The sequence below is a fragment of the Cryptomeria japonica genome, chromosome 1 (genome assembly GCF_030272615.1).
Source record: "Cryptomeria japonica chromosome 1, Sugi_1.0, whole genome shotgun sequence".
NCBI classification, from domain to species: domain Eukaryota; kingdom Viridiplantae; phylum Streptophyta; class Pinopsida; order Cupressales; family Cupressaceae; genus Cryptomeria; species Cryptomeria japonica.
In genome coordinates, this window is record NC_081405.1 from 250,736,684 (window position 1) to 250,880,862 (window position 144,179).

Consider the following 144,179-nt stretch of genomic DNA (forward strand, 5'->3'; position numbering starts at 1 on the left):
ATCAAAATGGTTGTTTAATTGTTTGAATTTGTGCATTTTATCTTTTATTAATTTATCTTAGATCATTTTCCTATGCTTCTAGATGATGTCACTGAGTGATTTAGAGTGGTTGGGATGACTCATGGTCCTCTCTTTATTTTGTTTTCTATTTGCAGAATGTTTCATAATATTCTAGGGCATGTATGTCTCCGGTGTCTGTGTTGGCACGTTCACGTTGTGGCTTTCTCACATACCTTGACCTTTGACATACATAATGTCTGAGGATGGTTGAACCATTCCTTGTCTGTGATGTGTTTGTTTTACACAAAGGGATTGCATTATCTCCCTAGCCTTTGTTGCCATGGTGTGTTGCATCCATTTTTCCATTTCAAATAAAGGCTCTCATGTACATTGCGCATTTATGAAAGAAATATTTATTCATCTTTTTTTCATCTAATTTCCGCTTCCTACTAATATTTCTTCCATTGATATTTGTAGTCATCTTGGTCTAGTCGTGGCATTATTTTCAATAAATTGGCCTATTTTCTAAATTTTTCGCCCAATTTCTCCAGGGGGCACCCTTGTAGCCCACCATAGTTGGGGAAATGTTTTATGTGATTTTTCCTTATTATTCTTTGAAACAATGCTCATAATCGCATTGTCTCAAAGAGGGAAAAAATGTAGGCATCTAAAAATGATGAACGCTTGTGGTGCCATACTTTAGCATGTGTTACCATCTTTTAGGGTTTTCGTGCTTACTAACATTTCTTCTATGTTACACATTTGATCTTTATCATCTGTTAACATTGTGTCATTCTTCTAAATTCTTTTTCTATTAGATTCTATTTAGTTGTTTCAATTTAGGTCTTCTTGATGTCAATCTCAATTGTTGTTTCATGATCATGATTAACTTTAATGTTAATCAAACATCTTTTATCATTTTCAATCATTATCAATTTCTATCAATCTTGATCGATTCCTATCAATTATCAATTATCATTTATCATTATCAATATTTGTCAATTTTTGTCAATCCTTGTCAGTTTTGATCGATTTGTCATCGGTCCCTATCATTATCAATTTGGTTAATTTTCGGTCGTTATTAATCATTTTTTTGATCATGTCCATTATCATTGTTGTTAATCATGTCAATCCTATCATGGCATCATTTAACATAATTCATTTTTTCATTCTACTTTGGGTTTAATAATTCTTTAATTATTTCTCCCTTTTATCCCTTTTCCTATCTAGAGTTTAATAATTTCTCAATTATTTATCCCTTTATCTTAACTAATTTGTTTTAGGATTTATGAATTAGTTCATTATCCTAATTCCCTTTCTCCTATTTTGCAATTAAATATTATTTATTTAGTTGCCTAATTATGAGATTTGTGGGAGAAATTAATAAATAAATATTTATTAATTTATTCCCCACTTATCCTCCTCTTTTTTAGCTTCTCTCCTCTTTTTTAGCTCCCCTCCTCTTTTCTAGCTTTCCACTTTCCTCATTTTTGAATGAGAATTTTCCTTCCACAATTCACTCATTTTGTCATAAAATGGCATAGCTATTTGTCATAAATTCAACATAGAAATTTGTCATAATCATTTTTCTCATGCTAATTTGGTCCTCTCATCAATTTCTTTATAAATTGAACCTATTCCTTCATCATTTTGAACAATAATTTGAGTACCCTTATGCTATCAATTTCATCTCAATTTTCTATCCAATTTCTTTCAATACACTTGTATTTTGTAGGTGAGATCTACATGCATGCATTTGAAGGAGAAATAATTCCAATGGAGGTCAATGAAGGAGATTTTTGCAATATTGGTTTGATTTTATTTTGAATCTTGTCTTTCATTCCTTTGTTGAGTGTATTAGGATTTGATTTCATAAGCTTGTTAAGTTTTGTGGTTGCCTAATCTAATGCTTTTGATTATTTTGCCCCAAATTCCTAGTTACACATATATTACAATATTTGTTTTAGGGCTCACTTCTAATGGAAGCTCATTACTCTTAAAATACTTACAATTTGAGGTTCACTATTTGAACGAAAGAGACAAGGGTCTTCCTTAGGAGATTCACTATCTCTGAGAAAGATACATGATATTATGAGTTACAATCATGAATAGTCCTTCAACATCGCTACGTCCAACAATCTCCTTAAAATTTAGTTGCTCTTGACTCATTGCCTCAAGTAACCATTTGGCAATTTAGCTCTAGTACTTTCACCATGCACTCCTTTTGCTTCACATTTTTATGTTAAATATTATGCACATCTCTACTCACCTTTTAATTGATTTGTTCTTCTATATATACCATCTGCAAGACCTCAAAACATCAACTAGGTCAACTAGAATAGGGGACAAGGAATGATCCCACAAGTTGACCATAAACAAAAATTATAGAGAAAGAGGTTCAATCTATGAGACAGAGAGGACCTAAAACATATTATTACATATTCCAATGTAGTCCCAAACTTCACACACATTGGCAAACATCCTAGCACATCAACAATAGAGTAAAGTGTAGACAAAAGCAATGTAGCACATAACCAGTCGACCCAAAAAATATTTTCCAAAATAAATTACTCAATGCCAATCCCCAAACAACATAGTAGGACCCAGAACAACTCAACACAAACTCCAATGCTACTGTAGATGCCGAAAATCATAGCACAAGAAAAAGAACAAGCCATGTCATCTAGATAATTAAATTACCCCGACAACCAATTCTAGACAAAATGCAACACCAAAGAGTTCAACCAAAATCATGCAAACAACATATGGACATTCATAGTCTATCTTCCAATAAATTTAGATGCACCTTTCATACTATCAAACCAAGATAGGTTAGCAAAACCAAACTGATTTATAGTTTCTCAATACCAGAATGCCATGAAATACAATTATGAAATAAGACACCAATAATCATACTTTTAAAATACGTCATCACTTGAAATATGAATTGAGACACTACACAAACATTATAATCATGTTATCCAAGCCACAACAAAAAAAACGTCAATGCACAACATTCTTCATCCACCAATCCTAACAAACCACCAAACTGCCAACTTACTATGTTTACCAAAAATGACAGTGCAACAATAGAGACCTGAAAAGATAGGAGTGAAACATCCATAGAGCATAAAAATTATATCCAAAACCACAAGACATAGATTCAAATTGCTAGTAGAAGCCAAGAAGGAAAACTTAGAGGGGGGGGGGTGAACAAGTCTTCACCGAAATATAAAACCTTAAGCACAATAATAGATCTAACAAACTGCAATGATAAATAGATAAGCAAATTAACAACACACCACACAAAACCAAGATTTTTGATGTGGAAAACTCGGTTAAGGGAAAAAAAACGGTGGGAACCTACCCATAGTAAGATGATACTCTGTAGTAGTATGTGAAAATATTACAATGGGGAATGCACATGGATTCGGGCACACTACCTAGAACTCACTTCTCAAAAGATATTTTCTTGAAAGGCTACAACCCTTAGGGAAGTCTCACTGGCTTACAATAAGATTCAGACTACAATCCGAAAGAAGTGAACTTAAAGAACAACTTCTCCAAATGTCTGATTACAGTTCAACATAGATGTCTGCCTTGCAACACCAATCTCACCTCAAACTCAACATTGAATGATAAATCACTTGTTCACACATAAATATCTCTTTGATAATGCAGACTCAACATCAACACACAAACTACATGAATAACTCACCTATATATACAAATCATCAACCTTGATAACAAGACCGACTAAACCCTCAACCCTCAACTCACAATTAAAAAATTACATCACACTATACAAGGATCGACCATCAGACCAATATAATGATTTAGATATAATAACATGGACCTAATTCAAATTCCCAAAAGATCAACTCCACCAGAAATCACGCCAAGATCAACCACAACATGCTACACCACCAGTTATACTGCATAACATGAAAATCAATACCGGTTGATGAAAACCACCAAAAAATCGCACAACGATCAATGAGGATTGCCAAAACAAATGGGACACAACTAGGAAACACTGGAAAGCATGTTAGAATCATTTGGAATAGTTGCACCAACACCATTTTTCAAATCTTCACCTGTCAATGTCTAGAAGCTCAAGAACACAACCAATCAACAACTATCACAAAGAAAGATAACTTGTGAAGAATCAAATAATGAACCATCTGAAATGAAGATACACAAGACCAACCAAAACAATATCCTAAACTCACAGCACCAGATCTGATCACACTGGAATATACTAGAGGGAATATCAACCTGTACAAAATAGTGATCAACAAAACCAAACTACAAAACCGGATCAAAAAATCTTCCCAATCACATTGGAATAAATCATAGGAATATGTTGACATCAATGATAAAAACATATCATAGCAACGACAATGATCAACCATATCCAACAATCTCCAACAATCTCCCCCTTTGGCATTGATGGCAACTTATGAATGTGAAAAACAGTCAATGCAAAGAAAGAAGATATCACCAGCAAACTCCCCCTAAAATCAAGATAGATAAAGTAGTTTTTCACATGACTTTTATCCCCCTTTGATAGCAATGCAAAAGATCTCCAAATAGATAACCAAAAATAAATATAAATCTCTCTCCCCGAAACACAGACTTCTATAGAAGAGGAGCAACACCAACTCATCAATCTAGATAGAAGATAAAGCTCTTAAATCCACCAGATCAATGCAACTCAATGCATCTAGTTCTCATTAGGAGTAGTGGATACCCCTAGCTTGTCTCTCAAATAGAAAAATATATCTGTAGGAAAAGGCTTAGTGAAAATATCAGCTATTTGTTCCTTTGTAGATACATACCCCAACTTCACCTTTTCTTCACCAACTTGCTCTCTCAAGTAACGATATTTGATTGATATATTGTTAGTCTTTGAATGTTGCACCAGATTCTTTGACATGTTGATAGCACTGGAATTATCACAGTATATGACAATAGGCTCATCATGAATAACTCTAATATCTTTCAACATTTGCTTCATCCAAACTACCTGAGTGCAATTACTAGCAACAACAATGTACTCAACTTCAGCAGTAGTTGAGGATACTGAATCTTTTTTCTTGCTAGCCCATGACACCAACTTCTTTCCCAAAAAGAATGCTCCACCGGTAGTGCTCTTCCAGACATCTACATCACCAAACCAATTAGCATCATTGTAGGCACACAACATGAAATCATCATTCCTTGGGTACCATAAACCATAATCCATAGTTCCCTTTAGATATCTGAATATCCTGTTAACAATAGTGATATCTCCTTTGAATCAACTTGATATCTAACAGCCATACACACAACATGCATAATGTCAGGTCTAGTCTGAGTAAGATATAGCAGTCCACCAACCATAGATTTGTACAAAATCTGATTAGCTTTTGGACATTCATCATTTTTAGACAATTTGCAACCAGTCACCATAGGAGTTACAACCGGTTTGGAGTCATCTAACCCAAACTTATTCAACAATTCCTTCACATAGTTTGAGATATAAATATACATTTTCTTGTCTATGCAATCTGCAAACCTAAGAAGAATTTCATCTCACCAATCATAGACATCTCAAATTCTTTCTGCATATCACCGACAAACTTGATGCTCAAGTTATCATCACCACCAAAGATAATATCATTAACAAAGACTTCAATAATCAGGATATTATCATTTTCAATCTTGAAATATAGATTATTGTTAGCAACACCTTTAGTAAATCCCAATTTCAACAAGTATTTATCTAATCTAGCATACCAGGCTCTATTGGGACTCATTCAATTTGAGTAATTTGAGAGGCCCATTTCAAAATTTTGCTATTTCATTTTCAGAAAGGCACCTAATGTCATTTAGGTGGGCTAGTTAGAGAGAGGGTAAAATGGAGCCAATCGATTTTCAAAGGGTAAGGCTTGGGAAATGTGTCCCACACCTTTCATTTAGCCTATGAAGTGTTTTGCAACTTTCAAAATTCAGTTTGGATTAGTTTATCAAGTACCCATTTCAAGGGGTGAGCTGAAAGTGCATCATAGGTGCAAATGCAGATTTTATTGAGTAGCCTACTTTGATCTCCCATATCTTTTGCCCAGATGATTGTCATGTAGAAATTCAAGGTGCACTTAATTCTATGCATAAAATTGAGTCCACATGTCAAATCTCAAGTCTCTAGCAATCCATTTTCTCAATTTAGCAAGCTCAATCCGTTTGCAGTTTATGGTTTGCACAAGTCCCTGTTTCAGGAGCTAGTCAAAGCCTCACTCTGCACATTTGTAAAAGATGCCCCGGTGAATGTCATGTCAGAATGTTTATTCCAAGCTATTGTTGATATAAAAGAAAAGCTATGTTTCAAATGTGAAGCTCTTGACAATCTGTTTGATCATTTTGAAAAGGGTTTCTTGAGCCACCTTATTCAGTGTTCGGTATTTTGATTGCTACATCAGTTAAAATGGCTATTTTCATGAGCGCACTATTTGTACCCAGTTAGCTTCCCAGTCGAACTGAGCATTCTAAGTCTTGATCTGTACTTCAAGGTAATTATGCCCCAGATTTGAGGGTCTACAGAGATCATTTGATATTTTTAAGAAAGGCATCATGAGTTCCCTACACATTGACTTTATCAGGTTTGCAGTGTTGACAAAGCCAGTTGGTCATCTTTGACCATTAATATTTCTCCACTCGGGATTCATCTTGAGAAACCACTTAGCAGAGTTCATTTTTTTATATTAGAGTACACGCCTATCAGTTTGCAAGGTCCAGAAAGGTGTTTTGACCAGTTTGCAAATTACATCTTTGCGATTAAATGCGAAAATGTGACGCAAGCGCCTGAAAGTTGCAAAACTTCGTTTAATGATCAGAAAAATATGCTGATCAATTCTAGAGGTATTTTTAAGGTTCGTGAGGCATTTCTAAGGTCAGTTACATGAAAAAGATTTTTTTTTAGTCGGACCCACTTTGGGGCCCGACCTGGCTCATGCTTGTGCATTGATTTTATTGGCGACTTGGTTCACTGGGAGAATTTCAGAATATTTAAATATGGATTGTGATCATGAGACATGTCATAAGAGTTCAAGATGCTAATAGAACTCTAGGAAATTTCAAATTGGCGAGTTTAATGCTAAATCCTCCTTCAGTGACAAAGAAGAGACATTAAAAAAAATGCACCTGGCAAGTGGAGTTTTTGGGAGAGGGTTTTAAAACTTTCAAAATGCAGTTGGTAGCCATAATGCCAATAGACTTTACCCAAATCTCCTCCTTTCTATAGTTTTTGGAAGGGCATTAGAAACTACCAAAGCAATGAAACTTTCAGCAAATGTGAAAATGAAAAGCCAATTAAACTTTCAGCAAATGAAGGTAACAACAAATGCAACCATTTTCCATCCTCCTTGTGGCACGTGGTGTTGAAAGAGGGCAATAAAAATTTCAAATGCAAGCTGCAGGTGTATCCCAACCAAAATTTCCTCCCTAAACATGGTGTTTAATAGGGCATAATTAAGCTTTCAAACAAAATGAAATGCCCAGAACATGGCATTAAATGGAAGCATTTAAAAATAACTTTCTGCAAATGAAATGAGCAGCTGCAGACCTTGCTTCCTCCCCCTTTGTGTGGTATTTGGGCTGAAGAGACATTAAAACTTTTAGCAGATGCAATTAGCAGGTGCAGAACCTCCTTCCTCCCATGTGTGAGCAACACCATAGTTAATTTCAAGCAAATACATTTGGCAAGTAAAAAATTTCAAAGCAAATCCTCTCCTGCGTGAATGTTGAAAAGGTAATAGAAACTTTCAAACTAATGCAGATTAGCAAGTGTAAGGTGAGCTTCCCCCATGAGGTAAATACTCAGAAACTTTCAGTCAAATGCAACACCATTGAAATTTTCAAGCAAATGCAAAAAATGTATTATCCCACATTGGCTGGGTGAGCAGATATTTTGATATTTAAATACAAAAACACACTTAACTATAATGTCAAAGCTTAAAGGCTTTTGATGGAAGGTGCCGACTGGGTGCCTAGTGGACCCCACGCGTGTGTGCACAAGCCCCGAGGTGGTGATGAGACAGTTGGCGACCAGGTGGACCCCATGTATGCATGGTTCCCAAGGTAGGCAGATTTTGTGAAAAATGGATGGATTAAAGATCATGCAAGTTGAGGAGATCAGACGATGGTCGCTATGTCGCAAGGCGGAGATGTTCGCCAGTTAAGCTCTGTAGATCAGCGACCAAGCATGTGCATAAAATGGCGGATTAACAAGTGAGCAAGTTCAACATAGATCAATGGTGGTCGCCATGTCGCAAGGCAGAGATGCTCACCGGTTAAGCATCACGACGTAGCGACTGATGATGTGGCAGTTCAGCTGGCGGGTTTCGATGAGGTGTCATTGAGGTGGCGATGAGTAGGCGATCCAGGTGGTGATGACGTGGCCAACAAGTGGTGGATGGATGAGGTGTCATCCTAGGTGGCGATAAGTGGACCTTGCTGATGAATCACAAGATGCCATGTGGCAGGGCATTAGATGAAAAATCAGGCGAAAAATCAAATTTAAATGCATAGTTGAGACTATAGTGTAAAATTGAAAAATTTAAATGATGGTGCACATATTCAAGATTAATTCGCTCAGGGGGTATTTTTTACCCGAAATGACAAGTATTATATATCATCGGAAAGCTCTCAGAATAAGGAATCCAGTCATGTAGTTAGTTTCAACAAAAAATGAGATATTTTGAGAGAAGGTTCCATGGGAAGAAGAGGAGATTATTTTGCAATTAGGGAAAAGGGGACACTTGGCATGTTCTGATGCATTCTGGTATTTGCCCCCCTCCTTCATATTCTCAATTCTTCTCAATTGTAAGGGTTCGATATTTTTTGGAGAAAGGCTCCATAATCTTGGTTTCCAGTTCCGAGTTCTTCCAAATTTGTAGTGTAATGTCTTCTTTCAGTAATGGAGTTTAATTCTTGTTGTAGGTGTTTCTAGTTGCAGGTTCTTATGTATGTAAGGCATGCATAAATTCACACAAAAAATTGTCTCTGAGATATATATTTATTTGTTTCAAATTAAATCCTTAAGGAGGGTTGAAATTTGTTATCTCAAGGAGATTGTTGTGATTATTTGCAGGGATTCTTCAAGGAAGAATTTAAATTCTGTAATAAATCATGAATAATAGAATGTATTTTCAAGATTTGATGATTTTGTGAATGAGTTGAGTAATGCATTTTTGTAAGGCATTAATGCAGGGATATTTAATGATGAAGGTGGATTTGCAGTAGAAGTTTTCATTTACAGTTTGATGTATGACTCTGCTGCCCTTGGATAAGACATTGGTCTTGCAATTCTGGGGATTCTTAGAGATCTTAAAATATAAAATCAGAATATCTTTCTTTGTTTTCTATTCTGTGGAAATGTTCCACCTATCTCATGCTTCAACTTAATTGAGATGTCAATGTAGATCTAGCCCATCTACAGTAACCTCCTAGTTGTTAAGCCTTATGAGATCTATCTGCTTTTATTGATGCTGTCATATGTGGGTAAATGAGTCTGATTCAATGCACCAAAGGGTGTCCCCCCTAGGTCTAGCAGAACTTGAAGTACAGGAGGATCAATTAGGGTCCTATGTTATGTTGTCTGAGTCCTAAAGTATTCCATTGTTTGAAACTGGCTATATCATAGAATCAATTGGAGGTAAACTTGGGTTAACCAGTTTTGGTGAACAACAGGCTCTAGGAGCTTGTTTCAATGCATAAAGAGATTTCTTCAACTTCCATACCATGTATCCATCATCTAACAGTGAAAATCCATTAGGTTGTTCAATGTAAACTTCATCCTCTAGATCACCATTCAAAAAGGCTGATTTGACATCTATCTGATATACCTTGAAATCTTTATAACCAACATAAGTAAGAAACGATCTAACAGCTTCAAGTATAGAAACCAAAGAAAAAGTCTCCTCATAATCAATTCCTTCTTGCTATGAGTATCCTTTGTAAACTCATCTAGCTTTATTTCTGACAACTTCAGTAGCTTCATTTAGCTTATTTTTGAATACCCATTTAGTACCAATAACATTCTTATCCTTAGGTCTAGGCACAAGTTCCCAAGTATTATTCTTTTCAATCTGATCTATTTTTTCTTCCATATCCCTCATCCAATTTTCATCTTTACAAGCTTCAACAACATCTTTAGGTTCAACTTTAGAGATCAAACATACTTATTCTAGTCTCTACTAGATCATTCTTCTTAGGCTCTTCAGACTGAACAAGAGCCAAAACATCATGTTGACCATGATCACAACTATATGCTCTAATCTCCTTCCCAAGGTTCTCCTCCACCCTCACATTTTCACTCTCAAATATCTTTCTCAGTCTCTTATTATAGCACTGGTAGGATTTTCTCTTAGTTGAATGCCCCAAGAAGATACCTTTATCACTTCTAGCATCAAAATTTCCTATATCCTCATCTCTCTTGATATAACATTTGCTACCAAATACTCTAAAATATCTTACAATAAGAACATGACCAAACCAAAGCTAATAGAGGGTCTTACTAGTATCACCTTTGATGTGAACTCTATTGAATGTGTAAACAACAGTGCTAATAGCTTCTCTCCAGTAGATATTCAAAACATTCCCTTCAATTAGCATAGTCCTTACAGCATCCAAAACAGTTCTATTCTTCCTCTCAACAACACCATTTTGCTAAGGGGTTCTAGGAGAAAATAATTGTCTTCTAATTCTATGCATCTCACATAATGAGTTGAACTCATCAAAATAAAATTCTCCACCTCTATAAGGTCTCAAACATTTTGCCTTCAATCCAGACTCAGTTTACACCTTTTCTTTGAATATATTGAATTTGTCCAATGCTTTTGATTTCTCCTTCCAAAACACAACCCACATCATCCTGGAATAATAATTAATTAACAACATAAAATATCTATCACCCTGCACACTTCTAACATTTGTAGGTTTACATAGGCCAGTATGCACAAGATCTCTAGCAGTCCATCAAATGTATATTATTTTGTCTTGAAATAAGTTCTTGTTTGCTTGCCCAACTGACATTCCTTACACACTAGATTAGCAGACTTAGAAATCTTAGGAAGATCTTTAACAACTTGTGTAGAACAGATCTTAATCATTGAATCAAAGTTTACATGACACATTCTCTTGTGCCACAACCAACTCTCATCTATCTTAGCAATCAAACAACTTTTCTCACTAGCATTCAAATGTAAAATGTTACCTTCAGTCTTAGTCCCAGATGAAATCTCTATACTAGAGGCATTCAAGATCTTGTTGTTGGCAATTTGGAGGAATTTATTATGTGTTGCATTGATATTTTTTCATTGATGTCAACACTAGCTGTTTTGGCTACTTTACCGGCATCCTTCTGGGCCCGGTAGGTTATTTGGTTTTTTGGTTTGATTTGATCCGACATTATCCGATATGCTCTAGTATGTTTGGGTTATGGTATTGGCTTATTCATGGTACTAAAATTCATGTTCATTCAGTTGGTTTTGATCTGGTGATCAGATGCTATCCTGTTTTGCCAGTAAGCCTCGTTTGTAGTTCCAGCGAGGGTTTCACCGACAAGCTTTATTGAATATTTTTGATGATATGCATAACTAGTGCTGGTGTGGCTTCTAGTGGATATTCATGATATTGATGGTGACCATGTTCAATACTTGGTGGATTGGGATAATTTCTTTAGCGCGTGTCGACCTAAATGGGTCCTAGTTTATCTAGGCTATGGACCGACTTAATGTAATGTGTGGATTGGACCTCTCGATGTGTTTTCAGGATGTCTTATGAGTTGGATATTATTTGTTTGGTCTTAGGCCAACATTTTTTGTAATTATGTAATTGGTTTATTGTCTAGTGGCTGACCTTATTGTTTATGGTCAAGGGTTTGTATATATATGATGTAAGATCTCATTGTAGATCATCATAGGAAAGGGATATAGATATGTATTGAGACAAATATTGTAATAATCATTCAGGCAGAGGATTTGGTTGATCATTGGAGATCAAGTTGGGTTTATGTAAGAGGATTTAGTTCCTCCAGTATTGAGCTTAATCAAAACTGTATTCAGGCATAGGAGATGCTATCTTTGTAGTTCATTCATTCTTTCGGATGTAGTCTGGATTTCTATGTAGTCAGTGAGACTCCTTTTGTGATGAGAAGTGTGCTCTAGGCTGTTGGACTTCCTGCAAGTGCAGGCCCCTCAATTTTAATTCACATACTTATTGCAAAAGTATTATCTGACTGTGGGTAGGCTTCCCATTATTGCAAAAGTATTATCTGACTGTGGGTAGGCTTCCCACTGTGTTTTTTCCCTTTACCGAGTTTTCCATGTACAAATCTTGGTGTCATGTGGATAGTATTTATTCTCTGATTGTTGTTTATGCTTAATTGGTTTATTTTCTATTTCGGTAATTGGTTTAAGCATTCCGGTATTAATGTTTTGGGTTCTGGTATTAAAGTTTTAATTTCTTAATGTTCTAGTAATCTGAGACAATTGATTCACCCCCCTCACTCAGTTGTCTTTCGGTCATTTGAACTGTTCAACACATCAGAGATTTGGTCCTCTCTGCAAAAGCTTAACCGCTTGAGGAAGATCCTACGATGACTAATAGTTCAAGTTCATCTAGTTCATCTGGAGCTATCTTTGAAAGAGATATTCCTAGGCTTGATGGAACAAATTAAATAGTATGGAAGATTCAGATTGAGACTCATCTGAGATGTCTTGGCAAGGATATTTGGGAAATCACAGAGAATGGTGTTACACCTTATAATTCGTCGTATGGCAACCCTCCTTTGGAAAACTTGGATAAGGAGCTTGAGAATAATTGTAGAGCAAGAGAAGCCCTCTTGTGTGCACTTTCTGATCAACAAATAATGGGATTAGCTAACAAATCATCTGCAAAGGCTATATGGGATAAGTTGGAGAATCTTAATGAAGGTGACCCTACTATGAAGATTTCTAAACTTGATGGTTACCGAGTGAGATATGAAAACTTGAAGATGAAAGAAGATGAAAGGAGAACTGCATTCATGGAAAGGGTAAATGAGATTGTTATGTGAATTCAATGTTGTGGTGGAACTATGAGTGAAGATGAAATAGTTTCTAAAGTTATGAGAGGTTTATCACCAGCTTACAAGATGAAGGCTACTGCTGTTAATGAATTGAGAACAATGGCTAATACTTCTATCAACAAAGATACCTTGGTTGGGAAATTATCTTCTTTTGAGCTTGAAGAATTCGGACCTTCTGGAGCAGTGAAGTCTGAACCTGCTTTTCACGCATCTGCATCATCAACCAACAAACAAGATTGGAAAGCTTTATATGCAAAGGAATCAAATTATATGAAGAGAGAAGATGAATAATTTGAGCAACTTGAAGACTTATTTTCTAGAAGAGTACCTAAAGGACTGGTAGGAAGTAAGTATGAAGGAAAAGCACCTTTTAAATTTTTTGCATATAATAAGATAGGTCATTTTGCATCTAGATGTCCTAAAAGGAATTCAGGATTTGAAGAGAGACATAGAAGATCTTTTAAGCCTAACTCTGGATATCAGAACAAGTATAAGTACAGGAAAAACAAAGATAAATCACGCTACATAGCGAATGAGGAAGGTGTGATTGATTCTGATGATGAGTTGGCACAAGACTTTGCTAGTGGTTCTGACAATGGAAAGGAATGGGTGTTCTTGGCTATCAAAGAAGATGTTCTGGCACTAGAAGATAATGTACCTAAAGATAAGGCAGTTGCTGCTAAAATTGAAGAAAAGATGAATGGGTAATTGACAGTGGATGTTCACATCATATGACTCGAGATAAAATGAAGTTTCTATCTTTGCAAGAATTTGATGGCGGTCTGGTTAGATTTGGAGATGACAAGGCATGTATGATCAAGGGAAAAATAACTATATCATTGGATGGTAAGAACAATACTGATAATATTTATTATATTGAAGGTTTGAAGCATAATATTTTGAGTATAGGACAATTGGTGGATAAGGGATTTCAATTATAGTTAAAGGATGGAAAATGAAAAATCATTAATAGATCTAGTTTGGAGATTGCAACCGGTACACAAACAAAAGGTAATATATTTTATTTGAATTTCGATGAGAAGGCATGTTTGATTGCACAAATTGGTGAGAGTTGGCTATGACATAAAAGGCTATGTCATGTGAATTTTGATTGCATTGTTAAGATCAGTTCAACTAAGGCAGTTAGAGATATACCTAAGATTACAAAGCCTTATAATCTGGTATGTAAAGAATGTCAAATGGGAAAATAGGTCAGAACCTCTTTTAGGAGTATACAAGAAAAATCTAATGATGTATTGATCTTATTCATACTGATTTGTGTGGCCTTGCTAGTTAAAATTTTTCAAGGTGAGATATTTTATGTTAATCATTGATGATTATTCTAGAATGATGTGGGTTAATTTTTTAAGGGAGAAATCTAAGGCTTTTGAGAAGTTTAAAATCTTTAACGCTAAAGTGGAAACCGAGACAGGATTGAAGATTGAATGTTTGAGGTAAGATCATGGTGGAGAATTCACATCCAATGAATTTAATAACTTTTGTGAGAGGCATGGTATTAGGAGACCATTTTTTGCTCCCTCAACACCTCAACAAAATGGAGTTGTGGAAAGGAAAAACATAACAATCTTGGATGTTGCTAGAATAATGATGATGTAAGCTAGTCTACCTTATAATTGCTGGAGAGAAGTAGTGAGCACAACAATCTATACATTCAACATAGTACATATGAAAGGAGAAACTGGTAAGACACCTTATGAATTATGGTTTGGCTATACACTTATAGTTAAGTATTTTAGAATCTTTGGTAGTAAATGTTATATCAGGAGAGATGATATCATTGGCAAATTTGATCCTAGATGTGGTGAAGGCATATTTCTTGGTTATTCTAATGAAAGCAAAGCATATAGATGTTATAACAAGGGATTGCAGAGAATTGTTGAGAGTGCTAATGTCAAGGTGGATGAGCTGAATAGAAGTCAAATCGAAGTTTATGAGCAAGAATCGAAAATGGAAATAATCATAACTGAACCGATAACATGTTTATCGGAACATAATGTTGAACCAATTACTCTGGTAGTATCAGAAAATTCAACAGTAACTGAAGAACCAAGAAGAGGAATAGCGAGTCATTAAGAAGATCGGATCATTGGGGATAAGAACAATGGAGTAATGACAAGAAGGAGATTGGCAACTAATGATGTATGTTTAATTTCTCAAGATGAACCGGTATCAGTAATTGAAGCATGTAAAGATGAATATTGGTTGAAAGCTATGGAAGAAGAATTAGATTAGATAGAGAAGAATAACACATGGACTTTAGTTGCCTAGCCTAAAAATAAGAATATTATTGGAACTAAATGGGTTTTTAGGAATAAATTGAATGAAGATGGTCAAGTTGTAAGGAATAAAGCTAGATTGGTTTGTAAAGGATATTCTTAAAAGGAAGGAATTGATTATGGTGAAACTTTTGTACCTGTAGCTAGGATTGAAGCTGTAAGATTATTTCTTGCCTATGCTGCACATAAAAACTACAAGGTTTATTAGATGGATGTTAAGTGTACATTTTTGAATGGGGATCTTGATGAGAAAGTTTATATTGAGAAATCTAATGGTTTTTCACTTTCAGATGATAAAACATGGTTTGTAGGTTAAGGAAATATTTATATGGATTGAAACAGGCACCTAGAGCTTGGTATGTAAGGTTAGATAAATATCTTTTGACACTTGGTTTTACTAAAGGTAATGCTGACAATAATCTATATTATAAGGTCACTGATGATGATATACTGATTATTGAAACATTTATTGATGACATTATTTTTGGAGGTGAATATAAGTTGTGCATGAAATTTTCTAAGAATATGGAGAAATAATTTGAAATGTCTATGATTGGGGAAATGAAAATTTTCCTAGGTTTGTAGATTACTCAGACTGATAAAGGTATTTTTATCTATCAAACTAAGTATGCTAGGGAATTGTTGAAGAAATTTGGCATGGAAGACTCTAAACTGATAAGTATTGTAACATGATCATAAATATCATTGAATTCATCAAAGAAACATGGGGTTTTAAAGAATTGGGCATAGTCTTTTTTTTGTATCTCTTTGGCTTTCCGCGTCGCACCTAATTATACAACCTAAACTGCAAGATTGAAAAAATAAAAAATATGGGATGTAGGTGTTCTGTATTTATCTCAAGAACTTAGTTGAAAATTTTAATTTGAAATGATGAAGAAACAGACTGGTGCGGACATACTTTGTTGTATCCTTGAATCTATATTCTAATTTCTGAATATCCCTAGTTAACTAGTTACTCCCAAGTACAATCTCCGTTAATTTCAAGAGAAACAATTCTTCCTCAAAGGGCAAAACCGTGGTTAAAATTCATTTCTTTTTCTTTCTTTTATTAAAAAATTCAAACATTCATTTATTAAAACCTTTCATTCTTGACTGTGCTCACACGTTTCTCTATTCCAGTGAATTTTTGAAGAAACTTGTGTCCTTCACAACTTCGGGCCAAAATAGAGCTTATGTTGTTGATTTGCAATCATTCAAAAATCACTAAATTGATTAAAATTAATTAAGTATATAATTTATAAAAGTTAATTAGACAATGCACACACATGTCTATATTCCACAGACTTTTTGAAGAAACCTTTGTCCTTCAGAACTTCAAACCGAAATTAAGCTTATGTTGTTGATCCATGATCATCCAATGGTCATTAAATTGATTGATTAATTAAAGTTTAAAGTTTCCCATGCGACAAATTGGGAATAAAGCGGCTGGTGTGTTGTCCAAATGGGCTACATATTTTCGAGAGACATGAGAATATCAACTTGAACATTTTAGTAGTATGTCAGTAGATGATGTGGTGGCAGAGAATGATTTTATGGAAACTCTTAGATTTATGTAAGTTTGAAGTGATGGGATTTGGCCAATCTAATTGGTATATAGTGGTGGTGGAGTTAATGTCATATTGAGTGGACAAATTTGAGGGCAAAGTAAGGACAATTCATTTATGATAATGCATTGATGAATTTGTTGGCCTCATATTACCCATTCACCTTTTTATAGCTTGAGTAGAGGCTGATTTGTATTGTTTGAAATGTAAGTAGTGAAAGGTGGTGCTTTTGTAGATAAGTTGGTGTAATGGAGGCGAGTTTTACTTTCCAAACAAAGAACAATGTAGTGCCTTTTGTGGGCAAAGTCACAAACAGATCATTGCAGGGTCGATTTCTTTTCAAGGATGAGATACTAATGGAGGCAGTGAAGCTAATTATGAGAGAGGAAATTTCACATGTGGGTTATTGGTATCAAAAAATATGGAGATTTATTCCCTAATTGCAGTGTGGGGATTAGAATTCGAGGACTCAGTGGATAAGGTGAAGCAGGTGCTATGAGATCTAATTACTGAAGAGTATTTGAATGGGTCATCCCAAGAGTGGGGATTAATGTCTCTGAAGGTTTGAATGTGTTGGTGAATCCCATACCATTTGTACGATGGAAAGAAGATGAATTGAAAGCAAGATTTAGGGCTCTGGCTATACGCGATTGAGAGGCTTTGAAAACCTTTGCAAAGTTGATGCATGTGGAAGAGGTACTACAGGGGGCACACGAGGTGGATAGGGTGGAGGTAGGTTATGATTTGAGGATGAGGAAACATACATTGGACGTGGTGATAGCTCTGTCAAAGTTTGAATATGAGTCTACTCAAAACAACTAAATGCATAATGATATGTTGTGTCTTTGTATTTTGCTAGTCGTCTCGGTTTAAGTCTATGATTTTTTAACTTATTGTATGGATGTATGTTGATTGTCACTAAGCAGAATATGTGCTCGGACTGTTGTTTTCTGCCTTTTGGCATCTGTCATACCGGGGGTCTTTTGGTGTTGGTTTAAGAATTAGATCTAGTAGGTGTTTTTTTTGGATGAACAAGGTGGATATACTATACTTTTTGTAATCTTATTGTTTAAATATTAATAAAATACATGCATACTATGAGCGATATTTTTGCAAAAGCTCAATAATGGTGGGTAGGGTGTTTTCATATGTAGTGGTACTATAGTTGTTCGGTGGATGTTTGGTTTAGTTTTTTGGGTGTTTTTGGGACTTTTCAGGACTCTTTTAGAAATTTTACTTCTTTTGAGATGTTTTTCTCTTTGAATATGAATAAAATAACATATTATTACAAAGAAAAGTAAAAATTCTTTCAATTTTTAAAACAAATGTAAGTGAATTTACAATTATAAATTGATATAACTTGATCGTCCTCAATGGTATTATTTATTTATATTTTATAAATTACTATTAAAATATATAAAATATATTAAATTTCAAATATTACACCACAACACTAGAGAAATATTGTTAAAAATTAAATTTTAAATATTATTATTGTGGAAATGGGGACAAAGCAACAATAAAGTTCAATGTTAATAAGTTAGTTTCAACCATAAAACCAAAACAAAGAACTAAAAACTATTCTAAACATATCAAAAGAGATTTCAAAAAGTATGAAAGAAGTTTAACAAAACAAAAGAAAGGAGAAGAGACTCCCTAAGATGCTTCCATGATTCCTTTTGATGCTTCTCTCTTGTTTCTCCCCTCTCCAAGTCCCAAATGAGTGTAGCTCTCAGCTTTTAGCACTAGACATGGATTCCATATAGAGATTCAAGATGGCTGGATATGATAAACAAATGATATGAAAGTGTAGATAGTGATGCTATGAGAAAGCTCTATGCTAATACCAGTATAGTAACAATACTCTAATGCTTCCTCCTTTGTTTGAGGAGAAGGGTTCTATTTATAGAAGAAATGGGGAAATGAAGGGTTAAGATTGAGCAATCTTAACAAGGGTTAGAATTGAAAGATATTAAATCCATGTGAGACTTTCAACCCAATCCTGTGTTGACAAGTGTCACCATGAGGAGGCTTGAGAGGAGAGATAAGGAGTATTAAATGCTTAAGAGGACATGTTGGTTACCCTGGGGGGTTGCGTTAGGGTTAGGTTAATGGATATTCCTTTTATCCAAGAGATAAATGAATGTGCAAGGGTTAAATGGTTACCTTAGTCAAAGAAATAAATGCTTAGAAGAGACTCGTGAGTCAAAAGGATGGTTAAGTTAGAGGAAAGTCTCTAACCAAAGGTAAAAGGTGAGTTAACCATAAATGGTTATGTAAGAGCCTTTAATGGTTTGGAAGACTTTAGAGGTTAATCATTTGAAGACATAAATCCTTTAATGGTTATTGAAGACTTTGGAGGTTTTTGAGAAGTGACTTCCTTTTATTTAGGAATGTGACAATGATTAGGATAGGATTAGGCTAAATTGGAAGCTATTGGAATAATCTAGAAGGGGTTTTGGCATGCAAGTGAATTTTGTAGGAGAATGCAAGTGGGAGGGATTTTAGGATTTTTAATTACAATAAAATCATTTATTTCAATTAAATGGTGTAATTTGCATTTGGATAGATATTTAAATAAATATTAATTTATTTAAATGTGAATGTGAATTTTAGATTTTATTAAAATAAATTTTATTATTTAAATGAGAAAAAGGGGATAAAGAATTAAATGCTTGAATACTTTGAGGGAAACCATTAAAGGCTTAAGAAGACTCTAGAAAGAAGTCATTAAGTTTGAAGACTTTAAGGGAAGCCATTAAAGGCTTGAGAAGAATCTAGAAGGAAAATTTTAAAGGTTTGAAGACTTTGAGGGAAGCCATTAAAGGTTTCAAGTGGGTGAGGATAAATATGATTTTAAATAAATAATTTATTTATTTAAAATAGTGGTGTGACTTGCATTTGTAGGAAAATGCAAGTGGGTGGAGGATAAAGGTGATTTAAATAAATGTTAATTTATTTAAATATGAGAGATGAGATTTTGGGGGATTTAAATAAATATTAATTAATTTATTTAATTAAGTGGACAGATTTGGGTGTTTACAATTATTATGACTAATAAATAAAAAATTATTAATTAAAAATATAAATATTTAAAATTAGAAATATTATAAATAGATCACCGCACGACTGCGTAGTTAGATCAAGATGATCGTTCACCTTAACTCCATAGCCCCGCCTGCATAGATGGCACATGGGCCTTGCTGACATCAATCTCTTATTAAGTGGACCAATAAGATTTTGCATGCTGAAGGTCAAAGGACACATTGGAAAGGGTTGGCCCAATCTATCCTCCTCGTAAGACATAGTATTGAGCGGTCACCTCTTGTTTATCCGACGACCCAAATCATTGATCATTTGCACAATTAATCAAAGATGCTTGCAAAAACTAACTCCACAACTCTGCCTGCATAGACCCTACCAACATTGATGACATACACTTGAACACTAAATGAATGACATGTGGAAAGCCACATAACATGGCTAGGACTTGGGTCCAACATGTTTGTTTCCTAAGTATGACAATGTTCGACTATCTTTTGTAAGATCAATGGCCAGGATCTTCGAGCTATTGCAGAGTTAGCTAAAATCACTCGATGAAGCTAACTCCAAAGTGTCGAAGGTTTTTATAAACTATGAAAAGTAAAAAATAATAAAATTAAAGACATTAAACTAGTACACATGCTTATAATTTGAATTGACCATTGTAAGCATTTATGCTATAGGGTTTTCTACGCGGGCTATAATTGCATTTGTTACATTAATCATTGCTTTCTTAAATTATTTGTATCTTTCAATTTCATGAGCCTATTAGCCTAATTGATCATATACAGTAACAAAGTTGCAGAGTGGATCATTTTAAGTTTTATTTTGAAACCCTATCTATAACCTATATTGGTTTAATAATGCAGCAGGGAAAAAGGTAATAACAAAACCAAAATTGAAACCCATTTGATACAAAATTACAAATACAATTTCACCAACTTCCAAAATGTAGCAAACCAGACATAAAAAAATTCTAGAAATGATATTATAATGAAAGAGCTTGCATATGATTGGTTAATAGTTGGGTAAGCCCAATACCCATTATATTAAGATAACATTAAAAATAAAGATACAACAATATTTGGTTTGTAGCCGAAAATATATTCCAACTGAATGTCCAGTAGTGACATAAAATATGACACAAGTACTTAACAAAAAAAAATAATAACTCGTAACCCACAATACAAAACCCTCTGAAGTACTCCTATGTTTACAAGTGAGAAAATGACAAGGAAAGATGAATCTACACCGGTAAATCCTACAAGATACAAATCTATGATTGGAGGTCTATTATATTTGACTTAGACTAGGCTTGACATAATGAATGTTGTTTGTATTGCATCAAGATATCAGAGTGATCCTAGAGAAAATCATGAGAGTGCGGTGAAAAGGATTTTTAGATACTTGCAAGGCACATCAGAATATGGTTTGTGGTACCCTAAGGATGATGAATTTACTTTATGTTCATATATAGATGCAAATTGGCCTAGTGATATTGATGATCAAAAAAGTACTTCTGGTGGAGCTTTCTTTCTTGGAAAGAAGTTGGTTTCATGGATCAGAAAGAAGCAGTCATGTACTTATTTATCTACTAGTGAAACTGAGTATTTTTTTGTTGCTACTAACTGTACACAGGTTCAATGGATGAAGCAAATGTTGAAGGATATTAAATTGCATTACATTGGACCGGTAGTTATTCATTGTGATAACTCTATTGCTATAGACATATCAAAGAATCTGGTATTTCACTCTAAGACAAAGAACATATCTATCAAGTATAACTTTTTGAAGGAGGAGGTGGAAGAAAATGAGGTCAGATTGGTTTATGTGAACACTAAAGAGAAAATTGCAGACATTTTCACTAAACCTTTGCCTAAAGAATCATTTGAGTACCTGAGAGACAGGTTAGGGGTTTCTTCCCCTCTAATAGAGAATTGATTGATGCTTTTGGCATTAGTATGATATGCATTATTAGAGATATTATTCATTCCAGACTGATGTGGGGATGCTATTGCTCAGAGGGAGTAGTTAGGCTTTTGATTCAGTGGTTTTTGGTTTTTGCTTTGATATTTTTGCTAGATTCTGGCATTGAAGTCAAAGGGGGAGAGATATATGTGAAAAACATATCTTTACAGACATATCATTCACAGGGGGAGTTTGATCTTTGTTTCAGAATTTCATTGCTATATCTTTGAATGGGAGATTGTTGGCTGTATTCCATTAGGGGAGACTTGTTTGGTATTTTTTGTTACTTAGATGTTTTTCACGTCTAGTGTTGCCATCAATGCCAAAGGGGGAGATTGTTGGCCATTTGGAGCAATTGATTATGTGTTGCATTGATGTTTTGCCATTGATGTCAACACTAGTTGTTTTGGTTGCTTTACTGTTATCTTTCTAGTCCCGGTAGGTTGTTTGGTTTTCTGGTTGGATTTAATCCAACATGATCTGGTATGCTCTGGTATGTTTGGGATATGGTATTGTCTTATTCATGCTACTCAAATTTATGTTCAATTAGTTAGTTTTGATCTGGTGATCAGATGTATCTTGTTTTAACAATCAGAGTAGTTTGTGGTTCTGACGAGGATTTCATCGACAGAGCTTTATTGAAGATTTTTTATGATATGCATAAGTAGTGTTGGTGCGGATTCTAGTGGAGATTCAGGATGCTGATGGTGATCATGTTCGAGACTTGGCGGATTGGGATCATTTATTTAGTGTGTGTGAACCTAAATTGGGTCCCAGTTTATCTAGGTTATGGACTGGCTTAATGTAACGTGTGGATTGGATCTCTTGATGTGTTTCTGGGATGTCTTATGAGCTGGATATTATTTGTTTGGTCTTAGGCCGACATGTCTTGAAATTATGTAATTGCTTTATTATCTGGTGGCCGACCTTATTGTTTATGGTCGAGGGTTTATATATATATGATGTAAGATCTCATTGTAGATCATCATAGGAAAGGGATATGGATATGTAATGAGCGAATATTATAATAATCATTCAGGAAAAGGATTTGGTTGATCATTGGAGATTGATTTGGGTTTATGTAAGAGGATTTAGTCCTTTAGTATTGACCTTAACCAAAATTGTATTCAGGCATAGGAGATGCTATCTTTCCAGTTCATTCATTCTTTCGGATTATATTCTGGATTTCTATGTAGTCAGTGAGACTCCTTTTGTGATGACCAGTATGCTCTAGGTTGTTGGACTTCTTGCAAGTGCAGGCCCCTTAATTGTAATTCACATACTTAGTGTAGAAGTATTATCTGACTATGGGTAGGCTTCCCACCATGGTTTTTCCCTTTACCGGGTTTTCCATGTACAAATCTTGGTGTCATGTGGATGGTATTTATTCCCTGATTGTTATTTATGCTTAATTGGTTTATATGCTATTTTGGTAATTGGTTTAAGCATTCCGATATTAATATTTTGGGTTCCGGTATTAAAATTTTAATTTCTTAATGTTATAGCAATCCGAGACAACTGATTCACCCCCCCCTCTCAATTGTCTTCCGGTTATTTGAACTGTCTAACACTTGTATTTACCATCCTTGAATTGTAGATCATAACCGTTATCAACCATCTGTCCAACACTCAAAAGATTATTCTTTAAACCTTCAACATACATGACATCATCAGTGTTATGCTTACCATGAAAAGAAATAGAACCTCTCCCATGGATTACATAGGCTTTTTCATCTCCAAATCTAACTATTCCACCATCATACCTTTCCATTCTCACAAATTTTCTCTTCTCACTGGTCATTTAATGTGAACAACTACTCTCAATCACCCATTCATCCTTTTCTTCTACCTTAGCAGGGAAAGATTTTTCCTCAACGGAATAATTAGTGGATTCAATAGGTACAAGTCTATCCTCTTTAATGGAAATAAACACAACTTCATCTCCTTCTGATTCATCATTTGTAACACCTTCATCTGTAGCATAATAATATTTCTTCTGGTTCCTAAACTTCTAGTTAGATTTATAAGGCTTATCATACTTCTCATGCTTCTCATATCTATCATTCCTATAATGCTTAACAAACTTATCATTACTGTCATACTTAGCCATTTTCTCTGGGTATCTAGAAGCAAAATGTGTTATCTTATTACAAGAGAAACATTTCAAAAGAAGCTTTCAATAATACTTACCGACACCTTTAGGAAATCTCCAGGCAATAAATGCTTCAAACTCATCAAGCTCTTTTTCTTTCTCTTCAATCTCTTTTCTTTCTCTCTTATATCTAGATATTGTAAAGTTGTCAGGATCATACTTCTTCTTACCAAAAAAAGAAGAAGATTCTCTAAATGTTGTCTTAGAATTTCCATGTGATTCTCCAAACTCACTCAGCTCAAATGCAACAAGCTTTCCAACCAACACATCTCTTGTCATTGTAGTCACACTTCAAATCTCATCAATAGCAGGAACCTTATGTTTATAAGCAAGAGTCAAAGATCTCAGCACCTTGGCAACAATTTCATCTTCCTCAATGCTTCCATTGGAACATCTGATACCTAAGACAAGGTCATTCACCTTAGCCATAAAATAATGTATGTTCTCATTGTTAGGGCCCAGAGACAACTGAGAGGGGGGGGGTGAATCAGTTGTCTAATAAATTTAAACCAAAAACAACTTAATCAACTTTTTGCTTAATACCGGTGAAACAGTCTTATATGCCGGTAGACAATTTTAATAGTTAATTGCAATACCAGTAAGGATTAATGCATGAAATAAAAGGACAAAGTCATTCACAACATATAACACCAATATTTGTACGTGGAAACCCTGTAAGGGGAAACACCATGGTGGGAAACCTTACCCACAATCAGATGATACTACTGCAGATAGTAAGTGTATACAAATGGGGTCTACACATGCAGAAAGGCCAAGCGTGTAGAGCTCACTGCTCATTTAGAAAATAGGAGTCACACTGACTATAATTGGATGGTTAAATCCAATTAAAATGTACTACTCAAAATAGCATCTTCATATGCTGGATTCAGTACCGGTGTAGTTCTGATTGTCTTCACAAAAATTCTCCTTCACCTTCAAATGATGTCTGCATGTATAGCTCTGCTTATTCTCACATATATCTTCACACAATCTTTTTTTGCATTCCACATCTGATCTTACATTTATACCATACCCTAAGACCAATTTTAGTAGGTCGGCTCTAAAGGATAATACAATAAAATCAATTTACAAATCAATTAATACCCGATGCAATAAATGATTCACCATGTCAGCTTAATGCATTTACAACAATAATAAATCATCTTCATAGCATGTCATGCTGATCTGGAAAAGATAAACCTGTCGGTGTAACCTAGACTTATTTGTCGGTAACAACAAATATTTAAATACAAATATGCCAATTAACAAACCTTCAAGACAAAGTGTCCAAATGATGTCTTCAACATAACCATGTATTTTCCATATCATTCCAAGTGCTGGTGATCATTATATCCTGCCAGTGTACTAGATACCGGTGACTGTTCATAAGTCATTTTCTTACCGGTGAATGTTGCTGATTCTCCAAAGTGATAGAGTTGATAAGTGTTTAGTAGGTGTTGACATCAATGAAAAAACCATACCAAAATACAAACAATCTCCCCCTTTGGCATTGATGGTAACACAAGATGGAAAAATCATCAAAGTGCCAAAACAGAAATGCCAAATACCAAAAACCAACAATCTCCCAAAAAGAGATCATAACCAGAAATCAAAATACAGATACAAAGAGTAATAATCTCTCCCTCTGGGAGCAACATGTGTTTTCCTTGTGTTTTTCCATACCAATCTCTCCCCCTTTGACATCAAATGCCAAAGTAAAAAAAATACCAACCAATTCAGTATACCAACTACTCCCCCTGAGAAGTAGCTTCCTCATCAAAGCTGGAGTAAAAGATTTCTCTGTTAATTCTGCTAGTTGATGACAAACATTAACTTCTTGAGTCTCTACCGGTGGGGGTATGACCCCAAGCTAGTCTCTAAGATATTCAAAAGTCTCTTTAGGCAGATGTTTAGTGAAAATATCTGCAATCTGCTCTTTAGTATTCACATAAACCAGTTTTATCTCTTTTGCTTCAACATGTTCCCTTAGAAAATTCGGTTTGATAGAAACATGTTTGGTTTTAGAATGTAATACTGGACTCTTAAATATATCAATTGTTGCAGTGTTATCACAATAGATATTAATAGGTTCCTTGCATTTTACCTTTATGTCCTTCAACATTTGCTTAAGCCATAATACCTGTGTATAGTTAGTTGTTGCTGCAACATATTCTAATTCTGTTGTGGTGTCTGAGGTGCTGATAGCTATCTTCTGATTCCATTTACTTCACAGAATGCATTAAATTCCTTAGATGTAAATTCTCCTCCTTGATCTGATCTGAGACATTTGATTTTCTTATGTTTTTCCATACCAATCTCTCCCCCTTTGACATCAAATGCCAAAGTAAAAAAATACCAACCAATTCAAAAACCAACAATCTCCCAAAAAGAGATCATAACCAGAAATCAAAATACAGATACAGAGAGTAATAATCTCTCCCAAATAACAATCTCTCCCACTGGGAGAAACATGTGTTTTCCTTGTCTCATCATCATCTCTCCCCCTGGTACTTCATAAAAACCCTCATCATCTCCCAACTTCAATGTCTCATTTTTGCCTTTCAAACTCCGCAACTTAGTAACTTTCACCTTCTTATCACCTCCAAATAGAATTTCAAGATTCTCCCAGATCTCATGTGTGGTCTGAAGTCCCATAACATATGTCATTTTTGAATCAGTCAGGGCATTAAGAAATGCTTCCTTTTCTCTAATATTATATTCTTGTTCCTTAACCTCATTAGGAGTAGATGGTCCATTCTGAGGAACAACATAGGGTTTCTTTGTAATCTTCCAATAATCTTCTCCAAGACATTTCAGATGCACCTCCATCCAGATCTTCCATATAGTATAGTTGCTTCCATCAAACCTTGGACTTTTCTTCTTGAAAACAATACCTTGATATGTCATCCCGGATCACCTCAAGTGATGAAGCTTCTAACGAAGGATCTATCTCTGATACCAATTGCTAGAAGCAACCAAGAAGGAAGCCTAAGAGGGGGGTGGGGTGAATCAATCTTCACCGAAATATAAGACTTTAAGTGCAATAATAGATCCAACAAACTGCAGCGATAAATAGATAAGCAAATTAACAACACAACACACAACACCAAGATATTTTATGTGAAAAAATTGGTTAAGGGAAAAACCATGGTGGGAACCTACCCACAGTAAGATGATACTCTGCAGTAGAATGTGAAAATATTACAATGGGGAATGCACATGCATTCAAGCACACTGCTTAGAGCTCTTTGGTCAAATGATATTTTCCATGAAGGCTACAACCCTCAGGGAAGTCTCATTGACTTACGATAAGATTCAGACTGATGAATACTAAGAGGGGGGTGAATTAGTATGCCAAAAAACTTTGCACTTAAACACTTTGCAAGACTAACAGTAAACCGATAAAGCAGTTTAGGAGACAAACTGGTTAACACACATGCAAACCAAATAGCAAATAATGCATTCACCCACAGAAGCACAAACACCATAACACAAGAGATTTTGACGTGGAAATCCAAATGGGAAAAACCATGGTGAGATGGAACTCACAAGTAACTATTTGTAGAATAGGAACCAGACCGGTTAAGGTCTTACAATGTTCTTCACCAGAATAGATCTTGTTAGGAATCTCAATCTCTGTTAGGAGATAAGTTCGATTAAAGACTACCTTGCTAGAGGATTTTAGATCCACAGATGTGAACCACCTTGTTAGAGGATTTACAAAAGGCTTTTGGGCCTACCCGGTTAAGGGCTACAAACTTGTTGAAGATGTGAGTAATAAACAAGTGAGTGATCTAGCAAATAGCACAGATTGCTTGGTTAGATCCTTGATAGCTCGTTCCTAATGCATTCTAGCATTACTTCAGTCTTCTACACATTCATACTCTCTCACTCCTCAACCACCTTAAACCCTAGCAATAATATCAACAATAGCAACAACCTAAAACCCTAGACATGATGTCCTTATAAAGGAATCTGATTTCATGTCGATCCAATAGGATTACTTTACATTTTCCTAGGTTTAATGCATCTAGGCATATTCTGGTAACACGACACAAAAAGCACCGTTAAAGTGTTGGCACCATCAAACAATCGGTGGATGGTAACTCATCACAAAATGCCGATTGGTAACTCATCATAGAGTATTACCAGTTCATACAAAATACTGGTTACTGGTTTGACAAAAATAAAGACTGGTAAAAATGTGTTTTACCGCTTTGATCCTTCATACCGCTTGGGATCCACGAACCACTTGGGGTCGACATGCCGCTTCAGACCGGTAAAATGCCGCTTCAGACCGGTAAACACATTCTGCAAAATACCAATAGTCTAAAGACTATAATACAACATACCGGTTGGAACAAATACCGATTGAGCTTAAGCTCATACATATAAAGGGGATCTCAATGCAAGTGTGTGTCCATCAATGACAATCACAACATAAACATAAAAAATGCCAACAATCTCCCCCTTTGGCATTGATGGCAACACTTAGGGAAATAAAAATTTTGACATCTAAGTGTTTTACAACAAAATCACGCCATTAGCAAAATTGCTCCCCCTAAGCATATACACTATCCCTTTAACAATACAATGTATAACAATTTTTCATATAGAGCATAAACATTGAGATATTCAGAGTATATATCAAAATTTTGATTACCAGATACTTCTCCCAAATAGAATTATTCTCCCCCTTTGCCAACAATGACAAAGTACAACTGAACAACCCTATTTTCATGTGATATTAAAATAATAAAAGTTTATGACAATAAGGAATAATACTTGTCAAAAATAGATTTAAAGTCCTGCAAGAATTGTTTCATCGATAAAGACTAGGACTTAAGTAGGGAGGTGGCTACTTCTTTCTCTGTTTGTATCTGGGAGACCTGTTCTTCCATGGCATCGATTGTGCTCATCTCCTATGTCACTATTAAGGCATCCAGGTTTAGATAGCACTTCTGAAGAATTTGCAATCGTGAAAGTAGAACTAGTTGTAGCTCCTGCAAATCTCTAGACCAGGTGCTGATCTCTTGCTCCATTTTTGCTGACTAGATGTGAAACCGGTGAATGGTTTGCCCATAAGTTGTAAAGGAATCATAAGGTGGCTTGAATGTGCTCATGTAGGACTGCAAGTCTGTTTGAAGCTTTTGCTTCTGAGCTAGCACATCATCATAGAACAAATGGGGTTGGTAGATCTTGCCGAGTAGCAGATTCCCCTCATCTAGAGCGTCCCTTATATCCTTTTGTTCTTTCTTCAGATCAGACCGGAGCTCATTCAACTTCTTCACCAGAGCTATATTAAGATCTTTTTGATGCTCCTTCTTGACATTTGCCTCTGCTACCTCTTCTAAACTCTACACATGATCATCCACTACTGTGCATAGGAGCTTTAGTTTGGCCAGTGATGATTCAATGTTGGGAAGGTTAGTACTGGGTATCAAACTGGTAAGAGTGTTCATAGCTGCTTGAATTACATCTTGCTCCTTCTTCCTCTGTATGTTTTCAATCCATTCTTGGACAACTTTGATGCTCTGCATCAACTCCATTTCACTTGTAGACTGGAGGTCGATAGGACTGGTGAGGTTAGCCGGTTTGGCTTGACTACCGGTTGCCTTCAGAGTCTCCATCTGGATTCTCTTTGCCGCTTCTCTTTCCTTATCCTCTTCTACTTTCTTCTTCTTTGTGTCTCTTCTCTTCTCCTCTTCTTTGTCATCCTCAGCCTTTTTCTTTTCTGCTTCCTTCTTCTTCTCTTGTTCCTTATCTTTCTCTTCCTTTTTCTTCCTCTCTACTTCCTTCTTCTTCTCTTGTTCCTTATCTTCCTCTTCTTTCTTTTTCTTTTCATCTTCTTGTTTCTTTTTCTCTTCTTCATCCTTCTTCTTCTTCTCCTCTTCATCTTTCTTCTTCTTCTCTTCTTCATCCTTTTTCTTCTTCTCTTCTTCATCCCTCTTCTTCTTCTCTTCTTCATCCTTTTTCTTCTTCTCTTCTTCATCCTTTTTCTTCTTCTCTTCTTCACCCTTTTTACACTTCTCTTCTTCATTCTTTTTCCTCTGCTCGGCCTCTTCCTTTGTCACTTCCTATCTGTCCTTGGCTTGCTTATCGACCTGTTTAGCCTGTTGCTCTTGTCCTATTGCCTTAGATGGTGTTTCCTGAGTAACATCCTCTACGTCTAGAGCATCGACATCAATGGTGTCGATCGGTTCAACAACCCAATTTCCTTCATCATCAAATACTTCATCCGGTTTGGATATAATCGGTTCTTTTTCAGCTTGTCGGTTGGCTAGACGCGCTTTGTGATTCTGGACAGTAGTTGCCATATACTGATGAGTGTCTTTTTCAACATCATCAACTCTACCTTCTAACAACTAGAGTCTTCTTCTTCTAGTGAAGAAGAGTCCTTTATTTTGGTCAATAACATCAAATAATTCAAAATTTGACAGGTCAGGAAAGTACTGTGAAAAAATTTCTCCCTAATTTCCTATTCCTTCTCTATGGAAATGTGCCATCTATTATCTAATGACTTATATAAATAATCTGGTGTCTAAGGTTTAATCTCTGAGGGTGACCGGTCATTAACACATAAATACTGAATTATTTCCTTTTCAACTGCTTCCTTTTCATCATCATTAAAGTCATCAAAACACTCAATTAAGTCATGTAGCACTTTTCTCCTAACATTGTTTATTGTTATTTGACAATGTGTCAAAGGTTTATAGGAAGATATATCTATATTTACTGGTGCAGATGATGCCGGTTCATTCTTTGTCTTTCTCTTTGCTTGATGTGTTTTCTTTGGTTTTTCCTCAGACATAGTTTCTTTTGAGTCTGGAGAGGTATTCCTTGTCTTCCTCTTTCTTTTGAGTCTGGAGAGGTATTCCTTGTCTTCCTCTTTCTCTCAAACACTTTAGCTGGTGCCGCTTCAAGTTTCTTTTTGGTTGGTGACTGCTTGGTCACTTTTGGAGTTGCAGTAATAACCAGTGCTGATGCTGCAGGCACTGCCTTTGCCTTCTTCACTATAGGTTCTTTTCCTTTCTTTGCAGAGGGTTCATCGACTGGTGTAATCCTTTCCAAATAGGTTCTGATCCTCTTTGCCTTAGGATCAAGAGGTGAGGCAATAAGGGTAGAGGCATACCCTTCCAGCATATCATACATCACCTCATAGCCCATTGGCTCCACTTCTTCTTGTCTAGGCTCAACAACCTCCATTATGCATTTATCCACTTGGATGGTGAAATATATATCATCTTCATATTTCTTGATGATGTCACTTGATATCCTCATTCTTTGGCTCATTTTCTGTCTGAACTCATCAAAATACTTTTTCAAAACATTAGGGTAACCGGTTCCAATTGCTTGAATGCTTTCCTTGATTTGCTTGGTCACCGGTTGGTCAGCAGACCACTGGACATCTCATACTCCTGGAAAGTAGCCTTGGAAATAGAAGAACAACCCAACTAGTAGTTGTCCAAACTTGAACCTTAGTGCATTATCCTATTTGATCAACTTCAGATTCAATAGGAGTTGTCTCTGCATATCGGTGCACAGGTCAAATGATACATCCTCCTTTATCATCTGGTAAGTGGCATTTACCGCTGTAGCAGATACAAAGTTAATTCTACTGGCACAGAATGTTCGGTAGCCTATCACCATGCAGGCATACTTAACCATATCATCCTTGATAGAATTGACTGTCATGCCTTGTGAGTCGCTCATTGAACCGGTGAACTTGGACATTTCAGTTTTGCTTATCGTCCTTAGGGCTAGCACTTCTCCTATGTTGTAAAAACCAGTGACTACATGAATTTCTTGCGGCGTGATATCATGTGTTCTCTCCAGGTACATCTTGTCACCATGGACTCTGCTCAGAATTATCCTTATATGATCCTCTGTGAAATCCTCCAAGAAGTAAACAACATTGTGGAGCTTCTTCTTCTCCAAAATATTATACTCTGGTTTGATCCTCTTATCCTTTCCACAAAATAAACCTAACTGGGAGTGGATAGCTAGAGACCCTAGGTCTTCAATCTTGCAATCTATGTAGTCAGAAATTCCCTCTTCTACTATCACACCAGCTAGAACTTGTGATAGGGCATTACACTTAGACTTTCGTTGAATAAAACTTGTAGACTCGACAGATGCACTAGAACTGGTATGAGATGCGGAAGCCATGATAGAAATTTTAAGAACTTGAGAAATACCTTTTGAAATATGTGAATTTAGGGCTTGCAGACTCTCCTTCACTTCACACTCCGTCGGTTGCTGAATCGCCGCTTTGTGTTCTCCACTTGACCATTTGCAGTTTGAGTTTGAATCTCCTTCGCGGTTTCTCAATTTCTCAAAATCTCAACTCAAATCGCCTTTTTGTCGCTCTGCACTTTGAAAAACTTTTCTTCACTCGAAAACTGATAGTGAGAAATGATTTGAAAAATGCTTTTAAGCATATTCCTCACCGACTGTCATTAATGCTCCTCCATTAGGGTGTAAACCCTAATTTGCCTTTTTACCATTTTCGGTCTTCTGCCAAATGACAAGTATCACATATCGGTTAAGGTCTTTTACCGGTGTAAACTAGGGGTTCGAAACATTTTTCCATTTGCTCCCCCTAAGCTTTTCTGAAGCTTAGTTTGCCAGTTCCGTGATTTCCACACTAGGTGCAGAAACCGATTCCTCTTGTAACATTGCTAGTTTCTTCTTCCAGTTCTTGTTCATATCCGCTTGAATAGTGTCAATATCAATGTTTCCTTTCAGAGTGATCGATATATCATTAGATATGTTCTTTCTTGATCTACAGAATCTGGCAATGTGACCTGGTTTGTTGCAGTGATAGCAAACCAATCCAGGTGCTCTCCAAGGTCCATTATTCATGTTGCCATTCTTCCTTCTACATGTTGCAGCAGTGTGACCATGACCATGACAGACCATATAGTTTTCTCTCCATCTGGTTGCCGCTTGATGGCCACCGCTTCTTGGTCGATGATTGAAAGCATTAAATCGGTTGTGATTCCGATTCACAAAAGGTTTAGGACCAACTCCTTGGGTCCTCTAAGGATATCTACTAGTGTTGTTCATAACTGACTTGCATTCAAATGCTCTATGCCCAAACTTGTTGCATGCATAACAGTTACCATTGAATTTATAAGATCTAGGCTTATCATTTAGGAAATAAGGAAAATTATTGTAAGCCTTGCTTCTACACACATTGGCAGTATGTCCTTCTTTAAGACAGTTAAAGAAAATAGGTTTAAACTTTTGCTTACCTTTATCCTTTGATGTCGGTTGTTTCTTTGATGCTCCAGCACTTGTACCAGAGGTCTCACCTTCCTCATGACCAGAATAACCAAGTCCATCAGTATTCTTGATAGGTTTGGGAGATTCAAGCTTTTGTTCTAGCTTGACAGTACTTTTGTTGAACTTAGCAAGTATTTCCTTTGACTCAGAGAGTTCTTTGGAAATAGCAGCATTTGTTTCCATCATGTTTTCATTCTCAGAGATGGCAATGTTTAGTTCTCCTTGCATGTCTTCCTTTTCCACTTTGCTCGCATTGAGTTGAGCAGTCAGGGTACTAATCTCTTGCTTCAGCTTGGAGTTTTCATTATCTTTATCTTTGACCAGATCTTCAGCTTTCCTCCGGTTCTCAAGCTCTTGGCACATTCGGATAGTCAGTCCTTCCAATTCTTTTCTCAGGTTGGAATTGGATTCATTCAGCTTTTCTACTTCTTGAATCAGGGCTTCCATGTCCGCTTCATTAGAAGAACTATTTTCAGATAGCTCCATCAACTTTTCAGCATGTTCTCTCCTTTTTGCTTGAGATGCCTTGTATTTGACCATAAGGTCATCATAGGCTTGCTTAGACTGAGTGAGTCGGTGGGTAAGTTGCCTTAATGTGTATTCCCCCATATCTCTTTCCAAGTGGTCAAAATTATAGAAAGGTAGGCTTTGATACCAATTGATGAATACTAAGAGGGGGGGGGGGGTGAATTAGTATGCCAAAAAACTTTACACTTAAACACTTTGCAAGACTAATAGTAAACCGGTAAAGCAGTTTAGCAGACAAACCAGTTAACACACATGCAAATAGCAAATAATGCATTCACCCATAGAAGCACAAACACCATAACACAAGAGATTTTGACGTGGAAACCCAAATGGGAAAAACCATGGTGAGATGGAACTCACAAGTAACTATCTGCAGAATAGGAACCAGATCGGTTAAGGTCAGATTGGTTAAGGTCTTACAATGTTCTTCACTAGAATAGATCCTATTAGGAATCTCAATCTCTGTTAGGAGATAAGTTTGATTAAAGACTACCTTGCTAGAGGATTTTAGATCCACAGATGTGAACCACCTTGTTAGAGGATTTACAAAAGGCTTTTGGGCCTACCTGGTTAAGGGCTACAAACTTGTCGAAGATGTGAGTAATCAACAAGTGAGTGATCTAGCACATAGCATAGATTTCTTGGTTAGATCCTTGATAGCTCGTTCCTAATGCATTCCAACATTACTTCAGTCTTCTACACATTCATACTCTCTCACTCCTCAACCACCTTAAACCCTAGCAACAATATCAACAATAGCAACAACCTAAAACCCTAGACATGATGTCCTTATAAAGGAATCTGATTTCATGTCAGTCCAATAGGATTACATTACATTTTCCTAGGTTCAATGCATCTAGACATATTCTGGTAACACGACATAAAAAGCACTGTTAAAGTGTCGGCACTGTCAAACAATTGGTGGATGGTAACTCATCACAAAATGCCGGTTGGTAACTCATCATAGAGTATTACCGGTTCATACAAAATACCGGTTGCCGGTTTGACAAAAATGAAGGCTGTTAAAAATGTGTTTTTCCGCTTTGATCCTTTGTACTGCTTGGGATCCATGAACCGCTTGGGGTCGACATGCCGCTTTAGACCGGTAAACACATTCTGCAAAATACCAATAGTCTAAAGACTATAATACAACATACCGGTTGGAACAAATACCGGTTGAGCTTAAGCTCATACATATAAAGGGGATCTCAATGCAAGTGTGTGTCCATCAATGACAATCACAACATAAACATCAAAAATGCAAACACAGACTACAATCCAAAAGAAGTGAACTCAAAGAATAGCATCTCCAAATGCCTTATTATAGTTCTAGTTAAGCATAGATGTTTGCCCTGCAACATCAATCTCACCTCAAACTCAACACTGAATGATAAATCATTTATTCACACACAAATCTATCTCTGATAATGTACACTCAACATTGACACACAAACTACATGAATAACTCACCTATATATAAAAATCATCAACCTTGATAACAAGGTCGTCTATACCCTCAACACTCAACTCACAATTACAAAATTACATCACACAATACAAGGATCAACCATCAAACCAATATAATGATTTACATAGCATTAAATGGACCTAATTAAAGTTCCCAAATGATCAACTCCATCAAAAATCATGCCAATATCAATCGCAAGAGGCTACACGACCAGAGATACCGCATAACATAAAAATCAATACTGGTTGATAAAAACCACCAAAAAATCACAGAACAATCAATGCGGATTGCCAAAACAAATAGGACACAATTAGGAAACACTAGCAAGCATGTTAGAATCATTTGGAATAGTTGCACCAACACCATGTTTCAAATCTTCATCTGTGAATGTCTAGAAGCTCAAGAACACAACCAATCAACAACTATCATGAAGAAAGATAACTTGCAGAGCACCAAATCATGAACCATTTGAAATAAAGATACACAAGACCAATAAAAACAATATCCAAAAGTCATAGCACTAGATTTGATCACAATGGAATATACCAGAGGGAATATCAACATCTACAAAATAGTGATCAACAAAACCAAACTACAAAATTAGATCAAAAAATCTTCCCAATCGCATCAGAGTAAATCACAGGAATATGTTGACGTCAATGACAACATATCCTAGCAGAAACAATGATCAACCATATCCAACAATCTCCAACACAAATGTGGAGGAATGTGAAGCATTCTTCTAGACTAAATTCAACACACTTTCTTGCATTTAGACACTTCATCAGATTCAGGAGACTAGAAAACCTTTTAAAATCGTTGGCTCACTTAGGAACATCAATAGAGATACTATAATAACTTGTAGTGTCCCTGAGACCATCAACAACACATCACTTCATCAACATGCTTCTAATCATCATCTTAATACTTATATTCCTCATCTCAATAGTTCTAATCCTCATCTTAATATGATATCGTCATGATAATATCTTTGTTGACCAATAATAAGCTTCATCACTATCACATGTACCAATAAAACATACTAAGTGTAGACATCAAACACCAGGAAGGTGGACATCCACAACCAAGAGCATTTTAACAAACATCCATTTGCATCAATGAAAGACTTGACAACAACCATGAACATCATCATATATATCTACATTTTATATCAATGACCAACACTAAAGTTGAGAGTTGATATCAAGAACAACACCTAATTATCAATGACAACAATTTTCAATAGGCTTGATATTATCGGGAAGATATCTCCCTCTTCTTCTAAAAGACACACCTTTATCATAATAGGTATCAATTACTTTATGAAGTGGGTCAAAGACATTTCATTGAGATATACTATGACTGAAGAAATTTGTTGTTTTCCTATGAAAAATATAATTTATCACTTTGGATTGCCTTCTACCCTTGTTTCCGATAATGGTACTTCATTTAAAAATGAGGAGGTGAAGCAATTTTTTGATGAATTCTACATATAACATCAATTTTCTACATTGTACTATCCTTAATACAATGGTCAAACTGAAGCATCAAATAAGACCATTGACAAAATCCTATGTAAGATAGTTAATAAGCATGGTAAGCATTTATATACTCAATTGACCTACTCACTATGGGCCTATCTCACAAGTGTTCATATAGCTATTAGTACTATGCCTTTTAACCTTGTGCATAGTGATGACACTGTCATACCTCTAAAGTTGGAAGTCCTTTCTCTGTGGGTTTCTCAAAGGGGGTTAAGTGATGATGACACCTATTGTACTCACCATCTTAATCAGCTTGAGTTGATTGATAAGTGTCAAATAAAGGCCCTCTAGGATCTTGAAGCTTATAAAAAATTTTGTCAAAGAATTGCAATCAAAATGTTCTCTCTTGTACTTTCAAAATAGGTGACCTTGCTCTCTATGAGAATCAAAGAAATGTAAAAGCACCACCTGCTTAAAAGAGAGTTAGAGATGGTTCTAGTTCTTACGGTTTGTTTGAGATGGATGGAACACCTTTAAAGAAACCTATAAATGCCATGCACATGGATTGATATTATGCATAGAGTTATCCTACATGTACCATGCACATGATGCTTAATGTTTTGTGTTAATTTTTTTGGTTTGTTATGGCATGGCATTCCTTCATCAACACATTTATCTATTTCATGTGTTATAATGTATACTTATGCATGGTTAATTTATTTAGTTAGAATCTAGACATATATATGTATTATTTCAGGTTATCTAGATTTTACATATTGATTTTACTATCTAATTAAATCAAGAGGCTTCTTACAAGGTAAAAAATGTATTGGTAAACAATTTGATTTTGGAGTAAACGTGATGATCATCTCAATATTGAGGTGGCAACAATGCATTAGAATTTAACCAATTGAGGAAGTGGAAGAGTTTGCAAATAGTAAATAATTCCATTTAGTGTCGTCTTGGGTGTAACTGATGATAAATTCACTATCATATGCATGCCTATTCATGGGGAACTATTTTCCTCACCATTGTATCCCTACTTAAAGAACACTCCACATGCCTAGGAAATATAATTAAGGAGGTTTCATGCTAAGAAAAGTTTAGTATTCAATAATTGCTTATAGATTAGATTGTGTAAGCGAATTTTTTAATATCATTGTTTCGAATCACACTTCATGATTCATCATCAGGATAAACATGAAGACAACAGAGATAAAGTTTAGTATTTTGTAGTTTTTTGCAAGATGCTTGGGCACTCCATTATAATTTTATCATAGATAACAATAGGTTGAGTCCCCATGACCTAATGTAGTCATTTGTGGAGATCGATGTTATTTCTTTCATTTTTCAGTTTCCTATATATGTACAACTAATTCTAATTTCTACAAAGCTAAAGTTTCAGCTTGTTGTATTTCATGGTTTATTATTTTCTTCTATTTTTGTTTTTGTGGCAATTACTATACTGGCATTTTGAATCATCAAAGGTTTTTAAAGATGGTGTTCCTCTGAAGAGAAAAGGTTTTTACCAGTTGATAAAATAGGGAAGCCTAATGGTTCATTCCCTTGCTTCATAGTGGTAGAAAAGGTGATCCAACCTTTGATAGTATTTGTGGAAAATTTTCCTAGCTTACCATAAACACAAACTCCTAAAATAGAAGCAATTTCAGATAATAGTCCAACCCACCAATAAGAACATCAGATTGGTAGAAAATTTTATCTGTTGAGAGTATCCCAAGCCTGAGAACATTAGTTATTTCATGTTTTATTTGACTAGATTTTCTCATTTTTTCTTTTGTTATAATGTATATATAAACATCACAATAATGAACCAATTTTGTCATCTCGATACATGCATTTATAGCTTACAAATTAGGTGGTTTTAGTTCAGCTCAATAGTAATGAAGGTATGCACGAACATGTAAAATTTGTGGTTTTTTCAATTTAGACATTGCAATGTTTATTGGATTGAATAGTATTAATATTGACAATTTGGAGGAATTGATTATATGTTGCATTGATGTTTGTCATTAATGTCAACACTAGCTTGTTTAATTGTCTACTGGGTTTTGGTAGAGTGGTTGGACTTTGGTGATGATCAGGAGATTTGTCTCTAGTATGTCCAAATTGGTGGAATTGGTTTGGTTTGGTCATTCATGTCATTCAGATTCATATCACATTCAGTTGGTTCAGGATTTGATGATCTAGAAGATATCATATGTTCTAGTATTCCTTTTGGTTACCAGTAAGGGTTCTACCGACAGAGCTTTATTGAAGATCTTTTGATGGATTCAATAAGTGGTGTTGGTGCAGCTTCTAGAAGGTTTTTGAGATCCTAAAGGTTATCTTGTTCATGTTCCAGTTGATCGGTGGTGGTGCATTTGGTTTATGGAGACCTATTTTAGGTTCGAACTTAATGCTATTCTATTAGGTTATGGACCAGTTTATGTAACGTGTTGGTGGATGCTCCCGATGCGTTACCGGTTGGATTTATTGTTTGGTTAATGTTATTTTGGTCTTAGGCCGACTTGGATTATCATTGGTATGAGGGTTTATATAATAGGTTTATTGTATTATCTTTTAAGTGGTTGACCTAATTGTTTAGGTCCCGGGTTGGTAAAAATATGATGTAAGATCTCTTTGTAGATCATGGTGTGTGGTCATGGGTTATGAGATTATCTATGTGCAAATAAAGTTATTATCATATGCAGAAGTTTTGGTCAATCATAGGTGATCGAATTGGGTTTGTTTAAGAGATTTAAGACCTCTGACATTGAGCTTAACCAGAATTGTACTTATGCATAGGAAATGTTATTCTTGTAGTTCACTCTTATTTTTTGGATTGTACTCCGAAGATATTTTGTAGTCAGTGAGGCTCCTTTGTGATGAGCAGTGCGCTGTAGTCTATTGGCCTTCCTGCATGTGCAGGCCCCTTATTGTAATCACATACTTATTGTAGAAGTATCATCTGATTGTGGATAGGCTTCCCACCATGGTTTTTCCATTTATTGGGTTTTCCACGTACAAATCTTGGTGTTATGTGTTGTGGATGCACGGTATTTGGTTTATGATTTATGTTTGTTCTTAATTGATATATTTGTTATTCCAACATTTGGTTTATGCATTCCGGTAAAAGGTTTTGTGTGCTTAAAGTTTCATGATCTGTTAACAATTGATTCACCCCCTCTCAGTTGTTCACCAGTTATCCTAACAATTAATTTTCTTTATTTCTTCAAATTACCAAAAATGATACATGGGAAAAATAGAATGGCTGGATCGTGGACCTTTACCTTTCATATGTAGCTATAATCTTATTTCATAGGATTAATTCAATACTTATATGCTTCAAAGTATTATTGTTACAAAAACATATGCAACTATGTTTTTGTAAGCCTTAGAAATCTATTATTTTTAATTTTTAGTCTCTTTTCTCTCCGTGCTTCTAATTTTTTCAAAAACCTTTCTATTTTGTCTATGATGTCTCAATCATTTTGAAGTGCTCTCTTTGTGTATACAACACCAGACTATCACTCATGTAATTATGACAAAATATAGCAGTTAAATGTTATCCTAGTTATATTCATTGCTTAAACTATTGGTGTCATGACTTAAAAAAAAAAAGGTCCAATAAGAGAAATGGATACAGATATAATGAACATTATTGAGCTTGAACATCATCTAGGGAAAGGGAAACATTGTACTATAAATGGATTTTTTAATTATTTCTTATTTTTCTCTACTGTATTTTGGAGGGATTGACATTCATTCTATTCTAATTTTAGAGTCATCCACCTTCATATTCATATTGTATGTGCAGCTTTCTAATGGCACGTGGATTTGTATTAACAATATTTAATTTGGAATTTTTTTAATATTTCCTTATCTAAAATTCACTTTTGTTATATCTTACCTATTAAAAAGATAAACATGAATTAATTGTGATAAAAAGATCTTACTAAATTTTATATAAAATTGATGTTAAATTTAATTTTTTTGAAATCATTATTAGCTTATATAAATTTAATGATATATATAGAATAAGCCAAGAGATATTTTTTCGAGGCGTTTATTACACTTTAATATGATAAATTAATAAAAATGGGCACCTTGAGAAGGATATCTCCCAACTTATTCTACATATATTATTAAATATATATAACCTAGTGTTATTTCATTTATCATTTAACATGTTGTTTTACTTCTCTAGATTAAAGCATATATCATTTAGTATTCGTCTACAACATCACATCATAGTATTTGATTAAGCATTTGTGTATCATGTGTATACTTAAATCATGATAGTATCTAATCTAATTATACATCATATAAGCATCCATAGCATACATGAAATCAAATACATATGTCCATAAAGACATAAGTGAAGAGAAAATCAAAATCTTGTCTATATATATTAACAATATATGAGTCTTTGTTGGATATTGTTGCTGCTAGGATATGTTGTTGTCATTGATGTCAACATATTCCTATATTCTTGTGTTTTGGTGATTGCAGAGAGTTGATCGGGTTGGTTTATCTATTTGATATGTTGAATCAACTAGAGAGATTTGATTCAATGATGATTTCATGATGCTATGTAGTGATTTGATTGAGTTATGGATTTCATTATGAAGATTAGTTTTTCGGTGTTGTAGTGTTCTGGTATTTGATCTGTTGTGCTACATAATGATTATATCATGAGTTACAGATTTGGGAGAGTGTTTGGGATGTTCATGTGTATCCTCAATTCATATGGTTCATGATTTGGTGCTCTACGAGTTATCTTTCTAATCCCAGTTGCTTTTGTTTGAGTGTTCTTGAGTATCAACATGTTGATCGATGAATATTTGATTAAGTGGTGTTGGTGTAGCTATTGTAGATGGTTCAAACGTGCTTGTTGGTGTTTCTTAATCTTGCCCTATTTGTTTTATTGATAATTGTGCACACTATTGAAGATCTTATGGGTCTAGTAGATGATATTGGCGAGATTTCTAGTGGTGTTGCGTGTTCGTAGATTTGATTTGGGTCCATGCTATGTTGACAATGACATTGTACTGGTCTAGTGGTTGACCTATGTATTGTGTGATGTAATTTTATAATTAGGTCTTAAGGGTTGAGTCAACCTTGTAGTCAAGGTTGATGATTTGTATAAATGGGTTTTATATTTATGTAATCTAGGTATGGTTGTTGTGTCTGCATTAGCAGAGAGTGGTGTGTGTTTGAACAAGCAAATTCATCTTTCAGTGTGAAGTGTAGAGCAGAGTTTGTTGTAGGGTAGACAAATATGCTTAACCAGAACTGTTATAAGGCAATAGGAGATGCTATTCTTTTAGTTCACATAATCCAAATTGTTGTCTGAATCTTTGTAAGGAAGTGAACCTTCCCTAGGGTTGTAGACTTTAGGGGTATCTTCTTATTTTGACCAGTGAGCTCTAGGCAGTGTGCCTAAATGCATGTGCATTTCCCATTGTAATATTTACACATAATACTGCAGAGTATCATCTTATAGTGTGTAGGTTCCCACCATGGTTTTTTCTTTAATTGGGTTTTCCACATCAAAATCTTGGTATTATGTGTGTTGTTGTTATTGTGTTTATCTTTGATGTTGCTATGTTTGATCAGATTTGAAATTGTGCTTAAACTGTTTGAACCGGTGAAAACTGGATCCCCCTCTCAGTTTTACTTCATTGTTGTTGCCAAAAATTGGTATCAGAGCTAGATCCTCTAGAAGAAGCTTGTCCGCTTGAGGAGATAAAGGATGGAAACCTATGTTTTCAAGAAAGAGAGTTTGAGATTTGATGGAAATAATTACACTATATGGAAGGAATAGATGGAAAGTCATTTGAAGTGTCTTGGAGATGATTATTGGAAGATTGCAAAGAATACCTATAATGTTCCTCATAATGGTCTAGTTATTGTAACTAAGATAAAGGATGTTGAACATAGCGTAAGAGCTAAAGAAACAATACTGAGTGCCCAGACCAATTTAGAAATGACTAATGTGATGGGACTGTAGACAGCACATGAGATCTGGGAAAAGTTAAAGACCTTGTATGAAGGAGATAAACATGTCAAAGTTGCCAAAATTGAAGAGTTTGAAAGTAAAGTGTGAGATGTTGAAGATGGGAGAAGATGAGAACATATCATCCTTTATGGCTAAAGTGAATGAACTTGTCATGAACATCAGATGCACCGATGTAACTCTTGAAGAAGGTGAGATTGTTGTTTAAGTGTTGAGAACTTTGCCTTCTGCTTACAAATCTAAAGTTGATGCTATTGATGAGTTCCAGACTATGACCACTATGACAAGAGACATGCTAGTTGGTAAGATTGTTGCATTTGAGTTGAGTGAATTTTGAGAATCATATGGTAAATTTGAGACTACATTTAAATCCTCTATATTTGGGAAGCATAAGTATGATCCAAGACAAATTTCATCTAGGCTTTCTAGATATGAAAGAGAAATGAGAGAGATGGAAGAACAAGAAAAATAGTTCGATGAGATTGAAGAACTTATAGCTCAGAGATTACCTAAGGGAGCTGGTAAGTATGATGGGAAGTTACCTTTGAAATGTTTCTCTTGTAATGAGATAACACATTTTTCTTCTAGGTGTTTCGAAAGAATCTCAAGGTATGATAGGCATGATAAATTTGATAAGCATGATAGATATGAAAATCATGATAAGTATGATAAGCCCTATAATCCTAATTAGAAGTACATATATCAAAAGAAATGTTATTATGCTTCTTATAATAATTTCAAGTTATATCAGATGGATGTTAAGTCAACCTTTTTGAATGGTGATTTAGAAGAGGAATTCTACATTGAGCAACCAGAAGGATTTTCATTATCAAATGAAGGAGACATGGTATGAAGATTGAAGAAAGAATTGTATGGAATTAAACAAGCCCTTAGAGATTGGTATTTGATGAATTTGGGATTCTTTAAAGGTACTGTTGATAGTAATTTATACTTTAAGATTGATGATGATAACATTTTGATTGTTGAAGTTTTTGTTGATGACATTATTTTTTGAGGAGATGATGATTTGAGTATGAATTTTGCTAATGACATGCAAAAAGAGTTTGAGATATATATGATAGGTGAGATGAATTTAGTGCAACCCCTTTCATTTTAGATTGGGCCATCTTCACCCTCTGGTGTTCTGGTATGTCTTCACTTTCAAAAAAATTGTCCAAGGAGTCTATCCACTCCATCACTGTATCAGGCTGCATCTTGCCTACAAACACTGGCAGATCCATCTTCACATCCATTATTATTCTCTCCATGGACTTGAGGACACTCATGAGGGGTCTCTGGTCTGCAGGAACCTCTAGATCTTCTTTCCTAGGGATCTCCTCTTCATCCCCTTCTTCTCTAGAGTCTCTCTCTCCCCTCTCCACTCTGTCCTTCAATCGGTTCATCTCATTTCTCAAGGCCTAATTCTAAACCCCAACTGCTCTACTCTTTGCCATCTGCTTCTTCACTAGGACATTCAACTCAACATTGGTCATTCTTGGAGGTACCTCTTGGGATCCCTCTTCTTCTAACATCTTGTCCTCTCCTTCTCTCAAAATAACACTCCTATGCTCTGATACCACTTGATGCAGAGCCCTACCCACACACCTAAGTACAAACCAAAACAAGGTTAGACTTATGACCCCAAATGATCACAAGGGTCCTACAAGGAAAGACTCCACACCTTAGATTAGTCTACTCACAAGCTCACTAGGCTTGGGCCTACTCAAGATGAGTAAATGCCTCAACACCTAGCCTACCCCATCCTATGACACCCTGCTTCTAAGGGCTTAGGATTTGATTCATTTATGGCCATTGGAAACTAGTCCAAGAATTGGTTTTTGGATTAGGCTCCAATTCCTTATACCTCCTTTAGAAACCTACCCCCTAGGCTTATAGCCCTATTTGGAGATAAAATGGATCTTAACTCCAAAATGTTCCACACAACCATACAAAAAAATTACCATTTCAAACACCCTTTTGGAAGATGTGCTTATCCCCAAAATGGTTTGATTAGGTCTACAATTACAAGTTTTGATCCCTTTAGAGGCCAAGATACCTAATAGGGGCAATTACGCCTATTTGCCAAAGCAACTACCAAGAAATGAACTCAAACTAGAAAACCAACCCTATGGAAATGTGGGGTATTGTTAGTAACCTTTAATTCTAGGGTTGCATGACTAGAATCCACCGCTATGAAATTTTATGATGACTATCCTAAATCTTGTCTTAGGTAGTCACATAGAGATGCCTACCTAATTTTTCTCCTTGCTCCACACAACCAAGTTTTCCCTGCAACAAACCATGAAAAAACTAAATTAAAGAGGCTTATCCTACATCCCTCCAAAGGAAGAGTCTTCTAGTGGACTAGAATGCAAGATAAGGCCATGTTTGTCCAAAACCCTCTCCAAACCCTCAATTTTTGGGTTGCAGTCAGAAGAATGGAGGGTTCTCACTATTATAGAACAATTAGGACCTCAAAACACCACCAAAAAAAATATATTTTATCCCTCTATCTACTCCATGGATGTTTTGATTCAAATCAATCCGTATAGGCACGTTCAACTCCTGTAAACTCAAAATTTCTGGGAAAACTGCAATATTTTGTGTTTATTGTTTCACAAACTCCAATTACAACAACAAAAACCTTGGGAATCATGTCCACAAGTCTTATACAACTCTCCAATGGTTTCCAACCTATTTTGGAGTAGTTTTCAGCTGTTGAAAGGCTTCCCCCAACTGTATTTCAAAAAGTTGCACTTATGCACTCAAAAGATGGATTTTATAAAAGTTGCAATTTTGCACAAAATGTTGTCATACTTGATAAGGTTGGAATCCACACACATGGATAAATAAAACACTCCTAAAAAATCTCTAAAACCTATCAAACACAAAACTAAACCATCTACTACCCCTATTGACCACATTGTCCCAATTGGCTTATCAAATTGCCTAATTGATGACATGGGCTTACATGGTGGGGTTTTTGCATACATGAAACACAAGACACACTAAGACACTCTAATGATCCTATTATTCATACTTAGGGTCATGGTTTGAGTGTTTATGAGGTGTCCCTACACCATGGTTGGAAATTTATTCATCTGTCATCCAAACTGTCTCAAAGTCTGGTTTGTCCTACCAAGCCACCAAGTACTCAACATAGTCCTTGTTCCTTGTATTCTTTGTGACTCTAGTGTCTAACACTTTTCCCAACTTAGGTGATTCATGCCTTAGAATGTCATTTTTCACTGCAACCTGCATTGGCTCCTCCCCTTCATTGTCACTACCTTTGAAAAGTGTAAGATCGCACACATTAAAAATGGGTGATAATCCAAGATCAGGAGGAAGTTGGATTGCATAGGCATTTTGTTCACATTTATTCAATATCTGACATGGTCCAATCTTCCTCTGCATGATCTTGGTGTATTTGCCTTTTGGGATTCTCTCCTTCTTCAAATGTACCCATACCAAATCCCCAACACTAAATTGTACATCTCTCTTATTCTTATCAACATAAGCCTTATACTTCACTGCAGACTGTTGGAGATGAGACTTTACTTGGTCATGCACCTCTTTCATGGCTGATGAAAAAGCTTCACCATCTGCACTAATAGGCTCTTCCTTGGGTAACTCCCTTAACTCCAATACTCCCCTTGGGTGGATGTCATATACAATCTGGAAAGGAGACTTCCCTGTGCTCCTATTGATAATATCATTGTAAGAGAACTCTACCTATGACAGTATATTGTCCCATTTTTCTCCATGTTTCCTTGTCAAACACCTTAATAGTTTCCCAATGACCTATTGACAACTTTAGTATGGCCATCCATTTGAGGATGGTAAGCTGATGAGAAAGTTAGGTTAGTTCCCAACTTCTTCCAAAGGGGCCTCCAAAATTGACCTATGAACTTCACATCTCTGTTTGAAACAATGTTTAGGGGAAATCCATGAATCCGGACTATCTCTTTGAAGAATAGGTTTGCAACATACGATGCATCACAAGAAGTCTTACATGGCAAGAAATTAGCCATTTAACTAAACATGTCCACCACTATAAAGAAATTGTCAAATCCCCTCCTTGTCCTAGGCAAACGCAACACAAAGTCCATACTTATGCTCTCCCATGGCCTAGAAGGAATGGGTAAGGGCTAATACAAACCTGCATTGGTGGACTTCTCCTTGGATTTCTAACATATTACACATGTTTCCACAAACTTTCTCACATCTGCCTATAATTTAGGCCAATAATAATATCTCTTCACAAGGTCTAGGGTCTTGTCAAGGCCAAAATGACCTGCCATAGCTCCATAATACTTCTCCCTAATGATATTCAACCTCATGGAATACTTAGGAATACACAACTACACTCCTTTGAACAACAATCCATCTTGTATCAAAAATTTAGAAAACTCAATATGATACCTCTCACCAAAGGTTTCACATACCTTGTATATCTCTCCAAAGTCTTCATCAACATCATACATACTCTTCAAGGAATCAATACCAACAATCTCCATCTTGATTTGGTTGACAATTAAGACCCTCCTGCTCAAAAAATCTAGAACTTTGTTCCTGAATCCCTTCTTGTGTTTGAGGGTGAAGGTGAAGGCTTGTAGGGTCTCTACCCACTTCATGTGCTGATGGTTTAGCTTCTCTTAGCTATTTATGAAACTAAGTTCCTGATTATCAGTAAACACTATGAACTCCTTAGGCAATAAAATAGTACCTCCCCTTCTTCAAATACTGTACTAGAGCATACATCTCCAAGTCATAAGATGAGTATCTTTTCTTGGCATCATTTAGCTTTTCACTGAAAAAAGCAAAAGGCCATCCTTCCTAACTGAGAACTACCCCAATATCCATGTGGCTTATATCACATTCCACTTGAAATATCTTGTTGAAGTCTAGTAAGGCAAGGACTGGTTGTTCTGCAACCTTCTTCTTCAATGTTTCAAATGAACCATCTACCTCTTTGGTCCAACTAAACCTGCACTTTTGTCCTCCCTTTATGGTGTCAAGCATGGGTGCACAAACATGACTAAATCCTCTTATGAACTTCCTATAAAAATTTGCTAGACCATGGAATCTTTGGACATCATTCATAGTCTTAGGTGTTGGCCAAGATAGTATAGCACTCACCTTCTCTTGGTCCATTTTCAACTCACCTTGTGAGATTACAAAGCCCAAGTAGATGATCTCCTCCTGCATGAACAAACACTTATCCAAATTGAACATGAGTTTCTCTTCATGTAACCTCTTGAGAACCATATCTATGTGGTTGAGGTTTTCTTCCCTTATGTGACTAAAGATCAAGATATTATCTAGGTATACTATGACAAACTTGCCTATAAATTCCACCAAGACTTCATTCATCAACCTCATAAAGGTACTAGGGGCATTGGACAACCCAAATGGCATGAGTTTCCACTCATATAACCCCTCATTGGTTTTAAAAGTTGTTTTCCATTCATCCCCTAGCCTTATTATAATCTGACGGTATCCACTTTTTAGATCCATTTTGGTGAAATACTTAGCACTCCCCAAGCAATCAAGAAAATCCTCTATCCTAGGGATTGGGAACCTATACCTTATAGTTATCTTGTTAATGTCCCTTGAGTCTGTACAAAGCCTCCAAGTGCCTTCTTTCTTGGGTGCCAGGACAACAGGTACTACACATGGGCTTAAGCTCTTGCCAATCAGTCCCGATTCAAGCAACTCTTCAATCTACCTTGCCTTTTTTGCATTCTGGTCTAGAGTGAGTTTGTAGGCTTCTTTGTTTGGGAGAGTAGATCCAGGGATCAGATCTATGCAATGACTGATGTCTCTCACTGGTGGTAGGGATCTTGGAATTCCATTTGAGATGATGACTTGATGCTTATCAAGAAACTGTCTGACTGCAGGGTCCATGTGCTTATGTCCTTCTTCTTTCTCTTCAACAAACTACTCTTTCCTTGTCACCTTGGGACTATGCACGAGGGCATAGCAAACTGCACCTTTCTCTATAATCTCCTTCATGAACTATTTACCTTCTACCATCAGCACCTTGGAATCCTTCCCTTTTGATTCCATCTCTTCCTCTATCAGAGGTAAGAGTTCTATCACCTTACCATCCTTAGTGATTGAGTAGGTGTTTCTCAACCCATCATGATAAGCTCTCAAGTCATACTACCATGGTCTCCCAAACAAGAGATGGCATCCATCCATCTTGGCTATATCAAATAGCAACCTATCCTTGTATGATCTAATCTGAAACTCCACCCAAGCCTTCTCTTCTACCACTGCTTTTTGACCTTGGGTGAGCCACGAGACCTTGTAGGGGTAAGGATGAGGCAACTTTCTAAGTTTAATCTTTTCTACCATTTCAAGTGATACAAAATTTTTAGTGGATCCAGAGTCTATCAAGACCTTGCATACCTTTCCTCCTACCTTGAAAGTGGTTTTGAAAAGAGTCTTCCTTTGTGTAGGCTCCTTGTCAGGTACCTTCATTGTGGTTATTGCTCTCCTCATTATTAGAGCCTCTCCTCTTTTAGGGCAGCCATAGCTATTAGAAGCATTAAGAATTTGATAAGTGTTTTCACTTGCCACACTTTGACTATTAGATTCCTGCACCAAATTGCTTCTCCTTTCTCCCATGGAGCTAGAAGCCTTCTCTTGACACTTATTGGCCTTGTGCCCTTCTTGGTTTTAGTTGAAGTACCTAAGAGGTCCTCTACCTCAGGATCTTCCTCTAAAGGGTGGTCTTCTACCCCTAAAGTTCCCTCTTTGATTGTAGCCCCGTCCTTGGTTGTAACTGCTCTCTCCTTTATTGCCTTCTTGGTTAGAGTCTCCCTGGTATCCAAAACCATTTCCTCTACCTTTGAAAGGGCCTCTTCCCCCTCTTTGTTGTCTCCCTTTACCTCTGCCATTTTGTTCTTGCCTTATCTTCAACTTCTCCTCCACCTTGAGTGCCAATTGAAAGCATTTTTGGACTGTCTCTAGGGTGTAGAGATTCAAATATTATTGGATTGTAAATCTGAACCCATTGAGATATCTAGCCACCTTCTCATCTTTACTTTCTTTCATCTTGGTTCTCACACACAACTTCATGAACTTATCAGTATAGGAACTCACATCCATCTCCTTTTGTTTTAAATTTTGTCTCCTCCTATGCAATTGGATATTGTAGTCCATTGGGACATAAGCCTCTTTCACCAAGGCCATCATTTTATTCGATGTAGCCACTCTTCTCTTTCCTTCTTTCACCCTCTAATTTTGGATGAAGGTCCTCCAAGTTAGTGCAGGCCCTTTCATTTTGGATTGGGCCATCTTCACCCTCTGGTGTTCTGATATGTCTTCACTTTCAAAAAAATTGTCCAATGAGTCTATCCACTCCATCACTATATCAGGCTCCATCTTCACATTCATTGTTCCTCTCCATGGACTTGAGGACACTCATTAGGGGTCTTTGGTCTACAGGAACCTCTAGATCTTCATTCCTAGGGAACTCCTCTTCATCCCCTTCTTCTCTAGAGTCTCTCTCTCCCCTCTCCACTCTGTCCTTCAACCGGTCCATCTCATTTCTTAAGGCCTTATTCTCATCCCTGACTGCTCTACTCTCTTCCATCTGCTTCTTCACCAATGCATTCAACTCATCATTGGTCATTCTTGGAGGTACCTCTTGGGATCCCTCTTGTTCTAACATCTTGTCTTCTCCTTCTATCCAAAGAACACTCCTATGATCTGATACCACTTGATGTAGAGCCCTACCCACACACCTAAGTACAAATCGAAACAAGGTTACACTTATGGCCCCAAATGATCATAATGGTCCTGCAAGGAAGGACTCCACACCTTAGATGAGTCTACTCACAAGTTCACTAGGCTTGGGCCTACTCAAGATGAGTAAATGCCTGAACACCTAACCTACCCCATCCTATGACACCTTGATTCTAAGGGCTTAGGATTTGATTCATTTATGGCCATTGGAAACTAGTCCAAGCATTGTTTTTTGGATTAGGCTCCAATTCCTTATACCTCCTTTAGAAACCTACCCACTAGGCTTGTAGCCCTATTTGGTGATAAAATAGATCTTAACTCCAAAATGTTCCACACACCCATGCAAAAAAATTACCATTTCAAACACCCTTTTGGAAGTTGTGCTTATCTGCAAAATGGTTTGATCAGGTCTGCAATTACAAGGTCTGGTCCCTTTAGAGGCTAAGAGACCTAATAGGGGCAATTAGACCTATTTTACAAAGCAACTACCAATCAATGAACTCAAACTAGAAAAAAAACCCTATGGTAATGTGGGGGATGGTTATTAACCTTTAATTCCATGGTTTCACACTTGGAATCCACCGCTATGACATTTTATGATGACTGTCCAAAATCTTGTCCTAGGTAGTCATATAGAGATGCCTACCTAATTTTTCTCCTTTCTCCACACAACCAAGTTTCCCCTACAAAAAACCATGAAAAAACTAAAGTAAAGAGGCTTATTCTGCATCCCTCCAAAGGAAGAGACTTCTAGTGGACTAGAATGCAAGATAAGGCCACGTTGTCCAAAACCCTCTCCAAACCCTTAATTTCTGGGTGCAGTCAAAATAATGGAGGGTTCTCAATATTCTAGAACAATTAGGACCTCATACCACCACCAAAAAAATCTATTTCATCCCTCTATCTACTCCATGGATGGTGTGATTCAAATCAATCCATACATGCACGTGCAACTCCTACAAACTCAGAATTTCTAGGAAAACTGCAGTATTTTGTGTTGTATTGCTTCACAAACTCCAATTACAACAACAAAAACCTTGGGAATCATGTCCACAAGGATTATAAAAATCTCCAAAAGTGTCAAACCAAATTTGGAGTAGGTTGGAGCTGTTGAAAGGCTTCCCCCAACCGTATTTCAAAAAGTTGCACTTTTGCATTTTACAAAAGTTGCAATTTTGTAATTTTGCACAAAATGTTGTCATACTTGCTAAGGTTGGAATCCACACATATGCATCAACCAAAGACTCCTAAAACACGTCTAAAACCTATCAAACACAAAACTAAACCATCTACTATCCCTATTGACCACAATGTCCCAATTGGCTTATCAAATTGCCTAATTGATGACATGAGCTTACATGGGGGGGTTTATTGCATACATGAAACACAAGACACACTAAGACACTCTAATGATCCTAGTATTCATCCTTAGGGTCATGATTTGAGTGTTGATAAGGTGCCCCTACACCATGTTGCTACTCACTCAAAGTAATCAGTATGTGTGGTTCAGATGTCTTGATGTGTGATTTTATCCTAAGGGGGAGAGATTGTCCTTAGAGGGAGAGATGTATGATATGTATGTGTCTTTGGAATTGTTGTCAAAGGGGGAGAGAAGCATGTGAAAACCTACCTTATCTTGAATCTTTGTGTGCATGAATTTAGGGGGAGATTGTTCCTGTGGATTTCTTTCTTTACATTGATTATTTTTTTCACATTCATATGTTGCTACCAATCCCAAAGGGGGAGATTGTTGGATATTGTTGCTGCTAGGATATGTTGTTGTCATTGATGTCAACATATTCCTGTATTCTTGTATTTTGGTGATCATAGAGAGTTGATTTGGTTGGTTTATCTATTTCATATGCTGAATCAACTAGAGAGATTTGATTCAATGATGATTTCATGATGCTATGTGGTCATTTGATCGATTTATGAATTCCGGTATGAAGATTGTTTTTTTAGTGTTCTGGTATTTGATATGTTGTGCTCCAAAATGATTATATCTTGAGTTGTGGAGTTGGGAGAGTGTTTGGCATGTTCATGCATATTTTCAATTCAGATGGTTCATGATTTGGTGCTTGTAGTGTCCCTCAGTTTATCTTTTGATCTATGTGTCGATAAACTTATTGAGACATATTGTTGATACCTTGATGATTGCTTACGACTCTATTCATATCGTAGATTCTATGTTTATGATGTTAGATATTTTATATGGACACATGTTATATGATGGCTCTTGTGGATGACTGACATATCTTGGATTATTATGATAATGACACTTCTTATTATTGATTATGAGATATGATGGATATATGCTTGATGGATCTTATATGCATTTCTATGTTGTTGGATTATATTAATCATGGATTTGATGTCATTGTGGATATACTAACCCTACTTCATGGTTGCATATGATGAGTTGACTATATGATGTGTTTGATTGTTGTATGACTATTTTCATGGTAAGGAGGATGTCACATTACTCATTGCGAGCGAGATGTGCTGTTGCGATTCTGTATCACCTGCTTGTTTATGAAATATGGTATATGTTGTATTGTGGATTTATGGTTGCAGGATTGCATGTACCAGACATTGACTCCACTTGGCTCCATAGGTCTGAGCATGTCTTTAAATCCCAGTGGCAAGTTCTCATAGATGGCATGAATTCCCTTCACATACTCTAGGTCTAAGATGTCTACCCTGAGTCGTCAACATCTTTGCATAATTCATCATGTCAGTTGGTGAGTTGTGGTTTTGTGTTTATGCGATGGTCTTGTGAGTGTGCAAGTGTTTATGGATTTATTTAATTGATGTGAGGTTATATAGTTATTAATTTTTAATTTAAATGTTGGTTTAATATAGATTTATTTGAGTATTTAATTATTTGGGATTTAATGCTCATTTATTCATTATTGATTTATTGGTGTTTTGATTATTCGAGATTTAATATTTAATTATTTGTTTAGAGTTTATTTAGAGTTTATTGTTTAAGTATTTATTTATTGTTGGTTAATGATTTATTTAGTATTTATTATTTAATTTATATTTCTTGTTATTTATCTGATGCTCTGCAAAAAGGATTAGAAAATCTGTTCGATGACAACACACACAAGAGCACAAGAAACAAATGTTAGTGTTAGCAACAAAAGATTATCCTAAACAGGCATATCAAGAGAGATATTAAGCATGAAATAGAAAGCATACAAACATAGAATAGATAAACTCTACTCCTCCAAATGCTAATCAAGATGCTCATAGTTGCTCTTCCCTTGTTCCTCTCCTCTCCAAGTTCCACATGAGTGTAGCTCTCAGCTTTTAGCACTAGCCATCGATGCCATATGGAGATTCAAGATGGTTGAATATGATAAACAAATGCCATGCAAGTGTAGATAGTGATGCTATGAAAAAGCTCTATGCTAATACCAGTATAACAACAATACTCTAATGTTTCCTTCTTTGCTTGAGGAGAAGGGTTCTATTTATAGATCAAACGGGGAAATGAAGGGTTAAGATTGAGAAATCTTAACAAGGGTTAGGATTGAAAGATATTCAATCCATGTGAGACTTTCAACCCAATCCCATGTTGATAAGTGTCACCATGAGGAGGCTTGAGAGGAGAGATAAGGAGCATTAAATGCTTGCGGGGACATGATAGTTACCTTGGGGGGCTGGGTTAGGGTTAGGTTAATGGATATTTCTTTTATCCAAGGGATAAATGAATGTGCAAGGGTTAAATGGTTACCTTAGTCAAAGAAATAAATGATTTGAAGAGACCCATGAGTCAAAACAATGGTTAAGTTAGAGGAAAGTCTCTAACCAAAGGTAAAAGGTGAGTTAACCATAAATGGTTATGTAAGAGCCTTTAATGGTTTGGAAGACTTTAGAGGTTAACCATTTGAAGACATAAAGCCTTTAATGGTTATTGAAGACTTTGAAGGTTTTTGAGAAGTGACTTCCTTTTATTTAGGAATGTGACAATGATTAGGATAGGATTAGGCTAATTAGAAGGAGTTAGAAGAGTCTAGAAGGGATTTAGGCATGCAAGTGGATTTTGTAGGAGAATGCAAGTGGGAGGAATTTTGGGATTTTCAATTGAAATAAAATCATTTATTTCAATGAAATGGTGTAATTTGCATTTGGATAGATATTTAAATAAATATTAATTTATTTAAATGTGAATGTGAATTTTGGATTTTATATAAATAAATCTTAATTTATTTACATGAGAAAAAGGAAGATAAAGCATTAAATGCTTGAAGACTTTGAGGGAAACCATTAAAGGCTTGAGAAGACTCTAGAAGGAAGCCATTAAGTTTGAAGACTTTAAGGGAAACCATTAAAGGTTTCAAGTGGGTGAGGATAAATAGGATTTTAAATAAATAATTTATTTATTTAAAATAGTTGTGCAACTTGCATTTGTAGGAAAATACAATTGGGTGGAGGATAAAGGTGATTTAAATAAATGTTAATTTATTTAATGTGAGAGATGAGATTTTAGGGGATTTAAATAAATATTAATTTATTTAAATGTGAGAGAAGATTTAATTAAACAAATATGATTTATTTATTTAATTAATAGTCTGAATTTGGTTAAGTGAATTAAATCAAATAAATTGAATAATTTATTTAGTTAATAGGAGAAGAGGGTTAAGATGAATTAATTAAATATTAATTTAATTAATTATTGATTGATGGTTAAATAATCAAATAAATACTAAATATTCATTTAATTAAGTGGACACATTTATGTGACTACATTATCTTTTTATTGTTTATTAATGTCTTTGGGCTTTAGTGTCAAATAATATTTATTGGAGGTTATTTAAGCCCTTTGGTTGTCCATTTAATTACCCATTCGATTTACTTATTTAATCTTAGCCTATAGTTATTTGTATGGTTTAATTATTAATTATTTGGGGATAGAAAAGTGTCTCATATTATATCTTTATACGTCCCACCTATAATTATAAATCAGTTTTTATATTTCCCTCACCTATCGTTTATTCTCATTGGATGAATTTGAAATGAGAAAAAAATATAACCTAATGGGGTAGGTGAGATATGTTGCCTTTTTGGAATAATTTTATTGGTTGATTTTGAGGCTAGGGTTTTGGTTTGGTATTATTTATATTCAGTATCCTGAGCCTTGTGTCGGGTTACCATTCTTGAGAATTCCTTCTACAACTATGTTTTGGGAGCTTTGAAATTTTTCTTTGAAGTTTGTTTGGATTTTGTGGGTGCTTCAATGAATACTTGTTGCCATCACTTCAAATCTCAAGTTGGAGATTCTTTTCCATTTGAATTTTTATTTTTTCATGTCTTCTCTGTGTCTGTAGAAAATACTGTATGCGGGTTTATTATGGGAAATGAATCTTATTATATAGTTCTGTATAGTTATGGGCAAATATTTCATGGGGAAAAATTTATATTATATGGTTTTTAATATAGTTTTCTTGGAAAATTTATTAGTGTTTTGAGGATTGTTGCCATGAGTAAACAACTCTATGAATGGCTTCTTGTGTGTTGGATTTTGGAATTCTTCTCTTGTAAGAATCTTGGATATGATTTTTTTTAAGGCTTTCACATTTTATCCTTGAGAGACTTTGTTTCCTTGTGAGTTGCGGGAGGCATTTTGGTTCTCTGTGCTTCTCTATGTGAGTTTTAGTTGTAAATTATGAGGTTTTTGTTTTCATATTGCGCTCACTATTGTTTATGAGTTTATATCTGGTTTATATCATTCATTTCATGTTGCCTGGGCATTTCTTTTGAGCCCTTGGTTATTTTTGTAGTCTCCTGGATTTTATTTCCTTGTCGCAAATTTGCTAAGTCTGTGCCTGGTTTGGACAAATGCATTATTTGAACGTATGAACTATTTCTTATTGTAAATGTGCTACACTATGTTTTCTATGCACTATTTAAATGTGTAAATGTGCTATCTCATAATATATGCATTGTAACTTTTAGTAGATGTGATGTAGAGTTTGGTGAATGTGCTATAGGGTCAGATATAAGCATTGCAGAGTTTAGCAAATGCATTGCTCTGTGTAGTGAATGTGCTAAACTGCTAGATTAATGTGTTTTGCTCAGTTTTCTTAGTCTATGATAAATTTTTGGAATGTGTTTTTGTACCAGAGGCTTGTATTGAGGATTTTTGACATTTTCTCTCTTGGATTTGATGTTTTATTATGGTTTTGTGCTTTAGCAAGTTGACGAGCCTTGTTGTAGAGGATTACTTTATGCCTATGGCAGATTTTGGTTGCTCTTGAGATGGTTTTGATTCACTTTTGGTAATGAGGCTCTTGATTATTATATTGATGGCCATGGTTACATATATGTTGTTTATGGACTTCTTTTGGATGTTGTTGAGCCTCCTTGTTGTTATTATTGTTTGGAACATGTCATGGGAGTCGCTTACTTGTTATAACCGGGGTCACAAGAGATAGGCTTGCATGAAGTCTAGACCACCAAGGCACATTGGAAGTTTACCATGATGTAATCAAGTGATAACATAATAATAAATTAATGGGATGGTTAAATAATTCACTAATCAAGATAATGAATAGTTGAGCCCCATGACTTGATCTTGGGGAGGATGTTTTAGGATGAGATTGGGAAGGCCACTGCGGTGGTAAGTAAATCTCCCTTGATTCTCTCATAGGTTGAGATGGCTCCACATGACTATCAGGGTTATGACTTGAAGTGTTGTATGTATATTTTGGGGAGGATGGCATGTGATGACACTCCACTCCTACATGTGTCCTTGTTTGTTATGCTAATGCCTTGTTGTTTGTTACAACTCTGGGAGTTTCTATGTGTGGTTTCCATGTGATTGGTTGTTGTGTTGTGTGGTTGTGATACTTGAGTTGTGAGTCTCCTTGGTAGTCTGGTGTCAAATTAGGTCTAGAGTGTGTGATGGGACCTTGTGTCATCTCCTAGCACGAGGGGTGGATCCTTTGGTTCCACATGGTCAGGTGGTTGGTGCCTTTCTGCCATTGGGATGTTCTCATTGGATTCTTATGCATGGACATGGATTATTCTTCATTGTAGCTTATGGATGTTTATTGTAGTAGATGAATATAATTAAATTCATGGTTCATGTAATATAATTAACCTGCAGTAGTTGTAGATGAAATCATATATTGAAGAGATACGCTTGTGATGTGATATATGTGTAATGGTAATTGTATTGTAGATGTTGACTTAGGTCTTGACACATAATTTGTACGATGGATATTGAGATGTAATGAAATGTAAATATTCTTGAAATGGAATGTAATTCATGTTAATGGATATGTTGTAGGTTATCTTGTAATGGTTTGTAAAAGGGATTCATTAGTTTGATATCAAGATAATGTAATAGGAATTTATGTTCTTGTTTAAGATAGAAAAGGATAGGAAATCAAATATGGTAATTAAGATGAAATGGTAATTGTAGATATGTAGCTTGCATTAGTAGGTATAAGTATTAGAGCTCTTAGTAAGATGAAATATTTATATGCTGTAATGGATTGTAATAATTATGTTGTAATAGGATGACCATTGAGTATGGATGCATATGCAAATATTGAATGAATGTTCTTATTGAAAGATTGATATTCTTGATAAATGGATACTTCTAGATTGTAAGAATGAATGGGTAGTTGGTAAGATGAATATTTAACCTTAAGGAAATGATTTAGACTGTTTTAGTTAATATGAAATGAGGTTACGACTCTAGTAGTAGAATAAGACATGGGTGCATCACAAAGTATCTGAATATTGCTTGGTTATTGGAAATAATGTAATTGAATATGTTTTTATGCGTTTATCATTACATGTATGTTATGTTTGATAGATGATCTTGTAGATTAAAAGTGGAAAAGAACCTACATAGGTAGGATTTTTGTAGTGTAAGAATTGCAGTTGATAATGATATTGCATAGGCGATAATGGCATTTATATTTATGGTTGTGTTAGAAAGAAAAAGGTGCCATGTATAGCATTTAAGAAGTTGTTTAATGAAGGACTTTATGATTTTTACATTATGCATTTAGGAATCATGTTAAAGGGATATGATCATGATAGGATTTTGGAAGCAAGCATAGGTATGAGAGTGTTAGTTATGAAAGGAAATTATGTTTATGCATTATGTAATGGTTAATCATGGTAGATGTATGATAATCATGCTAGTAGAAGAAAGGTTATGGGTTTAGGCACATTTGGATTTGAAGCATAAAATGAACATAAGGAAAAGGGATTGGTCGTGCATTGAAAAGAGTAGCTTATCATACTAGTTTTATGAATAAGTAGATTGCATATCATGAAGGATAGGAACTAAGTGTATTGCATATGTGCATAATTAATGATTAAGGATGTTAAGTGTCGTAATAGATATGGTTAGATTTTTATTGCTTATGACGGTAGTAAGTAGTGACATTGAGATACATTAGGGAGATGGTATTAATGGTTTGTTATGTTTAATTATGCTTGTGTAATTGATTTATGAGTATATGTGATATTTATCATGTTCACAAGATTATGTGTAAGGGATGATTAATCTATATTGCATAGTTGTTGTTATGTGTTGCATTGGATGTTACAATTTTTTTTATCTCCATTATTATGTTAGTTTTCTTTATTTTCTCTAGGGTATTTTGGCAAGCATTATAGTTCTCTGAAATTTATCTTTCTAATCCTAGTTGATGTTGTTATAGTGTTCTTGAGTATCAACATGTTGATCAATGAAGATTTGATTAAGTGGTTTTAGCATGATATCACTTATCCACCTTTAGTAGACTTATCGTACTATCACTTTTCTACCCAAAGACGTATAAAAATGACCATATTCCTAAATGAATATTCAATGTTCATTTTATTCGCATTCCTCTATTTAGTTAAATCTAATTTAATTAAATCACCCACATTCTTCTATTTAATTAAATAAATTATTCAATCTATTTAGTTAAATTCACTTAAGCCCTTTACATCATTTAATTGAATAAATCATTTTATTTAATTAAATGCCTTCTTCTTACTTTTTAATTAAATTTACATTTAATTAATAGTTTACCCCAAATTGAATAAATCTAATTTATTTAATTTCCTAACTTGCAACCAAATTGAAATAAAGCAATTTATTTTACTTATTTCTATTTTCCATCACCCACTTGCATTTTCCTACATCTCCCACTTGCATCCTAAAACCTATTCCTAATTTCTTCTAGAATCCATCTAATCCTAATCAATTAACCCAAACCCATTCATTATCCTCTTTCCCTAAATTTGAGGTCACTTCTCAAATTTGGAGTAAAGTCTTCTCAAAGCATTAAAGCCTTTATCCATTCAACAAGCTACCTTGTTGAATACCCCCAAATTTGGAAGGACTCTTACAAATTTGTCCCCAAAGTCTTCAAACCATTAATGGTTAACTAACCCTTAGTGGCATGGTTAGAGACTTTTTGACTAACTAAGCCCCCATCTAACCCAGGGGTCTTATCAAGTATTCATTGCTTTGACCATGGTTATCCCTTTAAACCTTTGCACAAGAGTTTACCCCTTGGGTAAAAGCTTTATCCATTGGATAACCCTAACCTAACCTTAACCCTTACCTCCTAAGGTAACCATAAGGTCTTCTCAAGCATTTAATGCTTCTTTCGTCTCCTCTCAACTAGTCTTATGTTGACAATTGTCACCATTTCATTGGTGAAAATTGTAAACATGGATTGATAACTTTTAATCCTGACCCTTGATTAACTCCTTCAATCTTGACCATCCATTGCCCTATTTTCACTATAAATAGAGCTCTCCTTCCTCCATTTTGAGGATCCATGCAAGCTTTTAGTATCTCATTTATGGTCAAATTTATTAATACATCTAGCTTCTCTTTGTAATAGGAATTAATCTAATAAGCATTTTAGACTATTTCTTTTATCATTAGCTTAAATCATAAACTAGTATATCATGTTAGGATAGTATTGCTACTAATCTTTTCATCTTATAATCTAGTTTATTACATTTGTAGAATCATGCATGGATAGAATGCATTCCATAATTAAATTAATCATAGGCATCCCTCGTTCTTGCATTTGTCATCCCTAAGCCACTTTGCTCAGTGATCTGAGAGCAAAGGCATTGGCTTGAGGGACCTTGTGAGATAGAGAACCATGGAACCAACCTTGGGAAGTTGAGTCACTCTTCATGACTCCATAACTTGCACCAAGAAGTCCTGTGGGTGTGTGAACAAGCCTCTTTGAGACCACATTTTTGCATTTTAAGTTTCATTGACCCGCTTTTCCCGCACACATTTCTGGTGCCCACCGTGGGGCACTACCCCATTAATCAAATCAGTTTTTGAAAATAAGCACTTTTGTAGGTACGCGGGAAACAAGAATCAGAGCGTAGGGAACATCCCTAGCACATTTGGTTTTTCTTTCGGTGCATCCGGCTCACTATTTAGTGCATGAGACTCATTCTCCAGTGCATGCAGACCATACCTTAGTGCATCATCCCCACTAACATTTTCCTATAGGTCTCAACGTGGGAGAATAATAGAGTAGCGCATTTGGAAAACAGTTCAATGCATCGGGTCTATCCGATAACACATCTTGATTATCTTGTAGCACGTACAGTCTATTCTATAGCGCATCACATACAAAGGCCAAATTAAAAATTGTAACTGAATTTGAAACTAGACTTGTTGAAGTCCACCAAATCCTTAGATTTTTCTAATGGTTTTACTTAGTTTTTTTACAGGGTTCTTGACAGTTTTTATTTTTTTTGCAGATAGGAGCTTGGTTTTATTTCTAGGAGCGTAAATAGTTTAAATTGTTACTAACTTATTTAAGTTAGTTAGAATTTAAATTATTTTTAGTTCTTGTTAAATAAAATTGAACTCACTTTATTTTGGCTTTAAAAAGAACCACAAAACAAAACAATGTTTTCTTGCTTTTCTAGGAGAGAAATTTTCAATTGGATCTTAAAAAGAACAAATCAACTTTTCAAGTTTTGCAAACAAATGGCTTAAAAAAAACTTCACCATACTTTGGTGCATAAAATGATTCATTTTAAGTTTTTGCAAGGTAAAGAATCACACAAAGTCCAAAAGTCATTTGCAACTAAAGAGGGAAGATCTTCCCCTTTCAAATCGATTTCTTTTGTTGACAAAACATTGCATTTATTTTGTTGACCAGATTCCTTTTCAATAGATCAAAAAATCATTGCCTTGAAAGGTTAAAAGGAACACCATGTTTTCATGGAGCAACATCTCCATACAGAGTTAGCAAATCATTGCTTTGAAAGGCTAAAAGGAAATTATGTTCTTTGTCTTGAAAGTGGAAGGTATATGCTCTCCCCTTAACTGGGTGATCAAAAAGCCAAACCACTCTTAAAAGCTTTCTTTACTTCAAGTAATAAATCCTTTAGCAGGCCTGCCTTCTTGAGGGGTTGAAAAACTCTTAAATCCATTTTTTGCCGGTGTGAAGGGAATGACCTAAGTGGGAAATGACTTTGAAGCCAAGTGTTCCAACCCACTAGAATCAAAAGTGGAAAGTGACGAAAGTCCTTTTCAACGGTTGCGTGCAACAATTAGCCTTCCCCTAGTATCCCTGAGATACGTAAAGCCTTTGTTCTAAAGGTTGGGAAGCCTCCTAAGGGAGTTTATCACTGACGGCCAAACAGGAATCCTGATTATGAACCTTAGCATAGAAACTTTGAGCCGAGTCAGTATCCAGACATTTGCAATATCATAGTGCAAGGGTGGGGAAGAATCCATCCCCAAGATCACTCACCATATATCTTCCAAGATAACTACTCAATTGTGAAGCAATTCACTTTGAGTTAATTTATGGCAAAAGGCAAAAAAATGGGCGCCCCCTAGGGGTAACACGGCTGTTTGAGCTGATGGAGTATCAAGACTAGTGGGCTATGATATTGCTTATGACCCTTGCATAAAGAGTATGACTGAAGTGCATGTTGTATCTAAACCTATCAAAACATTGAGGATTTGAACACATCCTCACAGAACATATACTTATTGTTTAGATTAGGCAAAATGGTTGTCTCTTTGGTGCTGTGTCTTCATTTGTTACTTCAGGAAATCATCTATCATCGCTAAAAACTCAAAGCAAGATTCCAAAAATCACAGAAAAGCAACCAAGTCAAACTATCGGGGCATTTTAGCACATAAGAGCAACCTCTTAGCACATAGAAACCATCTTTTAGTGCATTATACCTTTTTCTTAGCTCATTAAGGCTTAACGTTAGCGCTTCACCAGAATCCAAAACTAGCAGTTTCAAATAGCGTATTTTGAAAATAACTTGGCGCGTTGAAGAATCAGCTTAGCGCATGGAAACCAAACCTTAGCACGTAGGGTTTAATAGTTAGCACATTTGTGGCCCATATTGGTGCATAACATTTTTGAACTGAGACAAAATAGAATTTACCAGTTGGCACATCACAGGAGGCAGCTTAGTGCGTGGAGTCTTTTCTCTAGCGCATTGAGAAATTTATATAGCACATTGTGTCTCTGCTCCACAAAAATAGGGGGCAAAATAGAGGTCATTTTTGAAAAATTTGAAAACAATTTCGGAAGCTTTCCTTCCTCAGCTTGAACTTCATCAAGCAGAAAACCAAAAACAGAGTATCAAAAACTATTTCCAAAGCAATTTTTCTATCGAACAAAGTTGTCCAAAATCTGAAAACTGGTCACAGGATAAACATATCTCTCCTATCAAAATCAAGAAACCTCATCACAAGTATCAAACAGGTCCTTCAATTAAATGGACTACTATCCCAAAACACACTTGTTTTAAAACTCCAAGTTTCCATATCAGAAAAGCTTGTATTCCATATCATTTGACATGCTTTGTCATGAGGGAGCATCTAAACCTTCACTTTGATATAGTAAAACTTGAGTTTCCAAAAAAAGCTAAACTGAATCCAAAACAAATCAAAGGAAACCATTGATCGCTTGTGCATGACTAATCCTCATATTCTAAGAAGAAAGAGTATTTATCATAACACTAAGTTGAAGAAACAACAACCCAGTTCTTTGAAACTCGCCAAAAGAAGTGTTTTTATACATCAATCACCAACTCTTCAAATCTCATCACACATTCCTTCATAATATACGCTTGTATCTTCAAAATTAAACAATGAATTTGACAAGGAACCATTGAGGAGTAGAGCATTCTGTCAAAAATCAGCATTCAGTCAACACATAAAGCAAGGAGGGAAGATCAATCAGGCCTTCTTTCCCAAAGAGTGCATCACTTACAACATACCCTGATTAGAACCACCAACCCTTGAGCAACATATCAAAGAGGAGTTCATTCCCTTTGTCATAGAAAATTTTTACTAGATGCCCGTTGCTACTCACTCTCAACGAAACAAACAAAGCGAAATGCAACTGGAATCTAGCATGAATCGGAGATTATCAAATCCTTTTGAGAGTCCGTATCTAGAGGACACTAAAATTACTGAGGAACTCCTTCAAGAGTGTCAAGAAAGCACTTCATTTCAAAGGCTTGTGGAAAGGCTCATGGAAAATGACAAAGAAAAATATCTGCTCATGCTCACAAGCAAAGGAGTTAAACTTCCTGAAGATTTCGACACTGACATTTTTAGAACAAGATCTCAACATTATGAATGTAAAGAGAGACAAAGAGAGGAAGAAGCTCGTGACCCAGAACAAAACATACATGAGAAAGATCTACCAGAATAAAACTTGCCCCAGCAAGACATCCCTGAGCAAAACATCCCCGAACCAAACATACCATTCCACACACCTTTTCAGCTGAGAACTAATACAAGGGAAGAATCCTTCCCTCAGCAAAATAATGCACCTTTGATTGCTCTCACTCAACAAATGCAAATGTTACAAAGACAAATGCAAGACATGCAACAAGTGACAACAGTACAATACTCCTTAACTGAAATTTGTCCTTATCCTTTTGATAGACGGTTAAACATGGTACCTTTTCCCCCAAACTCAGACATTCCAAAATTTGACAAATATGATGGGAAAAGAGATCCCCATGATCATGTTTGAGAATTCTGTACAATGAGTCTTGAATTCGCACATGATGACACCTATTTGATGAGGTTATTCCCAAGAAGCTTGGGAGGGAAAACAATGGAATGGTTATCCAAAATCACACCCCCCATCAAATCGTTCAATGAACTAGTCAACAAATTCATAACTCAATATTCCTATAACATTCAACATGCTATCATTATGCTAGATGTTTGCAATACCAAGAAGAAAAACAATGAAACATTCATGGTATTCCTTCAATGTTGGTGACGTATGGTTTTGATATATCCTCGAGATGTGCCTGAAAAGGAAAAGATGGAGATTTTCATTGACAACTTGAATAGTGAGATGAGTTACATACTCAAACTTCAGTGCATACCATCTTTTGCCAAGTTGATTAAGAATGGCATCCAAGTAGAAGAAGCATGTGTCAAGAAAGGAACATTAAATTTTTTAAAAGAAGGAACAAGCTCATCCAATTACAACAACCAAAACAACAACAACAAAGACAAATCCAGATTCTGGACCAGAAACAAAAACAATGGAAATGAAGGAGGAAATGAATCAAATGATCCAACATCCAAACGACCAGTGCTAGCATTATCTTGTAATCCTCAAGCTACAAAGAATCCCAAAGGTTCTAACCAAGGCACTAACACTTATGTACCAAATACCAATCAAGATCAACTCAACACAAATAATGCCAACAATACCCAAAACAATAATACCAATCGGGGACCTAATCCAAACTCACGGGGTAATGCAAACAACTTTCCAAAATGCATTTACACACCACTAGGGCAATCACTGGAGTCAGCATTCAGAGAACTCCTAGCAAACAAAATTATCTCTTTACTAGTGATCAACAAATTTGAACCACAAATCAAACCATCCTGGTGGAATGACTCTCACTTTTGTGATTTTCATCGTAACAAAGGTCATCAAACCAATGATTGAATGAGACTGAAAAACATTGTTCAAGACATGATTGATAGAGGCAATTTAACAGTCGATGGTCTCAAGACAAATGGTGACCATGGAGCCTTTTAAAATCCTCTTCCAAACTACAACAAGGATGGAGCTTCAACCTCGAATGATACACGTGGAGCTCGTATCAATCACATATACAATAACACCATCAATCATATATCAGTTGAAGACAATCAAGTAAATGTCATCACAATCAGAGATAAGCATGAACATGAATCTATCAACGTAACAACCAGAGCTCAAAAATATGTCTTGAAGGGACATATGTCAACAATAAACACCATACCAAAAATTCAATATGATCTAGTCAATCAACTGCGCAAAACTCCTGCTCAAATATCTATACTAGAGTTGCTAAAACTTTCACCAAAACACAAAGACATCTTGGAACAAGCGTTACTAGAAACAAACGTACCTCAAGATCTAGATGCTGACAAATTCCAATCCATGGTAGCTCATATGACAGGGCCTCATAACCTCACTTTTTCTGAGCATGATAATATCTCATTGAACCATCCACACAATACCCCACTCCACATTGAAGTCTTGGTCTACAAGCATGGAGTCAAAAGAGTATTAATAGATGGAGGAGCTAGACTAAATATATGTACCTTAAAACTTATCCGTGAATTAGGCTTCTCTGAGAAATCTATTGATCCATGCAAAAATATCACTATCAAAGCCTATAATGATGAAGAGAGATCATCCAAAGGAACAGTAATGTTGCCAATTCAAGTAGGACCAATACAAAAGGACACTATGTGCCAAGTCTTAGACATAGACCTCGCATACAATATCTTATTGGGTCGATGGATAGATGAAATGCAAGCAGTACCTTCTACTTATCATTAGTGTGTTAAATTCCCCTACAATGGGTAGGAGATTTCTATATCAGCGGATCATAATCCATTTCAACATTGTAATGCTATGCGGGCAGCCCAAGATAGCTTGGTTCCACATAATAGAGAAAAACAAAGTTACTCAACACCAGATCTTCAGCAATAAAAGTCTACATCATTGTCTATGGATTTCAAGTAGAAAATGAAAATCAAAGAGCAAGGCATGGGAGAATACTCTTTGGAACCCATGTGTTTGGACAACTTACTAGCATCACCTAAATCTCATGGCTTACCTACAACATCAACACATCAAGCAACCCAGCCCATCACCAAATTTGATGGAAAATTTATACAACTAGGCACTTTAGCACATGAATCAAAGGAGAAGGACATCCTTAGTTGGTTGTACATGAATGAGGAAGAAGACAGAGAAGCTACTATGGAGGTAGCTATACCAACACACTTGTATGGAAAAGGCTACTTAATCATGCAACAAATGGGATACAAGGGTAAAGGACCTATTGGAAAACATTAGGAAGGTGTCTGGTGCAGGAGCACTTAACCCAAACATACACTAGGAGGTTAAAGATCATGCCATGAATCATTTCACTCATATTTGAGTTTATATGGTCATTTTAATGTATTTTGAGTCATTTTGTGAAGCATTGTAAGACATTTGCTCAAGATGTGTATTTGAGTCCTAATATGGTCTAAGAGGTCACATTGTACAAATATAACCATGGAAAGGTAAATAGGATATAAAAGTTTGTTTTGAGTCCATCTAAATGTATTTCAAGTGCACAAGCAAAGATTAGGGGTCATATTTATCAAAATGTCAAAATTGTCAATTGTGTCAAAAATGTTGTCAAGCACAAATTGCACTATAAAGTTGCAAACCAAGGATGTAATTGGTCTTGGGTAGTTGTAACTACCATATGTATGTTTGGAGGTTAAAAAACCATCATTTGGTTGAATCCAATGGGTGTGTGTAAGATTGGAGGAAGGAAATGAATAACATTTGAAGTTTTTACACACTCCACATTGTTTTCTGAGTATAGTAGTCTGATCATTCACATTTTTCTTTATGAAAAATAATTTGTATCCATTTTAAATTTATTATATATGATAATGGAATGATTTAAATTTGTTTACCTTTTGGTTTCATTCAATTTCAATCATTTTGAAGCAAGTTATGCAAGATTTGGTGAAAACTGTCAAAAAACCCTCCAAATTGGGGTTTGTGGAGAGTTTCACTAAAATCTTTTGATTGCACCATTGGAAATTGTTGTAAATTTGGTTTTTTATAGAGGGTTGAATTATATTTCAAATGAATTCAGTTTCAATGTGATTGGTTAATTATTTTATGAGATATTTGATGCCCTAGGCAGACTGGGAATGAAGAATTCTTGTTTTTTTTTGTAACAGTCAAAATGGACTCGGTGTAGAGACCATAACTATTAAATCCACCGTTGGATTGTTCTAAAAGTTTAATATGGTTTTAGAAATCTAGTTTTCTACAACCTCACTAAAGTGATCTTCAAAATATGGTCAGGTTGGAAAGTTATTAATAACTGAGTACGGGTATATCAGACTGTCATTAATTGGGATAGCAAAATGCATTGTTTGGGTCTTGAATAATGTTTAAAGGGTTATAAATGATATGAAAGATTTGATATTGGATTGGTTGGTTGATATTAATCTTGTTGGATGCCTCAAAAATATCAAGGTTCAATATTGATGATTATTTTGGGTCATTGAGCACCCTAGGATTGGGACTCTGTGGTTTGATTTGGGGTTGTTGGTTGGTTTTTCATGATGCTCTGCATCAGCATCACAGAACCATTAGATCCTCCTTCACAATTCAGTAAAGAAAAAAAGGGATTGGGATTTAAACTCACTCTACTACCAAGGAAGAAACCATGAAAATATCAAAAACCCCAGTGGAAAGCAAAGAAGAAATACAAAGAAGACTCCTGGAAGGAAGCACTATTTGAGTCAGCTGAGACAATATGAAAAGAACGTGAAAATCATGAACAAAAACAACATCAAGTGAAGCCCATAAAATAAACAAAGGAAGCATCTACTGCAGAAGTACATCATATTCAAGAACCAATATCCAACAAAGCAGAATCACCTCCTGATAACATCATTCCTCCCCGAGGAGAGACAATCTATGAACAAATGCAAAGAGTGGAAGCAGGATCTGCCATAGAATAAGAGAAAACTATCAAACTTGTATCAATCATCAAAGACCTGTTCTCACCCTACAACATACCAGTTCATAGCACTGCTAGAATCTGGGATAATACCTCTGAGATTGATTCTAATGAATATGAATGGGGCAGGTGTTCTAATATTACTGTAGATATTTGTGCAAATGACAGTCATACACCCATCTCTCAAGAAGAATGCAACACAAAATCTAGACCACTTGAATTTGGTCCACAAAATATCTATGACACCAAGGAAAACAAGCAACGGAATTATGAGCAAGTCTATAGGGAAGATGATACCATTGAAAACCTCAACAAAATCCTTAACTTCTTTAACACCCCAGCCAATCATGATGATACCTCCATCCTGACACTTACAGCAGCAGAACTTGATCCACCAAATGACTCCTTACCACTTGTCTTTCCTGACCTCATAGATTGGGATGAACCTGAAACTCATGATATACTAATTTTCCCAAATGACGAATCCATTATCCATTACTTGTGTACCATTAACCCGGATATAGACTCTACCAGTGAACAAAGTAACGACAGCTGCCATCAAGGCAGTGCCAAGTCTCTCAATCACAAAAATGAACAAAATAAAGGATCTACTGCTGAAAACCAATCAATGGCAGCGATAGATCACAAAAAAGTAAAAATAAAGGACGCATCTGAGGGTGAAAACCTTTGTAAGGCACCTAAAGATGGGAGACTTGAGACTCTTCCTGAGCATTATCACAAGTGATCACCCATATTGATTAAGCCCACTCAATCAATCAACATTGGTACTATAGAAGCGGCCAAAAATATACACCTTGCAGAATCTCTAACAGAGGAAGAAAGATCAGAATTTATTAAATTTTTTAAAGAAAAGAAAATCAACTTTTCTTGGTCATATGCAGATATGTCCAGGATTGATCCACAATTAATAATGCATCACCTATCCATTACTCCAGGAGCTAAGCCAGTCAAGCAAAAAATGCGCAAGATGAATTCACATGTGGCACTCATGGTTAAAGTTGAGCTAAAGAAACTATTAGATGTCAGATTCATTCGACCTATCAACTATGCCGAATGGATTTCCAACATTGTACTAGTATCAAAACCAAATGGCAGTATCATAATATGCACTGATTTTAGATATGTCAACAAAGCCTATCCCAAGGACGACTTTCCTTTACCCAGTATTGACATAATTGTAGACCTCACAGGAGGTCATGCAATGCTATCACTAATGGACAGTTTTTCAAGCTATAATCAAATCAAGGTAGCCCCTGAGGATCAAGATAGAATAACATTTACCTATCCCTGGGGAACATACTATTGGAATGTCATGCCTTTTGGCTAAAAGAATGTAGGAGCAACTTATCAATGAGCTTTGACAAAAATCTTTCATGACATGATGCATACCTTCATGGAAGACTATGTGGGTGATTTACTAGCAAAACATTCACCAGAGCAGATCATTTAAACATCTTAGAAAAGATTTTTGATAGATTGGAGAAATTCCAAGTCAGGCTCAATCCTAAGAAGTGTGTCTTCAGGGTTACATCAAGCAAGTTACTAGGCTACATAGTTTCAGCTAAGGGTATTGAAGTGGATCTAGCAAAGGTACAAGCCATTATGGAGATGCCACCACCAAAGAACATTAGTCAGCTCAGATCTCTACAAGGAAGGCTCCAATCAATCAGGTGATTCATCGCTCAATTAGAAGATAAAAGTCTCCCATTCAATCATTTGCTACATAAAAATGTGCCATTTAGATGGGAAGCCAAATGTGCAGAATCATTTTATCAAATCAAGCAATATCTAATGAACCCACTAGTTTTAGTCCCACCAATAGAAGGGAAACCACTCATCCTCTACATTTCAACAATAGATATATCATTGGGGGCATTGTTAGCACAAGAGGATCAACAAGGCAAGGAACTATCTATATACTACATCAGCAGGACATTGAATGGATATGAACTTAACTATACATTCATTGAGAAAGCTTGTCTAACAGTGGTATTTGCCTCTCAAAAGTTCCAGCACTACATGCTAGCTCACGCAATTAAGCTGGTCACAAAAATTGATCCTCTCAAATATTTACTCAGCAAGGCAACTCTTATAGGCAGATTGGCTAAATGGGTCATGATTCTCAGTGAGTTTGATATCCACTACATAGAACGATGAGCTATCAAAGGACAAGCAATTGCAGATCAACTAGCAGAAGCACCACTACTTGGAAAACAACCTATGGAGATTGAATTTCTAGATAGAGACATTCTTGCTATCTCTACAACACAATGGACCTTATAATTTGATGGATCCTATACTCAACATGGATCAGGGGCTGGCATTTTGTTCATCACTCCTGAAGGGCACACCATACCAAGATCATATAGGCTTATGTTTCCATGTACAAATAACGTTGTTGAATATGAGGCATTGGTTATAGGCATCAAAATGGTCGTAGAATGGAGAATCACAGAATTAAAAGTCTATGGAGATTCACAACTAGTCATTAATCAAATCAATAATGACTATTAGACAAAGGACGACAAAGGACAAGTTTTTGGTAGAGCAACTGTTCTCCCCAGCCTATGACCATTTTGATTCCCATGTTATCTATGCCTTGACCGATTCGGACTCTCCATTATATGGATCGATATATGACTATCTTAAGAACAATATCCTACCCATTAACCTATCTCGAAACCAAAAATGCAACTTTATCCGGCAAGCCGCCCGTTATACTCTTATTGCTGATACTTTGTATTGTCGAGGTCTAGATGGTACTCTTATTCGTTGCCTTGATTGTAATGAATCTGACTCCGCTTTACAAGAGCTTCATGAAGGTATCTGTGGCACACATTCAAGTGGTCCTACTCTTGCTAAAAAACTTCTAAGAATGGGATATTACTGACTGACAATGGAAAAAGACTCTTATCACTTTGTAAAGAAGTGTCCTAAATGCCAAATCCATGGCAATCTTATACACACACCAGCACAGGAACTGCAGCCATTCACAACATCCTGGCCCTTTTGCCAATGGGGACTAGATTTAGTTGGCAAAATTCATCCTTCATCTTCAAATGGACACAAGTTCATTATAACTGCAATAGAATACTTTACCAAGTGTATTGAAGTAGTTCCCATTACCACAATAATAGGGAAACAAATAGCCTCTTTCATCTTTAATTATCTGATCTGCAGATATGGCATTCCAAGTTCCATCATCACAGATAATGGATGACCTTTCAAGAACCAAGATGTATGAGAACTATGTGAAAAATTCAAAATCCAACATCGTTTTTCTACACCTTACTACCCATAAGGGAATGGTCAGGCAGAAGCATCCAACAAGACAATATTGAAAATCCTAAAGAAAATAATGAATGATGCAGGCAAAGATTGACATGTACAACTCAATCCAGCACTTTGGGCATATAGAACTAGCATCCGCACACCTACGGGAGCTACACCATATTCATTAGTATATGGATCAAAGGCAATTTTACCCCTGGAGGTAGAAATTCCATCTCTCAGAGTCTCTTTGAAAGACCTAATTCCAAATGAAGAGTATTGAGTTAACTGACTGCAAGAGCTCAAACTTCTAGATGAAAGATGTCAACGTGCCTACACTCATCTCAAAGCATATCAGCAACGCATGTGTAGAAGCTACAACCACAAGGTCATTCCTAGAATTTTTAAAATTGGTGACCTAGTACTCAAGGAAAATCCTAGAAATTAGCAAGATCGAGAAAAGAAAGGGAAATTTGAACCTAACTGGTTAGGTCCCTATGTCATTATATCAACCTATGGATCGGGCACCTATCAGCTAACAACTTCAGAAGAATATGTGCTCGACGAACCAACTAACAACATCCATATGAAGAAATACTACACTCGAGTAGTCTAATGCACGGAAAAGTCAAAAAATCAAGAAAAAGCAAATAAAGAGGTACAATAAAAGAAACTGGTGAAAACTTGGCAACAGGCACTATTGTGAGAGGACAACTTCTCTATCTATATCCATACCATTATATCCATAGTAAAGCACTATCAACCATCACCCGACATTTTTATCACAATATCCATCCAGGACATACTTAGCATAGTCAATATCCTTATATATCATCATATCCTTTCACCGCATCTCACCATGGCTTGGTAATCCCTGTACATATCCACATTAAGAGGTACACTCGACTAGGGGTAGTATTAATCAGAGCTTGCAACATGTTCAAGATGTCAAAACTGGTAGCAAACTTAGAACATCATATCTAGCAAACAAAACTCAAACAATCACAAACCCACAGATTGATCACTTAACAAGATTCACAAAATATGATGGATGATTTTCTGAAGTATCAAATGTTGCATCTTGCATAAAGTTTTGACTATTTTTGCACTTAAACTTTTTGAATTATTAGATCTTCTACCTTTTCTCAACAAATGCTTCAAGCTGGAGAAAGTCATGGGGACTCTAATATTTTTTTTTTAGTTTTCTGTCTGTGAGGTGATCACTTGTACTGTGCAAATACTTGTCTCGAGACATGATTCATAGCATATCACTGAAGACATGATTCCACTTTACGCATAGAAATGGTTTAATCTTGTCTGTTTATATGCAATCCGTACTCAGGTCGTCCTAGTTCAATTATACCTTAACGCTTGTGCTATCTTGCAAAATAAAAAATCATGTAAATTTTTCTCGGGTCATTATGGTTCAATTATACCATTATGCTTGTATAAATTTTCAACATATCCCAAAAAAAATCAATGCTCAATGATGATACCTACAAAGAAATCAAATAACATGTGACTATACAGGGATGATGAATGCAGACTGAGGATGCTCAAAATCAATTAGTTGCATATCATTTTACAATTAGTTGTATATCATTTTACAATTAGGTGCATATCATTTTACAATTAGCCGCATATCATTTTAAATCTTGCATCAACAACATATCATATCATACATCTCATTTTCAAGATACATCTCACAACATCATGCATTATCACATCATATTCATCACATATCACATCACATGCATCTATCTAAGCATTACATCATCATAGAATAATCAAAATCATATAGAAAGCATAATCCATAACACATCACATAAGGATCAAAGAAAATGATGTCATACATATCTCAAAAATGATCAATGTACAAAAAATGTCATGTCTATGCCAATACAAAAAAATGATCAAAATACAATAGAGACAACGTCTCTCAGGTATGACTATCTCCTGAGGGAGATGGTCTCACTGCAGATGTCCCAGCACCTAGATCTCCAGGTGGCTCCTATCTAAGAGGCCCTGTCATGCCTCTGCTCTTTGTCCTTGACCCAGTCTCTCGAGATCGACTAGATCTCGACACTGTGAAACTCTACACTCGATGCTCCCTAGGCATCGCATCCTCATAATATCGCTGGTAGTACTCCGCCTCCTTGGCTCTCAAAGCCAGCTTTCTCAAAGTGTCTCTCATCGAGCCGCCTGTTGTCACTCTCTGTAAACTCACTGCGAGTTCCTCTGCTCGACCCCGATGCTCTATCTCTGTATCCCGCTCTGTGGTCAGCTAAATAATCTAACGATGATGCACCAGCAATTATGTCTACAACCGTTGCACTGACAACTACAACAATCTAATCTGCGTATCCTCCACATGCGTCAAAATCTGCATCTATAGGGGTACCTGTGAAGGGGTACCCCCTATCCCTCTACCTTTCCTCGATGTAGGTGGAGGTAAAACATTTGACCTCCTCCTCTGGGTCGGTCATCTGAAATCATCATGCCCTCCCACCACCGCTATCACCTCTCCAACCCTATGCTCACCCGCAGCTTTGATAGCCAAACCTCTTCTCCCTCTATCCACCATAGTCCACCACACTTCTCTCTCCACCTATATCCCTCTATCACCACCATCTCCACCTCTATCTCCTCTCCTCCCCCGATCCAATCTACCTCTATCCCCTCACTGACCTTGGCCACCTCCTCCACCATCTCCGCCATCATTTCCTCCTCCATTGCCTCCTCCCTCATCCACCTCCTCACCAGCCTCTCCCCATCTCCCTAACCTCTCAGGCTGATCATCCTCCTCATCATCAAAAGCAGGAATCATCTCCACTAGATCAAATATCCTAGCCACTGCATGCACTGCAAAGAGTGTTGGAAACTCATTAGTCATCCCTGCATCCACTATCTCAGGGGCATAGTCCCATATCTAGCCAGCTAAGTGGAAGAACTCCTCAATTTTCTTGTCTGCATCGAGCATAAAAACATGCTCCCTATGGAATCCCTTGCTGTCGACCATACTGTCGCAACACCTGGCTATGCAAAAACCTCTCAATAAAAAAGGGTGTCTGCCCTATCAGCTACCTAGACATATATACATAGGGCATCTCCATCATGTCCTCTGCCCATACCTCACAACATGTATATGGTCACCAAATGATCATATCAATATCATCCAAAAATCTCCTTTAGTGCCCTAGTTTGCCCAGCTTACGTTGGACAACTATCCCTCGGTATCTGTATGCGTACGCACACCCAATAGGCCTATCTTTGTCCACCAGTGGCCTAGCTACAAGAATATGCTCCCATGCCCATACCTATAGCTGTGTGACTCCAGCAGATAGACTACCATATCCCAAGTATACCACCTGATGCAAATCCCTGTATAAGTGGGCCAGCATAGCCGAACCCCATGCAAATCGGTGACCCTGTGTCACCATGTCCTCCAGAACCAATCTCCATCCCACTGCCAGCCCCTTTGACCTACGGTCGGGACATAGGAAACCACCTATGAAACCTGCCAGCACTGATGGTAGGGGAGCATAATCCAAATCTAAGAACTCCTACTAGGGGATCTCATTCCTGCAAACGGTATCATCCTGCAGAATCTGGTGAAGTGCCTCAGTCCCACCCTCCTTAGTCTACTCATAGGGTAGAAATGCACCTACCACAGGAATCCATAGAATCGAGTAACAATTCTCAGGTGTCACTGTGATCTCGCCTGTCGCTAAATGAAAGGTGTTCGTATTACTGTGCCACCTCTCAGCCAATGTTGTCAATAAACCCCGGTTCACGATAAACCGAGGCATCTCTAACAATGAGGACATGCCACACCTCTCAATAATATCCCTATCAGCCTATGTCAATCATGGTATCAATGACCATGGTCTCGAAAATCGCTCTCACAACTGAACCACTCCAAGGCACTCCTGTCAAAAAGCAAAACAAGTCCAATATCAGTTTCTGCATCAAAAACATTGATATCAAAATCAAATTCATACAAAAATTTGAAACTTTAAAAATCTAATCAAGTTCCACATCATGTCAATTCATTTTCATATCAAATCATATCAGCTTGTAACACAACTCAAGTTTCACAATCATATCAACTTGTAACACAGCTCAAGTTTCACAATCATATCAACTTGTAAAATAACTCAAGTTCCACAATCAATACAGCTTGTAAAACAACTCAAGCTCAACATATATATCAACTTGAAACAATGCAAATCAAATCAAGTTCATATCAAAAACATCCATATCAAACACCACATCATATCAAATCAGCATCAAATCTATATCAACTTGAAAAATTGCAAATCAAATCAAGTTATATTAGAACTCATATTGGACAACTTATCAAAACAATGATAGTAGACACGCACACTGACAATTTACACTTATCCCGGCAGAACTAGCATCAACCTACCAATTTTCTTCATCCAAAAAATCCCACTTTACCAAAATTTTTACGCTATGTGCTAAACATTCTTGTCTACACGCTAAACTGCTTACTATGCGCTACCCTATCCTTGCAAAGCGCTACCCAATCCACCCTATGTGCTAACTAGAACCTACACGCTACCCCTTTTCTCCAAAGCACCACCTAACCTACCCCAAGCGTTAAACTACCCTATGTGCTATTTTATCCTTCTCTTGCGTTACAAATCTAACCCTATGTGCTAGGTCATACCTATGCGCTACCTAGGCCTACCCATGTGACCCCCTAGAAACCCTATGCGCTACCCTGTGATCCCGGTGCACTAACCTAATCCTAAGTGCTATCCTAACCTATAGATGCGCTACCCTAATCTTTTCGGATGCTATCCTATTTTCTTGAACCCTACGCACTACGAAACCTATCGTATGCTCTACGCTTTGACCTCGATGCGCTAAACCGATAAATCCACGTGACAAAATTGAAAACATGATCAAAAATGACAAAATAAAAATCCAAAAGGGGTCAAAAAGGTTGACTTACCGATGGTCCATACGCGATGGGCCTCCGATACCTCCGCATACGCTCGAATCAATGAGAAGCATAAGGAATCGACATGTTGACTTTTATCGAATTGTTAATTTCTCTAAAGTCAACAAGCACAAATGAGACAAAAGAAATCACTTTTTCCCTTTTATAGGGTAAATTGAAATTCGGGTTATATGGAGGAACACGTAAATTGCTCATGGTGTCTCATACAACCCTACCAAACATCATTATTGGGAGATGAATCAATTTATCGCATTCAACATAGACAAAAATTGAAAATGCCATAAACTTATCAAAAATATCCATATCAAATCAAATGTTCAAAATTTTTGATTCATCTCCTGAGGGGGCATTATCAACATCATTTATAAAATTTGGGGCATGACATGAAAATCTTAAAATGACATAAAAATTGATCATAACTAAATCATGACGACACATCATTTTCTTTGAATCAATATGTGCACACACGTCACTTCAAAGAGGGGCAAAATGTAGACGTATAAAAATGACCATATTCCTAAATGAATATTCAATGTTCATTTTATTCCCATTCCTCTATTTATTTAACTCTAATTTAATTAAATCACCCACATTCTTCTATTTAATTAAATAAATTATTCAATCTATTTAGTTAAATTCACTTAAGCCCTTTACATCATTTAATTGAATAAATCATTTAATTAAATTAAATCCGTTCTTCTTACTTTTTAATTAAATTTACATTTAATTAATAGTTTACCCCAAATTGAATAAATCTAATTTATTTAATTTCCTAACTTGCAACCACATTGAAATAAAGCAATTTATTTTAATTATTTCTATTTTCCATCACCCACTTGCATTTTCCTACATCTCCCACTTGCATCCTAAAACCTATTCCTAATTTCTTCTAGAATCCATCTAATCCTAATCAATTAACCCAAACCCATTCATTATCCCCTTTCCCTAAATTTGAGGAGGTCACTTCTCAAATTTGGAGTAAAGTCTTCTCAAAGCATTAAAGCCTTTATCCATTCAACAAGCTACCTTGTTGAATACCCCCAAATTTGGAAGGACTCTTACAAATTTGTCCCCAAAGTCTTCAAACCATTAATGGTTAACTAACCCTTAGTGGCATGGTTAGAGACTTTTTGACTAGCTAAACCTCCATCTAACCCAAGTTTCTCATCAAGAATTCATTGCTTTGACCATGGTTATCCCTTTAAACCTTTGTACAAGAGTTTACCCCTTGGGTAAAAGCTTTATCCATTGGATAACCCTAACCTAACCTTAACCCTTACCTCCTAAGGTAACCATAAGGTCTTCTCAAGCATTTAATGCTTCTTTCATCTCCTCTCAACCATTCTTATGTTGACAATTGTCACCATTTCATTGGTGAAAATTGTAAACATGGATTGATAACTTTCAATCCTGACCCTTGATTAACTCTTTCAATCTTGACCATCCATTGCCCTATTTTCACTATAAATAGAGCTCTCCTTCCTCCATTTTGAGGATCCATGCAAGCTTTTAGTATCTCATTTATGGTCAAATTTATCAATACATCTCGCTTCTCTTTGTAATAGGAATTAATCTAATAAGTATTTTAGACTATTTCCTTTATCATTAGCTTAAATCATAAACTAGTATATCATGTTAGGATAGTATTGCTGCTAATATTGTCATCTTATAATCTAGTTTATTGCATTTGTAGAATCATGCATGGATAGAATGCATTCCATAATTAAATCAATCATAGGCATCCCTCATTCTTGCATTTGACATCCCTAAGCCACTTTGCTCAGTGATCTGAGAGCAAAGGCATTGGCTTGAGGGACCTTATGATATAGAGAACCATGGAACCAACCTTGGGAAGTTGAGTCACTCTTCATGACTCCATAACTTGCACCAAGAAGTCCCGTGGGTGTGTGAACAAGCCTCTGTGAGACCACATTTTTGCATTTTAAGTTTCATTGACCCGCTTTTCCCGCACACACTACCTTATATGGGTGATAAGTTGTCATTTGCATAGGATTATGACACTTGTCAACATATTATCTAATCCTCCATTTTCACGTTTCCTTTATACGCAAGGTCCATTATATGCATTCTCATGTCCATTCATCAAGCTTGCATTGTGAGGCATCTTTCTTGTCATTCTCTTATAGAAGCTATTTTAGTCTTTCATTGATCCTAAGGGTTTTGTATTGTAACCTAATACTCTAACATGGTATCAGAGCACTAGGTGTGAAGACTCCTTCTCAACAATTGTAATTTTGGCTTGAATTTTTTGTTCGGTGCTGTTTGGAGCTTATTCGACATCACCATTGCATTTACAAGGTCATTCTGATGAATTTTTACTACAAATATGGCTATGTCTAGGTAAAGTTTATTTTGTAGCACAATTTTTTTAGTCAAAAGACCATTTGGGCCCTCCCAAGAAACATATTACAAAATTTTTTTTTGTCATTATTTTTTTCATGTATAGTTTTTATCAAATCTAGGTAAAATATTATGTTCTACCAACATATTTTATTGGCTAGTAGTCAAATTTGGTCCTTTGTTAAGGGACACAGAAGGTGTTATGATTAGGTCATACATTGTGTACATAGATCATATATTTTGTAGGCATCAGATCTATGTTATTATATTGTTAGATGTCATGTATTGATCTAAGATTGGAGGAAACATACACATTGTATCATTAGTAGTTTGTTGACCAACAATTAAGATTTGTATTATTAATTTGTTTTGGCTTCACAAATTGGTTGGCTTGTTGAAGCCTTGTTGTTGTGATCCAGTTGTAGATTTGTAACGGTTGCGGTTTCCTTATAAACATGGTATGTTTCATGCTTTGACAATGTTTTTGTGAGGTTTCATGTTTTATCAGTATCTTTGGCATGGTGAGTTGAAGGTAGGTTTCCTTGGCTTGTAGTTTATCTATGTTATTTTCTTTGTAATAAACAAAGTGTAAGGACCAAACTTTCTTTTTTACTATTATTAGATTTCTATATGAGATTGGCAGTTATCATGCACTCAGTTAGTCTTCTTATTTCAATTGTAGTTTCCCTTTGTATTCTTGGGCACTTTACTATTGTGGATCTATTGATCATTGACTTGTGTATCTATCATTTAGGTTGATGTTTTATTCTAATTAGTGGAGCTTTATATTTTTGGCAGACCAATGTAATTTTTTGGCCAGTAGTTTAAGATCTTTAATTTCTTGTGGTTTCATTATGGTTGGCGAGATTTTTTTTGTTTTATTTCTGCTAGCACTTTCACATACCAACATATTTGTTGGAAGTATGTGTTGTTGTGGTTGTCATTGATGTCAAACTTGTTCTAGATTGGTGTTGGTCCAGAATGTTTGTGGTGTAGAAATGTCTTGTTGTGTAAGTTTCTTGGTTTCGGGGAGAGATAGAGATAAAGGAATATTGTTTTGCAGATTCACAGTTTTGGTTGTAGGTTGAGTTCAATCAAATGTTGTCAAGTGTTGTTGGCAGTGACAAAGGGGGATATTGTTGAAAGTATGTATTGTTATGGTTGTCATTGATGTTAAACTCATTGTTCTAGATTGGTGTTGGTCCGTAATGTTTGTGGTGTAGAGATATCTTGTTGTGTTGGTGTTGCAGTTGTTCTATTGGTTGTTGCAGAAGTGTTCAAGTTTGGAAAGTGTCGCCAATGTTGTTTGTTATTGTTATCTTATTTGGATATAGTTTTGGTGTCGTGCATATGATAGTTTTGTGGTTCTTTGAGTTATGTGGCATTATTCATAGCTAGTTGTGGTATTTTGTGTTAGACCTATCCTTAGTTTCAGATATGATTTGTGGAAGATTGTTTCATGTGTTATAGGGACTCACCATAGCGTGTGGAGATATGGATTAGAGTTATTGTCTTTGGAGTATACATTTTGACCCTTAATTGCTTATATGGATGCATAACATATTGGTGTGTTGTTAGTTATGTTCTGGTGATTATGAATTTATTATTTGATCTTGGGAAGATGTGTCTTGGTCCCCTCTTTCTCTTGGAGTGGATCAACATGTTTGGTTTTGGTTTGAAAGATTTATTTTGGTTTAGGCCAACTTGGTTAAATTTTTGATGAACTATCTTGTATATAAGGATGAATGCAATTGAGTTTAATGTGTGTGATGAGGTGTGAAGTATAGATGTGTGATGTTAATATAGTCAGTGAGGTTTATTGAAGAGAAGAGAGGAAGAGTTGTGTTCAAATGATATGCAAGTTTTGTTGATATTGTGACAGAGATATGAGATAGAGTGTTGGTAGTTGAGATCTGAGTTGTGTGTGTTGCTATTGGTGACTTGATGCAATGTTCAAGGATAGATTTGTGATCAGGAGATCGTTCTTTTCATATCATTTTTATATCTTTCCCTATTGTAGTTAGCTTCAGGTTTGCAATTTCTCTTTTGTTCTTTACCCAAGATCAATTAACCTTGGTTTTCAAGTCATGAGTAGTGAGCTCTTTTCATTGTAATCTAATATACATTGTAGATGTATTTTTTGTGGGAAAGTGCTCACTATGGTTTTTCACTGTTTGGGTTTTCCACATAGAAAATCTTGGTGTTCATGTGTTGGATATGTGTTTTTGATTAATTGTTTATGTGCTACATTAATTTCTATTTTACAATGATTCACCTCCCCTCTTAGTCTCTCAGTATTGTGTTGGGCTCAAAAGTATCTTGTGGCTAGCGTGTTTTGGTAATTGGCCTTTATTCCATATAGTGGTTGTGTGATGCATGTTTCTTTGTAGATTTGAATGATATTATATTTTAGGATTTGAATTTATATGGTAATGTGATCAGTTTACCTTCCATTATGACTTTATTATCAAAAAACAAGTGTTCAAGGCTAGCAAGGTAGGTTATTGCATTGGTTGATAGCATGCTCTATGCTAGCCCATGAGATGGTTGTTTGGTGCTAACCTATAGAATATTGGTTGTGTTACGTGCATCATGTGGTTATATTGACTGAGGTTTTGTCAAGAGCAGGTACATTTGTTCTCAAAAGTTCAAGCTTTACCCAATTTGTGCTTCCTTACAATGTGATTGAGGACAATAAATTAGATGGTTGGGTTTTGGAGGGCACCCATTTTGTGACCAATGGTTTAAGGTCTTGTAGAAGTACTTATTATAGACTCTTGTTTTGGTCAAGTACTATTTTCCTTATACCTATGCATATAACCACTTGCAGGTTCTCCAAGTTTGCAGGCCTTTTGAGTGATCGACATTTCGTTAGCCTGCAAGTATAGAACCTTAGATGGATTTATTATTGCTTCAATATACTCTTGGTTGGTGGATATCTATCTTCAATGTTTTTTCTAATGTGTTTGGGTCCTTATTAGAACATGTTTGTTGCTACCAATTGGTCGTTTCATTTCTATTGACCAATGCATCATGTGTTCATAGCAGGGTTCAACCTCTACCATTAGCTACCAACTAGGTTTTGCTTAATTTCATTTGTCAATAGGACTTAGTCCCACATTCACAAAATGTACAAAAATTAGTAGTTTATTAGTATGTGGGATATATAATATGCTCAAAGTTGTGTTGTGCAAGGCTGTCAATTGGGGCTAATTAGAGGTGAGACCCACATTTTATTATTTTAGTGTAAGTGGGTTTGGCACAAGTGTGACCCACGCTATGTTTTTGTGCTCTTGAGTACCTAAAGGTTGTATGGAGGACAAAGGACCAAGTTATTTTTAACCCTCAAATGCTTATTGTGACCTCCTTTGTGCCTCTAAGGGGGTTTTTTTTTTTTTCTCATAACTTGGGCAAATAGGCGCATTTTTTTGCAATCTAGATATTGATGAAAATCTATTTTAATTAACTTTGTATTGGAAAATGTATGTTTTAGTTGTTTTGTTGTTTGATACCATATTTTGTTTGTTAAATTTTGATTCTTATTTTTGCACAATATCATTTTTTTTTCTCTATATGATGTTAGAAGTGTATTATTAATGTAATCATTAGTTATACAACACATCCTTATGTTGCCACTTTGACTAAGGAAAATTATGAGTCATGGGAAAAAGGAATCATCACACATTGTAGATGGCTTAATCCCTTGCCTCATCTTTATGGACTCATTCTTGAGCCAAAGAAAAAAAGCAAGCAATTAGATTGGAGAAATAGAAATGATAATATTGTAGGGTTGATTGGCTATAGCATCAATAAAAGCTTTATCTATGATATCCACCCCAAGTTTAGAGGTATGTAGTGCCCATGCACAGTTTGGACTATTATTTGGAATTTTTTCAGAGATCCTCATGTTCCTCCATTCCTAGATGATCCTAATTCATATTGCCTTATTCCCACTTGATGATGTTGACAATATTCCCTTTGATACCCATACTTTAGAGGAGTTTGAATATGGTGTAGCACTTGACAGTTATGATGATCTGAGACTCCTCCTACAATTCCTACTTCTCCAATTGAAATCACACAATCATCTTTTTTTGGAAATTCTAGTGAGTCTTTTAAAGAGATATCTATTTATCTTCCTTATTTGGATTCCTATTTTCTAAATATCGGTTCATTATTTGTGGAGTCTCATATTTCAAATTTGGGAGACACGTTTGAAGGAATTTCCCTATTCTTTGATGAAAGTTTCATCATAGCTAGAGATTCATCTAACTTCTCTTTGGAGATTTAAATTCATAAGTATCCTCCTTCACTTGATTTTTTACTTTTTATAGTCCACTTTGATCATGCTAATGTATGGCTTCTTTGAGCTTGGAGACTCCTATTTAGATTTTAGAGGCATCCCCCTTATTTGATGATAATCGTGGCACTAGTGTTTGTTGACAAACAAGGTGAAGAAAGCTTGCAATATTAACTTTATTATGTGATTAAAAATCTAAAAGTATTACCAAATGTGAAATAAAAATTTGGTTGCAACATTTAACATACATATAAAAATAACTATACCAAAAGAGACACTAGATTCACGTGGAGAAACCCTTTGAGGAAAAAACTCCACCAGAGAATGAGGGGAAGTATATTATTATTCTTCAAGAGATATAATGACACAATAATACACTTCAATATGCTTCTCTAAATGATCCTAAAACTACTTGGAAACAAGAAGCAACTGATTATTAAATAAATATGCCTTGGCTCCAATTTATAGCCAAATGGGAGAGGAAAAACCACTGCACAAGGGGTGAAAACTGTTAGACAGTTCAAATAACTGGAAGACAATTGAGTGGGGGGGTGAATCAATTGTCTTAGATTACCGGAACCTTAAGCCAAATAACAAAAAAGAAAAATAGCAGGTAAACCAGAATGCTTAAACCAAATACCAAAATAACAGGTAAACCAATTAAGCATAAACAATAATTAGAGAATAAATACCATCCACATAACACCAAGATTTGTATGTGGAAAACTCAGTAAAGGGAAAAACCATGGTGGGAAGCCTACCCACAGTTAGATAATACTTCTATAGTAAGTATGTTAATTACAATTGAGGGGCCTGCACTTGCAGGAAGGCCAATAGCCTAGAGCGCACTGCTCATCACAAAAGGAGTCTCATTGCATAAAAATCTAGACTACAATTTGGAAGAAGGAATGAACTGCAAAGATAGCATCTCATATGCCTGAGTACAGTTCTGGTTAAGCTCAATATCAGAGGAATAAATCCTCTTATATAAACCCAACTCAATCACCAATAATCGACCAAATCCTCTATCTGAATTATTATTACATTATTCGCTCATTACATTTATATCCCATTCCTATGATATTGATGATCTACAATGAGATCTTACATCACATATATACAAACCCTCGACCATAAACAATAAGGTCAGCCACCAGACAATAAACCAATTACGTAATTACAAAACATGTTGGCGTAAGACCAAACAAATAATATCCAACCCATAAGACATCTCGAAAACACATCGAGAGGTCCAATCCACATGTTACATTACGTTGGTCCATAATGTAGATAAACCATGACCTAATTTAGGTCCGCACACGCTATAGCAATGATCCCAATCCGCCAAGTCTTGAACATGATCACCATCAACATCCTGAATCTCCACTAGAAACCGCACCAACACCACTTATGCATATCATCAAAGATCTTCAATAAAGCTTTGCCAGTGAAATCCTCATCAAAACCACAAACCAAGTTTACTAGTAAATAGGATAGCATCCGATCACCAAATCAAAACCAACTAACTGAACATGAATCTGAGTAGCATGCATAACACAATTCCATAACCCAAACATACCAGAGCATATAAGATCATACCAGATCCAATCCAACCAAAAACCAAATAACTTACCAGGACCAGAAGGGTGCTGGTAAAGCAGCCAAAACAACTAGTGTTGACATCAATGACAAAACATCAATGCAACACATAATAAATTCCTCCAAATGGCCAACAATATTCCCCTTTGGCATTGATAGCAACATTAGATGTGAAAAACATCTAAGTACCAAGAACTACCAAACAAGTCTCCCCCAATGGAAGACAACCAACAACTCCCATTCAAAGATATAGCAATGACGTTTTGAAACAAAGACCAAACTACCCCTCTGAATGATATCTTTGTAAAGCTCTATTTTTCACATATATCTCTCCCCCTTTGACATGAATTCCATAAATCTGACAAAAATATCAAATCAAAAACAAAAAATCACTGAATCACAAGGCTAACTACTCCCCCTAAGCAGTAGCATCCCCACATCAGTCCAGAATGAATAATATCTCTGATAATGCATACTCGACTAATGCTAAAAAGCATCAATCAGTTCTCTATTAGAGGGGCAGAAACCCCTAACCTATCTCTGAGGTACTCAAATGATTCTTTAGGCAGAGGTTTAGTGAAAATGTCTGCAATCTGCTCTTTATTATTCACATAAACCAATCTAACCCCATTTTCTTCTGTCTTCACCTTCTAAAAGTTATACTTGATAGATATGTGCTTTGTCTTAGAGTGAAATACTGGATTCTTTGATAGGTCAATAGTAGTAGAGTTATCAAAGTGAATAACCACTGGTCCAATGCAATGCACTTTAATATCCTTCAACATTTTCTTCATCCATAGAACCTATGTATAGTTAGTAGCAGCATCAACATACTCAACTTCAGTAGTAGATAAAGAAGTACATGATTGTTTCTTGTTGATCCATGAAACCAACTTCTTTATAAGAAAGAAAGCTCCAACGGAAGTACTTTTTCGATCATCAACATCTCTTGCCCAATCAACATCTGTATATGCACATAAAGTAAAGTCATCATCCTTAGGGTACCACAAACCATATTCTGATGTACCTTGCAAGTATCTAAAAATTCTTTTCACCACACTCTCATGTTTTTCTCTAGTATCACTCTGATATCTTGATGCAATACAAAAAACATTCATTATGTCAGGCCTAGTTTGAGTCAAATATAGCGGACCTCCAATCATAGACTTGTATCTTGTAGGATTTACCGATGTAGATTCATCTTTCCTTGACAATTTTTTACCAGTCTAGAGTCTTCAATTCCAAATTTCTTCAACAATTACCTAGCATACTTAGTTTGACAGATGAAAATACCTTTATCAGTCTGAATAATTTGCAAACCTAAGAAAAATTTCATTTCCCCAATCATAGACATTTAAAATTCTTTCTCCATATTCTTAGAAAATTCCATGCATAACTTATATTCACCTCCAAAATAATATCATCAACAAATACTTCAATAATCAGTATATCATCATCAGTGACCTTATAATATAGATTACTATCAGCATTACCTTTTGTGAAACCAAGCTTCCAAAGATATTTATCTAACCTTGCATACCAAGCTCTAGGTTCTTGTTTCAATCCATATAAAGATTTCCTTAACTTGCAAACCATGTTTTTATCATCTGAAAGTGAAAAACCATCAGGTTTCTCAATATAAACTTCCTCATCAAGATCCCCATTCAAAAATGCACACTTAACATCCATTTGATAAACCTTGTAGTTTTTATGTGTAGCATAGGCAAGAAATAATCTTACAACTTCAATCCTAGCTACAGGTGCAAAAGTTTCAACATAATCAATTCGTTCCTTCTAAGAATATCCTTACAAACCAATCTAGCTTTATTCCTTACAAATTGACCATCTTCATTCAATTTATTCCTAAAAACTTATTTAGTTCTAATAAAATTCTTATTTTTAGGTCGAGGAACTAAAGTCCATATGTTATTCTTCTCTATCTGATATAATTCCTCTTCCATAGCTTTCAACCAACATTGATCTTTACATGCTTCAATTATTGATACTAGTTCAACTTGAGAAATTAAACATACCTCATTAGTTGTCAGTCTTCTTCTTTTCATCACTCCATTGTTCTTATCCCCAATGATCTAATCTTCTGAATGATTCAATCTCACATACCTAGGAGTTTTTTGACTCTCTATTCCTCTTCCTAGTTCTTCAGTTTCTGCTGAATTTTCTGATACTACCGGAGTAACTGGTTCAACATTCTATTTCGGTAAAGGTGTTTTCGGTTTAGTTATGATCATTTCCACTATCGGTTTTTCTCATAAACTCTGATTTGACTTCTAATCAGCTCATCCACCTTAACATTAGCACTCTCCGAAATTCTCTGCAATCTCTTGTTATAACATCTATATGCCTTTCTTTTATTAGAATAACCAATAAATATGCCATCACATTTGGGATCAATTTTGCCAATGATATCATCTCTCCTGATATAACATTTACTACCAAAGATTCTAAAATACTTAACTATAGGTGTATTGCCAAACCATAATTCATAAGGTGTCTTATTGGTTTCTCCTTTGATATGTACTCTGTTGAATGTATAGACTGTTATGCTCACTGCTTCTCTCTAGTAGATATGAGGTAGACTAGCTTCCATCATCATTGTTCTAGCAGCATCCAAGATAGTTTTGTTCTTCCTTTCCACAACTCCATTCTGCTAAGGTGTCCAAGGAGCAGAAAATTGTCTCCTAATACCATGTTTCTCACAAAAGTTATTAAACTCACCGGATGTGAATTCTCCACCATGATCTGACCTTAAACATTTAATCTTCAAACCTTGTCTCAGTTTCCACTTTAGCCTTAAAGATTTTAAACTTTTCAAAATCCTCAGATTTCTCCCTTAGAAAAGTAACCAACATCATTCTAGCAGAGTCTTGTGACACTTCATCATCAGAATCGGTCGCACCTTCCTCATCTGCGATGTAGCATGATTTATATTTGTTTTTCCTATACTTATACTTGTTCTGATATCCCGGGTTAGGCTTAAAAGATCTTCTCACTCTCTTCAAATCTTAAATTCCTTTCAAGACATCTAGATGCAAAATGACCTATCTTATTATATGAAAAACATTTAAAAGGTGCTTTTCCTTCATACTTACTTCCTACCGGTCCTTTAGGTACTCTTCTAGCAAATAGGGGTTCAAGTTGCTCAAATTCTTCATCTTATCTCTTCATATCATCCAATTCCTTTGCATATAAAGCTTTCCAATCTTGTTTGTTGGTTGATGATTTAAATGCATGAAAAGTAGGTTCAAACTTCATAGCTCCAAAAGGTCCAAATTATTCAAGCTCAAAAGAAGATAATTTCCCAACCAAGGTATCTTTGTTGACATAAGTATTATCCATTGTTCTCAATTCATTAATTGCAGTAGCCTTCATCTTGTAAGCCGGTGGTAAAGCTCTCAGAATTTTAGAAACTATTTCATCTTCACTTAGAGTTCCACCACAATACTGAATTCCCATAACAATCTCATTTACCCTTTCCATGAATGTAGTAATCCTTTCATCTTCTTCCATCTTCAGGTTTCACCCGGTAACCATCAAGTTTAGAGATTTTTTAGTTAATCCCATTATTTGTTGATCAAAAAGTGCACACAAGAGGGTTTGTCTTTCTCTATAATCATTCTCAAGCTCCTTATCCAATTTTGTTGAAGGAGGATTTCCAGATGCTGGATTATGAGGTGTAACACCATTCTCTGTAATTTCCCAAATCTCCTTGCCAAGACATCTTAGATGAGTCTCCATCTAAATCTTTCATACTATGTAATTTGTTTCATCAAGCCTAGGAACATCTCTCTAAAAGATAGCTCCAAATGAACTAGATGAACTTGAACTATTAGTCACCATAGGATCTTCCTCAAGTGGTCAAGCTTTTGCAGAGAGGACTAGAGCTCTAATACTAATTCTTAGACAGTTCAAATAACCGGAAGACAACTGAGAGAGGGGGGGTGAATCAATTGTCTCAGATTACCGGAACCTTAAGTATTTAAAACTTTAATACCATAACCCAAAAGATCAATACCAAAATGCTTAAACCAAATACCAAAATAGCAAATAAACCAATTAAGCATAAACAACAATCAGACAATAAATACCATCCACATGACATGAAGATTTGTACGAGGAAAACCCGGTAAGGGGAAAAACCATGGTGGGAAGCCTACCCATAGTCAGATAATACTTTTGCAGTAAGTATGTGAATTAAAATTGAGGGGCCTACACTTGCAGGAAGGCCAATAGCCTAGAGCGCACTACTCATCACAAACAGAGTCTCACTGACTACATAAAAATCCAGACTACAATCTGGAAGAAGGAATGAACTGCAAAGATGTCATCTCCTATGCCTGAGTAAAATTCTGGTTAAGCTCAATATCAAAGGACTAAATCCTCTTACAAAAACCCAACTTGATCACCAATGATTGACCAAATCCTCTGATTGAATGATTATTACATTATTCTCTCATTACATCCATGTCCCATTCCCATGATATTGATGATCTACAATGAGATCTTACATCATATATATACAAACCCTCGACCATAAACAATAAGGCCAGCCACCAGACAATAAACCAATTGCATAATTACAAAACATGTCAGCCTAAGACCAAACAAATAATATCCAACCGATAAGACATCTCGGAGACACATCGAGTGGTCCAATCCACACGATACATTAAGCCACTTCATAACCTAGATAAACCGGGACCCAATTTAGGTCAACACACGCTAGAGCAATGATCCCAATCTGCCAAGTCTCAAATATGATCACCATCAGCATCTTGGATCTCCACTAGAAGCTGCACCAACACCACTTATGCATATCATCAAAGATCTTCAATAAATCTCTTAACCCTCACCAGAACCACAAACCAAGTTTACTAGTAAACATAATAGCATCTGATCACTAGATCAAAACCAACTGACTAGACATGAATCTGAGTAGCATGGATAAGCCCATTCCATAATCCAAACATACCAGAGTGTACCAGATCATATCGGATCCAATCTAACCAGAAACCAAACAACCTACCGAGACCAAAATGGTGTTGGTAAAGCAGCCAAAACAACTAATGTTGACATCAATGACAAAACATCAATGCAACACATAATCAATTCCTCCAAATGGCCAACAAAAACAACTTGCAAAACCTCATGCCTCAGAGAATGAATAGCCAATAGACATAATAAATTAATAAATAAATATTCAAGTGACTCATCAAGGGTTCCTAATCAAAATCCACTTATTCTTTACACATTTTGAGTTCTCCAAAGCTTGCGGTGATTGTTCAGGACCCTAAACAGACACCTTTTCTCCTCCCAAACTTGATCTCTTTATACATAACTCTTCATGTATTATTATAGATGTGGGAGGGAGTTTATTTTATCCATTTTGATTTATATTTATCACCTCTTCATGTTCACATCTTGATAATGCAATTACTAATAGCCATAAAGTGTAAATATTTAATATTTTCCTCTAATGTCCTAGGGAATAGTTTCCAAAGAACATGGAGACATAATGTCACCTTATCCCAACATTATCCCACTTGAAATTATACATTACAATTACATATAAGATACACATAAAATAAAATCAAGTACAGTGATCAAGGCTTGTGGCCTTCCTGTACCAAGAGAACTTTTATGTGATCATTGGTTTCATAAGAGAATCTGCAACATTATCTAAAGTGTCTATTTTTCTATCAATACCTTACCATTATCAACCATTTATTGCACAATGTGATCTTGTACATCAAAATACTTAGTATAAGCATGATAAATAGGATTATTAGTCAAACATATAACACTCAAATTGTCAAATGCGATCCTCATATTCTTGTAATCAAAACCAATGCCAATACCAAGTCTTTGTAACCATACCACCTCCTTACAAGCATGAGTAGCACCCATATACTTTTGTTTTAGTGTTGGAAAAACAAAATTTGGGCTTCCTCTTACTCATCCAACTCACTAATCCTCCAAACAAAGTAAATACATAGCCATTAGTGGACCTTCAACTATCCAAGTTACCTACCCAATATACATCAATAAATCCATTTATTTCTAATGACTTAAGCACATCATCAGTACCATGATAAACCAAATAGTAATCAAAAGTGTCTTGCAAATATATAAACACCTGCTTAACAAAATTCCAATGCTCTTTACCAAGATTAGACATAAACTTGCTTAGAACTCCCACTGCTTGGGCTATATCTAGTCTAGTGAAAACCATTGCATGCATCAAACTCCCAACAAAACTAGTGTAAGGAACTTTGGACATATCCTCATAATCATCATCAAAACTCAAAAACATGTCTAAACTCAACTTAGTACCAACTGGAAAAGGAATACTAATTGTCTTATAGTCATGCATATTAAACCTTTGAAAAATAGTATCAACATACTTACTCTGGCTTAACCAAAGCTTTTTGTGAGCCTGATCTCTAATTCTCTCCATCCCAAGAATATATTTTATAGCCCACAAGTTCTTCATATCAAATGTGCTAGAAATATAAGCCTTGGGTTCTATAATCATAACCTTGTTGTTACCCATAAACATGTCGTCAACACACAAGACAATGATGTTAGACACAATGCACCACTGAGAGAGGGGTGAATCAGAGGTTCTCAAACTTTTCCTGTCTAGCTATCCCTATGCAAGTATACTGATTAACAGATCTAGGTGAATGCAGACTTTTTGGTTTGTGAGGAGACAAAACACAAATGCATTCACACAAAGGGACATCACATAACACTAATATGTACGAGGAAAACCCAAGATGGGAAAAACCTTGGTGACCAATGCTACTGGAGTCTACTGCTCCAATCTAGCCTCACAATCAAAACTCTATTACAATGTTTAGGGCACCAACCCAAGGAGCTACAACCCCTGATTTAGGGCACCAACCCAAGGAGCACCAACCCCTCATTGATTTATGGGCTACAACCCAAGGAGCTACAACCCCTGCACTAAGCTAAAACTTAGTGATCTCAAAGATAAATTCAAATACAAAATTAATAATACTATTACAAATGAATCTTGTAACCATCTCATATACCTCACTTTGTTGGTGAGACACCTTCTCTACTATATTGGCTCACTCTTCTATTTCTCTCATTTGCTACTTTATTTGTCGGTAAACTCTACTGGTTCACCTCTCCTATGTTCTGCTCTACTGGATCTCCTCCTCATTGCTCTATACTTTACTGGTACTAGAATCTCTCAGTTCTATGTTTTCCTTCTCTGCAGCTTCCTTCACTTCTGCTCTGCCAGTATGGACCCTACTAGTTCTGCACTACTACTGGTTGAACACTTTAACCTGATTCTCCCTCACTCTCAGTATCTTCTCAAATACTCATTGAGAACTTGACTGATTTCCTTTCACATGCAGAAGTGATACTCAATCATTTTGCAACAACACTCTCTTCTTCTATTCATCAACTCTACTCTCTCATCCAACGACAACCATCTTTGATTTTGGCTTGCATATTTTAGACTGGTTTTCCTGCCAACAGCCAATTCAAATCTTTGGCACTTAGGGTTTCCTCATCAACCTCAATGCAAACCAAATACAATCAGATCTTGCTTGATCTGATCTCCCAGTTGACCAACTGTACATCTCTGCCATTGTTATTCCTTCTTGATCATGCCTTCTATATTTGGCAATCTATTTTTTACCTTGTCGACTGATCTCTTTGTCAAACACCAAGATTTGTCTTGCCATTTCCTTCTACTACCTTGATCTCCTCAGTCATTCTAAGATGGCTCTTATTTGTCCTCTAGACCTCAAGATGCAAACCACTACAATGGTTCTGCAATACATCCCATGATTTATGGGATCCACCATTAATTTAGACCAACTCTGTACCTACCTCTTCGGTGCACATTCCATCTACCACTACATGCAAGTCAACCACCTTGACTTCCAAGTGGAATTCATGTCGACCAACTACCAACTTGGATCGATGTGTTGGTTCAGGAATCACCAACCAAACACTCAACCAGTTCTTCTCTTCTGTTAGTTTACCAACCCTACCAGTTAAACCCTCAAACCGGTCTATCATCATCCTTTCACTCTGCTTCTTTTCTAGTAGACTACTCAATCGGTCAACACTCTTTCTAACATGCCTTATGCACATCTTCATCAAATGGGGAGTCTTTTGCATCTACACCTTGTCCATATTGTCGGTGGACTTACATACCGGTAAACACTCTTGATGACACCATGTCTTCAACCTTCCACAAACTCCATCTTCAATGAGGCCATTCTCCTCTATTTGCATCTTCTCAGCCTTGCATTCTTCTTGATCAGCTCGGACCATATCTCAACCGGTTTGTCAAAGTGACAAACTCATCACTCTTTATTTGTATCAGCATCTCAACATACCTTCTCAATTAGTCTAGTGCATATCCCTAATTTCATGCACTTGAGACATTCCTTTGATTCACTTGTAGGTTTGATGTGAGCCTTCAAAACACCTACCTTTGCCTCATCTTCCTTATCTCACATGACTATGATGCACACTATGCATAATAGGAGATAAGCTCCACTTACCAGTGGGATTGAGTTCTTGTCATCTACATCCTAAAGTGCACTCATGTGGCTTCCTTGTTTGTGCAGTAAACCTTCAAATAGGCACATGTGAACTAGTGGCACATTCACTATCAGTCATAGCTTCTCATGATGACTGCATCTTCATCTAGTGGGAGTCCTGCTGATCTGCAACCTCACAACATACCTGTGACCTGTTCATTCTTCTCCTCTAGTGTTGATGTGATTTAGGTACCATTTTGCGTCTTCATCACAAACAACATCCAAGCACCTTGCTCATCCTACGTGTACACTAGTCATGACCCTTGCAGGTTGACAACCACTCACTTGGTTGATCTGACTTCTTCATGTCAATACATCACTTACTAGTTGACATCCTTTCCTTACCGGTGTCCTGCAACACAAGGTGATATCAAATATATCTCAACTTGTATTCCTCTATGACAGTGTTGCACATACATCTCTCATATCGATAGTCATCCCATACTAGTTGACATCAATGACAACCCAATACCAACAAATGATTAGTATATGATCATCAATAACATAAACATAAACACAATGATCTTCCTTGCTCCTCTTACAACCAATATTCAATAAAAAAGCATCAAACTTTTGGTACCACATCCTAGGTGACTATTTCAAACCATACAAAGATCTCTTTCACTTGCAAACCAATTCTTCTTTCCCTTTCACAACAAAACCATCAAATTGTCGCATAGAAACCTCCTCCTAAAGATCCCCATGCAATAATTTTTTTTTAACATACATTTTCTCTATTTCAAAATCACAAGCACTAGTAATAAATAATAGGAGTCTAATAGAAGTAAATTTTGTAACAAGAGTGAAAATTTCACCAAAATCAGCTCCCTCTCTCTAGGAGTAGCCCTTGGCCACCAGTCTATCCTTGTATCGCTCAACTATCCATCTGCTTCAAACTTCTATTTAAATACCCACTTGCATCCAATAGGCTTCCTTTCTTTAGGAAAAATTACAATATCCTAGGTGTCACAAATGTCTAAGGCCATCATCTCCCCCTTCATGGCCTGCATCCAAGACTCACTTTCCTTTGAAGAGCGAGTCTCCCTAAAGAATATAGGTTCATTGTTAGTACTTAACAAATAAAATATACAATGGAATTTGGTGAGCTATACCTATCAATTGGATTTTGTTTTCTTGTGGACCTCCTCAAGGTATAAGTAATATGCTCAACTTGTTCATCTTACTTTGTATGTTCATTATGCACATCATTTGAGCTCTCTAAACCCTCTTCTTATTCTCCATCCTTAGATCCATCTATCTATTCTTCCACATGTGCATCTTCTTACTTCTCAATGTTTATTTCAAAGTGCACTATTTTTATCTTCTTCTTTGGTTGTTCTTCACCCAAGTAAGCTCTAAAATCCTTGAAAATAACATCTTTAAAAAATAATCATTTTTTGATTTAGTAGATTTCAAAGCTTATAATCTTTTACATTCTCACCATAACCGTCAAAGATGAATTTATAAGCTTTTGAATCTAGTTTAGATCACTTATCCTAAGACACATGAACATAAGCCTCACAATCAAAGACCCTTAAGTGTAAAATCAAGGCTTTCTACCTGTCAACACTTCATAAGGAGTTTTATCAATAAGATATGAACAAGGAGATCTATTAATCAAATAACAAGAAGCACCAACAACTTCTACACAAAAGCATCTGTCAAGATTAACACCACTCAACATACTCCTAGTTCTTTATATTATGGTTTGGTTCATTCTTTCTACTACTCCATTTTTTGGGGGAGTGTAAGGAGTATTCTTTTGTGGAACAATATCTACATGCTTACGGAACCCATCAAATTCCCTTGAACAATATTCACCCCCATGGTCAGTCCTCAACACTTTATCTTACTATCTGATTATTTTTCCACTAAGGCCTTAAATTCCTTAAACTTAGTGAAAATTTTAGATTTAGAAAACATAAAATAAATACAAGTGTATCTAGAGAAATCATCAATGAAGAAAACATAAAATGAAGATTTACCCAAAGAAACAACATCCATTGGACTAGACACATCTGAATGAATAATATCTAATGATATCTTTGCCTTATAGATTCCTTTAGGAAATGGCGATCGATTATGTTTACCAAACACAAAATGCTCACAGAAATAATTTTTGAAAATAGAATAATCAGAAAGACAATCAACCAAATTTTTATTTAGAATGGTCCTAAGACCTTTTTCACCAATGTGACCCAATCTCTAGTGCCACATCTTACATGTATTTTCATTGCTAGTTACATTGGTAGAGTTACAATGACTAGAGACATTAAGTGTAAAAAAATTCCTTATTCAAGATCCTCTAGCTATCACCAAACTTCCTCTTACCGACCTACAACCAAACTTTTCAAATATCACATGCACTCCAAAATCATTCAACTTAGAAATAAAAAGAACATTTCTCGCAAGTCTTGGAATATGCAAAATATTATGAATGGTTTTCTCTTCCATCATTGATACATATTTTTACCTTTCCTTTACCAACAACCTTCTTTGTATTATTGTCACTAAGTAAAACCTCTCCCACATCATATACCTTGTAAGAGGAAAACCACTCCTTGTGAAGAGTCCTGTGCTAGGAAGCATTCGAATCAATAAGGCAAGCATCATCACTAACAGTGTTAGCATACATAAATAAAGCATTAGAATCATCATCGGAGGAATTTTCCATGGAGGAATCAACATTATTTTTCTTAATAGTACATTCCTTCTTCACTTGCCCTATTTTCCCACAATTCCAACAATTTTCTCTTTCAAGGGGTCTTCGATCGTCCTTTAGACTTATCCCTCTTTTTATCCCCTTTAGGTCATTTTTATTTGGACCTTCCTTGCACATGCAAGGCATCTTAGGAGTCAAAATTCATAGACTTTCTTCTCACCTATTTTGAAAGAAGTGTGGCAATCAATCTGTCCATCTTTAGCTCTGTACTACCATTGATAATAGAAATAATAAGATTTTCCCAATATTCAAGCAGAGAGAAAAGAAATAAAATACATTTAACTTCATCTTGCGATTTAAAATCTATCTATGTAAGATAACTTATAATTAGATTAAAAGTATTCAAATGATATGTAATAGATTCACCTCTTTCATTTTCAAAAAATATAACCTTCTTTTGAGATATAACTTACTAGACAAGATTTTAGATTGATAAATGTCACCAATCCTCTTCCATAACTTGTATGCAGTGTCTTCTACAGAGACATTCAAGAGGATAAAATTATTAAGACATGAAAAAATGGTTTTGCATGCCTTCTTGTATAATTTATTCCAAGAATTATCATCCAAAGTAGAGTCTTCTAGTTTCTTTTCATGTCAAACTAGAAACCACTGATCTCTTTCTTCCAAGAGATCTTCCATCTTTAGTTTGTACATCTCATAGTCAGTGCCATTGAATTTTTCAATATCTATGTGAGAAGTAGAAGTCATGTATTTCAGTCCTTTTCTCAAATCTACAAAATGAAACAACAAAATCTCTCATTACAACAAAATACCTTCAACACTTAAAGAGAAAGGTGTCCCCCTTTTAACAGAATCGTTAGCTCTAATACCAAATGTTGAGAAACAAGGTGAAGAAAACTTGTAATATTAACTTTATTATATAATTAAAAATCTAAAAATATTATAAAATATTAAATAAACATTTGATTGCACCATTCAACATAAATATAAAAAATAACCATACCCAAAAGAGACACCATATTTACATGGAGAAACCCTTTCAAGAAAAAACTCCACCAAAGAATGAGGGAAAGTATATTATTATTCTTCAAAAGAGAGAAAACAAATTAATATACTTCACTACACTTCTCCAAATTATCTTGGAACTACTTGGAAACAATAACCAATTTATTCTTAAACAACTATGCCTTGGCTCCAATTTATAACCAAATGGGAGAGGAAAAACCATTGTTGGTTTCCCAAAATAAAGGGTTGAAACCACTTGCAAAAACCCATTCCTTGGAGAATGAATAGAAAATAGACATAAAAAAATAATAAATAACTCTTCAAGTGAATCCTCATGGGTGACAAACCCAAAGCCACTTAGTCTTTACACATTCTGAGTGCTCTAAAGCTTGCAATGATTGTTAAGAAGCCCAAATGGACACCTTTTCTCCTCCTAAACTTGATCTCCTTGTGCATGAACCTTCATGTCTCATTATATAAATTTTAAGGAGTGTATTTTATCTATTTTGATTTATATTTATTACCTTATCATGTTCATCTCTTGAAAATGCAATTGCAAATAGCCATGCAGTACATATATTTCATATTTTTCTCACATGTCCTTGGGAACACTTTCCAAAGAATATGGAGGTATATGAATGGCTTAGGAATTAAAGGTTCATGTCAACTTATCCTAATATTATTTTCCTTTCATCTTTATCTTTGGAGCGTCTTCAAAATCAATTTCCATTGGTTCCTTCCTTGTCACCTTCTATTATGATTGGGTGTGCACCTGATTGGTTTGTGGCATCTTCATCATTGAAGGACTTGGCGACATATGAGTATATTTTAGAGACATCATCATACTCAATTTAGATTCCACTTCCTAATTTATATCCAAAATGGGAAGAATTCCTACATTTGTACTTGGTTCATCTTCTTCCCAAGAGGAGAAATGTTGTTTGTAGGAATTGAACTATGTTTTGTCTTTCAACACTTACCATTTCTATAGGAGATTATCCATTATGGGGATGGGGGGTGGGGGTTATATTTATTATCCTTTATTCCTTCCTATGAGGAGATTTTTTATTGTATATACATGATGTATGCAGTCCTTGTGGGGTGTGATATAGTTCTCCATCCATGCATCTTGTATCTTTTCTCTCTTTTGGAGAGGTATTTTATCCCATGTGGTTTTCTCCTTTTCTCCACTGGTGAGAGATTTTTTGCATTGTACATGGGTACTTAACATGGCATGGTAGTTGAAATCCATATTACATAATAATATACTCCCTATGTTGCACTTAAGGATGGGTGTTGGTGTAATTAAGGTGTTGTACCTAGTGATAACCTCTCCTAGGTCCTTATTACACATATCACTTAAGTGTACTTAGTGATCACATTAAAGTTTATGAGAATATTCAATTTTAGTGGTTTTATCATGATATCAATTATCCACCTCAAGTGGATCTTCCACCTTGAGTGGACTTATGATACCATTTCTTTTCCTCCTTATGTGGCTGATAGGCTGTCATTTGATTAGGATTATGACACTTGTTGACATCTTGTATAATCCTCTATTTTCATGGTGCCTTTTATATGCAAGGTCCATTCTGCAAATTTTCAATTCCATTATCAATTTATCAAGCTTTCATTGTGAAGATTCTTTCTTTTCATTCTCTTATGGAATTTATTTTGGTCTTCCATTGATTCCAGGGGTGTTGTAGAGTCACCTAATACTATAATAGGCTTGAACTCTCATCTATGAGGCATTTTTGCTATGGCTCTATAGAAATCATAGAGAAAATCCTCAAATGAATAGTGAAAATGACCCTTCTATGGCCCACCTTTCAAGTATAAAGCTGAATTTCACCCAAAATTTCTTGTATTTTTTTGTGGTGATTTCAGATCATCTTCCTTCCTATTTTTCCCTCACTGAAATGGGGGAAAAATATTAGGGGGAATATACTCAAATTTTATTAGATTTTTCTTTTCAACATTTACTAATGCCTCTCAAGTATTCTACTCATTGAAATAGTTTCCTCCAATTTTAATTTTGGTGCTAACCTAGTTCACCTCTGCAACTTCTATAATATCCTTTTTTGAGGTAATTAATACATTTAATGCACATCATATGAGTTTAATGAATACATCTTTCTAATCTACTTTAATGCACTTGATCCCTTGAGTCAATCAGTTTACTGAATTGGGGAGGGGGGGGAATTTATTGTCACAAATTGCATGTTGTGCATTTATGACACTTTTGCATTGAGCCCAGAATTTATTGTCACAAATTGCATGTTGTGCATTTATGACACTTTTGCATTGAGCCCAGTTCATGAAAAAATTCATGATCGAGATTTCATCATTTTGACATTATGGATTTATAAGATGGGGCATTAGCAGCTCATGGCTCAAATTTGGGATTGATTTGGTCAAATAGTAGCGTGACACACAAATGTCCACACATCGCACAAACATCCTAAAAATATTCTATATTCAAATAGGTATATTTTGCATTAGGCCTCTTTTGATGTGTGCCCCTTCACTTGGACCCATTCAAAATGACTATTCCTACCCATTCTAAGAAAAAAAACTCATATTTATCATTCATTTTCACTCTAACACTCTCTGGCACCCTTAGATCTCATGCTACCATATTTTACAACAAAGCTAAACTAGAATCCACACACAATCTCACGAGCAGTTGGGTCTTCTACTACACACAATCATGTTGCCATCTCAAGAGAGGGATTTACTGTGTAATTCTCTCTTATCCCTTGTATTTATTGAATTACAATACAATATTATTTTAGTGATCTCTAAATGCATTTATTATCTATTTGCATTTGTAAAGGGGAAAATTTGATTTGGCAATTTGAAACATAGAAGGAGAAATCACCAAATCAATTTTCACTTTGGGGAGGAATTCCTTTACATTCAAAAGAGGGGGTAAATCCACTAGATTAAGTCACTAATTAGACTAGCACTGAATACTAAGTAGATAAATTGAAATTGAAAGTGTTGGAACCTCTTTTGTAAGTTGACTAGTTGAATTAAGACTAAGTACTAAAAATGAAGACAAAATTGAGAAAACAGTGAGCTACAGGTTCATGATTTTGTTGTGCACCTGAATCTAAGAATTATGAGATGATTCAGAGATGCTCTGCAAAAAATGCCAAAAATAGCAGGGACCAAGTGCAAGGACTAGGACACCCCCTCTTGGTCCTCTGAAATTTCCAATCGTCAAAAAAGGTTGTTTAGTCTTTGTGTTTGAAGCTTATTTCCAGAAGTACAACTACACATATGTTTCCTGCACATATGAGGAAAGAGAAATGTGTTGGGAATAGGGGTATGCCTGAGTCAAACCTTGGTTGAGGAATCAACCTTGAATGAAATATTGCAAATATTGAAGTAAATAATGGAAAGGTATACCTTAGATCTATAATGATTGATAATGATGCTTTTCTTCTTGAATGTAATCACATATGTTGTATGAAATGGCATGAATATGACAAAACCCGAACACACACACACATGCTTGCAAAATGAACGATGTAATATTGCTCCAATGAAGAACATGCAGCCTTGAAGAATGCTTGATGTAGTCTCCTTTCCTTCTCCACCTTACTCACCTATATGCTCCTTATTCTTGTTATAATTCTATCCCTCTATCTCCAAATGAGAGGGGGAGACCTCCTTATGTATTGTTGAACACTAGATGTCATTGAGAGGGGGGGGGGGGGGGTGAATCAGTGGTTTCCAAATCTTTTCCCTTTTCTATCCTATGTGCATATATTGGTTTACTAATCTAATATAAAGAAGATATACAAATTAGATGAGAGGATAATAAAAAATCAATCACACATAAAAGAGACATCTCATAACACCAGATGTATGACGAAAACCCAAGATGGGAAAAACCTCGGTGAGAAATGTTGTTGGAGACTACTACTCCAATCCAGCCTCACAATGAAAACCTTGGTTACAACATTTAGGGCACCAACCCAAGGATTACCACTCCTTCTTTAGGGAACCAACCCCTGCACCGAGCTCCAAATCAGTGATCTACAATAAACATATATCAAATACAAAAGTAATATCCTTGTTACAAAATAACTTTGTAACTCTTATTAAAATCTCTCCACTGGTTCTCCTCTCTCCAATTCTCTATTAGTTCTATGCTCACCTTCTCATTGTTAGAACATTATCTCCTGCTGCAACTCACTCTATGCTCCAACCATACCGATTCAGCCTCTTCTTCTTCTCTACCAGTTCTTCTCTATGTCAGTTCTCTTTTCTCTCAGTCAAACTGTTTCTAGCCACCACCGGTTTTCTTCACTTAGTCAGATGTCTACTATTTGATTACTATCAGTTCATAGCTTACTGACACTTCACTGCAATCTTCTCTACAATCCTATATGACTCTTCTCTTTTGGTTCAGTCACCACCTATGTACTCCTCTATTAGACTTAATGGTAGGCTACCAATTGTCTCACTCTCATCGATTGAACTCTTTGGACTGGTTCTCTCTCATACACTCAATCTCTTCTTTGATTGACATTGAGAACTTGATTGGCTAGCTCTCTGGTTTTTCTCCCTTCACTGGATTTTCTCCCTTATGCAACAACACCATTTATATCTTTGAATCACCTTCTTATATCCAAACTTTCTTGCCTAAATGTGAGTTCAAACATATGCATTCTAGGGTTTTTTCGATGCACTGAATTTGCATCAAATTTATTGTCTGATCACCATGACATATCATATCCAATCAGATATCATGTCCTTGATAGATGATCAACACCCCATCAATGAGCATCACCATTTTTTTTACCCTGTGATTTAGGTCTTCTATCTTTAGCCGTATGTAGCATTATTTTTGGCCTTGTGTTTAGTCAATCACATGCATGATGTGGTCTCCTTCACCCACTTCGATCTTCTAGATCAATCTATCCTGGATCTCTGTTGTTTTTGGAATCTCAAGTTGTAATCTTTTGTCATCCTTCCTTGAGCTTCGTAGTTGCCATTTAATGTTGGACCAACCACCAACGACCTCACCAACACACCACACCAACCTATGCATGTATTCCACTTCAACTCCACGTGGCCCCTTTACCGGCATCCACCTTTTCTAGGTCTTCTGTATTAATCTAGACAAGATCACTGACCAACCACACAACCGGGTTCATCTACTGATTCACAAACCCTGTCGGTTATACCCTAACTAGTCTACCTTCAACTCTACACTTTGCTTCTCTTCTAGTGGAACACCTAAACCAATCAACACACTTGCCAACCTACCTCATACACATCTTCAATAGATGGGAGCCTTTCACTTCTAAACCTTCTCAGCTTACCAGTTGTCATCTATATCGGTAGTATCTTTTGCATGTATATTGGTAAGATATCATACACACCAGTGACACCAGAATTCATCTACATTCCGCCAACATCCTCTATCTACAATTGTTCACCATTTCCTTTATCTTCATTATCTCGGACATCATCTCAACTAGTTTGTCAAAGTGACAAGCATATCCTTCCTTCTCTGTACCAACAACTCATCATGTCTACTCGGTTGATCTGGTGCATATCTCTGATCTCATGCACCTAAGGCAACTTAGTGTTTCACTGGTTGATCTGGTGTGAGCCTTCAATCACCTATCTTTAATTCTTATGTCTTATCTCAGAGAGATATGTTGCATTCCATGCATATTGGAAGATAAGCTCAGTATTTCCACTTACCGATGGGAGAGGATCCTTGTCATCTCATTCTCCTTTTGAAATTGCACTGACATGCCTTAGCTAACATTGATCATATACATCTTCAATCAGACACACATGATCCGATTGAGTACGCTCACTCTCATAATTCTCTTAAACTGGTGGGAGTCCTGCAAATTGACATCCAACAACATATCAGTGGCCTGCACATACTTCCCCTCCAGTGTTGATGTGATTTTTGTAACATTTTGTCTCTTCATCACAATCAACATCCCAACATCTTTCTCTCTTATAAATATCATTTTTCATCTTCATCAATTATGATGCCATGTTTTCATACTAGATTCATGCATTACTTGTTTGCATCACTTTGCCTTCTTCAACCATCAACATGTCACTTCACTGGTGGTCACTTCATGCATAGCAGTTGACATCAATAAAAGCATATCAACTATTCTCTCATACCATTTTTCATGCTATACTGGTTTACATAAATGACAACACAATGACAACATATACTTGGCTATCGTCAAACATTAATTTTCTAAAATGGGCTGACATGAGGAATTGTTTTCCCGCTCAAATTTGAGATAGGGTCTAGGCCTAAAATGGGTCCTAATTAGGGAGGACCAGGGCATGGCGCCCTGGTCCTACCCCAAATTGGGTCAGGAAAAAGGGGCTATGTAAGGTATAGGAAAAAAATGAAGCTTGATTGCATGGGTGAGGCACAAATAGGTCTTGATCAAGCATGAGGATGAGAACACTAATATGAGGGCCCCAAATGCAGTCAAAATTATAAGGGGTGCAAGTTTAGAATGATACATTTAGCCCCCACTTTAGCGAGAGTATGAGCTTACGCAAATACTCATAGTAAAGTAGAAGAAAGAGAGATGAAGAAGATGAGGAATGTGGAGAAAAATCAAAAGGAGTATAGGATATTAATAATTTTGAGGAACTAAGCCCCCAATCTTAGGATCTTAATTCACTCAAACATATGAAAGGGCACACAAGACAAAAAAAATAAAAGGAAATCGAAGACAAAAAGACAAACAAAGGAAAAAGACACTAAATGACAAACAAAGGCAAAAGACACAACAAAAGCTAAGAACCAAAAACAAACAAGACCTCAAGTCAACTAGCCGAAGAGACCTCGATATCAAAATATCTCAACAAATAATATCATTCTTGAAAAATGCCATCTCGCGAACACAAGAGATCACATAAAAGATCAAAGAAAGAATCATCCATGAACTATCAATAGAAACTATGAGTCCATGAGGGGAAGAAGAGAGAACGTGAATACACTCTAGAGGTGTTTATCTAGGTGATCCATGAGAATAATGATGACAGAGGGCATGGAATACTTTCCCCTAGATGTTTTTATCTAGGTGATCCATGATGAGAAAGAACATGGACAACTCACCCCTAGATTTTTTTATCTAGGTGATCCATGTGGGGATGAGAGTAAGAATAATCTAGTTGTTTTTAGTTCGTTCCACCCATCCTAATGTATGTGTGCAAGTGATGTCTAGTTTCAAGTGTATAGCACCTCGTGTAAGAGTTTTTACTCTATTTTTTAGTGTACTTCAACCTATTGAAGACATGTAATGTAAATGCAAATGCCAAGTGATGAAAGACAAATACATGTCTGGATTTGAGGCCATCCCATTTAAGAGTCTCTGCTCTAGTTTTGGTGATGTGTAACCCCATATAAGACATATATAAAATGTTGTGTCTGGTTTTGAGTGTGAAGAATCTCATTCTACTCGAGTTTGTTTACTCTAGTTCTAAGGATGAACATCCTGTTTAAGACATGCAAAAATGATATGCAAAAAGTATAGTACAATATGATACAAAGGGAGTGATATGGGTGCCCCCCTTAAGATGTCACCATAGTAATTTTATATTGACGTCTTAAGGAAGCTAAAAAAGAGGATACCATCTTTCAACACCAAGGAGATATCCTTTAGGCAGAAATGTCATAAATCTAATCTAGAGAGGAATACTCTTCAAGAAAGGATAAGATAGTTGAAAAAGAGATATCTTTCAACAAGTGTAAAAGATATCATTAGAGGAGAAGAGATCTCTTCTCAAAAGACATCTCCTCCAAGAGGAGTTATCTTGAACAAATATAACATCTTCTACCAAAAGTACAGAAGGAGAACAAGAATTTATACCTTCCTCCTATTGCTAGGTGAAAAGGATTCTTGATGAAGGATTACACAATTTTGACCCAATGTGAGGGTAATTTTATGATAGATATGCATTGCCAAGTGAAGAAGAGGTTGTATCCAAGGACTTACACCACTTGCATAAGAGAGAATCCTTGAGAAAATAACAACTTCACGCAAGGAATGACACCAAATCATGAAACAAACACCACTAAACAAAGAAAAAGGTGGATCCTTAGAGAGAAAAGAGGAGAAATAATTGCCTCCCCAAGTGTAATAACAATGACAATAATTACACAATCTTCTAAGGAGAGATTAGGAATAAGAAAATGCACTCACATGAATAAATATCCAATGCAAAAAAAGACATTAGTATATGTAAAATGCAACTCTAAAGAAGAGGTAATCTTCAAAGAAATTGAGAGAGAGGGAAAGAAAGATCACATATTCCACTAAGGAGGAATTGATCATGAGAGAAATACCATTGCAAGAAAGGATATCAACACATGAAAAATGCAACCCCTAAAGGGAATAGTGATACATTAGATAGAAAGAGAGAGTGGGAACAAGCCATCCTTGCCCCCTAAGCAATAAGATAAGGATTGATAAGAGGAAATAATCATGCATTTCCCTACAAGAGATTATTCATAAGAGACATAGAATTTCAAACAAAGAATAAGTCCTAACAAGGGACACATATGTACTTGCACGAAGGATAATTCTATGCAAGAAGGGACATCAAGTTATGAATAATGCAATCCATAAAGGGAATAGTGAAACCTTAGAAAGAGGAAAGATAGAGAATAAATCATGATGCTACCTCAAGATATTTGAAGTTGAAGAAGAACCACCCCTAATGACAAAGAGCCCCCAATTAAGTTCACTACTTGTGTCATAGGGTGAGGAGTAACATGAGGTGAGAGGAGTGCTAAGGCACTACCTTTTCACCTAGAACAAGAGAAAGATCTATTAAAAGACATATACAAGCAGGATCGTATTGTTCTTGAAAAAATTCCTTAAATGCTTTATACTTTCCAAGAGAATGAGAACCACCATGATGAAAAAGACAATGTCCATTACCTTCTTTATGCTTAGCACTAAACTTCACAAAAGGAAAAACAACATTCTTGTCATACTTCAATTTCTAAAATATTCTTGTGGTCAATTTTCCTTGATCATCAATAGTTGTAGGCTTATTCTTTTGAGATTGAGGACAAGAGTTGTTATTAGAATAAGAAGGATTCCCATCAATTATTTTAACTTTACCACCTTCGATAAGCTCTTTCATTGAATTTTGAAAATCAAGGCAATCATCAGCATGGTGATCATGGGTTTTATGAAATGAACAAAAAGGAGGTTTTGAAGAAGAAGCACGTTTAGCTAGATGAATGGCTTGTTGTCTTGCAAGATGATTTTTGAAGTCTTTAATCCTAAGGAGTTCATCCATAGTAGATTTATTATCATGTCTTAGGCCTTCTGTACTAATTTGTGTAGGAGGGTTTATTGGGACTTGAATTCCTTGTTCAAACATTCCAAGTCCTTGTCCTCTAAAACCTTGTTTTGATATTATGTTAAAGCAACTCCTACAAGAATCCTTTAATTGAGAAGGTGAGGGAACATTATAATAAATTTATTTTTAGTTTTTAGTGTAAGGATTTTTAGAAGGAATGAAAGGATTAGTAGATGAAGAAGGAATATCTTGTGGAGGATGATTTTTCAGTTTTTTCATCATTTGTATCCTTTTGGTAGATTGGGAAAGAATATCCTTATTATCTAAGGCCACATATTTATTTAATGTTGTATAGGGAGAGAGATCATGAATTAAATGCATGACATTATCTTCTCTACAAATTTTTTGATGTTTAAGATAGGATCCATGATAATAAGGATGATCTAGAGAGATGGAAACACTAATGTTTTGATCTTGGCCCCCTTGCACAAGGCTATGTGTATGAGAAGAAGATGGGGTCATGTTGCTCTTCAATGCTTTCTCTCCATTAGAGAGATCATTGATAGGAGTATTAGCTCTTTCTTCTTTCACATTATATACCCTATGAGAGGTACAAGTATTAGGTTTCTCATTGTCATCTCTAGGATTAGGATCTACAAAATCTTTTAGGTGATCTACGTATGAAATGCTTTTGTCCAAAAAAATCACCATAATATGACGTACATGATAAATGAAAGCTTTGCGATCTAATTTATGAAAAGGAATCAACTTGGAAATCTGAAGAATACAATATGTCCAAGTGCTATGAATGAAAATAAATAACATGAAGTGAAAGAAGCCATTATCCAACACATGATTATAATAATTGTATGTAAAAAGAAATGTAATCGTATGTGAAATAGCAAATAGATAAAATCCATTAATTGTCACGATAAATAAATTAGGATTTTATAAATAAAACCTCTTAATTTATGTAAATTGTTAAGACCCATAAAAAAAAAAAAATTGAAAAATGTGCAATGAAATTTGGAAATGGGAATTTGAATTTGAATAATGCAAAATTTTAGAAAAAATATTATTCAATTTTTAAAAAACTATGCAACCTCCTAGGAAATTTAAATTTATAATTAGGGCTTTGAAAATAACCCCTTAATTTAAATTTAAAATTACTCACTAGAAGATTTGAATTTACCCAATAAAAATTTTAATTTAAAATTAGTGCTTTGTTAGATAACCTCTTAATTTAAATTTAAAGTTTGAAATGGTCCACAAGAAAATTAAATTTTCTTTTGTATTAAGTATCATAGAATCACAAAGCTCATTTTTGCTCATTGGAGCATCCACGTTACAAACTTATTACAAATACCAGCTCCTTTTGAGCAAACTTATTACAAATACTAGCTCCTTTCGAGCACCAAACTAGAAACAATAATTGGAAGACCAAGGGTCACAACTTAGAAATCCACTTTAAACAATGAGACAAATACAACCAATGGAAGACCAAGAGTCACAACTTAGAATTCTACACAAAGGTGTCCCTCATGGGAGTTGAACTTGAGTCTCCACATTGAGAACACAATGCTTTAACCAACTAAGCTCAACCCCTTGGACAAGAAAATTAAATTTAAAATTAGGGTCTTGTAGATAGAACCACTTAATTTTAAAATTAAATTTGAAAATAGATCTAAGATTGGAATTTGGAAATAGAAACATTGGAAAATGCACAAGAGTAATTTAAATTTAAAAAATTAGGGTCCTTTTAATTAACCACTTAATTTTAAAATTTAAATTTGAAATTTGATCCAATATTGCGATTTTGAATTTGAATTGAAATTAACAACCAAATTTGAAGAGGGAAACTCAAAATTTAAACAACCGACAAGCTCAAAAAAAAAAATTAAAGTTTTTTGTTTTTAAAATTAGGGTTTTTGAAATAAACCACTTAATTTTAAAATTTAATTATGAAATTTGACTTGTAAATGAAAATTTAAATTTTGAAATTGAAAAAGTCTCAAATCTGAAATAATTAATCCAAATTATGCAATTCACAAGCTCAATTTTGAAATTAAAAATTAGGGTTTTAATGAAATTAACCTCTAAATTTTTAAAATTTGCAAGGAAATCAAACTTGTAAATGAAAATTTGAATTAATATGCATACACTCAGATCTGAAAAAAAAAATCAGAATTAATGGTGTAAGGAGTCGGGTTCACTAAAATGTAAAGGGAAAAATTTGATTTGGCAATTTGCAACATAGAAGGAACAATTACCAAATCAATTTTCACTTTGGGGAGGAATTCCTTTACATTCAAAAGATGGGGTAAATCCACTAGATTCAATCACTAATCAGATTAGGACTGAATACTAAGTAGATTGACTGAAATGGAATGTGTTTGACCCTCTTTTGTAAGTTGACTAGTTGAATTAAGACTAAGTGTTGAAAATGAAGACAAATATGAGTAAAGAGTGAGCTACAGGTTCGGGATTTTGTCATGCACTTGGATCTAAGAAGTATGAGATGATTCAAAGCTTCTTTTGCCAAAACAACCAAAAGTAACAGGGACTGAGTGCAAGGACCAGGACACCCCTCTTAGTCCTCTGAAATTTTTGATCGTCAAAAAGGGCTTTTTCGCTTCTCTGTCTGAAGCCTATTTCTAGAAGTATAGTCGTGCACCTATTTCCTGCACACAGAAGGAAAGGAAAATGTGTTGGGAATAGGAGTTTTCCTAAGTCAAACCTCGGTTGAGGAATCAACCTTGAATGAAATATTGCAAATACTAAAGTAAATAATGGAAAGGTATACCGTAACATGACAAAACCCTAACATACACACATGCTTGCAAAATGAATGATGTTGTAGTGTCATAAAATTGTGACCCTCGCAATTTATGATTGCATTAGGGTCCTCACGCACTCAAACTCATATCCTCTAGCTTGATAGGAGACCAAAGAGTGCTTGGCTTGTGAAAACTGCTTCTTCCTTGGCCTCTGCATCACTCTGTCCGCAGTTTGCCCTGGAGAAAGGGGTAGGATAGGGGTGTGATGCCCCTATCCCCCCTTGGACAAGGGCGTGGTTCCCTTGACCTCCTTGGACAGGGTCATGGCACCCCTATCCCTGCCCTATTTCTTTCTAGAGCATGCATTGTGGGTTATATAGTGAGCAAAAAATCTCCCTGATGTCAGCCTGTGACGAAATTTAAATCCTTCAAACATGTATTTAAGGGGGCATTCTCTCTCATTTGCATAATTTTGATGAGTGGGAAATTCAAAAGAGATCATGCATTCAAGAGCATTCAAGTATTCAAGTATTCTTTTCTAGCATTGAGCATTCTCAAGTCTCCCTTCAAGGCTAGGTATCGCATTCAAGTCAAGGATTCAACCATTGAAGAGAAGATATTCCAACATACAATTCCACACAAATATTTCTATCAACATTGCTACTACAACCTCCCTTGAGGTGATTTACAATTCAGTCTTTCATTTACATCTTGCAAGTACTTTCTTTCATTACTTGGTTAATTCCAAAACTGGGGTTTCACCTAAAGGGAAACCCCCAATCCCAACACCTTTCCCTCTCTTTTATGTGTGTAGGTTACAGATGCATAGTTGTACTTTCAGATTCGGGCTTCATTTGTAGAGGTGGAAAACCCTTTTCATTTCTCGGATTTTTCGGAGGACCATGTACATTCCCGCCACAGTCTGGACAACTTTTCATCAAATTCATAGGGCGACTTCATCTCGACATTTTACTGCCAAATCCAGGTGCACAACTTTATCCCATATTCAGATCTCAAGTTATAATCGATTCTTTGTCACTTTTTCACTACATAATTCAATCAATTTATTTTCCAAATCAAACAAAGGAATAAGGGGATCAACTTAACATTATTAATTCATTCTGAATTCAATCTATCATCTTTGTGTGGAGATTGAATCTAGTGAATTACCCCTTATCTTCCTAATTTAATGGTGAAAAGTGCTTGAAGGATAATCAATAGTGAAACTCTCATCTCTCTTAGGGGGAAAGGGTTATTTTTCCTCTTGATCTATCACTCATCATTTTCCCACCATTACATTTTGGTGAACCCGACGTCTTGCACGCTATCATTTGAACAACATTGCATATTTTTCATTACAAGTTTCAACTTTCTGCACACTTAGTGGTTAATTTATTAAAAACCGTAGTTTTTCAATTTAAAATTGAACTTGTGATTTCTAAAAATTGTGTGTGGTTATCTTAGATCTGAAAAATTGCTTTGTTTGTCAAATTCAATTTCCTCATTGTCTTGTTCAATTTGCAATTAAAATTTACAAAATTAAGAGGTTACTTGTTCAAATCCTAATTTTCAAAAATCATATTGAACTTTTGCAAAAAATGGATTTCCTTTAATTTTTCAGATTTCTGAGTGTTCTCAGATTTGTTTTCAGTTGTACAATTCAAATTTTCAATTTCTCCCCTTTTTCCCAAAATTCAAATTTCAAAATTAAGTGGTTAGGTCATCAAACCCTAATTTTTAAAATTAATTGGATTTTGTGTGAATTTCAAATCAATTTCATTAACATTCAGATTCTTAAACATTTTCCAAGGTGTCCCTACCCATTAGATTTGACCCTTTTTAAAATTGCACTTTAGTTCCTCTTTTTCTTCAAAACCCTAATTGGGTCCTATTTTCACCTTTGTGCCTTCATTTCACCCATCTAGAGATCGTAAAATTCACCAATTTTTTGGGGCTAGCTTTAAAATCATCGTAATATCCATCCTTGCAAATTTCAAAAAAAGTTGGTTAGACCATGTGCATTCCCGCCACGAACCTCGACTTTTGTTCTGAAATTTCGGGAGACTGTTATGACTATACTTAATAGCCTAAATTCAGAAGCTTGGTTGCATGGGGGAGGCACAAATAGGTCTCGATCAAGCATGAGGTTGAGATCGCTAAGGTGAGGGCCCCAAATGCAATCAAAATTTCAAGGGGTGCAATTTTAGGATGATACAACATTTAATCTTCAATAATAGGGGTTTTCCTCCATCAAGCAGGGTTTGTTATATTATGCAATCTATTATTTTATCCAATCTATATGTTTGTCTTTCTATGGAGTTGGACACTGAAATGGGGGTTTGACTATGGCAAACCCCTATATAGTCCCAACATTTTTCCCTTCATAAGTGTGTGTAAGTGGTGAACAATTGTGTGGAGAGTAAGATCTTCATTGGTGCATTATTTTATATTTTCTATTCTTTGTTCATATAGACAACAACATGACATGAAAACATCCCCACAACATGCTAGTTTCTGAGGTTGAGGCTTCACTAGGTCATTGGTAAGAAATGTAATTCTCAGCTTTTTGTTCTTGTATTCAATTTGTTTTTATTGTTTTGTATATTCATTTTATTTAATACTTTCAATTTATAAGTATAGTTTGGTGCAATTAGATTTCCTCTTTTACATTATATTCCTACCTCAGTAGAGCACTTGTTAAGTGAGGTAACGAATGTTCATTTGCTCCTTGAGATCTCGTCATCTTGAGGAACCCCCTCTACACTTTCCTTAACTATTATAACAAAATTTCCTTCTTAGTTAGTATTGTAGCAACTATTGATGTAGTTGGATGTATCTTATTGTCAAAAGGGTATGTATTGGTTTCTTAGCACTTTAATAGGTTTCCCTTTCTATATTCTACCAAATCAATATACCAAACATTTTTATATGCTTGACCTTCCTATGCCTATTGATACATTGAAGAAACTTGTCATTTCAATATACATGTCACAATATGTGAAAGGCACTATTAAAAATGTGAGAAAGGGTAGATTGGTATGAGAGGAAAAATATAAAAAATAGTGTCATGAACTTGTAGATTAAAAAAATCCCTCCCAAGGAGAGAAAGTATGAAATAGTGTCATGACATTCCTTCAAAATAATGTTCACGGGTGCTGTTTATGGTGAAAATGGATAACAATAATAACAATATTGAAAGGCTAAATGAATCCAACCACTAAACCCTAGCCTAACAATGAACAAAGATCCACCATAACATATGAAGATAACCTAAGACAATGCAAATAACTCAAAATCACAAAGATTATACCATCACATGTCCAATAGGGTTTTGATCTCCATTCTTCCTATCTCCATTGATCTTGCTTGATATATTTGCTCTCAGATTTTTATATGCACAAGAGCTCAACAAAGAACGGAATGTGGTTGCAAGTGGAATTGTAGTGTAGCCAAGTACTCCAAAATCAGTCATTAGGATATGTCATTAGGGTTTGACAATGAAGAAAGCATCTCCTTAAATAGAAGACACAATAAGAAATGGAGGGTTAAGATTGAGAGGTGTAAAAAGAGAGGTCGGCTAGGATTAGAGGGTAGGTAAAGGAAATAATAAAATAATGAAAGAGGTAGGTAGTGTATGAATTAAGAGATGAATGACATGTGTCATGTGTAGAAAAAGATAATGAATTAATTAAATAAATAAAGATTTATTTAATTAATAGAAGAAGTAGGACAATTAAATAAATAAAATATTTATTTAATTTAGGAAAGGGATAATTTAAATAAATAAATGTATTTATTTAAATGAGAAATAAGGCTAGAAGAGGATAAATGAATTAATTAAATAAATAAAAATTTATTTAATTAATAGAAGAATTAGGCTTAGATAATTAAATAAATAAAATATTTATTTAATTAGACATGACAATTTTGGGTGTCTACATTTTGCCCCTCTTTGAGACAATGCGGCTTGTCGCGTTGTTTCAAAGAAGATAAGATGAACTGATACAGAGTTGCCCCAAGATGGGAATTATATGCCCCCTCGAGAGATTGGATGAAAATGTCTGAAAAGATTGCAGACAATCTCTCGATAAGAAAGACGGGATAGAATGGACTGATCGGATAAAGTGACAAAGTCACGGGATAAGGAAGACTGACTCGGAAAATGAGAGCTAGGGCAGTCTATAAGATAGACCATGGGGGAAAATAAATCCTCATTGTCATCTACACCGTCACAAGAGCTTAGTGCAAAGCGAAAATAAAGCAGCAACAGTCAGCAACGATGGCTTTTGTTCACAGATTCGATCGTGTTCGCCGATTCTAGAGGCCAACGGAGGCAAGAGAGCCAGTGAGTACCACAAAACCTCCTCGTACTTTGATGCATTTATTATTGTCATTAATTCATACTAGGTAATGTAATAAATGCACGTTTATGTCAAGAAAATGTGTTTGTGTCCAAAAATGTGAATTTGTGTCTTCCAGGTCAAAGCGGCAGTTCTGTGATGAACATACGCTGTCGATTGGATAAGCTGCTGAGAGGATACACTCAAGAAGGTCCTCTAGGGAAGACTAAGATAGATCAAGGCACTTTGTGATGAATAGTGAGTACCAAGATAAAGTACTTTGTGATGAACAGGGAGTACTAAAATATGAGCAGCACTTTGTGATGAACAGGGAGTGCAAATGTGAGTAACACTTTGTAATGAACAGTGAGTGTCACACACGTAGTACTTTGTGATGAACAGGGAGTACTACTAGGATAGATAGCAACACTTTGTGATGAACAGTGAGTGTCACTATGACTGACATGATTTGATTTGCTTGACTGCAGGAGTACTTGCCGATGCTGGAGTCATGGGAGAGATTCCCATCGACTCAGAGGTTGCGACCTGAGTTGACAGTCGAGGACTGAGCTGCGATTGAGGTTATGGGATTGAGATACATTCTGTATGTGCCTGAGTTTCGGGTGAACATGGGATTGTTGACTGCACTGGCTGAGAGATGGCACTCAAAGACTTGTAGTTTGCATTTGTCGATGGGTGAGATGACAGTCACCTTGGAGGATGTATATAGGATTCTACGGATACCGATCGATGGGGAGTTAGTACCCTATGATGGAGACAGAGATAGGGATGCACTGAGACGAGTGTTCTAGGATCTAGGACTAGGGATGAGGGTGGGACATGTGGCATGGGATACCATGACATGGACAAGATTAGCACTACCAATAGTGTTGGCAGGAGTTATCAGTGGGTTCCTCTGTCTGGATAGGACGACACAAGGGGTGACTGCAGGGGACACAGGGGCCAGGAGAGTTGATCTTGGGGTGGGTCCTTCTAGGGCTCAAACTCCATCGAGGCCAGGCGGCTCCGAGGGAGGGAGTTCATCATAGCCTTAGAGGGCTCCCTATGTATCAGTATTGTACCATTTTTGTATTGTAGACACCTGCGGGTGATTTTGTAGCCATATGATTCTTTTGACATCATTGTATCATGACACTTTTGATTATATATGAGAGATGATCCATTTTTGCGACAGCTATATGCATGTGTACCTATGTGATGAAATGTTCTTATGTGATACATGTTTTATGATATGGATGCTTATATGATGCAATGCAATATATTTTTGTTCTTTTATGTTGTATATGTGATGCATGATGCAAATGTGAATGTATGTAATGCAAATGAATATGATAATGCAAATGATTATTTACATAATGAAAATGTGAGATGTGCTAACATGTGTTGTATGCAGGATGTGATGCAATTGTGATATCTATATGTATGTGTGAAATGCTTATATGTGGTGATGTAGGTGTAACTATATGAAATGCAAATGTTTTTGGTGTGTCATTATACTCAGTCATGTGATAGCGGGCTACGCGGACTCGAGAAGGACAATGGAAGTCAATCAAGAAAGGGGGATGGAAGACAGAAGATATGAATGTGAAAGAGCTTCTTGTGCGTTATCATCATTGAGCTTTATTATGGCAGAATAGGTTATGACAATCGAGGCATTTGTTCGGCCCAGAAAGTCATTGTACCTGTTTGCATGGAGATAAGACAGTCACAAACAAGGAATGCCCCAGTTCATACTAGACTCACAGTGTCCTCATATCCTTGGAAAAGTCATAGCATTACTAAGAGACAATCCACAGACAGCAAATGCAAATAGGTAACGATACCCCATCCTCGCCTTTCTAGTCAAAGACATCCTGGAGATAGAATCTCTAGTCAAAGACATCCTGGAAAAGCTAAAAGACATGTCACTAAAAAGATAAAATCAAAAGAAAACCAAGACTCAACACCAACATCCACTGTAGTCCTCAAGTTTAGTGTCTCTTGTCACTTGTTTAAGTCTTATTCGATTGTGGTCACAATGTTCACTTTCACAAAAAGGATAGATAGCACTGAACCATATGTTGTCTGAGTCTGTTTGAAAGATTTGATTTTGTTGAAGCTCATTGTTGCTGCTGTGTCTCATTTGAAACTGATTGAATCCATGAAACTGATACTTTATTGTGGAGAAGATGGAACTTTATTGCGGATCTGGCGATGCAGATGTTTCTTTATTGCGGATTGTGCGCGGATAGACTTGAAGGAAGCTGGAAGAAACTGTACTCCTCGAAACATGTGATGTTCTCAGTTCCACACCCATCACTAGACGTAGGAATTGGCCGTAGTCACAGATAGGAGCCGATTTATTATGGATGGAAAGGGATGTGAAAAAGGGAGGGTTATGGATGGCTAACCAATCTTAGGTAGATCAATAACAAGCCATGATGGGAATGGGTAAGTTTATTGTGAGTGAATAGGTTGTGAGTGTGTGCAAAGTGAAAGGATGAAAGAGAATCCTGAAGGAGAGAGGAGCAATGTCTCTACGCATGGCGCTGGTGACCCAGTTTTCACCATGGTACTTGCCCAGGGCGCCACCGAAGTGGTTTTCACCGTTGGACGAAATTATTTCTCTTTACTTTTTTTCAATTTTTTTGTTGTCACAAGGCGCCCGTTTGCCAGGTTTTCACCAAGTAACGATTTTTTTGTTTTATAATTTTTTTTGTATTTTTGATTTTTTTTGTATTTTTGAATTAGGATGTTCCGAAGAGCTTATGTGTAGAACCTGCGAAGGTGCATGCTATTGATAGGATTCTCCAAGGGTTCACCTTCTGTAGTTGAGAGCTGATATGCCCCAGATCCATATACCGCTGTGATGATGTAAGGACCAAGCCAGTTTGGTTCAAATTTGCCCTTCTTATCTCTATCTTGTTGATTCTTGGGGTTCTCTCTGAGTACTAAGTCACCTACCTCAAATGCGCGAGGCTTGACTTTGTGATTGTAGCTGCATTGTTCCTTGACTGAATGATGTGTAGCTTGAGTGACTGTCTTCCTTGATAAAGGAACTGAGATAGAATTACTAGTGTGTGGACTACACAGGCCCATATGCGTGTCACCTAAAGAAGTTTGGGAATCACTGATAGCAAAGTCCTTTGAGGAAGCTCCATTAAAGGTCCATGATGTATCACTAGAAGGAAAAGGATGTGTGGAACAAGTGGATGAGTTATGAAGGCTTATGATTGTGAAAAGAAGTGAAAGTAGGATAGTATGATGGAGACTTAGGATCAACAAGTATGCTTTTTGACTTGAAATTTTAGAGCTTTTGCCCCCAGTTATTTTGATATTAGGGGAGATCAACTCTTGCTCTTTTTCTTTCATTGGATTTTTATCCTTGACCTTGATTTTTGCTGAGTCCAATAGCTTTTGATTTTGATTTGGACTAAAGCTCTTTTCTTTATTTTTGACTTTTAAATTTTTCTTTTCAAGGCTTGATTTGTGATCCCCAATGAGTAAGGGCTTTTGTAATTCTTGTTGATCCAAGTTTGGGAGCGAAGTGGAAATGGAATGAGTGGATGAAATGGTAAGGCTATGTGAGTTCTCAAGAGGGTTGGCGATATGCTCAATAGATTCTTCACTGGAACCACTCTTAGGACTATTGATATCAAGAGCTGCTTGCACCGCTGGAGGAGATTTGCATTCGGACTTAGTAGCCACAACACTAGGTGGTTCACACACAATTCCTTGGTCTTGCATATTGCTTGTAGATTGTTCTTGTCGATTGAATGTCTTAGGAGACTATGGGAGTTGATCAACATGAAAGATATACTCACCACATCCCATGTCTTTAATCTTGAACTTGTCTTCTTTTAGCTCTGCCTGTTTTGATGTAGAAGCTTTTAAGGATTCAGGATCCACATATGCCGATGAAGGAATAGCTTCGTGATTGACTGGGATTGTTATTTCTGATCTAGGTTGTAGATTGTTGCAATAGATGAATGGATTTGGATCCGCTTTGACGGTCACTTCAACTCCATTGTGTGGAAACTTGATACATTGATGATATGTAGATGGTATTGCTCTCATCTCATGAATCCATGGACGCCCTAGCAATATGTTGTATGTGAGATCCAGATCAAGTACTTGACAAACCACATCCTTTGTGACTGGCCCTATTCTTAATGGTAAGGTGACCGTGCCCTTGGACGAATGCTCTTCATCATCATAGGCCTTAATGGTGATTTGGTTTGTAGAATTCACAGCTTTGTCAGAATATCCCAATTGTCTTATGGTACTCAAGGTACAAATGTTAAGACCTGCTCCTCCATCTATCAGGACTCGCTTTATTCGGTGTTTATGTATGAAGGCTTCAACGTGTAAAGGTGCATTATGAGGCTGACTTATGGAGGCATCATCAGCTTCTGTGAATGTGAGGGAGTGTGGAATGGATAGGTATCCCACCATGGCTTGAAACTGGTCCACGTTCAGATCAGTAGGGACGATAGTGTCTCTCAAGATTTTGTCAAGGATAGCTTTATGTGCAGGAGATATACGTAAGAGCTCAAGAATGGAGATGAGCGCGGGTGTCTTCCCTAGTTGTTCTACAAGGTCGTACTCAGGCTTGGTAGATAAAGGATTGGTATTCTTAGTGGAGGCACCTGGCAATGTGATCTTACCTCGACGGGTTGTAACATGACATTCGGAGGTAGCTTCGGATGAAGATCCCACACCTTTTAGGACAATTTTAGGTCGCTGAGGAGGATTCTCAGGATTTTTATTTTTGATAGTAATGGTAGAGATATGATTGTCCATTGAGATGTGATTGATGGTAGAATCATAATTGTAAGGTGCTCTGGTGTAATTGGCTTGATCATCTGTGACTTTGCCTTTTCCTTTGTCATGTTTTGGGAATGGTTCCTTAAACACCTCATGTTCTTGATTAGATGAATGTCCCTCAATCTCAATATCTCCTCTGTCAATGAGATCTTGCACAATGTTTTTCAATCGATGGCAATTACTTGTCTTGTGACCCTTGCTCTTATGAAACTCACAAAACTCATCATCATTCCACCAATTTGGTTTTACCTTTGGTTCATATGGAGGAAAATCTGGGACTGTGATCACTTTGTTTGCTACAAGCTTTTTGAATACTGATTCAAGTGGTTCTCCCAATGGAGTGTACTTCCTTCGTGGTTTAGAAGTTGTTTGATTGTTCACTTGATTGTTGGTAGAACTTGATCCAGAAAAGACGACCTTGGGTCTCACTGTGTTGGCATCAACAACACCATCATTAACTGTGTTCTTGTTCTTGTTCCAAAATTTTGGTTTGTCCTTTCCTTTGAAGTCCTCTTTGTTTTCTTTGAATAGTTTGATAACTCCTTGTTCAATTAAGACTCTTTCTGTTGCTAGGCCCTTTTCAATGACATCCTTGAATGTAGACAAACAAGCTTTTCTGAGATCATAGCCAATAGCCTTGTTAACATTTTGTGTGAACATCTCCACCATTTGTTTTTGCGGAATTTCGCAAGAGCATCTGCTAGCTAGGTTTCTCCATCTCTGTAAAAATGTTGCGAAAGATTCTCCTTCCTTTTGTTTCGTATTGCACAAGGTAGTAACTGAGACATCTGTTTCAATGTTGTAAGAGAAATGCTGAATGAATGCCTCTGCTAAGTCGCCCCATGACTTAATACCAGGAGGTAATTGAGAAAACCATTCCATAGCTTGGTCACCTAAGCTCTATGGGAACAACCTCATTAAGTATGTTTCTTCTGCCGCTACCTCAATGCAAGCTGTGAAGAATTGTCTTATGTGTGCCTTGGGGTCTCCTCTCCCTCTATATTTGTCAAATTTTGGTGTTACAAAGTGCGGAGGAAACGGAGGCATTGGAATGCTCTTATCGAAGGGATAAGGGCATATATCTCTCATAGTGTATGTAGGTTTGGATGTACTCATGTCCTCCACTTTCTTTTGTAGATCTCTAATTTGTTGTTCCAAATTATTCTTGGGAGGAGACTGATTTCTTGTAGCATACCCCATGTTTGAAACACCCATTTGAGGAGGAGCTTGTTGCATGTATGGATGATACTGATCGTAGACATGTCCATATGGAGGTCTATATTGTTGCGACATGTATGGAGCACTTGGCATAACTTCTTGTTGGGGAACCCCATATCTGTTTTGTGTGTATAAACCATATTCAATAGGCCTTTCATTTTCCATTGTGTTGCCCCCAATTTTGACATGAGGTCTCCTTGTGTCAAAATTTTGAGGATGTCCTTGAGTATCCACTTGTTTTGATTGATTCATACCTTGAGCATGTGATTGAGCATAAGGCCTCCATGATGGTCCTTGAGTGTAAGTATCATATGTTTGAGCTTGTGTATGTGGGATTGCTAGCTTTTGAAGCAAAGTTGATGGTGACTCAGGCATCATATTATTCGGCCCTCTATTTCCTCCACTATTTGGTCTCCTTTGATCCATGTTAGGTTGAGTTTGTTCTGAGGGTCGACTTTCCATAAGTTGAGATAAGTCAAAATCATGCGGTATTTTAGCTCCACTTTGTGCCATCATGTTTAAAAAGTATTGACGATCTCTCCTCATTATCTCTTCAACCAATCTATTGAATTGAGGATCCATTATGGATTCTTGTATGTCTGCTGATAGTATTGAAGAGTTGTCAACATTGTCATTGTGCGTAGCATTGTTGTTTATAGCGTTTGCGCTTTCCACATTTGGATTGTTTCTATAAACATTCATGTCTGGTAATGTAGTGTGCTCAGGATTGTAGAATAGATCATTGTCATACTCATAAGAACTCATATTTACGGATTCTTGAGCTTCTTTAGCTATTCTCCTAGATTTTTGAAGGCGGGTTTCAACCATGAACTAGGTGTTAGACCAAGATGTGAGAGACTAGATGAAAAATATGAAAAGAGTATGGAAGACCAAGAGTTGTATGGAGTGTAAATGAATCTCGAGGTGTACTTGCAATGACCAAAGTGTAAGACCAAGTATGTAAGTAGTAGAGTAGGTGTGACTTCCAAAGAGAGGATAGTTTCTCTTGATGAGGTAAGCTGACCTTGACTCTAAGTAAGACCAAATGAGACCCAAAGGTAAGAAACCTTGATGAGAGACCACTTAGCAAAGTGTAGTAGTATGTAGTGTGTTGACAAAGTATGATGAGGACAAGCAAGTGACCTTTTGACTCAAGTTTAGACAAGTATGAATGTAAAATGAGGTATGAAGCAATGATGGACTGTGTAAGACCTTAGAACAGGCTGAATGCTAGATTAAACCTGAAGAGACAACCTAGGAAGCTCAAGTATGCCGAAACTGATTTTCTTTGTTTGCTTGACTGTTAAAATTTTCAAATCCTGACACAGACGCCTCTGTATACTTCACAGACGCGGTTTTAAGACACAGACGCTACTCTGTTTTATGCAGACGCGGACAAAAACACAGACGCTATTCTGTACTTCACAGACGCATTTATCCGACACAGACGCGGTTTGAACAGACACAGACGCGTTTCTGTAACCTTAGTGCAATCTTTCCTATCTGTGAATTTGTTTTGCTGTGACCAAATCTGATTTTTCGACTGTTTTTCGTGACAAGAGGACACAATGTTGATGACTCAATGTTTGCAGACTGTTTAGACTCCAAAAGTGTGTTGTTTGATGTAAAAAGTTTTTGCATACACTTGAAGACACAAAAGACACAATGTTTTGCTTTTTTGTCTTGAATGTTTGAGTGTTTAGCATAAGACAAGCACAAATCTTAGGGCTGGCCAAGACAATAGTTGTTGATCCCACATGGGGTTTTACCCCCGAGGCTACGCTATTCAGAGCGGATACTTAGATGCTTGACCTCACTGGCTCCACCCTCGGCACTCACTTCTCGGGTCAGCCAAGCATCAATCCCCATGAAAACTCCCCATGGCAAACTTTGTATCTCTACTAAGAACCGTATGTGTGTGGGCCGCTACCAGAGGTCCGACCTCCTGCCCCAACAACTAGAATGATTTGGGCTTCTAAAACAAAAAGGTGCTAGTAAGGGCATCCGCTCGTGTGGCCATACATGCGGCACTTTTAGCTCTGTAAATACAGAAGGCTCCCAGCCGGTAGGGGTTACGCCCTACAAATGATCAAATAAATTTGATCAAACGGGTTTATAGGGAGACATAGTGTCGGTATGAACTAATCAGCACACGTTATTCATAGTTTTCACCATGAATACATTTGATTATAGTGGTTTGGATGAGGTGGGTTTTTCTCGCTACCACTTGGGTCGTTCTCTTCTCACTAGTAGTCCTAATGACCACACGGGAAGACAGGCCCTCTAAAGATTAAACAAAAAGAGCCTATTGCTCAAGACACAAAAGACAATGATTCAATTTTAGTGCACCAATTGAAATGTTTGCTAGTCTATGAAAATAAGGCACACAATAAAAATCCAAAAAACCTTGCCAAGGACCTGCAACAAAGATTTATTAGTAGTTTGGATTGTTTCAAATGATCACCCCTTCCTGCAAGCACACAAGTTAGGTAAATTTTAGATCCAAAAGACTTTGTGAAATAGGGGCCTTCAATAATGCGTTTTGTTGACCAATTCAAAGACCTGATTCATCACAAATAAATACCACCTGTAAAATTTCAAGAGATTTCCAGAAATGTAAGAAAATCCAAAAAATTTGCTAATTTGCTCCAAAAATTAATTTTTTATGAAACATCATAAAAAATTCATATAAAATGAAAAATCGATCCAAAAAATCTGAAATTTTTACTGGAGATTTTTGATAGTTTTCCAAACCTGCACAAAAAATTTCCTGCAACAAATCCAAGCAGTTTGTGAGATATGAGTAAAATAATGCAAAACCTTAATTTTCAAAGATCTGATTTTTGAAGAATGATTTTGCATCAAATTTAAAATCACAAAGAACAGATCCTATGTATAATTCTGAGAGATCTCCAAAAATATAAGAAAATCCAAAAAAATCGCTAATTTGCTCTCAAAATTAATTTTTTATGAAAAATCATAAAAAATTCATATAAAATGCAAAATAAATCTAAAAAATCTGAAATTTTTACAAAATCTTTCTGATACTGTTCCTGACCTGCACAAAAAAATTTATGGAAAAATTAGAAGCCGTTTGTGAGATCTGATCAAAATAAATAAAAACCCTAATTTTTAAAGATCTGATTTTTAGGGAAATATTTTGCATCAAAATTAAATTCACAAAGAACAAATCCTGTGTATAATTATGAGAGATTTCCAAAAATGTAAGAAAATCCAAAAAATTCTCTCATTTGCTCTCAAAATAAATTTTTTATGAAAAATTATAAAAAATTCCTAAAAATTGAAAATTTGCTCCAAAAATTTTGAATTTTGGATTGAGAGCTTCTGATACTTTCTTCAACCTGCAAAAAAAATTTGGTGCAAAATTTCCAAGCCGTTTATGAGATATGATCGAATCTCTCCAAGATCTTGATTTTGTGTCCAAAACCCTAGCTGCACAAGGTTATTCTCCAAATTGTTTTACAAAATAGCAATATAGGGTTAGAAAAATCTGCAAAAAAAACATAGATCTAAGAAAAATCCATGTCCCACCGGGCGTGCCAAAATGTGTATGGTGAAAATGGATAACAATGATAACAATATTGAAAGGCTAAATGAATTCAACCACTAAACCCTAGCCTAACAATGAACAAAGATCCACCATAACATATGAAGATTACCTAAGACAATGCAAATAACTCAAAATCACAAAGATTATACCATCACATGTCCAATAGGGTTTTGATCTCCATTCTTCCTATCTCCATTGATCTTGCTTGATATATTTGCTCTCAGATTTTTATATGCACAAGAGCTCAACAAAGAACGGAATGTGGTTGCAAGTGGAATTGTAGTGTAGCCAAGTACTCCAAAATCAGTCATTAGGATATGTCATTAGGGTTTGACAATGAAGAAAGCATCTCCTTAAATAGAAGACACAATAAGAAATGGAGGGTTAAGATTGAGAGGTGTAAAAAGAGAGGTCGGCTAGGATTAGAGGGTGGGTAAAGGAAATAATAAAATAATGAAAGAGGTAGGTAGTGTATGAATTAAGAGATGAATGACATGTGTCATGTGTAGAAAAAGATAATGAATTAATTAAATAAATAAAGATTTATTTAATTAATAGAAGAAGTAGGACAATTAAATAAATAAAATATTTATTTAATTTAGGAAAGGGATAATTTAAATAAATAAATGTATTTATTTAAATGAGAAATAAGGCTAGAAGAGGATAAATGAATTAATTAAATAAATAAAAATTTATTTAATTAATAGAAGAATTAGGCTTAGATAATTAAATAAATAAAATATTTATTTAATTAGACATGACAATTTTGGGTGTCTACAGGTGCCTCTACATAGAACAAAATACAAGTGTATAATGTTGTAAGTTCAATGTTATAGTTGGTCCCTTTACAACAAATGATGCATCTTCCTTTTTAAAAAAGAACCCTTAAGTTTTCAAACAACTAAATTCCCACACAATTAGTGGTGTATGCATGAATCAAGATGAATATTTGTAGAATTTTAGTTTTGGATTATAATAGAAACTAATTGATGAGATCAAGTGCCATGCAAAATTTGAGTATAATAACTATGTATGAATTATTTTTAATGGAGGTTTGAATTCTAAACCAATGTGAATTAGGATGTGGTAATATTGGAATACGATGAGATGAAGAAAGAATATGAGGATCATAATATACCTTCAAAACATTTAAAATATGATATGTAACTCAATTTGAAGTATCATAAATTAGAAGAAAAATATCTTCAATGGTTTCATCAAGATAAAAAATGTGGGATTCTACAAACAAAAGATGTATGTTAGATAAGTAGATATTTTAATGATCAAGAAGATTTGTAAACCTACTCTAGAGAATCAGTGGAACCCCTTTGTGGATTAAATTTGATCTCTACTAAATCACTAGGTGGAGAGGAAATTTAGCAAATTCCATGTGACTACTTGGTTATGGCACAATATTTCCATATCAAATGTATGAGTATGAAAGAATAACGAATCTATAGAAGGATTGTCAACATAAATCTTTTTGTCATCTCAATATTCAAGATTTTCTCAATAACCAAGCTTGTCATTCATCTCATTGTCATATAGAGGATTCTTACAATCATCAAGGAGCTCAAGATACTCCATAAATGGATCCATTGGGCATGAATGCTCATCATGATCTCTATACATCTATGAATGTTCATCATGATCTCTATACATCTTCCAAATTTTGGTCCAAAGAGTGTGAGACACTTAATGTGTGAGATGGCTCATAATTTGTGGTCATCAACACTAGAACCATCATTCCAAAGGCATGATGATTATTATTAGAACATATGAAATTATACCAATGATTACATGGTTTTGGAAAAATTTCATAGAGATAGGAAAGATATGAATCAATCTAGATTTCATCTTAGGAATTATAGTTTTGTCTATCTAAGGTAATGACTAAGAGGTAAATCTAGATATGCATTTTTTACTTATATTTCCCAAATGGATTTCAAACTTTATACTGATTTTTTTATTATATAATATCCATATATAATCCATCTGAGGCAAGTACATGAAATTGTACTTTATACTTGAGTGCATTTGTATTAACAGTCCCACCAAGTCAGATCAACTAAGATGCCCCTAGAAAGTAAGTTTGTTGCACTTTATAATTACAATGCTAGATTTATTTTATATGTGGTTTATAATTTAAAGATAGTGAGAAAGATCAAAATATAATATTTGTCAGATTTGGCTATGGAGATATCCACCCAAGATCTAAAGGCCTCATGAAAGATTTGGAAAGGAAATGAGAAGATCAACATGACAAGAATAAATTTTATTCCTATCAATGGAAGCAAATATAAAACGATAATAGAATAAATAAGATTACAAAGGGAATTCCTTGGTTATAGGTCAAGGTGAGACATAGGATATCATAATATTATGACTAGTGTCTCAATATTGTGATATGAGACATAATGTGATTTAAGTATCCTATGTGTACCCTAGGTGAAAAATAATAATGTGTAAAAGGGACCTAATAGTGAAACTAGTTAGGTAATAACCCTATTTACAAAAGCACCCCCTGTCACCTCCCACCTACCACCCCACCACACCCTGCCCACCCGCCTCACCCACCCATTAAGTGCAACTTAAGCGGAACAAAAAAATACAAATATGCAAGGATACAATGATGAGTTCTAACTACAAGTCCTTGTTAGGTATCCATGTAAAAATACAATCTCTCATAAAAAAGAAAAAAAGAGGAGAAAACCTCGTGGAGCAATTCCCCTCCCCAAAAGAGAAAATTCTATATATATGCTCTCAAAGAAGATGAGATGGACAAAATACCATGTGAGGAAAAAGTTTCCCCCCCCCACCCCAAGACAAAATAAGAGAGACCATAATGCCCCCCTCAATGCATAATATGTGACAATGGTAGAAGTTTGAAAATGAAGTCTGAAGATTCTCCATGATCATCAAACAATATTCCTCCCCTTAGGAAGTGTTACCCTTTAAAAATATAATCATGACTATGTCAATCCCCTCCATGCTTGTTTCTCAAGGTTCTCTTTGTTTGTCTCATAAGTGTTTAGTAAAACCTTTATATAAATTCTAAAGCTAGTCATGCGTTCTCCACTTTTTCTAACCTTGGTCGTGGAATTGTAGATTTCCAAATGTCCCTGATCGCCCAACCTTCTTCTTTGCCTTGTCTTTTAGTCGCTCTCAAAGAGATTGTCAAAAGTTCAAAAACCCCAACCATAGGTTCTGAAGTTTGTGTTTTCCATGATCGTGCGACTTGTAAAGCCTTGCTCAAATTTTAGGGCGTCGCCACCATGTGGGGTCAGTTCTACGGACTAATTTTGATTTATCTTGTCAGCAGGATTATGTGGATGAAGGAACCATTTTTAAAGCAACTAAATAAATGCAGTATTAAAGACATGTCACATCATATGAGTACATCAATGAGGTGGTGAATGTTTTTTGAACCAACTTTCATTATTCACTTGTGCTTTCATGTAGTGAGCTATCTAGTTTGATCCCATGCAAAGAAGAATCCAAAATCATTGGGAGGGAGTGAAAGACATAGAGATAGAACACTTGAGCCTGGGAGAACTCTTGCGAGACCTTGAACAGAAAGAAAGGACCCCGTCGCGAGACAAAATATTTTAGAGTGGTTTAGCTTATGCAACTGTTTTTCCACCTGTCGTTCCCTATGTCAATTTAATTGTTGCATGTTCTAAAAGATATGACCCAGCGACACAGGAAATTCGAAGAGAGGATGGAGAGATCATTACACAAATCAACTCTAAAAGTGTTTCCCACGCTCTATACCTCCCTGAGAAAGAAGCCTCCAAAGACATGTATGTTCTTGCCATTTAGGATTATTTCCAAGCTCATGGAGATTGGTGCAAAAACTGCATTGCCAAGTCCTGGTTGAAGTCTGAAAAAGGAGGTAAGTCTCAATTGCCCTCCAGGCTTAGAAGAATACGTTTCAGGGATGAAATTTCAGAAATATTAGCTTATTACATCATGTAGTAGGAAATGCATGTGTCGACTCCTTTGAATTTTGGATGTGCTACTTTATCTTAGTGATTTGTAGTTCACAAAATTCCATCAATTGGGCCTTTGTAATTAGTTACCAACTAAATGAGCAATTGAGAAATTTTCAACAGTCTTTGGCCTTTAGCATGTGTTCATACTAAGTATATGTTCTAGCCAATCAATAGTCCATTTGGCCTAGGTTGGAATTGCAATAACCCTCCTCTACATGTCTGCCTATTTTCAAAAAAAATCCCTAGCTCACCTTGCAGGTCGGCATGCAAACCTTTTCCTGTGTAAATGATATCTTCCTAGTGGGACTTGTTAGGGAATTAGAGGGAAACCTCAGACTCCAAATTTCTGATGAGGACACTAGTTTTGTGATGGAATTTGGAAGTTTCTATACCCAATTTAACAGGTTCACATACCTTCGAATTGGGGGTTTTGAAAAAGCTACATTAAGGATGCCCCATTTTTCTGTTGATTTTATGATATTATTGGAGGTTTGTCACTAGATGGTCGTGGTTAATGTCAAATATTTGAATATGGGGAAGAAGGGATATTCCTTCCCATTTTCCATGTCTCACTTTTCTTGTAAAACAAATGGTGTCGCAAAAGGAGTTAAGAAAAACCTGGAAGAATTTCACTTTCACTCTTTACTGGCCAAGGATAGTTTTGGCAGCAAAGGCTATGTGAAACATTACTTGTATGGAGCTAAAAATTATGTGCATTGGCCAGATATTGAAGATTTTTGGAAAGATTGTTCTGACAATGTTGAATTATTTAGAAGAAGTTTCATGAGGCTCACTTTGCAATAAATTCATGCTTTTGGCATTTCTTTTAATATCCCTAATAACATGGTGGAAGATAAGGTCATTCTTGATCCAGAATATCACACTCTTGCTGACAAGGCTCCACCTAGGATTGATTGGTCAGAAGGTGAGCTCTCAAATTTGATTGTTGGCAATATAGCATTATAACAGACATTGAGAAGATTGTTGATGATTATGGATATAACTGATTAAGGATGTTTACTGTCTTGATATTATTATTTTTTCATTGATGCCAAGAAATTGATTTTCTAACTCAGTATGATGTTGCCATATCTTGAGAAGTATGATTTGAAGAATATAAAGATGTCGATAAAAGACACAGAAAGAATATGATGAATAAGGGGATGAATAAGGTATTCAATGGGCAACTATTACCGAGTTAGACAATGATGAGATCATGATGTTTAGATTGTTTTAACATCATACAGATGTTGTAAATTGTAAAGGTTAATACTATACTATGTTATCAAGAAAAGAACCTGTAGACACCCAAAATTGTCATGTCTAATTAAATAAATATTTTATTTATTTAATTACTTAAGCCTAATTCTTCTATTAATTAAATAAATCTTTATTTATTTAATTAATTCATTTATCCTCTTCTAGCCTTATTGCTCATTTAAATAAATACATTTATTTATTTAAATTTTCCTTTTTCTAAATTAAATAAATATTTTATTTATTTAATTATCCCATTTCCTCTATTAATTAAATAAATCTTTATTTATTCAATTAATTAATTAGCCTTTTTCTACACATGACACATGTCATTCATCTCTTAATTCCTACACTACCTACCTCTTTTATTATTTTATTATTTCTTCTACCTACCCTCTAATCCTAGTCAACCTCCTTTTTTACACCTCTCAATCTTATCCCTCCATTTCATATTGTGTCTTCTATTTAAGGAGATGCCTTCTTCATTATCAAACCCTAATGACCTAATGACCTAATGATCTTTTATGTAATTGACTACACTACGATCCTACTTGCAACCACATTCTGTTCTTTGTTGAGCTCTTATGCACATAAAATCTAAGAGCAAATATATCAAGCAAGATCAATGGAGATAGGAAGAATGGAGATCAAAACCCTATTGGACATGTGATGGTATATACATTTTGATTTTGTTTTACTTACATTGTCTTAGGTAATCTTCATATGTTATGGTGGATCTTTGTTGTTGTTAGGCTAGGGTTTTTGTGGTTGGATTCATTTAGCCTTTCAATTTTGTTATTATTGTTATCCATTTTCACCATATACATTTTGGCATGCCCGGTGGGACATGGATTTTTCTAGATCTATGTTTTTTACAGATTTTTCTAACCCTATATTGCTATTTTGTAAAACAATTTGGAGAATAACCTTGTGCAGCTAGGGTTTTGGACACAAAATTAAGATCTTGGAGAGATTCGATCATATCTCATAAACGGCTTGGAAATTTTGCACCAAAGTTTTTTTGCAGGTTGAACAAAGTATCAGGAGCTCTAAATCCAAAATTCAGAATTTTTGGAGCACATTTTCATTTTCTATGAATTTTTTATGATTTTTCATAAAAAATTAATTTTGAGAGCAAATGAGAGAATTTTTTGGATTTTCTTACATTTTTGGAAATCTCTCATAATTATACATAGGATCTATTCTTTGTGATTTTAATTTTGATGCAAAATATTTCCCTAAAAATTGGATCTTTAAAAATTAGGGTTTTTCTTTATTTTGATCAGATCTCACAAAAGGGTTCCAATTTTGACATAAAATTTTTTGTGCAGGTCAAAAAAAATATAAAAAATATTCAGTAAAAATTTTAGATTTTTTGGATCGAGTTTGCATTTTATATGAATTTTTCATGATTTTTCATAAAAAATTAATTGTGAGAGAAAATTAGCGAAATTTTCAGATTTTCTTAAATTTTTGGAAATCTCTCTGAATTATACATAGGATCTGTTCTTTGTGATTTTAAATTTTATGCAAAATCATTCCTCAAAAATTAGATCTTTGAAAATTAGGGTTTTGCATTATTTTACTCATATCTCACAAACTGCTTGGATTTGTTGCAGAAATTTTTTTTTGCAGGTTTGGAAGACCATCAAAACTCTTTAGTAAAAATTTCAAATTTTTTGGATTGATTTTTCATTTTATATGAATTTTTTATGATTTTTCATAAAAAATTAATTTTTGGAGCAAATTAGCAAATTTTTTGGATTTTCTTACATTTCTAGAAATCTCTTGAAATTTTACAGTGGTATTTTTTTTATGATGAATTAGATCTTTGAATTGGTCAACAAAACGCATTGTTGAAGGCCCCTATTTCACAAAGTCTTTTAGATCTAAAATTTACCTAACTTGTGTGCTTGTAGGAAGGGGTGATCATTTGAAACAATCCAAACTACTGACAAATCTTTGTTGCAGGTCCTTGGCAAGGGTTTTTAGATTTTTATTGTGTGCCTTGTTTTCATAGACTAGCAAACACTTCCATTGGTGCACTAAAATTGAATCATTGTCTTTTGTGTCTTGAGCAATAGGCTCTTTTTGTTTAATCTTTAGAGGGTCTGTCTTCCCATGTGGTCATTAGGACTACTAGTGAGAAGAGAATGACCCAAGTGGTAGCGAGGAAAACCCACCTCTTCCGAACCACTATAATCAAATGTATTCATGGTGAAAACTATGAATAACGTGTGCTGATTAGTTCATACCGACACTATGTCTCCCCATAAACCCGTTTGATCAAATTTATTTGATCATTTGTAGGGCGTAACCCCTACCGGCTAGGAGCCTTCTGTATTTACAGAGCTGAAAGTGCCGCATGTATGGCCACACGAGCGGATGCCCTTACTAGCACCTTTTTGTTTTAGAAGCCCAAATCCTTCTAGTTGTTGGGGCAGGAGGTCGGACCTCTGGTAGTGGCCCACACACATACGGTTCTTAGTAGAGATACAAAGTTCGCCATGGGGAGTTTTCATGGGGACTGATGCTTGGCTGACCCGAGAAGTGAGTGCCGAGGGTGGATCCAGTGAGGTCAAGCATCTAAGTATCCGCTCTGAATAGCGTAGCCTTGGGGGTAAAACCCCATGTGGGATCAACAACTATTGTCTTGGCCAGCCATAAGAATTGTGCTTGACTTATGTTAAACATTCAAACAATCAAGACCAAACAACAAAACATTGTGTCTTTTGTGTCTTCAAGTGTATGCAAAACAATTTTACATCAAACAACACACTTTTCTTGGAGTCATTGTTAGTCTAAACACTTGCAAACATTGAGTCCTCTTCAACATTGTGTCCTCTTGTCACGAAAAATAGTCAAATATTCAGATTTGGTCACAACCAACAACTTCACAAATTGAAAAAAATTTACAGTCTAGCAAACAAGAGCAATTAGTTTCGGAATTCTTGAGCTTCCTAGGTCATTTCTCCAGGTTTCATTTAGCATTCAACTTGTCTTTGGGTCTCACAAAGTCCATCATTGCTTTACATCTTGCATTACATTCACACTTTTCTAAACTTGAGTCAAAAGGTCACTTGCTTGTCCTCATCATACTTTGTCAACACACTACATACAACAACACTTTGCTAAGTGGTCCCTCATCAAGGTTTCTTACCTTTGGGTCTCATTTGGTCTTACTTAGAGTCAAGGTCAGCTTACCTCATCAAGAGAAACTATCCTCTTTTTGGAAGTCACACCTACTCTACTACATACATACCTGGTCTTACACTTGGGACATTGCAAGTACACCTCAGACTCATTTACATTCCATTCAACTCTTGGTCTTCCATACTTTTTCCATTTTTCATCTAGTCTCTCACATCTTGGTCAATACCTAGTTCATGGTTGAAACCCGTCTTCAAAAATCTAGGAGAGAAACTAAAGAGGCTCAAGAGTCCGCAAACATGAGTTCTTATGAGTATGACAATGATTTATTTTTCAATCCTAAGCACACTACATTGCCGGACATGGATGTTTATAGAAACATTCCAAATGTGGAGAATGCAGACACTACAAACAACAATGCTACACACAATGACAATATGGACAATTTTTCAATACATTCAGCAGATGTGGAAGAATCCATTATGAATCCCCATTTCAATCGATTGGTTGAGGAAATAATGAGGAGGGATAGACAATACTTCTTACACATGATGGCATAAAGTGGAGCCAAGATAACTCATGATTTTGACATGTCCCAAATAATGGAAAATAGACCTTTGCAACAAACTCACTCCAACATGGATCAAAGGAGACCTAATAGTGGAGAAAATAGAGGACCACATATGGTACCTGAATCACCATCAGCTTTGCTTCAAAAACCAGAGGTCCCACATACACATGGTCAAACATATGATACTTACCTTCGTAGACCATTATGGAAGTCTTATGCAGACAAATATGCTCAATCACATACTAATGCTAAGGATCAACAACCAAAACAATTAGATGTTCAAAGGCATGCTCAAAATTTGGACACAAGGAAACCCCGTGTCAAATTTGGGGGCAACACAATGGAACATGACATACTTGTAGAATATGGTATACATGCACAAAATAGATATGGGGTTCCTCAACATGAATCTATACCAAGTGCTCCATATATGCCACATCAATATAGACCTCCTCCATATGAACATGTGTATGATCAATATCATCCATATATGCAACAAGCTCCTCCTCAAATTGGTGTCTCAAACATGGGGTATGGTTCAAGAAGTTGATCTCCACCTAAGAGCAATTTGGAGCAACAAATCAGAGACTTACAAAAGAAAATGGAGGACATAAATGCACCGAAGCCAACATACACAATGAGAGACATATGTCCTTATCCATTTGATAAGAGCATTCCAATGCCTCCTTTTCCTACACACTTTGTGATGCCTAAATTTGATAAGTATAGAGGAAAAGGGGATCCTAAGGCACACATAAGACAATTTTTCACAACTTGTATTGAGGTAGCAGCAGAAGAGACATATTTGATGAGATTATTCCCACAAAGCTTAGGTGATCAAGCTATGGAATGGTTCTCCCAACTCCCACCTGGTATTAAGTCATGGGGTGACTTAGCAGAGGCATTTATTCAACATTTCTTCTACAATATAGAGACAGACATATCAGTCACTACTTTATGCAACACCAAACAAAAAGAGGGAGAGTCTTTTGCATCATTTTTACAAAGATGGAGAAATCTAGCCAGCAGATGCTCTTGTGAAATTCCACAGAAACAAATGGTAGAAATGTTCACCCAGAACGTTAACAAAGACATTGGCTATGATCTAAGAAAAGCTTGTTTGTCCACCTTCAAGGATGTCATTGAAAAAGGCTTAGCAACAGAAAAGGTTCTAATTGAACAAGGAGTCATTAAGATATTCAAGGAAAACAAAGATGACTTTAAAGGAAAAGATAAGCCAAGATTTTGGAATAAAAACAAAAACACAGTCAATGATGGTGTTGTTGATGCCAATACAGTGCGACCCAAATTCATCTTTTCAGGATCAAGTTCTACAAACAATCAAGTGAATACTCAAACAACTTCTAGATCACGAAGGAAGTACACCCCATTGGGAGAACCACTTGAGTCAGTTTTCAAAAAGTTAGTGGCAAACAAGGTAATCACAGTTCCATATTTTCCTCCACATGAACCAAAGGTTAAACCAAATTGGTGGAATGATGACGAGTATTGTGAATTTCATAAGAGTAAGGGTCATAAGACAGGAAATTGCCATCGACTGAAGAACATTGTGCAAGTTCTCATTGATAGAGGTGACATTGAGGTTGAGGGACATTCATCCAATCAAGAACATGAGATGTTTAAGGAACCATTCCCAAAGCATGACAAGGGAAAAGCCAAAGTCACAGATGATCAAGCCAACTATACTAGAGCACCTTACAACTATGATTCAACTATCAATCATATCTCGATGGACAATCATGTCTCTACTATTATCATCAAGGACAAAAACCCTGAGAATCGTCCTCAGAGACCCAAGATTTTCCTAAGAGGTTTTGGATCTTCTTCTGAACATACCTCTGAATGTCATGTTACAACTCGTCGAGGTAAAATTACGTTGCCAGGTGCCTCTACTAAAAATACCGCTTCTTCATCAACCAAGCCTGAGTATGACCTTGTAGAATAGTTAGGGAAGACACCCGTGCTTATTTCCATCCTTGAGCTCCTATGTATATCCCCCGCTCATAAAGCTATTCTTGACAAAATCTTGAGAGACATTGCCATTCCTATCGATCTGAAAGTGGACCAGTTTCAAGCCATGGTGGGATACCTGTCCATTCCACACTCCCTTACATTCATAGAAGCTGACGACACCTCCCTGAGCCAGCCACATAATGCACCATTACACATTGAAGCCTTCATACACAAACATCGAATAAAACGAGTCCTGATAGATGGAGGAGCAGGTCTAAACATTTGTACATTGAGCACTATTAAAGAATTGGGATATTCCGACAAAGTTGTGAATTCTACAAACAAAATTACTATCAAAGCATATGATGATGAAGAGCATTCATCCAAGGGCATAGTCACCTTACCTCTCAGAGTTGGGCCAGTTACAAAGGATGTGGTTTGTCAAGTCCTAGATCTAGATCTCACATACAATATATTGCTAGGACGTCCATGGATTCATGAAATGAGTGCAGTCCCATCTACATATCATCGATGTATCAAGTTCCCTCACAATGGAGTTGAAGTGACCATCAAAGCGGATCCAAATCCATTCATATATTGCAACAATCTACAACCTCGATTAGAAATAACAATCCCAGTCAATCGAGAAGCTATTCCTTCATTAGCATATGTGGATCCAGAATCATTAAAAGCTTCTACATCCAAACAATCAGAGCTCAAAGAAAAGTTCAAGTTTAAAGACCTGGGATGTGGTGAGTACTTTCATGTTGATCAACTCCCATTATCTCCTAAGGTATTCAATCAACAGGAGCAACCTACAAACAATTTGCAAGGAATTGGATGTGAACCACCTAGTGTTGTGGCTACTAAGTCTGAATGCAAATCTCCTCTAGTGGTGCAAGCAACTCTTGATATCAATAGTCCTAAGAGTGGTTCCAACAAAGAATCTATTGAGCATATCGCCAACCCTCTTGAGAAATCATATAGCCTTACCATATCATCCACTACTTCCATTTCCACTCCACTTCCAAACTTGGATCAGCAAGAATTACAAAAGCCCTTACTCATTGGGGATCACAAATCAAGCTATGAACAAAAAAATCTAAAAGTCAATAATAAAGAAAAATCCTTTAGTCCAAATCAAAATCAAAAGCTACTGGACTCTGCAAAAATCAAAGTCAAGGATAAAAATCCTATGAAGCAAAAAGAGCAAGAGTTGATCTCCCCTAATATCAAAATAACTGGGGGCAAATGTTCTACAATTTCAAGTCAAAAAGCATACTTGTTGATCCTAAGTCTCCATCATGCTATCCTACTTTCACTGCTTTTCGCAATCATAAGCCTTCATAGCTCATCCACTTGTTCCGCACATCCTTTCCCTTCTAGCGATACATCATGGACCTTTAATGGAGCTTCCTTGAAGGACTTTGTTATCAGGGATGCCCAAACTTCTTTAGGTGACACGTATATGGGCCTACGTAGTCCACACACTAGTAATTCTATCTCAATTCCTTTATCAAGGAAGACAGACACTCAAGCTACACATCATTCAGTCAAGGAACAATGCAGTTACAATCACAAAGTCAAGCCTCGCATATTTGAGGTAGGTGATTTGGTTCTCAGAGAAAATCCTAAAAATCAGCAAGACAGAGAGAAGAAGGGCAAGTTCGAACCAAATTGGCTTGGTCCTTACATCATTACAGCGGCATATGGATCTAGGGCATATCAACTCTCAACTACAGAAGGTGAACCTTTGGAGGATCCTATCAATAGCATGCACCTACGCAGGTTCTACACATAGCTCTTCGGAACATCCTAATTCAAAAATACAAAAAAATTATAAAAACAAAAAAATCGTTACTTGGTGAAAACCTGGCAAACAGGCGCCTTGTGACACAAAAAAATTGAAAAATCCAAAAAAGTAAAGAGAAATAATTTCGTCCAATAGTGAAAATCACTTCGGTGGCACCCTGGGCAAGTACCATGGTGAAAACTGGGTCACCAGCGCCATGCGTAGAGACATTGCTCCTCCCTCCTTCAGGATTCACTTTCATCCTTTCATTTTGCACACACTCATGACCAATTCACTCATAATAAACTTACCCATTCCCATCATGGCTTGTTATTGATCTACCTAAGATTGGTTAGCCATTCATAATAAACCTCCCTTTCCATCCATAATAAATCAGATCCTATCTGTGACTACGACAAATCCTACGTCTAGTGATGGGTGTGGAACTAAGAACATCACATGTTTCGAGGAGTACAGTTTCTTCCAACATCCTTCAATCTATCCGCGCACAATCTGCAATAAAGCAACATTTGCATCACAGATCCGCAATAAAATTTCATCTTCTCCGCAATAAAGTATCAGCTTCATGGATTCAGTCAGTTTCAGATGAGACAACAGCAACAATGAGCTTCAACAAAATCAAATCTTTCAACAAACTCAGACAACATATGGTTCAGTGTTATCTATCCTTTTTGTGAAAGTGAACATTGTGACCACAATAAAATAAGACTTATACAAGTGACAAGAGACACTAAACTTGAGGACTACAGTGGATGTTGGTGTCGAGTCTTGATTTTCTTTTAATTTTATCTTTTTGGTGACATGTCTTTTAGCTTTTCCAGGATGTCTCTGACTAGAGATTCTATCTCCAGGATGTCTTTGACTAGAAAGCCGAGGATGGGGTATCGTCACCTATTTTGTTTGCTGTCTGTGGATTGTCTTTTAGTAATGCTATGACTTGTCCGAGGATATGAGGACACTGTGAGTCTAGTATGAACTGGGGCATTCCTTGTTTGTGACTGTCTTATCTCCATGCAAATAGGTACAATGACTTTCTGGGTCGAACAAATGCCTCGATTGTCATAACCTACTTGCCATAATAAATCTCAATGATGATAACGCACAAGAAGCTCTTTCAGGGTCATATCTTCTATCTTTCATCCCCCTTTCTTGATTGACTTCCATCATCCTTCTTGAGTCCGCGTAGCCTGCTATCACATGACTGATTATAATGACACACCAAAAACATTTGCATTTCATGTAGCTGCACCTACATTACCACATATAAGCATTTCATACATACATATAGATCTCACAACTGCATCAAATCCTACACACAACACTTGTTAGCACAATTTATATTTGCATTATCATATTCATCTGCATTACATACATTCACATTTGCATCATGCATACACATATAAAACATAAAAGAACAAAAATATTGCATTGCATCATATACATATTTGCATCCATATCATAAGCATCACATAAAACATGCATCATAAGAACATCTCATCACATAGGTACACATGCATATAGTTGCCGCAAAGATGAATCATCTCATATATATATATATAAAGTGTCATGATACAATGATGTGAAAATCATATGGCTACAATCACCCGCAGGTGTCTACATCATCATACAAAATGGTACAATACTGATACATAGGGAGCCCTCTACGGCTATGATGAATTCCCTTCCTCAGAGTTGGCTAGCCTCAACAGAGTCTGAGCCCTAGAAGGACCCACCCCAAGATCATCTCTCCTGGCCCCTGTGTCCCCTGCAACCACCCCTCGTGTTGCCCTATCCAGACAGAGGAACCCACTGATAACTCCTGCCAACACTATTGGTAGTGCTAATCTTGTCCATGTCATGGTATCCCATGCCACATGTCCCACCCTCATCTCCAGTCCCGGATCCTAGAACACTTGTCTCAATGCATCCCTATCTCCGTCTCGATCATAGGGTACTAACTCCCCATTGATCGGTATCCGCAGAATCCTGTATACATCCTCCAAGGTGACTATCATCTCACCCATCGGCAAATACAAACTACAAGTCTCTGAATGCCATCTCTCAGCCAATGCAGTCAACAATCCCATGTTTGCCCAAAAGTCAGGCACATACAGAATATGTCTCAAGCCCATAGCCTCAATCGCAGCTCAGTCCTCGGCGACAACTCAGGTCGCAACCTCTGCGTCGACGGGAATCTCTCCCATGACTCTAGCATCGGCAAGTACTCTTGCAGTCAAGCAAATCAATCGTGTCAGTCATAGTGGCATTCACTGTTTATCACAAAATGCTACTCGTTATCTAAATGCACATAGCTATTTATCCTAGTGACACTCACTGTTCATCACAAAGTGTTACTATCTATCCTAGTAGTACTCCCTGTTCATCACAAAGTACTACATGTGTGACACTCATTGTTCATCACAAAGTGCTACTCACATTTGCACTCCCTGTTCATCACAAAGTGCTGCTCATACTTTGGGTACTCCCTGTTCATCACAAAGTACTCTATCTTGGTACTCACTGTTCATCACAAAGTGCCTTGATCTATCCTAGTCTTCCTAGAGGACCTGCTTGAGTGTATCCTCTCAGCAGCTTATCCAATCGATAGTGTATGTTCATCACAAAACTACCGATTTGACCTCGAAGACACATTCATATTTTTGGACACAAACACGTTTTCCTGACATAAACACGCATTTATTACATTACCTACCATGCATTAATGACAAAAATAAATGCATCAAAGTACGAGGAGGTTTGGTGGTACTTATCAGCTCTCCTCCCTCTGCTGGTCTCTGAAATTGGCGAACGCGGTCGAATCTGTGCATGAAAGCCATCGCTGCTGACTGTTGCTACTCTTCTCTTGCTCTGCACTTTGATCTCGTGAAGGTGTAGATGACAATGAGGATGTCTTTTGCCCGTGGTCTATCTTATAGCCTATCCTAGCCTTAGTCTTCATTTTCCCGAGTCAGTCTTCTTCATCCCGTGACTTTTTCACTTTATTCAGTCAGTCCATTCTAGCCTTTCTTTCTTATCGAGAGATTGTCTGCAATCTTTTCAGACATTTTCATCCAATCTCTCGAGGGGGCATATCATTCCCATACTGGGGAAACTCTGTATCAGTTCATATTATCTTCTTTGAAACAATACGACAAGCCGCATTGTCTCAAAGAGGGGCAAAATGTAGACACCCAAAATTGTCATGTCTAATTAAATAAATATTTTATTTATTTAATTACCTAAGCCTAATTCTTCTATTAATTAATAAATCTTTATTTATTTAATTAATTCATTTATCCTCTTCTAGCCTTATTGCTCATTTAAATAAATACATTTATTTATTTAAATTTTCCTTTTTCTAAATTAAATAAATATTTTATTTATTTAATTATCCCATTTCCTCTATTAATTAAATAAATCTTTATTTATTTAATTAATTCATTAGCCTTTTTCTACACATGACACATGTCATTCATCTCTTAATTCCTACACTACCTACCTCTTTCATTATTTTATTATTTCTTCTACCTACCCTCTAATCCTAGCCGACCTCCTTTTTTACACCTCTCAATCTTATCCCTCCATTTCATATTGTGTCTTCTATTTAAGGAGATGCCTTCTTCATTATCAAACCCTAATGACCTAATGATCTTTTATGCAATTGACTACACTACGATCCTACTTGCAACCACATTCTGTTCTTTGTTGAGCTCTTGTGCACATAAAATCTGAGAGCAAATATATCAAGCAAGATCAATGGAGATAGGAAGAATGGAGATCAAAACCCTATTGGACATGTGATGGTATATACATTTTGATTTTGTTTTACTTACATTGTCTTAGGTAATCTTCATATGTTATGGTGGATCTTTGTTGTTGTTAGGCTAGGGTTTGGTGGTTGAATTCATTTAGCCTTTCAATATTGTTATTATTGTTATCCATTTTCACCATATATAGAACCTAGTCGGTAAACCCTAAGGAACCTAGTCAGTAAACCCTAAGGTTATCGCTATCGGTTAATGAAGGCGAAATGTCTACTGAGTGAAGTTTAGTATTTACCGAGTTGTAACCAAGTTGTAACCGAGCTATAGCAGAATGCATTAAATGGTTACATGCATTATTTAATGAAGGAAACTGATGAGCTCGAACTGATTAAATGATTGGTATGCCATAAATATAGTTTGTTAATGAATCTATGGCAAAGGAAAGTCTGCATGAAGATCTATAGTTCAGATTGAACCGCAATACCCTAGCACAAGTTCCAAGAAATGTATGCAAGTTCCTAGGTGGGGTAAAATGTTTTCAGATCGAAAGATGCATTGAACTTGGACGAGTTTGAAGATCTGATGGCTATGATTGATCATGAGAAATGTGATCAAGGAGATTAAGTGGTTAGCTAATTGTTTATAAATAGGGAACTTTTGATTAACAATGTATGCGGGCAAGTTTATGCACAGGGATGATACATAGTGATTACCGAGCATAGAAGCTTGAAGACCTGTTTGAATAATAGAGTATAGAAGACCAACAGATGGACAAGATTAGTTCTATGTCTAGATTGTATTGAACAAATAAGAATCTGCTTTAGCATTTTAGATGTGAAGTTGCAGATAGATTTTTATTACTGTTATTTTGTGAAAGGGACAGAAAATCTCTTAACTGAGTGGACTTAACAGTCTTATTTGTAAAACCCTCTAGCAAGGTGACATTCTGATTGAGTGCTTGAAATCCTTTAACAAGGTCACTTCTAACAAGGTGAAGATCCTAACAGATCTGAGGGAAATCCCTTAACCGGGTCACATCTAGCAATGTGTTTGTAATCTTTAACAAGATTTGCTTTTAACCGAGCATACTCTAGAAGAGTATATTTCTTAGTGGGTTTGAAATCCCACAGTGGTTTTTCCCTATTTGGGTTTCCACATTAAGTCTAGTGTTATGAGGTTTATGATGTTTCTATGCTTTTGAGTTTGCATGTTTGACAGTTATTGTTATATTACTAAAGTATATGTTATCGAGGTTGAATCTGATGTTTTTATGGAAGATTAAGTTTTTATGATTCACCCCCCCCCCTCATCTTGTTGCCTATTGGATTTGTACTTACATTAAGTATCAGAACTATCAATTGGTATCAGAGCTTTGGACTCTAGAAGAAAAGTTTAAAGGCACTTGAGTTAAAGATCCAAAGATGTATAAGAGGGATGCACTGAAGCTGAACAAGTCAAGTTTCTCTACATGGCAGAAAAGGATGAAGCTACATCTATCAGGAGTTGGAGAATATGATGTATACTATCTGGAGAATGATTTTGTTACACCAAGCACCTATCAATTGACTATGGAAGAGATAAAGGCAAAGCAAGAACATATTCAAGCAATGATTGAAATAACATCTGCATTGACCGATTCAGAGTTTAATGATTTGCAAGGCTGCAATGATGCAAAGGCAATGTGGGATAAACTCATATCAATGTATGGAGAAGATGAACATGTTCAAAGAGAAAAAGTAGATAGTCTAAGAGGACAACTTGAATCTATGAGGATGAATGAAGGTGAGAACATAACTCAGTACAGTACAAGACTAAAGGAGATTGTCAATCAAATCAAAGGAGCAGGTGGAACTATTGAAGAAAAGGATATAATAAGTCAGTTTTTAAGAACCCTTCTACCAGCTTATGCAATCCGAGTCTCTGCAATCAATGAATTAAGGTCTATACCTAATATGCCAGTTTCTTTAGATGCTACTATTGGTAAGCTACATGCATTTGAGTTAAGTAACTTTGATAACAGTGGATCTTCGGTAAATAAAGTTGAATCTGCATTTAGTTCTTTTCATCTTGATGAATCTAATGATTACAATGAAAGAAAGTATAAGTACTCTGAAGGAGATCACAGTGGAGCAAGTGAAAGATTTCGTAAGAACATGGAAGAAGTACACAAACTGTATGAGGAAATCAGAAAGCAGGAAGAGTTTGAAGCACTATTAGCCAAAAGGTTTCTGAGAGGCAAAGGTAAGTATAAAGGAAAACTACCTTTGAAATGTTTCAATTGTGATAAGATAGGACATATAGCTTCTAACTGTCCTGACAAAGATTCTACTGAAAAGAGAGATTACTGAGATGACAGACAAAAATATAATCATTACAGAGGACACCGACACTTCAGAAGAAGAGATAGAAAGACATGTTTAATAGCTGATGAGGAATCCAATGATGATAAATCAGATGAAACTGATACAGAGGACGTAGTTTATGTGGCTATCAAAGATGGATCAGATGAAGAAAGGTATGAAGAAAAAGCCCTAATATCTCACATAAACACTAATGATTCTTGGATTATAGATAGTGGATGTTCACATCATATGATAGGAGATAAACACAAGTTTGTTATATTAGAAGATTATGATGGAGGCTATGTTAGATTTGGTAATGATGCACCATGTCCGGCGAAAGGTAAAGGATCTATAACACTTCTTGACAATGCAAGATGCAATGATGTTTATTGGGTTGAAGGTTTGAAATACAATTTGTTGAGTGTAGCACAACTAAACAACACAGGTTACCGAATAGAATTTCAGAAAGGAACTGTCAAAGTTCATGACAAGAATGGAAAGTTAGCTACTACCGGGACACAAACAAAAGGTAACACATTTCACCTTGACTCAACTCGTAACAAGTGTTAGTATGTAAAGATAGATGATACTTGGTTATAAAAGGTTTTGTCATGTAAATTTTGATAATCTGATCAAAATAAGTAAGAAGCACCGAGTAAGAGGTCTACCGAGTCTTGAAAAACTTGAGAATGTTATGTGCCGAGGATGCCAAATGGGTAAGATGACAAGATCAAGCTTTACAAGTAAGTCTTACACTTCTAAGGGAATTTTAGATCTAGTACACACTGATCTTTGTGGTCCTATAAAAGTTCAAAGTTATTATGGTGATAAAAATTTATATTATTTGTGGATGACTATTCAAGGATGATGTCAGTAATGTTTTTAAAACATAAATCAAAAGCTTTTCAAATGTTTAAATGGTACAAGGCAAGAGTTGAAAATGAAACAAGAAGACAACTAAAATGTCTTAGATCAGATAGAGGAGGAGTGTTCACATCTAATGAATTCAACTTATTCTACAATGATCATGGTATTAAAAGACAAGTCTCTGCACCGAGAACTCCATAGCAGAATAGAATAGCTGAGAGAAGAAACAGATCTATTGTGGATTGTGCTAGAACACTGATGATTGAAAAGAAGGTGCCACAAACATTTTGGAGAGAAGCAATAAGCACGGCAGTTTACACCCTGAACCGAGTACAATTGAAGAAAGGTACTTTGAAGACACCATATGAAATCTGGTATGATAAGAAACCTAATGTAAGTTATTTTAAAATCTTTGGAAGTAGATGCTATGTTCACAAAGATGATAGAAATGGCAAGTTTGATCAGAAGAGTGAAGAAGGAACATTTCTAGGTTATTCTTCTAGAAGCAAAGCATTTAAATGTCTGATCAAATCATCTAACAAAATAGTAGAAAGTGAAAATGTGAAAATTGATGAATTTGTAGAAAGAAATGATGAAGGAAATTCCAAGGAACCAGAAGACTATGATGAATTTGTCTATGTTCAATCAAGAAGTCTTACCGAGAAGACTGTTGAAGAAAATGAAGAGAATATCCAGTTACCGAGTGATGAAGAAGATCATACAGAGCCTACCGAGCCTATATTAGCCAAGTATGTCAGAAGACATCATGCACCAAGTCAGATTATAGGAGATAAGGATGATCCAGTGATGA